The 144,179-nt window shown below is 30.2% G+C and overlaps 12 protein-coding genes, 1 long non-coding RNA gene, 1 other non-coding gene and 2 pseudogenes across 17 annotated transcripts; 9 read left to right on the forward strand and 7 right to left on the reverse strand.

Annotated features, from left to right (window-relative positions):
• Window positions 1-11,900: 11,900 nt before the first annotated feature.
• On the forward strand, window positions 11,901-17,622 carry LOC110646453 (3beta,22alpha-dihydroxysteroid 3-dehydrogenase). Of its 2 annotated transcripts, none has more exons than XM_058151813.1 (8): window positions 11,901-12,679; window positions 13,042-13,191; window positions 13,556-13,804; window positions 16,441-16,527; window positions 16,657-16,735; window positions 16,811-16,938; window positions 17,029-17,159; window positions 17,238-17,622. In XM_058151813.1, exons 1-8 carry the CDS (start codon window positions 12,164-12,166, stop codon window positions 17,338-17,340), a joined length of 1,443 nt encoding a protein of 480 aa, XP_058007796.1. In that variant the 5' UTR covers window positions 11,901-12,163; the 3' UTR covers window positions 17,341-17,622. The 2 variants fall into 2 exon arrangements, with proteins under 2 accessions (XP_058007796.1, XP_021655582.2); XM_021799890.2 differs by having other exon boundaries at window positions 11,902-12,679; window positions 16,832-16,938.
• A 736-nt stretch (window positions 17,623-18,358) lies between these two features.
• Window positions 18,359-26,148, reverse strand: LOC110646450 (nuclear pore complex protein NUP88-like; annotated as a pseudogene).
• A 1,439-nt stretch (window positions 26,149-27,587) lies between these two features.
• LOC110646443 (uncharacterized) lies at window positions 27,588-30,077 on the reverse strand. 2 transcript variants are annotated; one of them, XR_002493147.2, is made up of 4 exons: window positions 29,571-30,076; window positions 29,211-29,485; window positions 27,965-28,138; window positions 27,588-27,870 (listed from the first exon to the last, which is right to left on the reverse strand). XR_002493147.2 is itself a non-coding variant. In XM_021799878.2 (3 exons), the coding sequence occupies exons 1-3, from the start codon at window positions 29,845-29,847 to the stop codon at window positions 28,073-28,075; spliced, it is 618 nt and encodes a 205-aa protein (XP_021655570.2). In that variant the 5' UTR covers window positions 29,848-30,077; the 3' UTR covers window positions 27,588-28,072. The 2 variants fall into 2 exon arrangements, 1 of the variants encoding a protein (XP_021655570.2); XM_021799878.2 differs by having other exon boundaries at window positions 27,588-28,138; window positions 29,571-30,077.
• A 10,215-nt stretch (window positions 30,078-40,292) lies between these two features.
• Window positions 40,293-46,863, forward strand: LOC131182382 (putative ABC1 protein At2g40090). The gene is made up of 12 exons (XM_058151815.1): window positions 40,293-40,527; window positions 41,177-41,331; window positions 41,469-41,594; window positions 41,790-41,885; window positions 41,994-42,094; window positions 42,424-42,467; window positions 42,706-42,944; window positions 43,473-43,584; window positions 45,125-45,216; window positions 45,328-45,507; window positions 45,666-45,779; window positions 46,354-46,863. The coding sequence occupies exons 1-12, from the start codon at window positions 40,344-40,346 to the stop codon at window positions 46,558-46,560; spliced, it is 1,650 nt and encodes a 549-aa protein (XP_058007798.1). The 5' UTR covers window positions 40,293-40,343; the 3' UTR covers window positions 46,561-46,863.
• Window positions 46,864-48,060: 1,197 nt separating this feature from the next.
• Window positions 48,061-58,693, forward strand: LOC131182383 (GDSL esterase/lipase CPRD49-like). Its single transcript, XM_058151816.1, has 6 exons — window positions 48,061-48,395; window positions 56,038-56,115; window positions 56,627-56,767; window positions 57,360-57,436; window positions 57,527-57,676; window positions 58,462-58,693. Exons 1-6 carry the CDS (start codon window positions 48,285-48,287, stop codon window positions 58,673-58,675), a joined length of 771 nt encoding a protein of 256 aa, XP_058007799.1. The 5' UTR covers window positions 48,061-48,284; the 3' UTR covers window positions 58,676-58,693.
• Window positions 58,694-58,789: 96 nt separating this feature from the next.
• LOC131182555 (uncharacterized) lies at window positions 58,790-61,198 on the forward strand. Its single transcript, XR_009150823.1, has 2 exons — window positions 58,790-59,887; window positions 60,876-61,198. It is a non-coding gene; the product is annotated as an uncharacterized LOC131182555 (long non-coding RNA).
• On the reverse strand, window positions 59,312-59,472 carry LOC131182760 (U1 spliceosomal RNA). The gene has a single exon (XR_009151020.1). It is a non-coding gene; the product is annotated as a U1 spliceosomal RNA (small nuclear RNA).
• A 2,219-nt stretch (window positions 61,199-63,417) lies between the features above and the next one.
• Window positions 63,418-64,053, forward strand: LOC110646451 (protein EARLY FLOWERING 4). Its single transcript, XM_021799887.2, has one exon. The coding sequence runs from the start codon at window positions 63,538-63,540 to the stop codon at window positions 63,886-63,888; it is 351 nt and encodes a 116-aa protein (XP_021655579.2). The 5' UTR covers window positions 63,418-63,537; the 3' UTR covers window positions 63,889-64,053.
• Window positions 64,054-65,471: 1,418 nt separating this feature from the next.
• Window positions 65,472-67,414, reverse strand: LOC131182384 (putative serine/threonine-protein kinase-like protein CCR3). The gene is made up of 2 exons (XM_058151817.1): window positions 67,215-67,414; window positions 65,472-67,122 (listed from the first exon to the last, which is right to left on the reverse strand). Exons 1-2 carry the CDS (start codon window positions 67,290-67,292, stop codon window positions 65,716-65,718), a joined length of 1,485 nt encoding a protein of 494 aa, XP_058007800.1. The 5' UTR covers window positions 67,293-67,414; the 3' UTR covers window positions 65,472-65,715.
• A 3,149-nt stretch (window positions 67,415-70,563) lies between these two features.
• LOC131168990 (NF-X1-type zinc finger protein NFXL2-like) lies at window positions 70,564-75,433 on the forward strand (annotated as a pseudogene).
• Window positions 75,434-75,532: 99 nt separating this feature from the next.
• LOC110646444 (NF-X1-type zinc finger protein NFXL2-like) lies at window positions 75,533-79,406 on the forward strand. The gene is made up of 8 exons (XM_058150848.1): window positions 75,533-75,626; window positions 75,670-75,676; window positions 75,967-76,059; window positions 76,166-76,310; window positions 76,402-76,575; window positions 77,794-77,883; window positions 78,036-78,237; window positions 78,947-79,406. Exons 1-7 carry the CDS (start codon window positions 75,533-75,535, stop codon window positions 78,063-78,065), a joined length of 633 nt encoding a protein of 210 aa, XP_058006831.1. The 3' UTR covers window positions 78,066-78,237; window positions 78,947-79,406.
• Window positions 79,407-80,570: 1,164 nt separating this feature from the next.
• Window positions 80,571-83,451, reverse strand: LOC110646446 (putative serine/threonine-protein kinase-like protein CCR3). Its single transcript, XM_021799881.2, has one exon. The coding sequence runs from the start codon at window positions 83,243-83,245 to the stop codon at window positions 80,798-80,800; it is 2,448 nt and encodes an 815-aa protein (XP_021655573.2). The 5' UTR covers window positions 83,246-83,451; the 3' UTR covers window positions 80,571-80,797.
• A 6,489-nt stretch (window positions 83,452-89,940) lies between these two features.
• LOC110646455 (uncharacterized) lies at window positions 89,941-94,200 on the reverse strand. Its single transcript, XM_021799892.2, has 6 exons — window positions 93,787-94,200; window positions 92,795-92,923; window positions 92,568-92,688; window positions 92,380-92,461; window positions 90,525-90,678; window positions 89,941-90,401 (listed from the first exon to the last, which is right to left on the reverse strand). Exons 1-6 carry the CDS (start codon window positions 94,060-94,062, stop codon window positions 90,270-90,272), a joined length of 894 nt encoding a protein of 297 aa, XP_021655584.2. The 5' UTR covers window positions 94,063-94,200; the 3' UTR covers window positions 89,941-90,269.
• LOC110646449 (uncharacterized) lies at window positions 92,795-103,019 on the reverse strand. 2 transcript variants are annotated; one of them, XR_009150725.1, is made up of 8 exons: window positions 102,543-103,019; window positions 100,922-101,771; window positions 100,247-100,526; window positions 99,723-99,830; window positions 98,613-98,891; window positions 97,377-98,429; window positions 97,152-97,230; window positions 92,795-92,923 (listed from the first exon to the last, which is right to left on the reverse strand). XR_009150725.1 is itself a non-coding variant. In XM_058151818.1 (7 exons), exons 1-7 carry the CDS (start codon window positions 102,844-102,846, stop codon window positions 97,529-97,531), a joined length of 2,154 nt encoding a protein of 717 aa, XP_058007801.1. In that variant the 5' UTR covers window positions 102,847-103,019; the 3' UTR covers window positions 97,280-97,528. The 2 variants fall into 2 exon arrangements, 1 of the variants encoding a protein (XP_058007801.1); XM_058151818.1 differs by lacking the exons at window positions 92,795-92,923; window positions 97,152-97,230 and having other exon boundaries at window positions 97,280-97,717; window positions 98,286-98,429.
• Window positions 103,020-119,574: 16,555 nt separating this feature from the next.
• LOC110646445 (protein SMAX1-LIKE 7) lies at window positions 119,575-125,212 on the forward strand. Its single transcript, XM_021799880.2, has 3 exons — window positions 119,575-121,194; window positions 122,012-122,255; window positions 123,002-125,212. Exons 1-3 carry the CDS (start codon window positions 119,981-119,983, stop codon window positions 124,886-124,888), a joined length of 3,345 nt encoding a protein of 1,114 aa, XP_021655572.2. The 5' UTR covers window positions 119,575-119,980; the 3' UTR covers window positions 124,889-125,212.
• A 2,594-nt stretch (window positions 125,213-127,806) lies between these two features.
• On the forward strand, window positions 127,807-132,100 carry LOC110646448 (PHD finger protein ALFIN-LIKE 2). Its single transcript, XM_021799883.2, has 5 exons — window positions 127,807-128,173; window positions 128,267-128,299; window positions 128,807-129,029; window positions 131,467-131,587; window positions 131,693-132,100. Exons 1-5 carry the CDS (start codon window positions 128,080-128,082, stop codon window positions 131,939-131,941), a joined length of 720 nt encoding a protein of 239 aa, XP_021655575.1. The 5' UTR covers window positions 127,807-128,079; the 3' UTR covers window positions 131,942-132,100.
• Window positions 132,101-144,179: the final 12,079 nt, after the last annotated feature.

Consider the following 144,179-nt stretch of genomic DNA (forward strand, 5'->3'; position numbering starts at 1 on the left):
TACAATGTTGCTCTCAATGACGAATGCAAGGGAAGTCAGTGATAGGCTACAAGGCAAAAATGGGAAGGCATGGCAAAGGCACCACAAGACAAAAGAGTGAGAAAATATTAAATTAAATTTTCAAAAAATTAGCTTATTTTGTTGGGCATAACTAAGAAAACAAAACTTCTAGAAAAATATAAAATATTTTTTTATTTAATTTGTATTATCAAATTAATTTTTTAAAAGTTGCTTTTTTTTTAAAGAAAATAATTTAGTTAAAAATTAGTTGATAAGTTACACTTTTTTTTAATTATGTGTAATATAATTTATTCTTTATTTTATTACATTTTAAATTATATTATGAGTGTTATTGTCCTTTTTTATAGACATAAAAAAATATTTTATTAGTTATAAATAGAATAAAAAGAGAAGTATAAATTAATATATTATATTTTTACATAAATAAAATTAATCATTCATATAAAAAATGATATAAAAAATTTAATAGCATTAATAAAATATGTAAATTGACTAATAGATAAATTGCATATTTTACTATTTAATTTTATAATTTTTTTATGAAACCTATCAGATAATTTTAAATTTAAATTTTTTATTAAAAAAAATTATATTTGATACAATGCTCTTAAAAAAAATGTCAAAAACAAAAAGAAAAAAGGTTGTCCCCATTGAAAATATTCATCAATAACCATATAAAGAGAAGATTAAAGAGAGAAAAAATAAAAATAAATAAAAAAATAAAAGAAAAAAAAGAAGTTTTTAAAGAGAAAATGGAACCCTCTCTACTCTTTTGCGAGATTATTATAATTTATAACTTAAAAGTAAATTTAATTTTAAAAAACTAATTTATATAATAAATATATTTATATTAAACTCTGTCTGTATGTATAAAAAAACATAAGAAAGAACAGATAGGCAACAAAATGCATGTGAGGATGGGCCTGTGCAGTAGTACCTTATCAATTCAATTCCCTCTGTCAAGTGTAGGGTGAGTTCCTTTTTTCATTTTATTTTATTTTATTTTTTTTAAATATTACGTATAATATTTGATTGTCACTGTCACAGTCAGTGCTGAGTGTTGACACTAAATGGAAGCACACGTGCAATCTCTGACACAGGCATTCGTGTGGACTCACTCTGCATCTGGGAATGGGATCTATTGGAAACTGCGTTCACCACTTCTCGAGAATTTGTACCCTCTTATCTTACACGTGCGTTTCTCAGACCTCGTGTCTCGTGGCTGACCACCCATTTCCATTTTGACTCCTCTTTTCATTATCGCTTTCAATTTTAATTCAGAATTCTTTTTTTAAAAAAAAAAATCATATTTTGCATATTTAACAAAAATAAATTATTATATTATTTTTATTATTATAAATAATTATTTTAAAAAGAAAAATTATCATGCAACGTTTTAAAAAGAGAAATTATAATTGATAATTTATTTTTAAAAATTAATTTATTTTATTTTATTACCCACCCATAAATTTAGTTTTTATTTTTCCTTTTTTCATTATCTTAATGTTTTTTTATTATTAGTATTATTTTAAAAATAATATTAATATTGTTAAATAAAAATAATATTTAAATATATTATATTTTTTAATATATTATGAGGACATAAAAATTTAATATTTTAAAATAATAAAAGTAATTATATAATTTAATGAATCTTAAATTATTATATATATTTAATAATTTTTTTATTTAAATAATATTTAATAATAAAATTAAATTTGTTATTTAAATGATTTATTTTTATTTGTTCGCTTGTATATAATAAGTCATATAAAATACTTAATATATCGAGTATATTTTTTTTTCTCATTTAAGTGTTTCTAAATTTTTTATTTATTTTATTTTTTATTATCTCTTTTGAAACTTATTAGTTTCTTTTAAAACTTATTATTACGAATTCCTATATAATTAATTAATAAAAGAAAGCAATTTTTTTTTGTCACAATATTGATTACCATTCATTTATCATAATTGCTATTATCACTTAGAAAAAAAATATAATTTATTTTAATATATACTATAATTATAGCTACAACATAGACACCTCTTCTCCTCCTCCAATTTTTCATACCATTTCTCTTTTTTTTTTTTTCCTCCTTTTCCTCCTATTGATCTCCTCTATGGGTTGCCACCCGTGAGATGAGTATTTTCACTAGTGGTAACTCCTTCACTTTTTATTATTTTTTTTTTTTTAAATAACTCTTAAATTTATGTCCAGTTAAAATAGATTTTAAATATATTTTTTAAAATTTATAATTATTAATAAATTTTAAATAAATAAATACTTAAATTTATCATTATTAATAATTAAATTTTTATAATATTTTCTCTCATTTAATGAAGTCATTTTACTTTTTTATTATTGAAAAATTTGATTTTATTTTGAGAATAGTACTTTACGAGAAATTATAAAATATTGAAAAATTATATAAAGTATTAAAAACAAATATTAAAATTTAAATTAAATATATAAAAATTAAATTTTATTAAATTTATGCATAAAGCTAATTAAAATTTAAAGAGCATTTACTACAATTTTTTTTTTTGCAAAAACCAAAATCACTATCAAACATTAATTAAATTACCAAAATAAACCTTTTGCTTTTATTATATAAAAGCCTAGAGATATTGAAGCCAGCTCTGTCAAAAAGAGCTAATTCAATAGCATATATTAAATTTTGGACCAACAAAGTACAAATAAAGAATGAGAAAACCTATAATTTAATTTTTCTAATGAGAAAACCTAGAATTTAATTTTTCTTTTCATTAATTAGCTCTATTTGTTTTATAAAAAAATATATATATTTTTATATTTTTTTTAGTGTTTGAAGCATTTTAAAAAATTAATTAATAAAAAATATTTTTAAATTTTAATAAATTTATTAAAATATAAAAAATGTATAAAAATACAATACAAACACATATTTATTATTTTTTGGTATATTCAATAGTAAAATAATAAAAATAAAAATTATCATTTTTATATTATAATATTATAAATTAAAAGAAGTTTAACATTTTTGTTATATTTAAAAATGCAGGGGCAAATATTTTTTATTTTTCAATATTGCAATTAAACCATGGAAATCCTTTTTTTTTTCAAAAAATATTTTTCAATAAATATATTATTTTAGATTTATAATATAAATATTTTAAATATTGTAAATTTAAAAGAGATTAAAAATTTTCATTTAACTAAAATAGTAACAAATATATTTTTCGACATTACAATTAAACAATCAAAATAAATTATTTTTCAAAATTTTTTTATAAATATTTTATTTTTCTAGAAACAAATAAATTATAAATTTTAATAAATTTATTGAATATAATCGAATAAAAAAAAAGAAAGAATTTTCGGCTGTACGTATCTGGGCTTTAATTTGTGGTTGTGATAAATTATTAATGGAGAGCATCAAATAGACAATTTGTTGAAACAGTCAAACCCAATGGCAGCAGAGTTCTGTGATGTCTCCTTCACTTATTCTCAGTCTCAGACTATCCACAGACCATATATAATGCAATTTTTTTTTTTACTTGCCATTGCTATTATTTATTTTCGAAATTTTATAATTATAAAAATTATTTTTAAATTATTAAACTTAAATTCATTTTAAAAAAATCCCCTTATTTCTACTTATTGATCTTGTGATAAATATATTTTTAATAAAATTTTACAATTTGTCATAAGATAATCACAGTATAATTTTTTTTTTATAAAAGAAAATATAATCATAGACATTTAAATTATTTTTTTAAAGATAATTTAGGTAAAGTAAAATAATCCTTTAGATAGTAATTAGCCTTTTTTATTTTAAATAATTAAAATAAATTTTTATAATATTATTCTTTCATAGACTTATTAATTTTATAGCTTACAGAAAAGATAAAACAATCAAATGTTAACGAAAAAATAAGTCTGCAATACTAAACTCTATTAATAGAATAGCATTATCATATTTAAAAATTTAAAATCTCCGATCAAAATAAATCAACCATTCATCCTGTATTTCGAATTGTTAAAGATTCTATATATATATATTGAAAAAATATATAAGAGAATTATTTTGTCCCCTTTGCAGAAGAATTAAATGGGTTGCAAGATTTGATGGGATTATGTGGTCCTTTAGTCTCTTTTCATTTCATGTAAAGTCCTCATGCTCCAATAAATGCCCATCTTAAATGCCTATGTTTCTAGGTGATTAATTAAAATTCAAAGATATTAGTGATTAATTAGCAAGATTCCCATCTTACCCAAAAAAAAAAAAAGAACAATTTTATGATTTTTGTATAATTTATCATGCACACCCATTTAAAAAAAAAGTAAAAATAAATAATTAAAATGGTTAATGTGCCTAAATCTATATAAAACCATTGATTTATAAATTATTTATAAAAAGATTTAATTAAATTTTCACATAATTATATTTGATTTTTATTTTTTAAATGAATTTTTTAAAACTAAAAAAATTAAAATTTTTATTTTAAATATAAAAATTAATTAAATTAAATTTTATAATATTTTATTAGAATTAGAACTCGAAATATAATAATGGCCCAACCTGCATAATAAAAATTTCAATTTAAAATACTATATATATACGCATAACATTCTCTTTGCTGGGCCTTTAAATATTTAATAATTTTCTTAATATGAGTGACTTTAATTCAACAATCATAACATTTAATATTATGGCATTAATTGTAGAGAAAATATTGTCGGCAGAGGCAAGTGCATGGCACATGCAAATCGATATACCTTACCCTACAAATATAGGGCAAAATATCACTCAAGATAATGAAAATATAAGGGGAATTATATAAACCGTACCTTAATTTAATAATATAGTATTTAAATTTTAATTTATAATATTAAATCTTTGATTTTTAATTTTGGTTAAAAAAACTTCCCACTGTCAATAATTAGTTTCTAAGTTATTTATGTTAAAATGATATTTATCAAATTGAAAAATTACATTTTCGTATATTGATATTTTAGATAAACAGATTTTAGATTATTAAAGTATTAATTTGTATAATTTTAATCATCAAAACTATTGATAAATAAAGAATATAATTATGTTTTTTAATAAATGTCAAATTAATAGATAAAAAATATAAATTTTAATATAACAAATGTCACTTCAATAAAAATAACTTAAAAACTGACTATTGAATATCATAAAAAAATTGTATGTTATTTAAATTAAAAATTAAAAATTTTATATAATAGATTAAAATTTAGCTACCGTATTATTACATACTCCTAAATTGAAATATCGTCGACGTAATTTACCCTAAAAATATATGCAACTCTCTTGAAGAATTTTTTTTTTTTTTTTTTCAATTTTGGATGAGAAGAATACCTGTGAACAGTAAGGGAATAAGAGACCATGCACGGGCTGTACCAAATTGGATTCGCAATATAATGGTAGGGCAAATAAATACATATACTGAATTATTGGTGTTCCCTCACTCATTTTTTTTCTAAATTCTCAATACAAATATCTCCAATTTTTGCTAAGGAACTATGTTATATGTGAACATTTTGATATGGGCAATCAACATCACTTTTTTACTATTAATTCCCACCACTTTCTTGGACCCTTCCTTTGCCCTTTAATTAGCTTGGTGAATTCTCTATTTAAAAAAAATATATATTAAAATTTGAATCCCTAATATTTTATACTATAGGAAAAAAAGTATTATTAAATTATTAATCTAATAATTCATTCGAGCCCTATCCTAATTGGAGTTAAATAAGTTACAAGAATAAAAGAAATAAAAAATATATATCGATCTGTGAAATTTCAAAAATTTCTGTTATTAATTATTATTTAATTTTAAATAATTTAATTTTTAAAATTTTATTTTATTAACGAATAGTTCTTGTATTATATCTAAATTTTATATTTAAATAATTATATAAAATTATTTTTAAGGATTAATGTATTAATAGCATTTAACTTTGAAGACTAAATTATTATTAAAAAAATAAATCAGGGATTAACATATAAGTTTATTATATTTGATGGACTTAATTATAAATTATTGACATGATAATTAGTGCAAATGTGAAGATATGATAGGCTTAATTGGAACGCAATAGCGTTGAAATGGGGGCCAGATTCCCATAATCCGGCAGCCGTTGGTGATACTAGAAAACATCTTAATCAAACTCTAGATGTATAATCATCATTAATCAAGCTTTAACACAAAAGCCATGTGTATTCTGTAGGAAATCCCGCAAAATCAGGGTTCTAATCTGTCTCATAACATCTATCCTACCTACTAACCTCCCACTACATACACACCTCCATTACTCCCTTTTGTGTTGATGGACATAAATGGTGATGACATTAGCTCAATAAGTTTCTTTCATTAATATATAGGACATTAATTAATTGTGCTTTTGCTTAGAGAGAATGTTTTCCGTTTTTGTTAGATAGAGTTTCTTTTTTTTTTTTTTAATCAAAATTTCATCAATGCCAAACATGACTTTAACAAGTCTGAGTTGTATTCCCCCATCAGTTTATGCTATCACACACCTAAAATCAAGTACAAATAGTCATCGTTTGAAATAAAATATTCAACGTGACAATCAAAGTGTCAACACTCGATCAAAAAGTCAAAATCGAGTGAGATATTGCTTAATCATCTAAACTGAGCAAGATTAAGCCGAAGAAAAGATTGTTTGATTTAGGCTCGGACCGAGTAACAAAAAGCTGAAAGAATGAGTAATGTTATCACTCGCCTACCATGCCAAGCAAAACCTATGCTGAGCAATAGTAACATCAATCAAAGATCAAGCCGGATTATTAGGAAACAATCTTGAGATATCAACCCAATTTTCGAGAGTGAGGCAACGATTATTTTTCTTAAAGCCTATAAATATTAGAAGCATTTAATAATCAGGTATAATAATTCTGTCTAAATCATTACTAAATTATTCTCTTATTTTCATTCCCAATCTATAATTTTCTAACTTGAGGGTTAGAATAGCTGACCAAAAGGCTACCAACCTCACATCTCCTTGTTTTACAAGCTTATGTGGCAACAGGACTGATCTTTCAAAGCTCTCAACAGCATCAGTTTGGGATGGTAGTAATATGCCTCTTATAAAGCTTAAACATTTCTCTTTTTCTGTGAGCTAACTTTTGAAAGTGACTAAAGTTTAACCTATTTTTTTTATTGCCTGTTTGACTTTGAATGACATTGAAGTTTTAAGGTTAAAATTGTTTTTCAAAAAAAAAAAGCATTATTTTATATGTTATTGAAAAAAGTTGTTTTACTATTTTAATTTATAATAATTAAAATTTATTAAATTTAATTTTAAATATTTTTAAGTCTTTTAAATTAATATATTTAAAAAAATGAGTTTTCTTAATAGTAATGTCAAACAGATCTTTAAGATGGTATCAAAACCTCTCGACTAATTTAGGGTTGGACTCTTCATAAGTGTTTCTCATTTCAGTATTCTATCGTGGACGTGAGGGAATGTGTTAATATCTTAGAAGGTTTGGGATTGGGCCATTTAAAGTGTTTCACATGCTCTCTAGGTGTTTGGTTATGAATATAAAGGGATGTTTTAATATCTCACATGGACGTGAATTTAAAATAGGGATTAGGCATTCCTTTCTCTTTTAATTAGTTTTTTTTAGATAAATTAGATTTTTTTTTTTTAAGAATGTATAAGGAGAGATAATTCATCTTTAATTTTATTCTATTCAATATAATTAATTTATGAATATTTGATAAATAGAGAGATTTATTATTTTTTTCACATAAATGAAAGATGTTAATATATTAAAATTAATCAATAATGGGAACATTGTATAAATTAAGAATGTTTAGTAAAGGAATTAAGTTGATGAGAGAGGCATCAATCACATGAAATGATTCTCACATCAAAAGCTTCATTGCCCCCTAATAAATAAAAAGGTAATGTGGGTACTTGTTAGGGATCATTATTTTTATGGGTTGTCCAGTGGGTGGAGGGCTTAATGTCCCTCATGGGGACCATGTGGATGAACATGGGATCATAACCTATATTTTATTAAATCAAACCCTATAATTGCATCATACTCCTCTCATTATTTTTTGCCACCTGGATGGTTCATTATCTTTTAGAAGTTTCATTTGTGGGAGCTCACATACACACCCATTTTTGGCTGGAAGAGGTGGATCAACTTCATTTTCTATTTTTTAATCATAATTTTACTCAATAATGACAATAGAAAGGGAAAAATTTTAGTGATTTTTAGGGGTCACCCCTCTTTGCAAAAAGACAATTAAAAAAAAACTAAATTTAATTCCCACCTTTCTATTTTAATTGGGATTGCAAACAAATGGAATTGGGTGGGATTAGGACAAATGGGGAGATATAAAGGCATTCTATCTACTTTAAACCTTAGATCAATACAAAACATTTTGCACCCCTCTTTGTTATTATCCTAATTTTTTATTAGAATAAATCAAAATACATATATGAATGGGTGTGATGATTTATTATTAAATATTAAGGTCGATTAAATAAAAAAGGCCAAACATTTTTATTAATTAATAATTATATTTAAACGTTTTAATTTTGAATAAGATATTTTAACATTTAAAATTGAGAACAATTTATTTATAATAAAATATATTTATTATAAACTATTTCTTGAATTATTTTTGCTATGAATTATTGTTTTAGATGGACAAAATTCAAAATTTCTAAAATTGATTTTAAAATTTTGATTATAATTGCTGTCAATCTTAAATGTTAGAATATATGATATAAAATTAGAACATTTGAATATAATTACTAATTAGTAAAAATATATGGCATTTTCTATTTAATAAGCTAAATATTAATGATTAACCAAAAGTGATTAAGGGATTAAATTTAAAAAAAAAATACACGATAACAAAATTTAGTTATTCTTAATAATTTAAATAAACTTATTTTTAAATTTTTCTCGAACTTTATTTCAAGGATTGGAGAAGTTGTTTCAAGTAAAAAGTGTTTGGCATTAAGTTTCAGAGCTGAAATTATTTTTTGAATAAAAGTACTATTTTAGATACTGTTGAGAAAAATAATTTGAAAAAAAATTGTTTTATTATTTTAGTATTCTTATGATTAAAATTGATCAAATTTAATTTTTAATTATTTTTTAATACTCTCTAATTAGTATATTTAAAAAAGTAATTTTCTCAACAGTAATACCAAACAGGCTCTACATTAATATGAATTAATAAAGTGGACCATAGTAAAATGCTAATTAAATGAAAAAAATTAAACAAATCAACTAAGAAAATGATGTAATAAAATAAGGAAGATCAATCTATATAAAGCATCAATTCGCAAGGATATAAAAGGAAACTGTTGAAAGAAGAATTCTCATAAATTCATCCTAGAGACAATGTTAGGTAAATTGTGTATTAATTTATTTTAATTTAAAATTATATAAATAATTAAATTATTTTACACATTAAAATAATTATTGACTATTTATATTTACTCTTTAATTTTTGTTTATTTTTGATGTGAGACTTAGAACAATTCAAGGTGAAGCAATTTCCACAACCACATTTGTTAAATATAATTATAATTAAATAATTTCATTAATAAATTTTACAACTTTAGTCAATTAATTATACACAAAACTCTTATTTCCTTATTTACATCTTTCCCTTTTTTTTCTAAAGACAACTCTCCATATTTATCATTTTTCTTTGTTACTTCCTCTCTTTTCTATATATATATATATATATACACACTACATTATAAAAATAAGATACCATTATTTAAAATTTGAATTGAGTAGCTAAAAAATTAACTTAAAATAGTTCATAGTTATTAAAATTTATTGTTAATTATTTTATTTTTTATTAAAAATTAACTTAAATTATTTCATATTTTTAATCAATATTTCTATTTTATTGTTATATTTTTATTATGAAATTTAAATTAATAAATTTTAGATATAAAAAGTTTAATTTACATAAAAAATAATAAAAAATAAAATAATTAACAATAAATTTTAAATATTATTTTATTTTTTATATATTTAAAATAAAAAATATATAAATTAAAATTATTATTTCGGACAATTCTCTGCAAACAATTCTCTAATGAAAGAAGGATTAGTAAGGTATGTTTTAGATAAGGAAAGAGGGATTAGAAAGGTATGTTGTTATAACAAGTTAAAATCACTTCTTAAATATGGGTTGTAACTAAGGGAATTGAAAAAGACTATTTTATTATATAATAAATTAAAAAATAAAGAATATAAATTAAAAAAATAAAAAATGAGAACATAAATTTTAATTATATATATTATTCTTTATTTATTTTATTGAAATTTTACAACTCTAAAATAATTTTCATGTTATTAAATCAAAATTCATTGGCTATAACTTCAATTTATTATGAAATTATAATTTTTTTTTATAAAGGGAAAATTTTTATCATTTTTTTAATATTTTTCAATTTAATTTTTTAAATTATAAAATAAAATCAACAGTTTAATACTTTATTTTCAACCAAAAATAAGTTAATCTCTCAATTATGTTTCTATTAACAGAATAATCTTTTTATTAAAATCCACTCTTAACCAACCATAAATTTATAATAAACTCAAATCCAAAAAATAAAATTATTAAAAGTGTTAAAATTATATGAATTGAACAATTACAAAAGATAAAATATGATAGACTAAATTATTACAGCTTTCAACTCTAGTAATAATAAATTTTAACAGAATAATTATTTTATTAATAAAAAAATGTATTTTAAAAATTAATATATTTTTCATTAAAAATAAAAAATTAACTATAATTTTTATCAAATATATTAATGCCATCTCAAATAAGATAGTGCTTGTTAAATAGTTAATATGGACCATTGTAAATAAGGAAAGAAGCATTAGTAAGGTATGTTGTTACAACAAATTAAAATAACTTCTCAATTATGGAAAGTTGTAACTAAGGGAATTGAATAAGACTATTTGTGTAATAATTAAATTAAAATTTATAAATAAAGCTTTTTACATAACAAATATGGTTATTTGTTTATCTTACCATATTATTAATTATTTAAAATTTTTAATTTTCAATATGAGCAATTAAAAAAAATAAAATGAAAAAACAGATTTTAATTATTTATAAAGTTCTTTATTCATTTTATTATAATTAAAATTTAAATTTGAGATTTACACGATTAAAAATGACTTAATATTTAATATTGTTTAATTATATCTGATCCGCTATAAATTTGATTTATTATATAATTATAATTTTTTAATAAAAGAAATAAATTTATTTTGTTGATATTTTATAATTTAATATCTGAATTATTAGAAAAATATAATTTAAAATCACTATCTAAATAAAAAATAAATTAATTTATGAATTATAATTTTTGTTTTCATAAGAAAATAAATTACATTCTCATTAGTCGAATAATTATTCTATTCATAATTGATTTACTGTAAATCGAAATAATCAACTCAATTTTGAAAATTAAATATTTATATCATTAGTCAAATAATTATTATATTATAATTCACAATTGATTGGCTATAAATTAAAATAATCAACTTAATTAAATTATTATAAATATTAAATTTATATAGAGTGAATTATTTTAAAAATAAAATTAGACAAACAAAATTATTATAATTTTTAGTTTATTTATAATAAATTTTAATAAAAAGAAAATATATTTTGAAAATTAATTTATTTTTAATTTAATAAAAAAAATTAAATTATAATTTAAAATGATGAGAAACAGAAAAGAAAAGAAGTAAAAATTAAAAGGATAAAGAATATATATATATATATATATATATATATATATATATATATATATATATGTAAAGATTTCGGAAAGAAGGATTATAAAGAGAGGGAAAGCTGTCAAAATATCCGACATTTATTTCTCTTCCACAGCTCTTCCTTCAAAGATTCTTATCAGATACCCCTCGTGTGCTCTCTCTTCCCTCCATTAATGCCCTCTTCACTCTTTTTCTGAAACTTTAACCTCCACCACCCTTTCTCTTCTCTGTCATAACCCCTTTTTTCCTCTATATATACACTTACGTCTATAAATGTTTCCCTATACACTTTGCCTTCACATATAGCTACCTTCTTTCCTCTCATGGCACTTCTTTTCTATCTCCTTTTCTGGGTTTCTTTCTCAGCTCTCATCTTTATCATTCACCGGACTTCCCGCTACGGGCGGCTCCGGTTGCCGCCGGGGAACCTGGGTCTTCCCTTTCTTGGAGAGACTCTGCAGTTGATATCTGCATACAAGACTGAAAACCCAGAACCGTTCATCGATGAAAGGGTGAGCCGATTCGGTTCTTTGTTTACCACCCATGTTTTTGGTGAACCGACGGTGTTCTCGGTCGACCCGGAGACGAACCGGTTCATCCTGCAAAATGAAGGGAAGTTGTTTGAATCTAGCTACCCAAGTTCGATATCAAACTTGCTAGGAAAACATTCTTTGTTGCTGATGAAGGGTAGCCTCCATAAAAAAATGCATTCTTTAACCATGAGTTTTGCTAATTCCTCCATTATCAGAGACCATCTTTTGGTTGATATAGACCGGTTGGTCCGGCTCAACTTGGATTCTTGGACCGACCGAGTTTTCCTCATGGAAGAGGCGAAGAAGGTATACCCTCTGTAATTTCTTGGTATGGTATGAAAAAATTGGAAGATGATCATCAAATATTTTAATCATGTCACTGAGTTGACTCGGTGGTGGATCGTCCGAGTTGCTCAATGTGATGAGTCAGATTTCCATGTCTAGAGGGTGACAGACATGCTTAATTAATTTGCATGCTAGCAAATAATCATATATTACTAGTAAAATGTCACTCTCTAATGTTACAAATCTATCTTATTTTTTCTTCTTTTTAAGAATTTTAAAATAAAAAAAAATATATTTAAAATCTTGTTTTGTTGTAATTAGAAGGTTGGATTTGATTATTGGCTAATGATTTAATTTTTATTTTTTTTAATTAATGGATGCAGATAACATTTGAGCTAACAATGAAGCAACTAATGAGCTTTGATCCAGGGGAATGGACTGAGGGTTTAAGGAAAGAGTACTTGCTTGTTATTGAAGGATTTTTCACTGTGCCTTTGCCCATCTTCTCCACCACATACCGCAGAGCCATCAAAGTAAAAGATATAATCTTTATTTTTTCTTCCATGTGTCCATTTCTGTTGTTTGTTTGCCAAGAAAAATCAAGAAAGTGAAAGGGAAAAAAAATCAACGTAATTATTGTACAATAGAAAATGACATTCTTTCTTTCTTTTCTTTTTTTTTTTTTTTGGAAGTCTCAAATAAACTAATTAATTTATAACATAGATATGGGGAAACATTCCATTGTAAAGTGGCAATATTCTTTTATATATGTATATATATGATCTTCTGTTTTCTTGGATTTTTATCATCAACCTAACAAGATTTATTCTTTATATATTTTTAAGTCAAAATAGCATTGATATTATTATTTATTATTCTTGTTTTCAAAAATTGCAGGCTAGGACTAAGGTGGCAGAGGCTTTAAGCTTGATAGTGAGGCAAAGAAGGAGAGAAAGTGAAGCAGGAGAGAGAAAGAATGACATGTTAGAAGCTCTTCTCTCCGCCGATGATGGTGGCTTCTCCGATGAGGAAATAGTAGATTTCTTGGTAGCTCTGCTTGTTGCTGGCTATGAAACCACCTCTACCATCATGACTCTTGCCGTTAAGTTCCTCACTGAGACTCCTCTTGCTTTGGCTCAGCTCAAGGTATGACTATTATAAATAATCTTAATTTAAATCTTCTTTATATTTTGGAGAAAAGTAGCATTTTTTCTGGTGGACCCATATTCCTATAATTATCATGTTGGCCTCCATAGAAGCCTCATTTTCCATTATTATGTAGAGGGTAGATTCTCAACCATTCACATTGGGTGGTGGGATAAAGAGAGAACAATAAAGATCAAATTGGTTGTTTCATTTTCTTGCACATGATGTGTCTACCCAACCATATAAATGGTTCCTAAAAAAGCCCTAGTGCCACACGAGTTTTACTTCATATACATCATTTAAATAACATCCTTTCTTGCTCGTGGGTTTCCATAAAAATGCATCATTATGATGTCATTATCAATTTTTAATATCATTGGCTTTCACCCTTCGATTAGGTCTAGTCTTAGGGATAACAACGGTTAAATTTTTGTAGATATTTGATTCGATTGAATAGAATGAGTTTAGATTTGAATCGGATTCGAATTCGGGTTTTATATATTGGGTATTCTAAATTTATTTATATAAATATTTAATTAAATATAAAATATATATTTTTATAATAATATTTATAATATTTATATATTTTATTTTATATAAAATAAAATTTAAATATTTTATAAAATTTTTAAAATATAAATTATTATTTAAAATAATTTTATATATAAAATATTAATTAAAATATATAAAATTAAATACGTTCAGATTTTTTCGGATAATAATAGAGTTTGAGACGGATTTTGATAATTAAAAATAAATATTAATCAACAAGTTCAGTTTTGATAATATTAATCAGGTTCAAATTAAGTATAATAATTTTCGCGAATATCTTATTCATTACCATCCTTATCTAGCTTGATTTGGGTTGGTTTAGCATCACTATGAACCATATTATTATACTTCAGGGTGAAAAAGTATGGTACAAATATATTTAATATATAAATTAACTTTTTAAGAAGTAATTTAGAGTATTATACTTCTTATGAAGTTGATTTAAAAATATAAATCAAACAAGATATTTTTCTGCATTTCTAAAGAAATGTTATTTTCTTAATCTATTTATTCTCAATTAAATAAGACTTAAACAAGGCCTAAGATAAAAAAAAATATATATATATATATATATAAAATAATTTTATTATAATTATTAATTATAATAAAATTTACATAATCCTTATATGTGCAACATAAATTTCTAATAAAAATTCCTACTCTCTCAATTCTTTTACTGAAATGAATAAGTGTAAATCTAGTTAAAAGACGAAAATGCCCCTGGCAGAAACTGCTTTTATCTTGTAGGAATGTGTTGTTTGTTGTGTTGGCACTTTGGCAAGAAGTTAGTATTTTATAATGTTGGTCAAAAGTAGAGGCAAAAGTACGCAGTGTAAAAGTCAAAGTAGAAACCAAACATTCGTCTAACCGGACAAAATAATACCTTCTCCAAACTGCACGCCTTCTTATGTATTTCTCTGATTATATGTATATATATATATATATATTAACCTGACTTGGTCTGACTCTGATCACTTCCCATGAAATGACCTAAACACCCATAATTAAGATGGGTTTGATGAGGGTATTTTGGTCACTATGAAATACTTGTTGAACACTGTATTATTGGGAAACGTGTGGTGCTTATTTCAAGGGAATGGCCATCCAACGGTGGTGGTGTTGGTGGTGTTGGTGGTAGCGAGTTGTGATAACATGTAGTCACCGCCAAATGCATTTCTGATTTCTAGGGTTTGTTTACTGATGGGTAAGGCCTCACCGTTTGATTGTCTATGATTCAGTGCGAGTATGGGTGGGGGCCAGTTAGTGTTAGGGCTACAAAAGCATCATGAGGACTCGACATGGTGATGGGTCTTATGATGGACCATACTCCCTCAACTTTTTGAGGATAGAGTAGTAAATTTAGTCTTAAAAAAACGTTTCACTTTTGAGTTTGGATCATCGAGTGTGCCTATGCCCTACCCATCAGAATCATAGATTAGACCCTAAATCCCTTGGGCCACCTTCAAAATATTTATACTGATCCGTCCATAAAATTTAAATTTCAATCAAAATTAATTAAAAAAAAAAACTCAATATATCTTAAAATTAGAGAATCAAACTTTAACAGTATCTTAATCTTTAAAATTTTTTAATATGAATCGGTTCAATTTAATTTAAAGTCACTAAAATCATATTTAAATCAAACTGAAATAAGTTGATTCAAGGCTTATTTAGTATTATTGTCAAAATTACCATTAAAAAAAATACTATTGAAAAAAACATATTTTTAAGATTTACTCGAGTCGAAATCAAATTAGAATAGAAATCAAAAGTCCTCGTCTTTTGTTTTGATTCCAATCCTCCTAAATTTTGAATTAGAATCATGGATTCCGATTAAATTCAGGCGGTTGGCCATGTTTAGGTTTGGGTGACAATAATGGTTATATGATTATTTGGGCTGGGGGAGGAACATGCAAAAGTTGTCCTATCCTAATACTGTGGACATGGGACCTATGTGAGAGCCCACAGTTGTGGCCAGCCCACAACAGGCAGAAGTGGCCATAGCATAACATTGTGATGAGAATCATTTGTTTCCTTTTTCTGGGTTGTACACTAATAATATGATTATATTTTTCATCTGGCAGGAGGAGCATGAAGGGATTAGGGCCAAAAAAAGTGAGGGAGAAGCTCTCAAGTGGAGTGATTACAAGTCAATGCCTTTTACTCAATGTGTAAGTACACTCTTCAATACATAATTAATGACTATTGAGAGCCATTAATGGGGTTTTAAAAGCTTGATATTGATGTCTTTATTTTTAAAAAAATAATAATAATAATCATTTTCATTTATGCTTTTTCAGGTTGTTAATGAGACTTTGAGAGTAGCAAACATAATTAGTGGGGTATTTAGAAGAGCAATGACAGACATTAATATAAAAGGTGAGAAATTCCTCTAATTACAGCATAAATCATTTTCACGTCATTTAATGTTTGAGAAAATGCAAGACTTTATAGTATCATGTCAATGCAATTCAGGTTACACAATTCCTAAGGGATGGAAGGTTTTTGCTTCATTTCGAGCTGTACATCTAGATCATGATCACTTTAAAGATGCTCGAACTTTCAATCCATGGAGATGGCAGGTAAATCTCATATTTATATGCACGCACACACATAATTTTTGCATATTTAGTAGGATTAACTAATTAATCATGAATGTTTGAAATGAATAGAGCAATTCAGGAGCAACAAGTCCAGCAAATGTGTTCACTCCATTTGGAGGAGGGCCAAGGCTATGCCCTGGATATGAGCTTGCTAGGGTAGAACTCTCTGTTTTCCTTCATCACCTGGTAACAAGTTTCAGGTATCATATGCACATACCAATTCACCTCATTTATTTTTCTAGGTTTTCTTGAAACTAATGATCTTCATACATGGACAGTTGGACTCCTGCTGAGGAAGATAAATTGGTGTTCTTTCCAACAACCCGGACGCGGAAACGGTACCCCATTAACGTGCATCGTCGAAACCATGTAAAGAGTTAGAACAGGAGAGGAAGCAGGAAGATGAGTAAAAGAAGGTAGAAGAGCATGTAATCCTTTTAATGCTGAATCCAAATAAAACCAAGAGCATATGTAAATTATCAAACTAACATGTGTTTTAAGTTGTGGAATCAACGAATAGTTGCCAAATTGGGCATCATTTGCCTCCAAAGTTGGGATTGTGGAGCAATCATCTCTGTTCTCACTAGGGCAATGGAAGGAGGAGGATACAATGAAACTTTAATGAGTGCCCGACGATAATGAAATAACATATCTCTTGCTACATATTTTAGCTCCAGTTCTCATCACAATGCAATAATATAGTTGCCAGGTCAATGCTAAGATCTACCAGTCATTTATGCAACTTCAACTGCAATAAAATGGCATCTGCACATAAAGCCTAATGAAATTATATTAGTGTGGGTTTAAATTATTTTTGGATCCATATAGCTGGGATTAATTAGTTGATTTTATTTATTTATTTATTTACAGTTTTATATAAAGTTTCTCAGGGGCCAACTCTTTTCTAAGTGCAACCAATTTCTCTCGAGCCCTTCAATTTCCATTGCAAAATTTTACATACTTAAGACTAAAATTCTAGGCTCAATTATTTATTCTCACTAGTTCCGAATGTGTTGGTTAGGACACAATTTATTAGATAAGGAGATTTGGATTGAGAATTCATCTTTACTTTAATCTCAAACTAAATGGGATTTAATTATAAGGATTTGTTTTCTCCATGCCACTTAATCAAAAGTTACCTATAGCACAGAAAAAAATAATCCCATGAATCCTGTCCAATTCTAGAACAGACATATCTTTCCAGATATGAACTCAGTAACTATCCAGTTCAGGGGACGGAACAGAACAGGACACTATAGGCATTTTCCTCTTCTTCTTTCCCAGGGTGGGAAGGGTTTGGATAATTACCGACTTTTTTTGCTTTACTCGACAATTGTCAACGGGATAACAAAATACATCTAATCTGAAAGTAATGCACTGTACACGAGAGAATGAACCATCATTAAAGTCATGTTAGTGCTACCTTTCATAAATAAATCATTATACTATCATGGACAAAGACGTTCATATTAGCAAAAGCTTTTTAAATATTCCTACCACTCTCAACCCTTTTTTCTTCCTTAAAAGGGTTCCTATGGTGAATATGATCATCATCATCCAAAACAATAAAATGGCTACAGCTCCTAAGAACTTATCCTAAGCGATGACATGAACACAGGAATTAAAATCAATACAAATGTGAAGAGTAGTCCTCACCTGTATATACTTTTCCGCAAGAATACAATTTCCTGATCAAAGCATCGCTCCCACTAAGCATTGCCAAAAAGGATATGATGCCAACTTTAAAACCTTTCACGGAAGCACCTAAAAGCAATTTAATAAGTTTGCCGGTTTTGGCCCAAGAGTGACGTGGGTTCAAATATTAAAGTGAAAAGCACCCAATAACAGTGGAACAGTTCTTGCACTACAGATTGACACAGGAAGCCAGTATCCCAAGCTGAAGCCTGAAAAGGTATTTTTCATGTTTCATCATTTACTGCTTTCTCGACTTTTTAATGTAAATTCAACAAGCTTAACTTTCTTTGAGTTTTCACTGTTGATGAGCGAGAGTTTTGCAAGCAAAGATTTCAGCAAGGAGATTTGGACATCTTGGACGTAATTCTTCCCTGACATTTGCCTCTGCTGGTTCAACACATCAGCTTTTGATGATTGTGTGTACCTTCTCAACCTTGCTTTCATAGTCTTAATGGAAGTACGCAAAGCATTCAATTCAATTCCTGTAAAGTGGTCTGCAAAATAATGAAACAGTAAATAAAATGATGTCTGGTAGTGGCCAGCTATGCTAAAATTTATGTACCATCATGAAATCCCACAATACTATCTCAAGAAAAAATGTACCATCATGAAATCCCACAAGACTCTCTCAAGAAAAAACTAGGAAACTACCAGAAAATAGAACTGAGATTTGGTAAATGCAGAAAGGTAAATAAAAAGGCTAACTACAGGGGAAAAATTGTCAGAATGATATGGTTTTTGATGAATCAGAAATAGCAAATATAGTTCAAACAAATTAATTGTAACAAGCATAACATTTATTACCAAGCTCAGACTTAAAATCACAATCTGCTCTTGACAAAGGTTTCTTGTGAGCCCCAGGCAAATTCCTTAAGTGTTGCAAACGTCATTCTAGAAGATTTTGTACATGAATTGCATGATCGATCCTCTCCTCCAATCCTGACTGTTTCTCCTCCACTTTCAACAGCTTCTCTTGCGCCTCACTCACACAAGCATGCTGGTCACCAATGATTCTCTTCAACTGAGGCTCATGGTGCTTGAGCTCAAAATACACCTAAAGAAGTGGAGGATAACATCTTCATATAACTTGCTAGAAGTCCATTTAATCCCACAACAGTATTAGATGTAGCTTAGTTGAAGATCTTGCCAAGCATACAAAACACAACCTAACTTAAAAGTTGACCTTTATTGGCAAAGGTCCAAAAAACAGAAATGGCAATAACAATCACAATTTCAAATGAAAATAAACTTGAGAGAATGCGAAGCCAAAAACATCAACAGGTCTCCAGTGAGGTGCACTTGGACTTTATCAACCGTAATTAAGAATGCAGAACCATTAATCATGTCCTAAAAGCACTTTCCTGTCAAACAAAATCATTATAGTTACATGCCTATGATAAACTCCTTACAGCTTTTGATTAGCTTATTGGACTTAACTATACATTCGTTTTATTGTCAGTTATGAAGGCTGCCTACTAATTGCTCTTTCAAGGTTGTATGGTGAAATTGTGTTCCTTCCCACAAACTAGAACCATCAGAGATGGCAAGAGAAAAGACGTTCTATTGTAAAGAGACATGGACTAAATCAGTAAAAGCTGATTAGAAAATTTATACAGGATGGTACCTTCTCACTTATGAGAATATTCAATATAATTTTCATGAAAAAGCTTGAAATACTGATGCAGAGTTTATCAATCTTCAATAGAATCAGCAGCAACTGATCGAAGATTTGGTGAGGCCTGAGGAAGAAGAACCACTAAGAAGTTCTTTGCTTACGATGTCTGGAGTATTTCCCTCTTTCCATTCTTCAGAGATTGAGGATTTCTTCTCCACATCAGCATGTATGTGAAGTAATAAATTCCATGTTTTCATCTCTAGCACAACACATTCTTGCATGTAGGTGACTCCTACAATCCATGAGTATCCAAATGAATCTGCTAATGTCTCAAAACCACACAGAGGTGAGGAATTATCTGCCTAGCATGTACTAAGGACAGGAAGCACCAAAGGATCATGCCTGTAAATGGAAGAAAATACAACAATATTGAATCTATCCCACCATCATGAACCAAAAAGATTCTTTCAGGCATAAGAGGATCAGCAAATATCATTATATTAGATCAACTTTCTGTTTTCATTGGCAAAGCCAAATCCACAGTTGCAAGTCTCAACAATGGCTGTGGATGACCTAACCACACTGTATGATCAAGTGGTTGATCAAGCTTCACAACAGGAATATTGCTTGAGGTTGATTCACAAATCATAGCAAGAACAAGAATATGGCCATGAGAATCAACACAAATATGAGGTGGGCTACCAACAGTCCAGACTGGCTGGATTTCATCAGCCAGAGCATCTATTTGCAATTGGCCCCCACTCCATGCAGTCACCAAAATTGAATCTGTGCTGGCTTTATTACAGAGAAAACTGACTGCACAACCTTCACATTCCACACCCCGAACAGCTGAATCTTCATCTTCCCTGCCATGATGTACTTTTCGTAGAGGCCCCTAGATAAACAAAACAAAAGGGCTCTTTAATCTCTTGAAGATATCAAATTTAATGCTACAAATTGCATGGAGCACAAATTTTGGATTCTAGAAAATGCAAAGCCCTCTTAACAGAAAAACATTATTACAATCTATCCAGAACTGGTAAGAATAATCATAGGAGTGCGTATTGAGAGATATGCAAGGCCATCCTTCGCAGCTTCTGAAACGACCTTCATAACAAGTCATTCAATTGAACAAATAGAATAATTAACATCTAGAAGCATTGGCTTTTAAAACTGATTGCAGTACAGACAGAATGAAAGTTGTTAGTCTCAAGCTTGTTCAAATCAAAACATTTAAGAAAATGAGCTAAAAAAAAAAAGTCCAAGTGCAAGTGAGGTTACACATTATAAAGCCAAAAATGACCATTACAAGTTGTTACAAGAACATTTAGAATATGAATGGTAGACAACCACAATAAGTAAAAATGATTGCATGGAAAATGGCATTGGTTAAGCATTCCTGGTTTAATTGAATCAAGAATGTCAAGAAGCCAATGAAGCATTTAACATTAGCATTTCATTAATCCATTTGTGCATGAAACCAGTCGATACATTAACACAAGACTAATCCCAATTAAAGGTTCATTCAACATCCAGGCATTCTTAAACAAAGGTTCTCATTTCTTCTTGCACTTACAGTGCTAAAAGTTTTTTAATATAGCATGCTGAAGAAAATATTTACTTTAGAAATGTGCCTGTTGGCAATGTGTCTGAAAGAAGATTGTTTAATCTATTATTAACAACCTCTTTCCAACTTCTTTCACTATAAAAGATATTTTTCTATATTCCTAATTTGTCTTCAAACAAGAGAAAAAAAACAAACATAAAATTATTCATAGCCACTACCCGACCCCATCAAAAATGATTTGGACCAACTTCACAATTCTTGAACTTTTGTATAGTACAAGCAGTCGAAAGAGATGTATAAGTAAATAATAAATAAATATACCTGTAAACAAAGTGATGCATCAAATAAAGCATAGGGTCAAGCTTTTAATGCCAATAGATTTTCCACTTCCATCACCTCATTATCTAACTCAGGAAATATTGCTTCCAACCAAGAGATTGCCAGGTTAGAGTACAGCTGTCTAATTTGCTGATTTCAGCCCAAATGTGTGAACATCACTATATATCTCCAATACTGATTCCCATTTGTGCACACAGTAACAAAACAAAGCACTCAATTTGATCAGCATCAAATATAAAATCATATGGTATATGAAGAGGCAGTTTAATTTATGCTTGTCTTCTAGTTTCTACACTAAACAAGCAGCAGAAATAACAGGGGAATAATTAAACAATATCCAAAAAAAGATACTCACACATTGTCAGCACTAGTAAGCATCTATGAAGACCACAATAAGATATGATACGTGAAGTCACACATGTAGGATTTATCATGATCCCATTTTTTTGAAGCACATGATTTTCCAAAATGTTAATAATGTACGTATATCCCTCTTTAAGAGAAAAAATGTAAGCAGCAAAATCTTGCAGATGCAGATGTTTGAAGAAGATACAAGATGAAAAACACCTTCCAAATGAAACAATTGGGCAAGGGATATAAATTGAACTGTCACTAAATAAAACAAAAACCTGCATAATTGCCAAAACTTAATTAAATAGTAAATGAATAAATAAGAAAATAAGCTGCTATACAATGAAAACAGTATTCTTCAAATAACCCAGTGAACATGCAACATAATTAAAATGGATGACTGCAGAAAACTTGTTATTAAGCCAGATATTGATATTGAATGATGATGCTATAATGCATCAGAAATCATCTGTGAATAATGGTGATGGAAAAACTCTTTTGAAGTACAAAGGAGTTTTGTCAAGAAAAATCTGCAGCAAATGTCAAAGGTTATATTTGAATAGTACAACTAGTTTCCACAACAAAAGGCAACAATTGCAGCCGGAAGAGTAGAACTAGGCACTAAAATTATACACCAAAACAAACTGTGAATGAGGAAGTCCAATGGGCCGGGCTTAACTCACCCCCTTAAAGCTAGGTCAAGAGGGGAGGAATGCCCAATGCCATATGAGAGGCACATTACTCTTACCTCAAACTATTGTGGGATCTTAACACACACCCCTCACGCCCAAAACTGAATACCTGGAGCATGAAGTACTTACGAGAGGCCTAAATATTGGTTGGGGAGACTCTAATATCATCTTAAGAAAATGGGCCGAATCTAACTCACCCCCAAAAGCTAGCTCAAGGAAGGAGGAGAGCCCAAGGCCATCCCAATGCCATATATGGGGCACATTACTCTTATTCCAAACCAATGTGGGATCTTAACATCCCCCTCATGCCCAAGACCGAACACTTGGAACGCGAAACACTTATGGAAGGCTTAAATATTGGTTGGGGAGACTCTAATACCATCTAATGGGCCACCTAACTCACCCCCAAAAAGCTAGTTCAAGGGGGGAGGAGTGCCCAAGGCCGTATAAGAGGCACATTACCCCTATCCCAAACTAATGTGGGATCTTAACAGGGAGTACCAGAAATACATTTACATTCACACGTATATATTCATCATATATTAATAATAAAATGCTAAACATCGTATAGCATTATAGATGTGAACTAAACTTACGCTAAACCTGTCCCATAAGTGATCTCCTCCAAAAGAAAAATCTACAGGATAGATTGATGCCGGATTTCTTGATCTACCTGGTTCAACTGGCTGCAGATAATACTCCTGCTCTGGTTGCAGTAGATCTGAAGACAAATCAAAATCTCTAGCAAGGAAAAGGAAAATGAATGACACATCCCAAAATTCGCAAACATTAATAATTGAGGACCACTTTTATCAAATTTTCTTGCAAGTTTGCACGTTGATATATTTCAGATAACCATGGATACAAGCCGGCATCATTACAAGATTAAATCAATTAAATAATTTTATACTTTTAATTGCCTATTATTATGAAAACTTAACTTTGATCATGTGATTAAATTGCAACTGCAATCCAATTAATTTAACTTGAACATGACTTTCAGTGGTTATCTCATAATTTCACTTATAATACTTTTCTTCGGCATGATGCTAATCAAGATGAACCAACAATATAGCTCTATCCTAACAACCACCATATTAAGCATCTCCTTCTTTGTTTGTTGAGGTCCAGTTGCTGGGATAAGTCAATATACCTTTACTTCTCAACATAATATAGTCCAAACAATTGAAATAAAAATTTTGATACCTGAAAACTGAGTCAGAATAAATGTCTATTGCTGTAAGGGTGCCATGCAACTTGTAGTGTGCGTATCACATTGCTTTCATTGAAATAGATTTGGGAACCAACTGAAACAGTCCTGCACAGGAGTAAACAACAAAATGGGAGTTTATAGCTGCCTAAAGTATGCAGTTAGAATAAACTAAACCAATGCAATAAAAGAGAATATCCAATCCATACATGCATATTCATGCATGATGTATCTACACATGTTACTTGCATACATATATCAATGTGCCATTACTTTTCTTTTTGGTACCTCAGAAATTTAATGCGCCATTAATAACTGGACTTACTAAAAGAATTGAATAAGGGTAAAAATTTAAATCATAAATTATTCATCAAAGGAAACGCAGAATCGTATATCATATCAAAGTGCTTGGAATATACCAGAAACTTAGTGCCTAAATTTAAAATTGATCAGTAATTCTCCTCCTTCCAAACATCATTAACAAGTATAAGTCTCATTCATGGAAATGGAAAGGATATAACCAATTTCCACCAGTACCTGCAAACAATGGCTTTGTCATTGTTAGAAGTCCGTCCATAGAGGTACATGACACATAGACCATCTGAACCCGCCAGAACCACTGCAAAGCCATTTCTATTGTTGGAGATTCTATTAACCACAAAGTCAATCTGCACATCCGCTAGAAATACCTAACAAAACACAGGCATCATTAATTAGCTTGACAAAATAACACAATTAATCAAACCATTTAATCAGATGCCTACATGCTAGAAACATAAATGTTCACCGACAACAAACACCTTGCAAAGACAAACATATAGAGGGAAAAGAACACTGAAATTTGTTGTTTGCAGCTTAAAAAACATTACATAAGATTTCCACCCTACGCCATAACCAAAATGCAGATACTACATAGCTCTCCCTTCAAATTGAAACTGATCTGATTAAATTGAATTCTATCACTCCCCACTCTATCGTTGCAGAGCTTTTAAAGTTTATAACTAGACATTTGTCTCCGTTGTTAATCTTATAAAGCAAGCCTGAATTTAGCAAGGAACAAAGAACCAAAAGCATGTCAATAGGACCAAACACATAGCAATCTAATAACACCAGAATTAGCTAGGGGGAAGGGGGCGGGAATCAGAAATGCACTGTTATTGTATCAAAGCTATGAACACTCGGAAATTCCAACCAAATAATTGCACGAAGCTAAGCGGAGACAGTTAGCTAAAAAATTCCCAATTATCTCCTTCAATTTCCTGAACTTTCTCAGTAACCAAACAGGATAAGGAGGGAGTACCTTCGAGGGAATAGCAGCGAGGACAGACGTAAGTTCAGGCTCGCCAAGCCGAATAGAAATGCGATGGAGACAATGCTTGCTCGAATCCCAATAATAAAGTCTAGAAGACCCATCCCATGCCAACAGGTTCCTCGGCGCTTAAGCATCGGCGGCGGCGGAGAGGAGGAGGAGGAGGAGGAAGTGAAAGAGCGGGTGGGACTTGAGTGGGACCCACTGGGCATCTTCTTTGAGAGTTAGGGATCGCCGAGTCGAATCCACGTTGACTTAGTCAGCTCAAAGTTGAATCTCATTTCACTCTGTTTCGCTTATTTGTTGATGTCTACTATTTCGTCAAAGTGGGAAGAATCGGCCCTGCACCATGCGAGGCTGCGCTTAGCTGCTCATTTTCGGGAAGATGCAATCTACGACGTCGTTCTAGATAGAGGTTGCTAAACTATTCAGGAACGACGCCGTGTGGAAATTACAAAGGAGAGAATTTTTTTCCTTTTTTCTTGAAAAAGGCTATTAAACAAAAATTCTAAACTTCACCTCTTTTTCAAAGATAATCATACTTCTCCTATATATATATATATATATATATATATATATATATATATAAAATCTATTAAATTTCTTGTAAATTCACTGAGGTGGCTATTTATGAGCGATTTCACCGTGGTAATTTTTTTTTATTGTGTTTTTTATATTTATATATTTTATACCATACCTTTTTAATAATTTTTATATTTATATCATTTTAAAATATATATATATATATATATATATATATATATAAAATTTATTTATCTTTCTTTATATTGTTTTCTCCACTTACAATGATATGTTATTAGTGTCGTATCATTGAGCATAGTAATGATTAACTTAATAAAATAATTTTATCTCATTCTTATTGGACTTTCTGCAGCAACAAAATAATTAAGGATTTATTTAATTCGCATAGTAAAATTAAAATCGAACGAAATTAAAAATATAATTATTTAAAATTTTAATTAAATATGTAATTACTTTAAATTTTAAATATTTATAAATATAAATTAATTTACAAACACTTAATATTAAGCCAAGTACCATCTTAAAGAAATTAAATTTTACTAATAAAGTGGATTTTCATTCAGAACAATACACATTTTTTATGACAAAAAGTAAAGAAATTAAAATCACCATTAATTATGCTAAAATAGCCATGTATTATAGTGAAAATTTTCCAAAAAAAAAATATTGTTTATTTGTATTGATTACTTCCAATATTGTATAACCTTTTTCTTTCCGGCCATTATAATGTTTTTGAATCTATAATTGATGTTATCAGAAATTTCAGAGGCCTGATCTCAATGCCATGTAAACTTGTAATACAAAAAGAGAAATAAGGTGGATGATTTTTAAAAGACACATCGATACTCAAGTCAGAGAATTTGATGTGAGAATATTGAAGAATAATAGTGAGAATTTGAGAATGAGAATATGCGTATATGTTTATGTTTACTTGATTGATATTTATAGCGTTTTTATAGAAAAATAGCTGTTACTTCGTTTATAGAGATAATCCTGGCTGAATCTCTGAAATTGTCTCTATGAAATCTGCTTTTGCTTAATTACTGGCGTGGTTATTACTCGTTACATGAGATCCAAGCTTCACTTGATTATTTGCATGATTGTTGCTCAGTAAATCTTTTGTTTGGTCTTGTTTGAAGCTATAGTACTTTGTTTGGTTTATTTGATCTTTTGATCGTCTAAAATAATGTTTGACTTTTTTGATTATCACGTTAGACATTTATGTTAAATTTTGACTATTTAACTTGAATTTTGGATGCGTAGATCAATAATAATTTAATTTATTTAAATTCAACAAAGCATAGACATAGTAGGAAACAATCACTAAAAGCTTTAACAATTAGGTTTCACAACAAGGGTGTTGGATAGTATATATGCAATCACCCTTTGCACATTTTTCACTGAAAATACAAAATCTGTACATGTTAGAATTTTCATCCTCAAGCCACAACCTCTATAGTGATACAAAAACCATGAGTATACAATTGGTATTAAATTGACATATGGGAATGTCATAAATATACTCTCTATCCCTTTTGTTAATTTTGCTTCTTCAGTAAATCTCTAGCTTGCAAGTTTCCTTTGGAAAACCTGTGCCCAAAAAATCCCAATTCAGACATATAGTGCCACTTTCAAATGGGGTATAGCCCATTGGGCCATTGTGAAAATTATTTTCAAAAATTACCTGCAACTGGACTGGATACTGAAGAACATGCTTTGCAAATAAGAAGGAAAAGATGAAGAAGAAGTCTATCTAATGTTGTTAGTTCTTCATTGATTGTTGCTGCTGAAATCACTTGATTCTCTCTTGTTTTGGAATTTTTTTATACCCAGGAAACCCATTCTTGAAAGTAGAAACCTGCACACATGGAATCAAAATCTAAGCAACTTGACAAAGGAGAGCAATGAACTAAAGAAGTGTGAAATCAATCTGTATTTAGAGATTAGCAACATAAATTATGGTCCCCCTTTTTATTTTTTTTTAGAAATTTTAGCTGTGGGAAAATAATAAAGAAATGGGAAATTTTGTTTATAAAAAAAATTATAGATTAATTATACAATATATCAAAAATATTAATTTTTAATAGTCTTTTAATTAATTTTTTTTTATTTTTTTTATTTTTTTAAAAAGTAAGACTTATCATTTTATATAAAAAAATATGTATTTTATGAGTATATAATAATTATTATTTTTATTTTAATATGATAAAAAAAATGGACTCACTCTATTTGCAAATAAAAAACTAATAAAGGTAAAAAACTCTAACATGCCCATCACCAATACTGCTGCTGCCCATTACCAGTACTGGGGTTTTTATATATAAAGATTTTTTGGTTTGACCAATGGGGACTGGGATGGGCTCAAGGCTCAGGTGAAGAACATGGGCTCCGATTCCAAATACACTCTCTCAATCTTTTTCTAAATTTGGCAGATACTGACATTGTTTCTTCTTTCCATTGGCTGAGCCATTTGCAGCCAGCTCCAAATGGGCATTACAGCAAACAGCCTGCACATGGAGGTTTGGTGGGGGGGAATTCTCATAGGTATCTCAAGTTAAAAGACTCAGACTATTGCCAAGAGATGATTACACAAATATTCCCAATATCTTAATTAATTATATTTATAAATATTTTACTCCCATTTAATATTTTTGTAGCCTCAGGTGATTAAAAATTATATTTATAAGAAAATAATCAAAAGACCAATTCAAATAGACAAAATACATTTTTGTTTTGACCTTCCAGAATAACAAAGGAATTTCAGCCCATATTGTAAGGTTAGGTGTTGATTAATTGGCCAATAAAATTTCCAAAGGAATGAGGTGGAGAGATGTGACAATTCAAGTTTCCTATTGTACCCATGAACAATTAACCAATTCACATAATCTTGAAAGAGAGAGAGAGAAAATAAGGAAAGAAAAGAAACTTACAGCTTCAATATCAATTTTGTAGACCAGAAGCTTTCTTCTTTCTCTGCAACTTGTTCTATAAGCCACAATAATATGACCAATTGCTAAGAGCCATGAGCAAACAAACAAGGCAATTTCCATGGCTTTTGCATACTCTCCTCTATCAATACTTGAAACACTAAACACATATGGTGCTTTTAATGACACATAAATTAGAGATAACACAGAACATATAGTGGTAATCCCCAAGTATGGCCCTCTTGAAAGCCTGGGTCCATCACACAAGCTGTAAACACCTATAAGAACAAACATCAGCAATCAATTAATCTCCATAGAACATGAAAATAAAGCTTCAATTTTTATTATTTTTTGTATACTTACAGATGATGACTGCTGATCTTATGATGGATATGAGGGGAATATCAATGAGAGAGTATCTAAAATCATAGTTATTGAAATGGGAAGAGAGGGTTTTGAATGATAAAGAAGAAGGGGAAAGAGAAGCAGAGAGAAGAGAAAAGGGAAGAAGGGTGTCAGCAATAACAAGAAGAACAGGAACAGAGAAAAAAAGGAAAGAGATCAACATAGCAATCAAGAAGAAGAGAGTCTTTATAACTCTCAATACTCTTATTGATTTCTCTTCCATAGAAAAACCCATCTTGATTCTTGGGGTTCTTGAGTCCTATGTACAAGAATAATAAGAAGAAGAAGGAGAAGAAGAAGAAGACTTTCTATGAGTCTTGTGGGAAGTAGACAGAGGGGCTTAAAAGGAGTAGAGGAATATGCAGAGAGACAACATTTCTAGGAAAATAATTTAAAGGGAAGAGTGAGGAAATGAAATGAAAAGAGCCATGGAAGGTGGAGGCTCAGAAGGGTTCAATGTTTTTGACTAGACTTGTCCACTGGGAGAGAGAGAGAGAGAGAGAGAGAGAGAGAGAGATGACAAAGACTAGGAAACTTTACACGCGTAAATTACCGGTCAAATATAGCCATCGTCTGTCCTAAAATTAACGGCAATACCTAATTGTTTTTAAGGACAATTAACAGCATTTTAAAGGTTCTTTTTTTTTAATTGTTATTTAATACTGTTTAGATTAGATGTCTTTCTTATCAATTCATTGCATTTTTTTTTTTAAATTTAATAAATTATTATTTAAAAATTAATATATTTTAACTATAATAATTAATATGATCTATCAACCAATAATTTTGATATAACTTTTAACAAAAATAATAAAAGATTACTTACTTAAGTAAAGTCACCCTAACAATTAAATTAATTTAGATAAAAATAAATATTAAAAATATAAAAGAAATAAATTAAACACCTTAGTTATTATTATGATTCTTATTTATTATAATATCACTCGCCCGTTTACAGTATAATCGAGCAAGGCATGTTATACGGCGTGCCGAAGTACCTAGTCTGTAATCAACTCATTTTCTGAACTCAGTTTGATTTTAAGAAGTCATTTATATAATATTCATATTATGCTGATACTATTTTCATACTTTAATAAAATCAGTGTTTCAAAAATAGTAATAAAAATTTGATAAGGTGCCGTCTGTATTTCGAACAAACTGTCATTTCAAACCTGTTAAAAATAATTCAATATGATAATATCAAAATCTCAACTATTTCACATTCTCGATTTCTTAGTAAAATCAATAGATTTTTACAGTCATTAAAATAGTTCCATAATACAGTCCATAATAATTTAAATATATCCAGAAAATCTCCATGTTATTTAATATATATAAAATATTATAAACTTTAGAGCTTTCATAATATTATAAAATACAGGGCCGAAATTTAAAAATATAACATAAGTATAAAATACAAGATATCCTAAGTCCTACCATGTATGCCATACAGTGCATATGACTCTGGACTCCTGTGCAGATCTGATGTCTCACCCGGTCGTAGGTCTACTGGGCTCCCCAGCTGTGTTTTCAATACCTACGTGTTACAAAAGCAACGTGCTAAGCAATTTTGCTTACTGGTGCCAAATATAAAGAAATATACACTAAAATAAAGTAAATAAATTATTTACGAATTTATGACATCGATATTCTTTACGGTTGTTGATTGTACTTTTATTTGCTAACATTTCAATTTGTGTTAATTTTAGTGGTGCTGTATATCAAAAGACTGGATTTAACTATTTGAATTTAATAGTGCTTAAATTAACTGCCCGTGTAGCCTATACATTGACCAGACTGGATAAACAGATATACTGGCACTGGGTATCTAGTACCTCGGGCCGTCACACCATCGGTCACAAAGTGTCTCTGGGTGTGTAAACAGTGTGGCTAAAAAGTCATATAGTCAATCTGGTGACAAGCTAAGTATAATAATACAATATGTATAGCCGTAGGCTATTAAAGTCACAGTGCGGCATAATATGCCGTAAAAACACAGTATGGCGTAAAGCTATTTACAGAACAGCTGTCAGAATCCTATTAGCTTGCCAACCTATTCAAACTAGTCAACTAGGCAAACTAGTACAAATTATAAATTAATTGTTTAATTCTTCAATTTCTAAAGTTTACTAACTATTATGTAATTTCATAAGTCAATGCAAATGTTGACCATTTTAGGTAATATAGATAAGTTATTTCTAGCATCAACATATCACAATTTAAAATTCAATATGCTGTCAATATAATGCAATTTACACTTTTTATAAGTTGGCATTCATTGCCAAATTACCTCAAGCATCATTGTATGTAAATGTCAAATTCTCAATTTTTATGTGCTAGATTGGTCTAGCTTAAAGTCCTATTTTTCTTAGTTTTTAGCTTCTAGTCAAAATTGTAGCTCAATGTCTTATTGCAATCCGGGCAAAATTTTAGGTCATTCTGAGTTGTATAGACCAAGATATAGTCAATTTACTAAAACTGGAAAGATTGCACCTTTAGTGCAAAATTTGATCCATTTTAGGTCACATTTAGTTATGGCAGTTTTGGTACCCAAACTTGTGCAAGCTATTTGACTTGGTTTTGGCCATTTCTGGGCTTTGGTGTCTTCATAAGAATTGCAGCTCTATGTCTAAGCTATCCATGGTAAAAATTTCAGGTCAATTGGACTTGTTTTGGGTGAGTTATGGTCATCTTAATGACGACTGTTCATGTGGTCAAAAATCTGGGTTTGCAAGGTTGCCATTCCGGATTTGATAATTTTTAAGGTCAGTTTTTAGGCAGAATTTTGGCAACATTTCCACATGAAAGTTGGCCTATTTGGTGTCTAGTTTCACCCTCCCTTGGTCTCATACCAATTGGGTTCATAGTTTTGCACTTATGACCTAATTTAGGTGCTGCCAATATACACAACCTGCATTTGAATATCACACTTCCAATTTTGACAATCCTTCTCCTCCCAATACTTCAACATTTAATAATGGCACTTCTATATATATTGTACACAATTCCAGCAAGCATTTTGGACAGAACACTCAAGTGCTTAATGCACACAATACACCATTAAAATTCAATATTTACCTCCACCCAAATTCAATGTACATCAACACTTATATTACACATACACTTCCATGGCAATTATACAAACTGCCTACAATTCAACACTATCATATTTCATTAATAAACTTCATATTCACACACACAAATTCATGATATTATAGGCTGCCATACATGGAAGTTTGCCAAAGCATCAAAGTCTCATTTTCAAACCCTTAATTCAAGCACTAACATGCACATACTTGGACATTAACCTACTACAACTTCTATTTGAGTTAATCAACCTTAATTCCCATCCATTAGAGGTAAGAAAAACTCAAATACAACAAACTTTCATGGCTTCTGAAAATGGACAAGTTCATATCTCAATATTTCCTTCCTTTCTCTTCACCATATTACTCACCTCAACCTAAACACAAGGTTTACTAAAGCAAGGGAGAGGATTTGGACACTTACAACTTGAGAGCTTCGTTAAAACTTCACCAAATCTTATTTTTCTTGTTTCCAATATCTTCCCCAAAGTGAGTAGGCAAGTTTTAATGAAGGAACCAAGTGGAAAGGATGGCTTGATCATGCACCAATGGAGCTTGCATGTGGGGCGGCAATGGTGCTTCCATGGAGGATTTCATTTCGGCTAGTTTTTGCTTGAGGTTGAAGATGATGATAATGAGTGGAATCTGTTGTCCCAAAGCTTATTTTGGTGTCCCAATATTCAAGTTAGTAGAGTACTCATCCTATTTTTATTGTTTAATTATTTCAAGTTCCATTATTTACACATTTATCTCTCCTTTTTCATTATTTACAAAATGTATCACAATTTAATTTTTCATGACATTTCTAAAGTATAATATCATTTATTTTTAATGGACATTGAGGTCAAAAGACAACCCTATGTGTCAAATGACCAAAATGCTCCTCTTCGGGTTGTATTCTCGATTTTTTGATAATACCGATTTTTGTCTGTTTCTCGATTTTTTTATTTTTCTTTGTACTAATTTATTAATTTTTCTTTGATATTTTTAGTGTCAATTATATTTCAATAAACTTTTATTTATGTCTCAAAATTTAATTTCGATGGTTCCTTGCGGTCCTATAATCGGCAACGGCCTTCCCGGTGCGGTCACCCATCGCTGCGGTGCCAGCTCATTTAACTTAGTTTTATTTTCTCTCTTTTATTTTTCTTTGATTTTTCTTGCATTTTCTTTATATTTATTTCATCATTATATGTCTGTTGACTATCACCGAAGTGTAGTTCTAGATACTCTAACTTGCCTGACCGATATATTAGGTCAATGAGCAAATGTAACGCATGTAACACGTCTGATGGGGATATTACATTTATAAAGTAAAATATAATATATTTTTATTATATTTAAAATCTTATTAATTCATGTCCAATTACTTTTTTTCATATATTATGGTAACTCATTATTAAATGGCATTTTCTAAAAAATAGTGCACTTTATAGCATATATTCAACTTACGAACTTTTTATGCTACATGTTTTATCTGAACATCTTATATATTTATCTGAATACCTTGAATCTTATATGAATATCACATTGCGTATTATCCGAACACCTTACTTAGATATCTCAAATGACAAAACTAAATTCAAACCGATCCGAAGGGTCAGAATTCTCTAAAAATTTATTTAAATTTTTGAGGCATATTATATCAATAATATTAAAATAATAAAATAATTATACCAATCATTTTTAAAATATTTTTTAAATTGAATTAAATTAGATTAAATTGAAATCAAAATAAAATATTTTGATTGAAATTAGATAAAATATTTATATTTGCTCGTGCTGTAAAGTACATAATTAAATTGTATGTATTTTGTTTTAAATGTTATTTTATATTTATAAAAATACATATTAAAAATATTAATTTATTTGTACATCTAATTATCTATTATTTTATTCACTAGAAGAAAAAAGTAATTCATTATTACTTTGAGTGAATCACATTGCACAAACTAATTTGAATAAAGCAATTTGTTTATTGTTGGAATTTTTTTCTTAAAAAATTCAATAAAAAGCTGAAAATTTAGAAAAAATAGAGAGTAAAATTTATAAATAAATATATTTATAAGTGATCTAATATTGAAATAGAATAATTATCTGATATCATATAAAGTAAATAAATTTTATTTTATTTTGTTTAAAAATTAATTTAATTAGAAAAAATTCACCTAAATCTTAATCTTATATATAATATAAAGTTTTTATTTTAAATCAACGTGAGATAATAAGAAAGAAAAAGGGAAATTTTTATTCTTTGATTGATTTCCTAATCTATAAATAAATAAATAAAATTGCAACACATTTTTTTTTATTTTTTTTTAATTGAAGGTACATGGCCGCATGATTTATGGATGATTGGGATCATGTGATCACATGCAAAAGCATGTCTTCTCTATTCTTTAGAGAGTTTTTTTTTTTTTTTAAATAAAAAAATTTATGTCCTTTTTTTAATTTTATTATTAAATTAATCTGTTGGCAGTTGGTAGTTACTATTTGGAAAATAACAAATCCCCACTTCAAATTTCACTTTATGATTTGTTAATTTCCTTATCCACACACATGAGAATTGAGATACCATCTTGTGCAATGGCTTAAGTCTAGCATGCCTAATTGCCCATCTTGCATTGGATTTAGAGATTCCCAAGTCTAATTTTTATTAATTACCTTTTAATTATTAGTTAAGTTTATATAAGAACGAACAATCATGAGAATAAATAATTATATTAAAATACATGAATACATAATTAAAATGAATATATAAAATGCACGAATTAATAGATATTATTAAAGAATTTTATGAAACTATTAAAAAGACAAATTACTAGTTAATTTCAATTACTTGGAAAATTTAAATTATGTATATAATAATTTAAGAATAAGTTTAAACATTTTTAACACCGCATCAATGGATTAATCTAGTGCTTGATTTGTATTATAAGAAATTAATTAGGAGTTTATACTTTAATTTCTTTACAAATCTATTTCAATTGAAACACTAATTATATATAATTATATATATATATATATATTCTTTAATTTATTTCAATGGAGCAAATTACAATTAATGAAGAAAGCTCATTTTGATAGCAAGTGAGGTTTGGTGAGTGATGAAATTGATGCTCACAATCTTGCTTTTTTTATTTTTCAATTATGGATTAAAGAAATGAAATATTTATTCATTATTTTTTTTAATTGTTTCCTTCAAGAGATTTTATTTCTACCTTGAAATTTAAATTTTGCGATCATTTAAAAATAATACGGTCATAGTTTTTTTTTTTAAATTAATATTTTTAAAAATAATTAATCCTAATAAAATTTAAAGTTGAAATCTCATAATATTAAAAATTATTTTAATACTATGGAATTAAAACTAATTAATATATGTATATATGTATATATCTTTAACTTACTAAATTTGAGTTTCTTAAGCTTAATTTGGGTTTGGTATAGCTAGAATTTTCAATAAAATATTTATATTTATAGTCTTTATTTATATAACCTATGATCTATCACATCAATGCTTTTGACATAAAGAGAAATGCACTTAAAGGATAAACACCCTTCATTAAATTAAGGGTAACCTTGCAAACAAGATTACACCATCTTCTATGTCATATAAATCACATATCTAAATTAATTAATTAATTAATTAATCCTAATAATCCTCCATATTGTCATTACTTTTGGCGTAACCCAAGGCAAAATGCAAACAAGATAAGCATCCCTATGAAGTTTTAGCCGTAAAAAGAATCCAACCATCATTATCTTATACAAATCGTATACTTATTCTAATGTTGAAGTTGCCAAGCAGCCTTATTTTAAATTTTGGGTCAAAACCCAGAAAGGGTTGATTCACAATATTTTAATTTTGGTCCAAGATTCACATTTTTATGGGTTTTCTTGTGAAGATATTTTGCTTATAGACCAAACCAGAGCAGTCCCATGGAAGCCACATTTATGGCAAAATATAAATGTATTGAAAGCAGCCTTAGACAGGGCTCGGAGTCAAATCGCCTGTTCTAGACTTTGTGGCTCTTGAGATGACGCTTTCACCACATTTTATGGCCTATAGAGCTTGCGTTGTGAGTCATAGATTCATGACCAAAAGCGACTAACATCTTAATAATTGCTGATATCATTCTCCATCTTTATCTGTCTGTTTATGGAGTGAGCGAAGGTTTTGTAAAGTAAGGTAATAAAAGGAAAATATTTAAATTTCATATAATTTTGATAATTAGTTCACTCCAAACACAACTCCATCAAGAAGGGGGGAGGAAAGAGATCAACTTCAATGAAACTTCGTTGTCAAGTTGGAGAAGACCTTGTGAAATTCAAGCTTCTTTCCCTTCTAGGGCAAGGTATATTTAATTTGTTATTATTGAATATATAGAACTTGTAGAACAAGACTTTGCAAGTACATATATTAATCAAGGAATCATCTAGAAGGAGGAAAAATAACATGCTATAATACACATTACACATTTCTCACAATACAAGAAGCTAAGTGGAAGCTTCCTCTCATTGCCAATATAAACAAATAAAATTTGAGGACAATTGCCATCGATGCTACAACCCACCCCTGGCTTGTTCCTTGTGTGGCCCTTGCCTTATTAGTGAAGGCAAAGCATGGGATAGTGCAATGGGCTTAGGCGCCCACACGAAGTACACGCGCAGAAATTGTTATATGTGTGAATGTGATGTTTTTGTTTAGAAAATAGGTTTATTTGAATTGAAGAAGGCCAATTGGGCATTTCAAATAATAACTCATGAATTTGGTGCATAATTCTCAACTAATTAGGTCACTGCTTGTGTCACGAGTCATGGGTGGTGGGACTTGTAATTCTAAAAAATTAAATTGAATTAATGAAATTTAATTAATTATTTTTATTTGATTTAATTTTTAATTATTAATTCAATTATTTTTAAAATTATAATGAGAATAATTGACACTTTATTTAATAATTTATTTTATATTTTTAATAGTATATATATAGTAATATATTTTAATTTTATATTTATATATTTTGATTCAGAGCGATATTCATTGATTAAATTTAAATTTTTATGGCATAAATTAGTAAAATAATAAAAAATATTATAAATTGGATTATATATTAATTTATAATTTTATTAGTTTAATTTTTTTGAAACAAATTTTAATTTAATTTATTAATAAGATAATAAACTAAATTTATTCAAGAGTTTTTCAAATGACCTTGCAATTTACTTTGTAGTTATGGGGGAATGTGGGCCAGAACAAGAGAGCCCACTCTGAAACCATTTTCTAGCCCAAAGAGCGTTGAAACAGAAAACGGCCCGTTTTTGTTGAAAGAACCTTGAGCTGGTTTTGAAGAAAATAAACTTTGATAATGCGAGTGACCTGTTTGATATTTTGTTGCTTCAACCTCAGTCTTACTGCTTTCAACTTGTCAACAGTTTCCTCTGATTCTCGAGGCAGCGACATTCTCAATAAAATTGCAAAAGCATCGGATTTGGGTTTTAGAATGTCTAAATCGGGCTCCTATTGATGGTTCAAGTGGGATTTCGTATGGAACATCTGGTGGTTGTTCGGAGTCCTTCAAAACTGGCACCCGTGATTTTTCGTAAATTTGCCATATTCCTGGCAAGTGATTCGCCTCATAGAAGTCACACTGAGAGCTGGCCATGAATGGAAGAACAGGTATTGGTCTTGGACCTCTTGGTGCCAGAATTCTTGAATTCAAACTAGCCTTGAACACCACAAAAAGGGTTAGTCCTGCTGGCTGTGCATATAGCTTGGGTTTCTTAGCATCGGAATCATTGAGAGGTGAATAGCATATATATATATATATATATATATATATATATATATATATATATATATATGCAACTAAACTGAAATTATAATGTGTGAGTTCATAATTTGAGTTTAGGGTTGCTACCTTTCACTCTATATTCATAGGCAGTGTAATCATATATCATTAGAATTAAATTAAATTCAAAACTTAAAAAGGAGACATAACAGTAATATAAATAGAATTAAAAATCAGAAAATCATACCTTCTTGACTCAATAAGGGATAATCTGATGCACTTTAATGTCACAAATTAATTCTACCTTGAGAAAAAATTAGAATTTCAATTGATAAGCTCAAGGAGACACAATGATAGCACAAAAATTGAAAATAAATCACAGCTTTGATGAAAATAAAAGCAAGAAAATAAAATAAGGAAAATGACAGATTGAAAAGAAATCGGTATTTTGAATCAAATAGGATCAAGAAGATAATACAGTGAAGGATACTGCGTAAATATTAAAGTAGGGATATTTTAGTCAAAAAATAAAAAAAATATATAGAGCAGTTCTAAACAGCTCATATTTTAGAGCTGATAGAATCTGCAGCTGATAGGTATCCTATCAGCTGTCTTTCAGTTATCAGCTAATTTTTTAGAGTTTTACCAAACACTTAAATTCAACTGTTTGGATACCCATCCGCTATCAGCTGCATCCAACAGCTAAACCAAAAACCCCCTTAAAGATGATTGAAGCTGCAACTGAACATACGTGCTAACAATCTTGAATTTTCATTTCCCTTCCTTCAAATAGGATGCCGTCCCACAAATTAATTATAATATTGCTAGAGTTATTTTCAAGATTGTAAGATATCGAATTTGATTTTTAATTGAAAATAAATGAATAAAAGGGGGCTCGGTTTTTGGTTTGAACCGGTCCAAAATTGGAATCATAAACTCTCAAGATTTTGATTCGATCTGGTTCAAATCTATTAATCTAGATTTTTTAAAAAACTTTTTAAATAAAAAAGACGACTTGGTTTAGGCTCAATTTCAGTCCGGTTCATTTATGGTTCCAGTAAAAAATGAGTTTAATTGGTTTTGGTTTGATTTTGATTCTAAATTGGTCCTTAAACAGTTCTAATCTAAGGTCTCAATGAAAAAAGTTGTACCCACATCTCTTTTGATTACCAATATGTACACTCGCACAAAAAGACACCTGCATTGCTTGTAGTTAGACCTGGTCATGGTCTTATTCGAAATTGAAATTTGACTGGTCCAACCTATAATCAAAATCAATCAAATGGTCAGAAATAGATTTTTCTTCTTTAAAAAAATAATTTTTTTTTTATAAATTTCAACTATTAAATTTAATCAAACATGGTCAAGCTAAAATTGAAAAAAATCCTAAAGTCCAATTTTAATTATTTTTTTCATCTCAATGGTATTATTAATTTTTATTAGGAGATAGTATAAAATATATAGGCAGCAGTTTCATCTCTTCTTATCTTTTATTTTATTTATTTTATGCGTTAATCTTTTTATTAATTTTAATTTATTACTCTTTAAAATTTTCAATTTATAAATTAATTATTTAGGTTTTTTTTTATTCTTATAAGTAATATCGATAATCATCGGCATTTTTTATGTAAAATTTTGAAAAAAATGAGAAATTGACAAAAAAAGGAATAAGTGCGCACAGATAATTAAAAAAATGAAAAAAATATGACTAATAATGAAAATAATCGGTAAAATTCGTGTACACTGAATAATGCCCTAATACGTTGCCGTTGAAACCTAAAAAATTAAAGATTATATATATACATACGCTACATTCGCATCTTACGGCGCGTTCAGAACGTAAAGGAGGGAGAATGGCCACGCGATCTGCATGGCGCAGCCGGGCCAAGCTTGCGGCAGCGGCCACTGCGATTTTCACTGGCGGTGCGGCAGTCACCATCGCCACTTCCGCAGATCCAGCAACAGCTCTGAAGCTCTGCACCACCGTTCCCGTCCGCCTGGCTCGCGACACCATAACTGCAGCCTCCATCGCCTTTGGTATCTCCAAAAAGCCTGGAGTTTTGAATTCTCCTTTTTGTATCATGTAAATGAAATTCTCTTCGTTAAATTTGCTTATTCTCTCTGTTTTAGAGCTAAATTATTTAGTGTAACACTCGCATTGAAGCTTTCCATTGCGAACCGAGTCATTAATTTTGAGTTTAGTTTGGTTTTTAGCTGTGGATTTTTGAAGTTCTTATGTTTCTAAGGGTGTTATTCAACTAATTCGTTCACAAATTTCAGGTGTTGTGATTAGTATGGCTGCTTTGTATGCTGGAAAAAATGAATGGTCATGCTTTCTAGTTTTGGTTGCTGGAAAGTAGAATGCTTTAATCTAGCTTCATTTAGTTCCTTGTTTGTCATACTTTATTGCTTAATGCTTAATGAAGTACTAAGGATGATATAATTTTGAAAATGTGGATTTTTGTAATCTTTTTAATTCATTTCGGCATTTAACATTTACAAGTTAAGAGATGACTTTAAATCAGTCTGGTTGAGTTTTCTTCAACTGTTGTCTATGAAAAGCTTTTGTATAGTTATGAAATGTTTCTAATGTGTAGGAGTATATATCTTTTTATACTCTTATGTAGTCAATATGAAATTTTCAAGTTTGTAGTTGTAATTATGTCCAATCGTATGTTGTCATTAGATTATGAATATTCACTGTGGGGACTACCGGAAGGAAGTGTTGAGAGGTCTAAAGTCAAACATGAGGTTCATCTGAGGTCAGCACATAAACTTCAGGAGCTATGTTTCAAAAATGGGGGAATGTATATCAAGCTTGGTCAACATATTGGACAACTGGTATGTTTTCATTCCACTTCCTTATGCGTCAATTAGCTTAAATTTAGTGTCAACTCTTAACTGTTTGAGATGCATTATTGGGTAATTATGTCATTAATCAAATACAACCGCTAGATGACAAGTTATTCTTTTTGCAGGAATATTTGGTTCCTCAGGAGTATGTCCAGACAATGAGGGAGTCAATGTTGAACAAATGTCCAGTCTCTTCATATGATCAAGTGTGTGAGGTTTTCAAGCAAGAGCTTGGAGAAACCCCAGATAAAGTATGCATCATTTGTCAGAGTTTTCTTGGAAAGAGCATGACAAATGCATGAAATATGCTGTTTGTTTTCAACTGCTAGGTTGCATCTTTTCAAATTTTGAATGTGAAATGTGGTTTTTGGTACTTTTGTTACAATGGCAGTTATCTTAGTGGAGATTATGTTCATGATACTGAGAAAGGCACTTTTTGTCCACAGATTTTTGATGAATTTGATCCTGTTCCAATAGCAAGCGCTTCCCTTGCTCAAGTTCATTTTGCTCGGACAACTGATGGCCAAAAAGTTGCTGTGAAGGTTTTCATTTATTACATTTAAGCCAAAATGGGTTTCGTATGTGCTTAATTTCATGTGAATTATATGTATTTAGGCACAACTTTGCCTTATAATTTTCTGGATATTCAGGTGCAGCACACTCACATGACAGATACTGCGGCTGCAGATCAGGCTGGCGTGGAATTGATCGTGAACACCCTACATTGGTTTTTCCCTTCGTTTGATTACAGGTAGCCATTGTTGGTAGTTTCTTATTGGTCAGCCCAACTTGATTAGGATTGAGTCTCATTTCCATTGAGTAGGATTTATCATTGATGGTTCCATTCTACCTGTTAGGCTGTTATTCATACAGTGTTAGGGTGGTCCTTGCTTGGTGTTCCTGCATTTAATTATGCATGAGAAATGATAATGTGCACTCAAATCTAGGATATATATGAGGATGCATTTTTGTTCTTTTCATACTATTAGATGTGGCTTTTTTCCTAGCTGTTTATGAGTAGGCAATATTTTGGTCTTGCACAGCTTGTGTTGATTGAAATTTCCTCTCTTCCATGTGCAGATGGTTGGTTGCTGAAATACGTGAAAGTTTACCTAAGGCAAGTAGGTTTAACATATTCTAAAGATTTCTGGATTTTATAGTACTTCTATTTGTGCTCATATTCTTTAAGAAAATGTTGAAAGAAACAAATTGTTTTATCTTTTGCTTTTTGTTTGAGTCCCCAATTGCCCCTCTATCTTTTCCTGCTTGCTTATATCTAGGATGATGATTATTATCTTTCTAAGATTTTTGTGAATTTCATTAGATGCATTGTTTTGAAAAGATGGCTCATTATTTTGGTTTGCTTTATGTGTGATCATCAGGAACTGGATTTTTTGGTTGAGGCCAAGAATGGTGAGAAGTGTTTGGACAATTTTCAGAAGCTATCCCCTCACATTGCAGACTTTGTCTATGCACCTAAGATCCATTGGAATTTGAGTACTTCAAAGTTGTTAACGATGGAATTTATGGATGCTGCCCACATAAATGATGTGAAGGCCATTCAACGACTCGGAATTCAACCTAATGAAGTTGCAAAATTAGTAAGTTAATATCCTCGATATTGCAGATTTGTTATACTTGTTTGGCAGACAATATGATTAGGAAATTGGCATGTCTGATGGTCGCTGCTGCCTCCAGAGGTCATTTCATCCCCTCGAAACAAACCATATTACAACATTAGAGTCTTGGGAAGTGTAGTCTGGACATGGTTCTAACATTTAGCATTTTGCAGGAGACAGCCTCTTAAAAGATTTAAACAGTCATACTTTTGCTTCTCGATCAATACTTGTATTGTTATTGACTGAACATCACTGATTTTGGGTGAAGGAAAGAAATAAATAACTAGGTTATAGCAACATGATTTTAGGACTGCAGTTTGATGTATTACATGTGTATACATATGATGCTTTTATAGAGGCAGGCAATTGCACCCCATCCAATACTTCTTGTTAATTTCAAGAACTTGTATCATTGGCATTCAGAAAAAGTGAATAGATCTTGAGTTGCAAAATTTGCCTTTAATTTCCTGGAGATAATGAGTTTTCTTCTTTTCACTTTTTATTTTTCAGGTTAGTCAAGCTTTTGCAGAGATGATGTTCAAACATGGGTTTGTGCACTGTGATCCACATGCTGCTAACTTGTTAGTTCGCCCTTTGCCTTCTGGTAAAAGGAGCATTTTAGGTGAGGGCTTCTTTATGGTTAATTGCCATTGAGCATCTCCCATGTACTTCCAATGATCATCTCATCTAGAAATTTCATTTTGAGGCTGCAATGGTAAGGTAAGTGATGTGCCTACGAGGGGGTCAAGAATTTCCGTCAATTTAATTCTATTGAGTTGTTTCTTCCCTTATCAAGGCACATCAGTAAGGTTGCTCTATTTTGACTTGGAGGTCATGGGTTCAAATTGCAAAAACGGTGTCCTTGCACATGGGGATGGCCGCATAGAATATAACTCTTCCAGGGTCCCCATTGCAGGAGGCCTCTCATGTTATATGGTAGTGAGTGTTGGGCACTGAAATAGTTGTATACGTCTAAGATAAGAGTTGCAGAGATGAGAATGTTAAGGTGGATGAGTGGCCATACTAGACTAGATAAAGCCCGTAATGAGAGTATTAGAGAAAAGATAGGAGTGGTGCCAATTGAAGATAAGTTGAGAGAAGGAAGATCGAGGTGGTTTGGTCATGTGAAGCGTAGACATACGGAGGCTCCAGTTAGACAAGTAGAGTACATTTAGGTTAGAGAATAGAAAGAAAAAAAATGGTATACTTAAATTGACTTGGAGGAGAGTAGTACAACATGATCTAGAAGCATTACATATTTCTGAGGATTTAACCCAAAATCGTTTAGAGTAGAGAAAGCGAATTCATATAGCCGACTCCAAATTTTTGAGATAAAGGCTTAGTTGAGTTGAATTGAGTTGAGTTACAGTTATTGATAAAACTGCTGAGCAAGCTTGACGGCTGGTAGTTGACTTCATTGATTGTCTTGTTGTGGTTCTTCACCAATTGTATAGGTTTTGGAGCTTCTGATATTTCATCTTGGAAGTTTAATGGGATTTAGTGCATCTGTTCTAGTCAATTGCGACCCAAACTCTGGAAGCTTTAGTTGGAGAAACACAGAGGAATATTGTTACAATTAGTTGAAAGCATAGTAGTATGCAATAATTTGAAAATTTTAATTAAACAACATCTACATGCTTTAAAAGATCATTTTAGAATTTTTAAAATATTTCTATGCATCATTTTACTAGGAAAGCATGTTACACATCCCATTAGTATCCTATGTTGTATCATCTCAATGCATTGAACTCATATAACTCTAGTTTAGAAACTGCCAGCTGAGTATCTGATGAGCTGTTAATGTGAATTGTTAGAGTAACTTAAAACTTCAGTATTTCCATGGCAAGCTTGAGGAACAGAAAACTTGTGAAAATGTTGTTTCCTTTAATAACAATGCGTTCTTTCACCTAACTTCTGTCTTTCCTATCCATATGGAAGGGCAGGGCATTTTATTTCGCAATTTTTATCATCTGAAAAATGTAGAAATGATTTTCGTGCTCTTCATGTAACCATTTCTCTTCAAAGCTTCTTTATTCATTGACTGTTAAATACTTATTACAGAAATTGTTCCTTGCAATGCTTTTCTCCTTAAATCTTATGTAATCTCTAACATTTAGCTGGTTTCTGAAGCACTCATGCTTAATGTTTTGCCTTTTACATAGGCAAGAGAAAACCGCAATTGATTCTCTTGGACCATGGGCTGTATAAGGAACTTGACTTTAATACTAGATTTAATTATGCTTCCCTTTGGAAGGTAAATTCTTGATTCTTTGAAAACCATTCTTTCGCCATCCATGCTCTAGTCTTGCATTTTCCATTGTCAGTGACTAGATGATAACCTTATTATTTATGATGTTTGCCACAGGCACTGATATTTGCTGATGCTAATTCAATAAGGGAAAATAGTGTTAAATTGGGTGCTGGAGAGGATCTATATGCTCTATTTGCGGGAATTCTTACTATGAGGCCCTGGAATAGGGTTGTTGACACAGCTGTTGATCATTTGGTCATACAAGGCAATGATAGCGAGCGTTCAGAATTACAGGTATCTTTAGTCAATGGTTTATTCTAATCAGTACCAGTCTTTTGCATAAAAGAATATCTTCAAAAGGAAGTTTTGGGCTTGATATTGACAATTTCTTGTTATGATGATGAATTGATTAGATTTTTACTTATTGCTTTACTCCTTTTTTTTTTTGGCAGATGTATGCATCTCAGTATTTCCCTCAAATCTCAGAACTTCTAAGGAGGCTACCACGTGTAATTTTGTTGATGCTAAAGACAAATGATTGTTTGCGAGCAGTGAATAGTTCTTTGGTATAGTACATTGCCAAACCTCATTGTTGCCATTTAATTTTTAGCGACTTGCATATTATCATGAATGGAGTGTGCTTTCTATAAATTAATCTGTCTTGGATGCTCATCTTTGTTTGTCCTGCCCACCCTACTAGGAATGAAAATGGAGAAAGATGGTATAGTTAATCCCTTCATCACTTCTTTTTGAAGAATATAATTTATTGTTTATGCTTTTATCATCCCTGACGCTTTGCTAGTTGGGTACAAACGTGGGAGAAACACCCTTGCAGGTTTATAAATGCTCAAGATTGGTGATGTTTAGTCATAAAGCACAATGATGATGAGATCCTAGAACTGCATTTCTTGTGAAATTAAGCAGCATTACTGAAAGGGTTGATACTTGATAGTAGTTTATATATGTGATGAATAGATGTTTGCTAATATATTAGAGACTATGTTGTTGAGGTATAACTACAATTGGGAAATCTTTGTCCATGAAATGTTGGCTTGGATAATCTTCTGTTTAAATTAGTTATCATTTGATTTGACAATGAAATAATTAAGTATTTTGTTTGTTGTAATGCGTGACAAAAAGTTGCAGGGATCTTCTCTGGAGACATATTTTATTATTGGAAAAATTTCCTCTGAGGCAGTTGTTGAGGCAAAGAAGCTGCAAAGGAAATCCTTATTACGTTGGTTAGATGTATGGCTGGAGGAAATCTTGCTGGAGGCACGACTTTTGGGAATGCAGATAGCGTTGTGGCTTTTACAACTCAGGAGAGCTTTGACTGGTTTAAGTTAGAAATCACTATAAACTGGTTTCAAGGACCGAGCATTTTTACCTTTTTCTTTTTGTCTGGCCCTCATTATTTGTCTCCATGCATGACGCAATGCGATAGCCTGCAGTTGTTTTGGACAGTGGTCGAAACATTATTTTTTTCGTCTGTGAAAAGGGAACAAATAATACATGTATTTATTCTTTTCCTTGATCATATAAACATTGTCATATATCCTCTGGGGAGTTAATTTCATAATTTATCCCCGAGAGAACTATAAGAAATTTATTGTATTTTTGGAGTAATAAATGGATCTGATATTCTGATTACTGGCTATTGGAACTAGCTTAATTATGTGCTGTTTTCTTTTGTTCCTTTGCTTAATTTTGGCCATTCCGAATAGAAAAAGATGAGGAACAGAAAAGTTGAGTATTGTTCCAATTGTTGTATTGAACAGTCGGAATACTTGAGGAACAGAAGCTCTCACTCTTTTTTTGTATCGTTGTACTGCAATCGAAACATTTAATAGATTGATAGGAATCTTTTTTACTCGGTCGATTTTGATAGGAATCTATTCAAGAAGTGAAAGGGCAACAGAAGGCGGTGATCTCAAAGAATGATCTGACGGCTCAGCATCAGGAATGGAAATGGACCGGTTCCAAAGGGTATGAGAAGGTTCTGCATTAATGAGAGAGCTATTTAAGGTCGGTTTGTTTGGTGAGCTACTACTCTGAATTCAGTATTAGCCACCAAACCAATTAGGCAATTACTCCTCATACGTTCAGGCTCAGACTTTCGTATTCAGAATTCGCGGTACGCATTCTCCCTTTCTTTTCTGGGTAAGAAATTTAAAAAAAAGTAGTTTAGGTGGGCAAGAAAGTGAAGCATCATAAGCTGAAAATCTATGTGATTAGTTTCTTCTGATTAAGATTGTATAAATTTTTGTACTTATTTTTAAATAATTTCAATTTTTAAACTATCTTTTTAACTTGTCTAAAATGATATATATATTTTAAATTTTAATGTCAAATGGGTGCTAAGAAACTTAAACTTAACCAGGCAATGAGCAACTGAATTTCCTGATCTTCTGGTATGACTAAATGAAATGGCCCGAAAATGGGAGCTAAAAGTTTTGATTGCCGGGATAATAGCCCGAATTTCCCATGGCACCAAATCATCAGGATTGCTCAAAGCAGCAACACAAATCTCAGAATTCGATTCCATTTCAATAGATGAGAAATCTATGGATCTAAAATGTATGGTATCTAAATAAATATATCATCAATATAAAACTTACTTAAAGGATAAAATTAATTGTTATAAATAAAATATAAAGCGTTTTGTTTACTTGTTTAAAGAGATAAATTAAACAATTAATTTGTATAAAGTTAATCAAAACATTATTGAATTTTAAATTATTAAAAATATCCATAAGTTCTATATTACAATAAATAGAGGATGGATGGACGTGGACCCGTGAGGTCTTGGGCCACAGTGAATATCTTCTTTTGCATACGCTTTTATGAATTTGCAATAAATGAATTTGCAACAGAACATTGTCAGCCAAGCTACAAACCTGCAACAGATCTCAAGTAGCCTCCAACATTGGAGCGTTCTTTTAAGGAAGTGGTTGGAAGGTGGGAGCGGTCATCTTGTTCGTACTTCCATCGGAAAAGCGTGTTTGCTTGTGTGAAACAGCGCTAGAAAGCGAAGAAAAGTGAGTCTTTTTGAGAGAGAGAGAGATATAGAAATGGTGGGACCAACAAGGCCACAGTTCGTGCTCTTTGGATCCTCCATTGTCCAGCTCAGCTTCAGCCATGGCGGTTGGGGCTCCATTCTCACCGACATCTACGCTCGCAAAGTACTTTTTCTTTTTTTCTGTGTTTTGTTTATAATTTGATTCATTGTTGTCTCTGTGTTTCGTGCCTCTGTTTTCCCATTTCTTCAATTTGCCTGTATTATGTTTGTTTAATCTATTGGTTTACTTCATCTTTACTCATGGTGTGAAATCGAGGGTCTTTATAAGTTTATTGGGTAAAATAGAGTAGAAGGTCAGAAGGTTTTATGTTCAAACCGATTTGAGAGAAGAAAAAAAAAATTCTCATTGATTGATTACCGAAGAATACAGAAAAATGTCTTGTTTACATACAAAGATTTTCTAGAGAGAAAAATAGCAACTTTCTAGCACAAGGTACATGTGTTCCGCCGCTAAACTAAATACACTTAGGATTGGCATTGCTTTTGGAATTGTTAAGAAAATTATTTTTTTTTAAATATACTATTTGATAAATTTTAGCGTAAAAATACTAAAATAATAAAACATATTTTTTTAAACTTCCTTTTTTAATGGAATTTAAAATGATGATTTTATTCAAAAAAATAGTTTTGGCCCTTCAAGCAAAATGCCAAACAGGTACTAAAACTGTATAGTATAAATAACTTTATTCTCTAACGCATCCCCTCAAGATGGGGTTTAAACAAGTTCAAAACTCCCATCCTGCTGACTAAATGCTGGTGCTGTTGCCTGCTGAGAGCCTTAGTCAGTAAATCTGCTACTTTTTCTTTTGAAGGAACAAATTCTGTTCTGATAACACCTTTTTGAATTTTGACCCTCACAATGTGGCAATCAAGTTCCATGTGCTTTGTACGCTCATAAAAAATAAGATTATGAGTTATATGTATTGCAGCCTTGTTATCACAATGAATGCTTGCTGGGGCTGCAACTTTAACTCCAAGTTCCTGATTTAATCTCTGCAGCCATATTATTTCACAAGTTAAATCTGCCAGAGACCTATATTCTGCTTCTGCTGCAGATCTGGATATAGTGTTTTGTCTCCTTGTTTTCCAAGAAATCATAGATTTCCTAACGAAAACACAATAACCAGTTGTGGACCTTCGAGTCGCTGGACAGCTAGCGCAATCTGAATCACAATAAGCTTCTAACTTTAGCTCACTTGCTGCAGACATGAACACCCTTTGTCCTGGTCTCCCTTTCAAATATTTAACTACTCTGAATGCTGCTTCAAGATGAGGTTTTCTTGGAGTATGCATGAACTGACTCAAGGTTTGCACTGCAAATGATATGTTTGGCCGGGTTACTGTGAGATAAATGAGCCTTCCCCCAAGTCTTTGAAAATCTGCAATATCTTCAAGTAAATCACCATCCTCATTATCAAGTTTTAAATTCTGCTTCATAGGTGTAGGATCTGGCCTGGCTGTTGTCAAACCTGTGTCTGCTAGTAACTCCAATGTGTACTTCCTCTGAGATATACATGTTCCAGCAGAGGACTTGGCTATCTCTAGGCCCAAAAAATATTTCAAATCTCCTAGATCTTTCAAAAAAAATTGGGACTTCAAATATTGCTTCAATTCTTCTATATCTGTCGTACTATCACCTGCCAAAACGTTATCATCTACATACACCAAGATAACAAGAAGACTTGATTTTGTGTTTTTCATGAACAAAGAGTAATCACATTTGGACTGCACATAGATTTTGTGTTTCAAACCATACATAGATTTTTGCAACTTGCATGCTAATTTCCCCCCTTCTCTAAATGGTTTGAATAAGAGCCTGGAGGTAAAGACATATACACTTCTTCATATGAGTCTCTATTCAAGAAAGCATTATTCACTTCCATTTGAACTAAAGGCCAACCCTTAACAGCTGCAATAGCTAACAAAGTTCTGACAGTGTATATTTTAGCAACTGGAGAAAATGTCTCGTGAAAATCTATCCCTTCGCTTTGTGTGTAACCCTTTGCCACTAAGCGAGTCTTCTACCTCTCAATAGTCCCATCACTTCTATGCTTAATTTTGTAGACTCATTTACACCCTATAGCTATCTTACCAGGCCGAAGAGTATTCAAGGTCTAGGTCCCATTCCTTTCCAAGGCAACAAGTTCATCTTGCATTGCCTCAATCCATTTTGGAGTAGAAATAAGCTTCGGTATAAGCATTTGGTTCTTTTTCAGAATCAATGTGAGTGAGAAAGGCTTGATAACATTGGTTCAAGTGTAAAATGAAGAAAGAGAATAAGGAATATGAGAATGAGAATTGAGAAGAGAATTGGAACTTGAACTAGGGAAAAATTGTGTAGATTGAGAAGCAACCACATTGCAAGTATAGTCATTGAGCCAAATTGGAGGTTTAGAGAGTCTTGTTGACCTTCTTAAAGACAAAGATGACTCTAGAATAATGGAATTATTTTCTAATGCATTGGACTGAGAATGAACTAGATAATCAGAAGAAACTGATTATTCAGCAAAATTATTGGAAGGCATAACATAATCAAATGGAATTACATAAGACAAAGGATCATTAAGAACAACAGGATCAACAAAATGAATAGAAAGAATAGGTTCAGATGATACAAAAACAAATTGAAATGGAAAAATGGTTTCATGAAATATCACATCTCTAGAAACAAGTGTATGATGAGTAGCTAAATCGTATAACAAATACCCCTTTTGTGCATGAGAATATCCTATGACAACACACTTGGTGGTTCTAGTAGTAAACTTATCTTTATGACAATGTGTGACAGTAGCATAGCACAAGCAACCTACGACCTTCATATGGGACAAATTAGGTGGATGACCATAAAGTTGTTCAAAAGGAGTTTTGTTCTGCAAAGTGCAAAATAGGAGTGGGCAATCTATTTAACGTGTATGTGGCTGCAAAAATGCAATCCCCCCAAAAAGAAAGAGGAAAGGAAGCTTGAAATTTAAGGGCTCTAGCAATCTCAAGAATATGTTTGTGTTTCCTTTCAACCACACCATTTTGTTGTGGTGTGTAAGAACAAGAATTTTCTTGAATAATAACTAAGGCTTGAAAATGAGTAACTAAGTCTTTACATAGAAACTCAGGTCCATTATCACTTCTAATTCTTTTGACAGCAGTTTGATGTTGATTTTGGACCATGGCAAGGAAATTTTTTGCATGAATTAAGACTTAAAATTTGCATTTCATCAAAATAGTCCATGTTCCTCTTGAAAAATCATCTACAATATTCAAGAAAAATTTGGCACTAGTCCTACTAGGGACTTTGTATGGACCCCAAATATCTAGATGAATCAAATCAAATTTATGAGAACTAAGAGTAGAACTATTAGGAAAAGGAATTCTAGCTTGCTTGGCGTAAGCACAAATGTCACACACTTTATTATCAATGAAATTGGGAAACAAAAATTTGAGTTTTTGATTTGAAAGATGGCCTAGCTTAGCATGCCATAAGAGATAATGGTCTACACAAGTCTTAGCAACCGATTTATTTGGGCTATTTACATTGGAAAACAAAGAGATAGCAGAGGTAATAGCAGCAGGAATGGTAGAAGAGGATGTGCATAGACTATTTATGCCATGTTGCTGATTACCAATCCACAGAATTCTCTCCTTGTTCAGGTCCTGTGTCAAACAATAATCAGGAAAAAATTGAACATAACAATGAATATTTTTGGTTAGTTGACTAACAGAAATCAAATTGAATTGAAATTTGGGACCATACAAAACATCATAAAGGGTGAGAGTAGGAGTCAATTGAATAGTTCCTTTATATGTAATGGGGGCAAGAGTACCATCAAGAAGTTTAACAGTGGAATGAGGTACGGAAATAGTGTTTTTAAGGCTATCAAAATTATGTGTTATGTGGTTGGATGCTACACTATCCATAATCCATGTATGGATAATATTGGAAAATGTCAAGGTGTGAACTATACCTGCCATATGAACCTCCTAAGAACACCTTGAAGACTCTCCACCATTAAGAGACTACAAATAGGACATTAGTTGTTGGATTTGTGCCTGAGTGAACTGTGGTGCACGGGTGGTTCCAGTATTTGCACTATCGGTGCCAACACTAGAAGTATCGGAGCAGTAATCTGTGCTACTTGTGCTTTGACTAGAGCAGTACCTCTTTCAGCATTATTAAACTTGAAATTAATTGGATATCCCACCAATTTAAAACATGTATCCTTCTTGTGACCTGGTTTACCACAGTAATTACAAGTAAAATTCTTCTTTCCTCTCCCTGCACCTTGAGGAACAAATGAACTTGAGATGGAGTGACTACAAAGATTGCAGGTGCTGAATTGATAGATTGTTCACTAGAATACACTTTTCTCTGTGATTCCTCTTGAAACAATTCATCATATAGCTGATTTATTGTAGGTAGAGGATCCATCAAAAGAATTTGACTCCTCACTTGATTGTAAGTTTTATCGAGTCCCATAAGAAATTCCATACATTTATCAAATTCAGTAGAAACTGAAGACAATGCTTGTAATTCATTCCAAATCTTCCTAAGTTTAGAGTAATATACTGCAATAGAATCATTGCCTTAACAGTGCATATGAATTTCTTGTTTTAGCTGAAAATTTTTTGTAGCATTATTACCAGAAAACCTTTGAGAAAGGTCTTTCCAAATATCAGAAGCATATGGCAAATAGATGATTTTATCTGCAATTTCTTTGGACATTGCACTAATCAACCATGACTTAACTAGACTATTGCATCTTCGCCACAGAGAATATAAAGGATCAGATGCATCAACAGGTTTAACAGAATCATCTATAATTCCTATTTTGTTCTTAGCCACCAAAGCAACAATCATAGATTGTTTGCAAGAACTAAAATTCTCAGGTCCTAATACATGCGAAACAAGCTTAAAACTAGGTGTATCAAAAGGAAGAACATGCAAAGGATTATTAAAATCCGTAGTAATTGAATCATTGCTTCCTCGATTCTCTTGATTCTGAGTAGCAGATGCAGAATCCTTAGTGATTGAGGTATTCACCATCATATCTTAGCAAAGAAGAAGCTAATCTTTGAAAAACCTAATCAACAACAACAAAACAAACCAGAAATGATGAAGAATCTATTATGGATGCATTTGTGGGTAAGCCTTATGCAAAATGTGATCCAAAAGAGATTCCAGTCAATGGTGATAAGAATGTCAATAAATAAATTAGCATCAAAGGTGAATTCAGCAGCAGTAACAATTAATTATTAGTAAAAATAAATATCCCAATTAAGATATTACTCTGATTATCATTATTTTAAATTATGGCCTTAAATGTTGGTTTCAAAAGTAGAAAATTCCATATGAAATCATGTAATAATCTCTTTATAAAGAGATCAGATTATGAATAAAATATAAATTAGAATTATTTTAAACTAAATTGATATTTGGACTCTTTCTTCTCCAACGAGTTTAAAGTTAGAGCTCCCTTTTAATAAGCTCACGTTTTTAGCAACAATAAGTCAAGGAAAGAATCGAGGTAAAGCAAAAGGTTTAGTTTTTAAAACATATTTCACTATTAATAGGCCTATGACTAGATCCTGAGCGAGAGATCATAACAAATTGGTATCAGAGTCGGCTGTCATGGACGATACAGATCCGAGAGAAGAATTCAGGGCACTATTTCAAGAAGCACAAGCATTGATTGAAGCAAGAGTAGTACAGGCTGAATCAAGGATGGAAGATCGAATCAAGCAATCGGAGTCAAAACTAGAATCCTAATTGCAAAACTTTTCCCGTCAATTACAAGAGTTCATTCAGGTAACTTACAAGAGTTGAGGCAAGGAAACAGAGGGCGGTTCAGGTAGTAGTAACAACTATGAAGGCAGCAACAATAGGATTGATGGGAAAACAAAAACGAGACTCGGGGCAAGGGTAGTACTAAGGTTAGAAGTTGGATTTTCCAACATTTGATGGATCCAAAGATCCATTGATTTGGTTATACCGATGCAAACAATTTTTTTCAAACCAATGGATGCTAGAAATAGATAAGGTGAACCTCGTAGCATTCCATATGACAGGAGAGGCAAAACTCTGGTTCTGCAGATTAGAACAAGAAGAATCCCGATTATTGTGAAATGCATTTAAAGAATATTGCAATTTAAAATTCGAGCCTCCACTCAGTAGCAATCCTTTGGGCGAATTGGCTAATCTGAAGCAGACAGGGACGATGGAAGAGTACCAACGTCAATTCCAGAGCCCTCTAGCTTGTGCAACAACAGTTCTAATAGATCAACAAGTTGATTTGTTTATTGCAAGATTGACAGATTCAATCCAGATTGATGTAGAGATGCAAAATTCCCTGAGCTTGGTGGCAACTATGAATCTAGCAAGAGCCTTTGAAAGGAAAAAACAACTAGAAGAAAATTGGATAAATTCATGGTTTAATATAAGAACAACACTTGTAACCAAGACTACTGCCAACTAGGCTATTAGCGCATTACAGAATTCCAGTTTAGGAAGTGTTTCATCTCCCTTTATTAAAAGATTGAGGCGCCCAGATATGGCTGAGCAAAGAGCAAAGGAACTTTATTATAATTGTGATGAATCATATTCCTCTGGGCATCAGTGGAAGAAGTTGTTTTGGCTGAAGATGGATGATTCAGAGGAAGCAACGGGGCAAAGGGATTATGGGTGATTCATAGTCTTATCCTACTTTTGAGCTTGAGGATAAGCTCTTTCTCCAAGAAGGGGAGTGATGTTATTGATGCATTTGTGGGCAAGACTTATGCAAGACGTGATCCACAAGAGATTCCAATCAATGTTAATAAGAATGGCAACAAATAAATTAGCATCAAAGGTGGATTTAGCAACAGCAACAATTAATTATTAGTAGAAATAAATATCTCAATTAAGATATTACTCTGATTATCATTATCTTAAATTATGACCTTAAATGTTGATTTCCAATACTAGAAAATTCCATGTGAAATCATGTAATAATCTCTTTGTAAAGGGGTCAGATTATGAATAAAATATAAAGTATAATTATTTTCAACTAAATTGAGATCTAGACTCTCTCTTCTCCAAAGAGTCTAAGGTTAAAGCTCTCTTTTAATGAGCTCATGTTTTCAGCAATAATAGGTCGACAAAAGAATGGAGGTAAAGTAAAAGGTTTAGCTTTTGAATCATATTTCACTATTAATAGGCCTGTGATTAGATCCTAGGCGAGAAATCATAACACAATCTCAGCAAATCTTCGAAAAAACTTCAGTAGAATCACAAATCTAGAGAAGAACAGGAAGAAGATAGAAAAAAAAAAAAACTGTCTATCTTAGCTCTGATACTATGTTCAAACTGATTTGAGAGAGAAAAAAGAATCTTCTCATTGATTGATTACTAAAGAATACAGAAAAATGTCTTTATATACTAAGATTTTCTAGAGAGAAAATTATCAACTTTCTATTGCAAGATACATGTGTTCAGCCACTAAACTAACTACACTAAAGCGGTGTAGTATAAATAACTTTATTCTCTAACATTTTATGTTGTGGCCAATGACCCAAATGCTTATTTGGTAGGTTTTAGCCATTAAATATCAGCACCTGTGGAAGTACGAGGCTGTTGCTATTACATATTACAATATTTTTCTTGTAATGTTATGTGCAGTTTTTTTTTTTTTTGAGTTTGGGGGGGGGGGGGGGGGGGGGGGGGTGGGGGTTTGTTATTTCTATTGCAATCTTATTTTTGTTGCAACTGACCACAGGCAGACATAGTGTTGCGAGGGTACTATGGATGGAATTCAAGGCGTGCTGTTGAAGTCCTGGATCAAATTTTCCCAATGGTATTAATGTTATCCTCGGCAGCAAAAGATTATATCTACAATTTTTCCAGTGTGTTTGCAGATATTTGTCTAAAATTTGCAAATTCTTATGTATTGGAAATATATGTGAACAGACAAATCTTGCTTAAGTATTATAAATTGTAGAAAAGAACATTTGCACAAATATATAAGTAGTCTTGAAAGGCTCATGCATGATTGATTAAATTTGTTGCTGACCTGTTAATTGTCAAATTCATAAAAGATCTTTCATTGAAAATGGAACTTGTGATCTTGTTTGCATTTTTGATATAAAGTTAATTCTTGAAAATCAAAGTTGTTAAGTACTTTCTATAATATCAAGAGAATTGGGCAGCAAAAGTGTTTGTTTTCTTTTCTTTATTGGTTTTCTTCCATTATTTTGGTTATATGTGATACAAAATAATGTAGGTTCCTTTAAATAGTTTTCTCGTTTGACAGCTTTTTGTGCAATTATCTGATGCAGTTTTTTTTTTTTGGTTTTCTGGCAATGTAGGATGCTGCTGTACAGCCTGCTTTGGTGATAGTCTATTTTGGTGGTAATGATTCCATGGGGCCTCACTCATCTGACCTAGGTCCTCATGTACCACTTCCTGAGTACATAGAGAATATGAGAAAGATTGCAGTTCATCTCAAGGTTCTATCTTCTTTCAAATAATACAATCATACTAATTTTACATGGCAAAGATATATTCTTTTCAAAGCATTTATTTTATACATAGCTTCAGCCACAGCAATTGAGATTAATGCCATACTTAAATGGACTCCACAATAACACCTGTCTGTGATTCTGGGTCCATCCATTTGCATAATCTTTGTTTTTTTTTTTTTTTTTCCTCTCCTTTCCAGGGAAATTACTATGAATAAAATTGTCCTTTTTTAAGTTTCCCTGCAAAAATATCTATAATGTTGAATGATAGACTAAAATGATTTTCAAGAAGGAGATCAAATGAATATCTCATCTTGTCTGCAGTGATTTGATTGGGACTGAAATGGGCTTCATTTTAGGGAGAATAGGAAACTTTTGGGCTACTACAAGAAATGTAGACTGAAAAAATTTCTCATCCATTTGTTAGATACCTATAAGTACTTAATTTATCTTTGATGGCATCCTTGATCAATGCTTTATGTTCAAGTCTTCTTTCATAGTGTGAATATTAATGTATAACCTTTTATGAGCTTTACCAAGAAGAATATTTGATGTTTATTCTTATATAATTGAAAATTAGAGCCTCTCTGACACCATACGCATCATTTTCCTGAGCTGTCCTCCAGTTGATGAGGAGAGGGTTCGATCAGGCACAAGGTTATTTGATTTATGTCCATGTGTTTTACTTTATTTTTTTCCCCTATCACTAAATATAAAATCCTGAATCAATTTTTTCTCTTAAATCAGTGGAATTTTTAGTGAGCTAGTACGAACAAATGAGTTATGCCAGAAGTATTCAGAAGCATGCATAAAGCTATGCCAGGAAATGGGTGTGAAAGTTGTTGATCTTTTCTCTGCACTTCAAAAAAGAAGCGACTGGACGACTGCTTGCTTTACGTAAGTTTTCTGGGCATCTCTGTATCTTGTTTTCGCAATAACAATCAAGGTCAAGAAGTGAAAAATATTTCTGAGTGAAACTATCTAATTTACGGTTGCCATGTTTGTACTGCTCACATCATGATATATGTGAGGCTTTTATTGATGGATGATGGTGTGGAAGCTTTCTGGCTATAGTTAGGTATGCTTTTTTACTTGTGTTAATCCTTGACTCGATTCCTTAGATTAATGGTCCAACCCCACTAGGTTACATATTGTGATAAACCTCATGCTTGAACATGTTTTGTTTACGATGATAAAATGAAATCATGACCAATATTGCTAGTCATGTTAGTATCTTGTATGGTTTTTAGCACAGGGATAGATTTATGTTTTCCAGTTCTCTTACTATAGACTCATTCAACTGGATTTTTTTATGATAGAGAGAATGTTGAGTCAAGTAAGCTCTAGACTCGTCTCCAGGTCAAATGTGGTTACCACTAGATGGATGAATCTCTTCTTTCTAGATGGATGAGTCTCTTCTTTCTGCTCCCTTGAGCTAAGATTAGCCATTACAGTCGATTCAACTTCGCAGATGAATTAATTCTTTTGTAAAGCAGTGAAGGCGTATGACATGATTGTTGATTTGAGAATCTTTTAAAGCAAGAATTAAGAATCAAGTTCTACTGAACTTTACATTATTATTTTTTAATGTGATGTCTGGCAAGATGTATCCTTCTAAGCTGAGTTTGCAGTTCTTTTTCAAGAGTTCAAATTTTGTATGTTTGACCCTTTTTTTTTGTCAGGGATGGAATTCATTTAGGTGCTGAAGGGAGCAAAATAGTTGTGGAGGAGATACTGAAGGTGCTGAAGGAGGCTGAGTGGAGTCCATCTCTACACTGGAAATCCATGCCCACTGAATTTCCTGAGGACTCGCCATATTATCTTGTTGCTGCCAATGGAAAAACAACACTAAATCCCTCTGACTGGACATTTCACAGGGAAATTCAATGGGAATAGGTAGTAGTACCAACTTTTTCACTATGTTTTTCCTACGTCTGGTAGGAATTTAAGAAGAGCTAATTTTACGAGAATCAAACATGAAAAAAAAGGGTTTTCAGGAAGCCATTGAGAAAAATTATTGCAATTAAATCTTTGAAGCGTTTATGAACACAATTTTATTTTCAGTTCTATTGTTTCTTGTATAACAGTCATTTTTTAATGACAAATATGAAACCCATCTCATTTTCCTTCCATAGAAAGTGACGCTTTCAAAAGAGGTTGACTGAACGCATAAAGCAGAAACCGATAACCTGCAAGAGAATTGCGCATTCATGAATGCTCAAAACTGCAGAGTCACAGGGCAGCAAATGAACAGGATTGGCTTATTTTATTATTAGAATTTTAAAATCAAGCTCACATGTAACTCATTTGTTGAACGAGTTACTCACTAAATAAGAGGCTTGACTCATCTCTTTCTGGCCAAAGAGTGAAATCTACTTGCAATCCACAGAAATCACATAAAAAGAAAGTTTGATTGAAGAGTTAAAGCAGAAATGAAAGAACTCGAATGGCTTTCCCTTGATTTTATGCCTACAGATTGCACAAAAATATGAGAAGCATTATCCAACACGACAACTTTATACTAGAGATTGGCAGGGGCCGCGCGAACGCAGGCCCCCTCTACCACAAATTATGACGTAGGCTCTCCCAACTTGGGGAGACCTTAGACCAGCACCCCTCCAAAGTGCAATGAAGGTCACTGACCTAGGCCATGAACCTTTTTGATCATCCATTGACCCCGTCCAGGTAAGTATGTTGAAAGATGCTTCACGCTTCTTATTTATAGGCACTACACTTCACCTCTCCTTTCTATTTCTTCGATGTGGGATTGTAGCTTTCCTTCAGTTTCTGACTCGGCTTCATTTTTTATTCACCTTTCTGAACACCGTCAAATTGCCCATTCCCTTAGAACTTGCGTATCCATTTTCATTTCCTTCATCGATAGAGAAAGGGAGAGCTCGATAGAGAAGTGTGGATTGTATTGGTTCAAATGGCCTACTTTCTAGGAAACTCAACGCCCGTGCCTTTACTTTGCAGGAAGTCAAGGCATAGGGCCAACCAAATTAGCAGAATTTTAGAAGTTCCTGAGCGGAGTTATCCTAATCAAACAAGCCCCCGTTTTGATATATTTATCCTTCGACGGACTTTTCAGGTGAACAAGGTTCAAAGGTAGATTGAGCTCCCTTTCTGGCTTGCAGCTTGTTCATAAGGCAAGCTGTGTACCATTTATTCTTTAATTTGTTATCATATGTTTATGTAGTGAGTTGCTGATCTAAATTTTAGCTTCTCAAAGGCTCAAAGATGAATGGAATACCATTAGGCAGGTTCTTACAAAGGATAGAGAATACCTTTTTGAATCAGATAGGTTATTTGGTAGACCTAGACATATGACTAAACACTAATTTTAGGCAAGAACTCCCACTGGATGATGTTATGAGACCCAAAATTCAGGTACATATACCCATTGATCAATGAGTTTAGCTTATCTTTTCTGCATGGCTATCTTGAGTAACTCTATTAGGCTGTGCTTCAAAAGAGCTCAAGGTAGTATAGAGCAAGGGTGGAACTAGAAATTAGCCTTTTTAAGGGAGTCAAAAATAAATATCAAAAGGAAATTAAATGAAAATTTAATAAAAAAAATTATAGAAACTAAAATAAAGATATATAATTTTAAGAGATGATATGAATGAAATTTACATAGAAGTGCAAAGGTCATAATAGAAATAAAAATATTAAAGGGGCAAATAGTAATTTTTTTAAAAATACACTAAATTTTTTGGGTAAATTTTAATTTTAAAAATTTTAGAGGGCAAACAATAATTTTTTTGAAAAAAATATTAAAGTATATAGGTAAAAATGTAATTTTGAAAAGTTTTGAAGGACAAACAGTCATTTTCTTGAAAAATATTAAAATTTATAGAAAAAAAATTATAACTTTAAAAACTTTTGAGGAGGCAAATAATAATTTTTTTAAAAAAAATTTAAAATTTATAGATAAAATTATAATTTTAAAACCTTATGGGAGCCATGACTCCCCTACCTACAACGTAGTAACGCCCCTGGTATTGAGTAAACAAACAGAATTTTGAATGCTTATCTTATATATGTCTTTCTAAATGAAGGCTATGAGACATTTAACTGAATTTACTTATTGCAGATCTTGTTGTTCTTAGTCCCCAAATTGGCATTTATATAGAGACAAATTGTTGAAAAAGACCAAGGAATAAAGATAGTTCATGCTAGAAATGGCTAAGATCACCATCAATGTCAAATAAGTGATGAACAGCTCATGCTAATGGATTCCACTAGTCACCATACCTGCATCACAAATTGTTTTGTGGATCAATCTATGAGCCATAGCTTGTATCTGATAAGATGATGATGAATGGTTGGATGGAGTTGCTTCTAGTTCAATGGTGTTGGGCTGTTGAGAATAATATTGATTAGCGAATAATGGATCGGGGGAAAATTTTGCTTAAATATGATTTACCATAGATTTGGTTTAAATAATAATTTTTTGTAGATTAATTTAGTTGATTAACTTAAGATCTAGTTTGGCTAAGATGGTGCTAAAATTTTTAAAAAATATTATATTATTAAATGTTATTTTAAAGTTTTATGATTAAAATATATTAAATTTAATATTAATTTAAATTTTAATATTCTCTAATTAATATATTTAAAAATGTGATTTTTTTATGCCCTGTTTGATAATATTAATTATTCTAATAATTATTCGTTATTTTATTAATTGTTAGCGATCCGTTAGTAATTAATTGTTTATATAATAATTTAAAATAAAAAAATAAGTAAAAATAATTATTATATTAACTATTAAATATAAAAATAGTGCTATAATTTTATTGAGTCAAAATGTTCTGTCAGAAGTAACTTTTTATGAACCACTCCTTCAGTTTTTAAACACTAATATTAATAGCTGAACATTATAAATAAAAGAGATATAATTTTCGGTCATAATTAAAATACTAAACACTATTTTAAAAATTGTTACCGAATAAAATTTTAATAATAATTTTATATAAAGTGATGTCATTTGTCAAAAATGAAAATGTTGCCTTTACCAAAAATGAAAATATTTTTACATTTGAATATCACTCATTGATTGAGAGTTAAAGCCAATCAAGGTAGTCTTAGATCTCAAAATGCCCATTTAAAGGATCTCATATTTAAGTCTTTTCTATTCTCTTTTATAGTTTGATGGGAGTTTTCATAATTTATTGAATTTTTTTAATATCAAAATTTGAATATTAATCTTTCACATTTTTAAATAAAATATTTAATCATTAAATTATTAATTAATCTAATAATTAATCATCTATCTTTCAAATAAACACATTTAATAAAAAATTAAAAATTAAAAAAAACTCATAATATATAAATAAATTATTAAAATTTACTTATTTTTATTAATAATACTGGAATCACCTTTTATAATTGTGAACTATGATATCATGAATTATATAAAATACTTATTTTTAATTTTTTTTTATTGAATAAAGAGGATTTTTTAGTGATTCAAATGAATTCCCTTAATGAGAGGTGAGTATTATTTGATTTGAATTGAATAAATTAAATTGAATTGTCTTAATTTGATAATTTAGTTCTATTTGATTTGTGTTTTAAAAATTTTGGTTATTTTAATTTGATTTAATTTAAAAAAAATAATTGAATCAAACTAAATAGAATTATTTTGTTAATTTTTAAATTGATTTATTTATATAAAAAATTTATAAATTATATATAATTTTATGTATATAAATTATTTAATTTTACTTATTAATAATTATTAATTTAAATTAAGGTGAAAATTAAATAAAATAATTTAAAAATTAAATTTAAATTAAAAAATTTATTAAAATTTAAAAATTATCAATTAAAATTAAACTAAACTAAAATTGAATGAGTTAATTTAAGTTGATTTTCGTTTATTTTAATTTAATATAATTTTTAAAATATAATAATTTAATTAATTAAATTTAATTTGATTTGATTTGAATGATGAGTCTAGGCCTTAGCTCGTTTAGAGGGCGTGTGTGTGCCCATTGTTACCAGGGTGGATATTGTTGCACGTGATATTTTGGCCGGAAGATATTTTTTGCCTTAAATATCTAATACAGACGAGGCAAAAGAACAAGTACTTTTTGATGCCGTGGCAATGTCATTGCTTTTTTAGATCTTTCTTCCAATCCAAGCACTGCATAAGATATTTTCTCACTATTCTTTTCCCACTCTCACCTATTAGCGCGTGGTTGACTTCTTAGTTAAAATATTCCCTCCTAGGCAATTTTTTTCTTATTTTTTTAAAAAATATTTACAATGGCTTAAAATTTATTTGATAAATTATTATATAGACTCAAAATAACATACATTTACACAAAAATTTGAAATTTATTTTTCATAAATTATACTAAGAGAAAATCTATTAAATACATCTGAAATATTACTTTTTTATATAAAATATTATGTAAAATATTTATTAATTAGTCTTTTATCATATTGTTTAACACAAAATAAGGAATTCTTTTGCACTAGGAAGATTAACTATGTAATGAAATAATTTTAATGAACTTTTTGAATATATAAAATTCAGCCAGTGGCGTGTATTACACTCTCTATAATTCGCGTAGGCTTCGATAGACCATAGTGAGCGGCGTTAGTCTACACGGCAGAGACTATAAAGCCGATCGCTGTCCATCGCTCAACAGGAAGCAACGCAACCATATTTATAATGGAACAACTATAAAACCGACCGCTGCTGCTTCCATCTCTCCGCCGCCGCCTCCGCTTCCGAATCAACCATGGATGACACCTCCAATCCCAAAGCCACCAAGCGCCGCCACAAACACACCAGCGACGACGACGACGACGATGAAGGAGACTCTGAGGTCTGGGCAAGTTTCAACTCCACTTTCCGGCTAGTTCAGTCGGTTCTCGATAGGAACAGAAATTTGATCCAACAAGTGAACGAAAATCACCAGTCCAGAATCCCCGACAACATGGTCAAAAACGTTGCCTTGATTCAGGAACTCAACGGTAACATCTCCAAGGTTGTCTCTCTTTACTCCGATTTGTCTTCTAATTTCTCTGCTACTTATCAGCAGCGTAACGTTAATGGCTCCGGTAACAGTAACAGCAGTGGAAGGTCCTAACTTTTAATATATTGGGTGTGTTTTCTTTCTTTTGGATTATTGTTTGTACTTTGGAAAATATAAATAAATAAATAGTATGATATTGTATAATCTGTGTTAATTGCCCTCTTGAACTTGATCAATTGATGTATATTTATTAATTAATTTATGAGTTTTTCCTGCTTTTGATAATATTTTCAAATAATGGGTTGAATTTCAAAATGCTTCATCCTTTAGTTCCTTGCATCCCTGATGTGAAACTAGGGTTCTGGGTTTTTGAATTGATGAAGATGTCAATTCAAAGTAGAAAGACTTGTTGTAGATTAGGTAGGTTATGTAGGGGTTCAATTCAATGAGCAATTTTAGAAGAGTGTGGTGAGTGCTTCAAGGTTAAGATGAAAGCAAGCTGGAGATTTTTGTGTCTAGATAGAAGATGATCCTAAAATTGACTGCAATTTAGTAAGGAATGACAATTTAGACTTGCAGGAATTTTTTGTTATTACTGTGGTTGTGCTAAAACTGGAAGCACAAAGGATACAAATGCAAGCAAAACATGATGTGCTGTGGAAACCTTTGTATTGGCTTTTGCCTCTTTCAATCTAATACTGTGTATAAATTATGTGCAATCTCAATAACTAGTAGTTAAACACTTCAATTATCTTGTTTAGAATGTTATCCACTTCCATGCTGTTAAATGAAACATTTTGAGGATTGATTTTCTTTTATTGAGTTTTCATATACACTATGGAGTTATGTGGCCAAGAACCATGAGTCAATCATGGAAAGGAGTAGTTACGGCAGCTTGACAATTAATCTCAGTACTTTGGATTCTCATATGTCTGTTTCAGTTTCCTAATAACATCAAAAATTGCCCTCAGTTGAAACTTTTTCATAGTGTCTCAAATTGTCCCCATAAGATTAGGTATTTTAATTTATGCATAATCATTCCATCAGATTCTTATCTTCTTCAAAATTATTTTGATGGATTCAGCCATAGGATTAGTGATCTTTTGCTGAGACTTACAGTAAGAATGAGAGTATAGTATAAATAAAGATGGGAAAAAGGAGTAGGCAGCTAGGTTGTAAATATAGGATGATTTAACTGACAGAAACTGCCATCTTTGTCATTAACAAAAACCCCAGTTAAACCCAATATAAATTTTTAAAAAACAAGGAAAAGAAAACCATTTTATGAATCGGGCTGATTTTGGTTTAAACCGTCAGTTTTGGGCCATGTTTAAGGAATGGGGACCATAACTGCCCCCTTTACCCCGGTTTTGAGTCGGTTCATGAACTAGAATCATTGATCCGAGCCTGTTGCGGTCCAGTTGACTTTTCGAACCGGTCTATGGCGAGGTCTAATTTTAACTATCAGTAGTGGAGATTGAACAAAAACATTTTTCACCTTCTTTGGAAGAAGTTTAGGCAGGTAATTGTATAATCCAGAATAAGGAGTTCTCCAATTCTTTTTATTTGCTTAAAAATGCAATCTTTAAATGAATCATCATGGTTCACCAATAGATGGGTTGATTGGTTTAATTAATTGCTTATAAAATTTCTAAAAATTAAAGGATTCTAAGTTGCAATAAGTCCAAACCTGCTCCTAATCCAAATAGAAAATTTGTGCATTCCATGAAAGCAAACATCTTCCCTGTTGTTCTGCGTTGGCTGCAGAATGATCTTTTTTGCTTATCAGAGGAAATGTATTAAAATTGTAAATGAAACTGAAATCCTATAACTAGAAAAGTACAAATCTAATTATAAAGTACAATAAATTGAAACTTATACACATCTAATTCTTCTAACTTATATATAAAACCAAATGACTGGTTTGCTTCTCCTCCCCTGTCAATACTCTTTCATACTAGCATCAAAGAGAGACAATGCTCGCTCCAAGTTAGCAACAATGTTACTCGTAGTTGGCCTTTCTAGCCCTACCAAGTTCACACAATGAAGTGCAGTGTATGCCACCAACTCCACTGCCTCTGCTTCATTAAGCTCTGGCGGTCTGACCCTGGCGTCCAATACCTTAACCAACTCACCAATCGCAATTTTAGGCACTGCAAAATCCACTAATTTTTTTGGCGTGCCTCCATTATCAGTGTCCTTGAATACAGCTGTTTTCCCTGTCAGAAGTTCTAGTAATACCACACCAAGAGAATACACATCACTTTTTGTGGTTAATACGTTCAAATAATAGTACTCAGGATCAATGTACCCAGCTGTTCCTACTGCCATCATTGGCCTGTAATCAGGTTTAGATTCAGGAATCATCAATGACAATCCGAAATCAGAAACTCTTGCTGTCCAATTCGAGTCAAGCAATATGTTAGAAGACTTGATATCTCTGTGAATGATGGTTGGGATTGCTGAGTTGTGAAGATATTCAATTCCTCTGGCAGCATCTAATGCAATCTTGATCCTCATTTTCCAGGAATTGATAATGGTACTATTCTTTTCATTATTGGTCTTGTCATGTAAATGATCATGTAAAGATCCATTCTCCATGTACTCGTAAACTACAAGCCTCTCATCCCTATCTTCACAATACCCAACAGGCCTAACCAAATGCTTGTGGTAAATCCTTGACAAGGATGCCAATTCAGATAGAGTCCTTTCCCCCTGAAAGTTCATCAGCTTTTGACCTCTGTTCCCTCTCTTGACTGCCACTTCACGACCATCTGATAATTCCCCTTTATAAACAATTGCAAAGTTCCCTGCACCAATTTTGTTTTCTGGTGAGAAAAAATTGGTGGCTGCAGCAAGTTGAGCCACAGTAAATTTCTCTGCTGTAACTGCAGGTTGCAGTCTCCTTACAAGTGGGGTTGGCCTTCTCTGTGGAGGATTCCCAGAGAATCTAGAAAACAATAGACCAGAGGCAAAGACTACAGGCCAAACATTTATGTTCATAGGATTATGAGCATGCTGAGACAAAAATGCATAAGCTATTGAAGTAGAAACACATTGAAAGATGGCACAAACAATTCCTACAATATCAGGAAATGTCCCAAAAGCTTTGTGATTTGGATATGGGAAATAAAACCAAGGTATCAACCCCCTCTTCATCCAAGTAACTCTTTCTTTCCGACCCTTGTAAACAAGATCAATGATCGAAATGATCAAGACTGTGAAAGACATAAGCATACTAAGTAGTGCATATTTGGGCCTACGCTCAGAGGATAGTTGATCAAGAACAGCTGATGGAAGCTCTAAGAAGAAGTTCACAAGGAGGATTACACGTTCCACGTTGGTAACCTGTTTAAAAACAAGAAAATTTATTTGCTAGAAGAGCAAAAGTCCATCTTGCAACATAATAGTTATTTATATTCATATAATATACTCCTAACCTTCTGATTGAAGCCATCTACCCTATTGTGCATCTGATAAATCCCTTCTTCTTCATCTTTGTAGATTGATTCAGCCATATTACATCTCAGAAGAACCAAAAACCTCAGACTTACAATGAGAATTTAGAATGGAAAGCAAGATAAGGATGTTGATTGCTTACATGGTTATGAGGCTCCACACGGTAATAGACTTGAACAGACACGTCTTTTCCTCCTCGTTAAAATTGATGCAGTGCTGGACTTCCTGTTTTAGAGCGAGAAAAAACTACACAGTGATTCCATGTAGAATCTTGCATGAAATGGCAAATCAATGAAGACTTGAGCATAAGTGGTCCTAAAAAATTATATAAGTACCAAGTAACTATTAAGATTTTTTATTTTGTTAAAATTTAATAATTGAAACTGTATATGTGTTTAATTTCTATTGACTTGCTACTTCAAGTAATATGTTTATATAGATCACAGCTTTATAATATAACTAGTCATCCACCTGTGCATCAAGTGATAATAATTTAAACTTTTTATTTCTAATTTTTATTTAACTTAAATCAAATAAATTTCAACTGATTAAATTATTTATTTTTTATACATTGACAAAAATTTAGTTATTATATTAATTTACATATCAATATATATTAATTTAGTAATATTTTGTTTAAACCAAAATAATCACCAAAGTAAAATTTTGAATCTTTACTTTCTTATTCAGGTTCGAATGGTTTTGAATTTTTTAAAAATTGATTTAATCGATTTGGTTCGATTTTGATAAAACTAAATTTACTTTTAAAATGTAAATTATTATAAATAAACTAATTTTAATCACAAAATTTATGGTTGAAATTAATTTATTATAAATAAATTATTAGATTTAGTTAAAAATTTACTATAAATCTCAAATGATTTAGATTTAAAAAATTACTTATATATATATAACTTATTAAAAATTAAATATCAAATATTTTATTTTTTAATTTTAAATATTTTATATTTTTAAATAAAACTAATATTTAAACATTTTCTTTTATTTTATCTTATATTTTAAATTTCAATAATTATATATTTTAAGATAAAATTATTCAATTAAACATTATCTAATAATATTAATTACAATTAAAAAAAAATTAAATTGAAATTTAAAATTATTATTTATTAATTATGCTAGGTGTCAATTAATGGTGAAGTCTCAACATTAACATTTTTGAATTAAAAAATTCAAAGTCAATTTAAAAAAGTGAACATTTTTAAAATACATCAAGACCATGCAGAAAAAAAAAAATGTCACGACCCAACCTAAGGGCCGGACCGGCACTAGGACCTGGGTCAGCCTAAAGCCCTCGAGGCCCATAGTAAGCATAACTATTACTCAACCCAACTCCAGGGCCCATTTGGGCCCAATTTCAAGAATTCAACCGAACAAAGTCCGGCCATAAAATGGACATTTTAACGGGGAGTTTTTGACTCAACCGACCTGTAAACACAATATATAATCAATTGGGGAGCTCAACTCACTCTCCACATACTCATAATAACATAAAGTCAAATGGGAGCTCAGCTCCCTCATCAGTCCAACATGATAAATTATATTACAGATCCAAATCAAATAAATATATCTAACATATGCAGAAATTCTAGGAGTTAACAGAATTATACAAATATTACAGACATTAATAGATGACCTGCGAAGAAGAAAAACAAGTTAACCACAACAATAATCCTCCTGTAGCCTGAAAAAATAATGAACAGGAGTGAGCGTTCGACTCAGAGAGTAAAATATCAATTTTAACCATAATCTCTATAACTATCTAAAACTAATGCACCCTGTAGAATGAAATGCAACATCGTCAATATTTTCACATCATAACAGCAAAAAGGTAATTTGGAGCACTCACACACCCGGTAATGTCAAACCATAAATATATGGGAGTTGATCCCCTATACAGCTCTCTTAATCCAACATTTGTCAGCAAAGAACTCAAGCTGGACTTTCGCTTAATAAACCAATACGGGGTCCCAGCGAAGAACTCAAGCCGTGTCTACCCCGAAGGACTGGGTCCCAGCGAATATCTCAAGCCGTGTTTAGCCGTCCTGTCCATATCCAACACTATACCACACGCACGTCAACGCACGCACACTGCTCCAAACTACCATAACAATATCAATGGTACTACAACATTTATGAATTCAATGTAAAACGTGCCTATTGTTTAACTACATAGATACATACATATAAGTGATGCATGGACATGCTTGAACATTTAATAATATCGAAATTACAATTAAAATTAATATTTTACTCACAGACTCAACCGAAGTCACTGTGGCGGCTGGGCGGAAGAGGAAGGCTGTCCCGGCTCACCTGATAATTTTATTACAATCATTTAATAAATTTGACTCAATACAAACTAAGAAAAAGACCAAAGATATCCTAAGTCGTGCCGAAAATCCGGTAGAGTTTTCTCTATACCTAGAACCTACCCAACCTGCAAAAGGGCTTAAAACGCACATCTATATCTACAAACCATACACTCACAACTCAATCACATCACACAGCCCCTCCTGGGCCCATCCAAACAGTCATCAATCACAATATGTAAAATTACAGTTTAATCCTTATAATTGATCCTTTTTTGCAAAAACTACCCAAATAAGCTCTAAAAATTCTAAAACTTTGCCTCACGGTCCTTAGTAATATTACTAAGCTAATGCAAAAAGAATAATAATTTTCTAAGTTACCACGAATATTTTATGAATTTTTAATCCCATTCAAGCATTAGAAAATTAAGATAAAGTAAGGTTCGAGTTTACCTATGCCGATTCCGACTTCGGGGACGTGCTCGGGACATTTGAAAATGATGGGGTAGCCAAAGTATCGACCCAATTCTAAGACTTTTTCGGTAGCCTGTCTATCTGGCCAGAAATTTATAGACCTAGGCAACCGTTGAATTTCCGCGAATTGAAGGTACCTATAAGAAGCCCATAGCACGGGTGTTAGTATAAAATTTTTACGGAATTTTCTAAACTCATTTAGTGCTCAGTAAAACACTATGAAGTTTCATGGGATCCACCGAAAAACGGTATCGACAAATTTTGAAATTTATATTGCCACAAAGCTCTCGAAGAGTGGAGTGCTCTGATACTCTCAGTTTTCTCGTGTGGTTCACGGTTTACTAGAAATCTAGCCCAAAAATTGAAATGGGCTAAAACTTCCTGGACAAAAATTAGACAAACCCTCGATGGATTTTGGTGTTTCTTAGTGTCTATGGAAAGCTCTTGAGGTGTAGATGGTATTTGACACAAGACCCGGCCCAATTGGTGGCCGGATAAACCGAATTTTAGCCGGGAAGTCGAAATGGCGCGTAGCGCCTCTTCGCGCATCGTTTTCGGTCGCCTGGAAGGCCGGCAAGTGGGGAAGGTCAAGGCGCCGATGAGGTGGAGAGGGCTGGGTGGTAGCGGTGCAGCGTGGGGAGGAGGGAGGAGAGAGAAAACGGGAGAGAGAGGGAGAGAGGAAGAGAGGTCGGGGAGCGCGCGGAGGAAGAAGAAAAGGAGCAGGCCGGTTCGATTCGATCAGTCCGATTCGGTCGGTCCGATTCAAGATACAAAATTTTAAATTTTTACTATGCCTTGGGATCGAAAACGAGGCCCAAAAATTTTGAAAAAATTCTAGAAAATTCAGAAAAATTCGTAGAGTCCAAATATATTTTTAGTTTTGCCACGAGGTTTTTAAATTAATTTTTAAAAATCATCAAAGTTTTATATTTTCGAAAAATTAAACCCGATTTCTAAAACCTGAAAAATCTCAAATAATTTTTCAAAATTTAAATAAAATAAAATATTAATATTTATCCACAAAATAATAAATTTAAAAATTAGGGTTGTTACAAAAAAAAAGAGTTTATTCCTTGATTTTAGAAGGTAAATCCCATATATTTTGTGGGTGAGTGAATATAAACACAAGTGCATAAATTTATAAAAGAAAAAAAAATCAAATACCACCATACCCATCAAATTTTGTATTAAAAAACTACAAGCAACATAATAATTCCCTCTATCTTTGTTTGGGGAAGATTTCTTTCTATTTTATTAGGATTTCTATTTTGAGTATAATTGAATTTCCTATTTAATTAGGATTTATTTATTTTTAGTTAGTTTAAGGTCTAGACTCTATAAACAGTAATACCCATTAATTATGTGTAATCCATTTTAGTTTTTTATCTATAAAAATTTCACTGAACTTGTTTTCTCTTAGCTATTTTGTATTTATTTGAGTTTCACATTGTGTCTGGTGATACCACAAGGAGAGTAACATGTTCCAAGGTAGAAAACTGTTTCAAAAGAAGAAATTTTAGTTTCTAGAAGACCAAAAAAACATCTTGCAACATAATAGTAATTTACATTCATATGATATGCTCCTACCCTTCTGATTGAAGCCATCTACCCTATTGTGCACCTGATAAATCTCTTCTTCTTCATCTTTGTTGATGGAATCAGCCATACTGTTAATTTCTAATATCTCAGAAGTGCCAAAACCTCAGACTTACAATAAGAACAAAAATGCAGAATGGAAAACAAGATTGGGAAAAAGGGTATTGATTGCTTTCATGATCAGGAGGCTTCACACTGTGTAGACTTGAACAGACACTAGTCTTCTTTTAGAATGGAATTAATTATATGGTGTACTTTTCCTAAGACTGAAATATGCACATCATACCATTAATTCAAAAAATTCTGAATGGAATTAATTATATGGTGTACTTTTCCTAAGACTGAAATATGCACATCATACCATTAATTCGAAAAAATTCTTATTTAGACTCAATGCATAATTGACTTAAGATATAAATATGTGATACTTATACATTTAATAGGTATATCTCACTATATATTGTATCATTGATCTATGATAAATTAAAGTTAGATAAGAAAATTTTAATTAATTTAATTTTATAAAAATATAAGCCATGCAATAATAATGACAAAGGCTTATATGAATATTTTTTCGTCATTCAACTCTGTTAGATACTAAATCCCTATCAATCACCATTTAAATTAAATCAAATTGAACTCAGAGATCATTCTTAGCATGCGCTCTTGAAAGCAAAATTGCAATAAAGGGAAACCTTTTCCTAATTCAAATAGAAATTTTATTCCATGGAAGCAATTTCTCCTTATTTGCTCCTTCAATATGCCATTAATTCTTATCATCCAACTACCACCACACAAAGACAAAGCTTGGTCCAAACAATGACCTTACGATAATTCCCCTTTTCTAGAGGAAAGCATACGACAATGCTTGCAAAAACGACCATTGAAATAAGGAGATTTAATTATTGTGAAAAATAATTTTAGATAATCTTGCGCAAAAAAAGCATACCAATCAATATATATATATATATATATATATATATATATTAAAGTTTAAACTTCAAAATTGATTTACAAGAGCTATTTAAAAAATGCCATATGGCACAACTTCTTTATTATTTTTATTTTTATATTTCTTTTATATAAAAAATTAAATTATTATATTAAAAATAAATTTTTAGAATTTTTTTTTATTTCAACTATCAAAATCTTATTTCATGTAAAAAAAATATTTAAATTTCTCCTTTATGATATTTTTTAAAAATTTTAAAATTCTTAAATTTATAATTTCAAGCATTAAAAATTTCACAAGTAATTAAAATTTTATCATTAACATAAATTTATAATATAATTATAAAAATATAAAATATAAAAATAAAACCTGTGATTTAATACGTGGGTAAAATGACTAGTTACCATGCAATAAGAAGAGATTAAGTATAAAGCTATATTATATAGCAGCAAATTATAATATAAAAATGTTATAACAGTTCCATTGTATTTAAAAAAAAAAATTACTTCAAATTTAGAACTAAAAGAAATCAAAATAGATATAAAGGTAAAAGATGGAGGGGCCTTGCCTCTGTGAATATGAATGATGGAAAGGAGCAAGTCTTTGAAACAAAAGAACATGAATGATGGAAACAAGCAAGACTTTAGAAGAAATTAACATAATAATTATTGCATATTAAGACTTATGGTAGACTCACTCATGATTTGGTTTGAAGTTGAAATCAAATTAAAATTGAGCCAGTTTAATCTAAAATTAAATTAAAATTAGATCAAAATCTATTAATATTAAATTGATCAAAACTAGTTTTCAATTGTATTGGATCAAAATTAAAATTGAAATTGGACTAAAATTAGATTTTTTTGAAAACATAAAATTTTTAAAAATTTCATGGCTAAATTTGATCAAAATTAAAATTAATTAGATCAAACCGAAACTGAAATAAAAAAAAATTATAGTCAGATTTCAATTCCCCTTAATTTTAAAGAACCACTCGTTATAGGATTTATTTTCAAAATAATGTTAAAAGAAAAACTTTACCAATATGATGTGAAATTAAAATTATTTATCAAAATAAAGTCTATCAGAAAACATCAATTGAATTAGCATTTTCATTGCAAATTATCCCATCATATAGATATTTTCATAGGAAAAAAGGGCAATCAAGAAAATGCTAATTAAATTGATATTTTCTAGTTATATTGTTTTATTATGAATTTGTCCAGCCGCATTAATTATTGTCATAATTATGAATTATATTAATAATTATTAGTATTTAGATATTAACCATTAACTATCAGTGGAACGTTATTTATAAAGTAATTTAAAGTAAAAATATTAAGTAAAAATAGTTATTAAATATAAAAAAATAATATCATTTTTATTATATTAATCAAAATATCCTCTCATTTTTAAAAGCTAAAATAGGTTATATCTTTTTATTAGCATTTATTTATATTATTTAATAAAAAGACACATTTTATTTTCTTTGAATTCAAATGCTTATTCCTTTGGGGAAAAAAAATCAAATACTTAATCAACTCATTTTTTTATGTCGATTTTCATTTCCATTTCATTTTTTCTTTCCTGTATATTCCACATAAAAAAATGGAAATTGATATAAAAAATAGTTAAATAAGCATTTGAATTAAAAGAAAATGAAATGGGCATTTAGAAAGATATTATTATATTATATATGCTTAATTTATAATTATATTTTATAATTAAATATTACATAATTAATCTACAGCTAAAGATTATATTATATATGATATAATTGTAAATCCATTTTAGATGGTGTGCACTAATTTTTTTAATTACAAAATTTAAATATGAATAAAAAGAAATAAATTAAAATATAATTCTAAAAAAATAAAATATTGAAAATTATTATGAAATTAATGAAAAGGCATCAATTTGTTCCAAAACAATTGATATTTATGTCACGTGCATAACACGTGACCGTCTGTTCCCTAAAACTCCCAGCCAAAACCAACCCACCTCACCACAAGCGTCCTTTGCCAATTAGCAGCAACCTTTCTCGGATTCGGATTCGGATACGGATCCCGATCAACCCCATACCGAATAACACCCTCGATTTTGCCTCATTCCTGCAGTGAGGTCTGTGACCGGCCGTTGAAGAACAATTGCGGCCATTATTGCTTGTTGCTGTGCCACCCTGTGCCGTGCCCTTCTTGCCCGAAGCTGGTGAAAGCCAAGTGCTTTTGCGGGAAAATTGAAGATATTAGACGCTGCGGATTCAAATTGTTTTCTAGTAAGTTATAACAATTTCTGTGACAAATTATTGGATTATGCCCCGACGGATGTTGTACCCCGTGTCAGGCTCATGGCCTTTATGATGCTACTGTGGGAGGAAGAAGGAGAAGAGGAAGTGCTGTGAGAGGGAATTTCAATATGAGAATCCGTGTGAGAGATTGTTGGGGTGCGGGAAGAGTGTGTGTGAAAGAGGGTGTCATTCAGGGGAGTGTGGACAGCTTCAGGGAAAGAGGACTTGTCCATGTGGGAAGAGAGTGTACGAAGGAATAGCTTGTGATGTTTCACTGCCGCTTTGCGGTGGTACTTGTGATAAGACATTGAGTTACGGTTTACACAGGTGCCATGAAAGATGTCATCGTGGAAGGTGCATTGAAACTTGTAGGCTTGTCGTGACCAAATCATGCCGGTGTAGGTGCTCGAAGAAAGAAGTAAATAAACAGTTTAGGCTTTTGTCAATGATTGCATTGCTAAAATCGATCACTTTACAACGTTGTCATTATGTTTGTTATTGACGAATTGCGATAAGGACTGGGTTTTATGTTAATAATTTGATGAGCTTTACTTTTTCTTAGTTTTTTAAGTTCAATTGGGAAGGTTTAACCGAATTTAGATTAGGTTCCTTGCTAACAAGATTTGACCTGGGAGAGAAAGTATCAGATAATGAGAGATTATGGACGACATGCTTGTAAACGAAGCTGCGGTGATGGGGACTGTCCACCATGTGGAGAGATGTGTCTCAGAACATCTACTTGCTTATGCTATTTGTATTAGTTATAAATGAACTATAATAAATGTTTGAAATTTCAGATTTGTGGTAAGAAGCTTCGATGTAAGAATCACAAATTCCCAGTACCATGCCATCGGTATGTTTGCTTGCACTACTTATGTATACGAGGTTGAATTAGAGTTCTTTAGGTATAGAATGCCAAAGATTAGTAGTAGCTTGAACCTTGAAGGATCCATCTGGCAGTTTTTCTCCTTCAATCATTCAGCTAAAGAGAAGTTGTCATTTATGATTTTTTTTTCCCTTGCACTTCATTTATTTCGCGTATTTTTAGCTGATAGTTATTTATTTTATCAATATTTGACATGGATTTCTGTTAGGTTCCCTGTGGTGCTGAGAAGAACCAAAAGCCCCCTAGATGTCGTAAATTGTGTGGTATGCCTCCTTTATGTAGGCATGGATCAGACAGCAAGGTACTTGGTTAGGTTTCCATTACTTTTAAGCAAGTGATATTTTTCAAGATTTTCATTAGCAAACCAACTTCAGATAGTGAAATTATTTTTCTATTTCATGTTTCAGATGTCATGGTACAAGATCACCACCTAACCCAGAATTCACATTGAAACCAAAGAAAAAGAAACCAAATCATCAGAGTGAATGTACTAGAGTCTTCCTGCCCTTCTTGCCCAGAACTTGTTGCCAGCACCTTGAAGCAGAGAGGATGGTTAGTGCCATTTATTGATTTTTTACTTGTTTATTTTTCTCTTGGAAGCTAATCAATTTGAAGTTTCTCTTTTGGTTGCTTCTCATTTCAGAAGGTCTGCTCAAACATAACACTGTTTTCTTGTGATAATTTGTGCTGGAATCCTCTGCCTTGTGGCAATCACTATCGTACGAAAACTCGTCTTGCTTTGAAGAGCCAGTCTGCAAAATCATTGGCTCAGCACAATGGGCAGCCTTTTGAAGAGTGTCATCTTCCTTGTGAAAAGGTATTAAACATTATGCTGTTTTGATGCATTTTTTTTTATGCTCTTTGTCTTTCTTGATTATTGTTTTTCTAGTGAGCTTAGAATATGCCATAAACAAATTATCATGGTAATGTTTCTTGGTTTACCAAAGATATTTCACTTAAGCGTCATTATTTGGTGTTGAAATTTGTGAGTTTGGGTTATATTCTATTGAATATTCATGCAGAAGAGGAAGCCCACATAACCACATCCCTGTCCTCTTTCTTGTCATCCTGGGGAGCCCCTTGCACAGTGCTTGTGAAAATTGTCGCTGTGGTTCTGTGGTCCATGTTTTTGAGGGCTCTGAAAAGGAGCAAATGACTGTCCATTCTTGTGGTGGATCCTCTCTTAGGCAATATATGGATCTCTCTCTCTCTCTCTCTCTCTCTCTCTCTCTCTCTCTTTTCTTCTGGAAAATGGATCTCTCTTATTTCTTGTGAGTTGTCTCATTCTTCTTCCTTTTTTTCATTGCTGGATTATTTAATGCTGATTTAACTTAGAAGGCCTTTCTTCATTTAGTATTTCTATAACTTCAATGACTGCATGGCATGAGCTTTTCCATTTTCTTCTCTTTTGTTTTGTTTTCTAAGAAGTGAAAGTCATGAGGGTTATAAGATGAGCATTGGGCTTTAAAGTCACCTGCATGTCTTGTACATGTTTGTTGGCATAGTTATTTTTGTCCTTGTCTATGACGTGAGATTTCATCTTTGGGATAATGAGCACTGGTGCACATGACCACTAAGATTGATATGACAACATTAGCAATGAAGTCTTAGATAATATTTGTTTTTTTTTACTTGATTTCATCAATGACAATGATTCCAATCTCTGAATTCTCCATTAGCGCAATAATCCCTTTCATATTAAATCTATCTTAGTGGTGCAGAAATATTTATATGAGTCCCATTTTAATGTTCAGCCGTTCTACCCTAGGTGATCTGGATTTTTGATGTCTTCCCCTATTTCCTGTGTATTTTCTGGCAACTTGGATAATACAGAAATCACTAGTCCATACCTTACTTTAAAATTGATCGTACATAGGAATTTTAGAAAATGGTTTCTAAAGGGAGTTTTATTTGTTTTTAGATGACACCTGGAATTTAACCCATCAATGTAATTTCTTTGGAATGATACATTAAATTTCTTGATAGAATGAATTACTGTTGAATCTTCAGAAATTGAGAATTGACATAATGTCAGTTATGCAGGAAGTTGCCCAATTGTATGTATCTATTTGCAGAGACCTGTCATCCTGGTCAATGCTCGCCATCTGACAAATACAGCAGAAAGGTAGGCTCGTCATAAATGAATTATGAAGACAGTTAATTTATGTGAACTGGTTAACAATTTATTTTCATCTTTTCTGTTTGATGGATAATAGATCAATGTTTTGCCACCTGCTATTTATGAATTCATTTTCATGTCAACTATTTCTTTACAAGGTTACTGTCCGTTTTCAATGCCAAAATTGAGAAAAGAGTGGCTATGCCTAGATGTTCAAGCAACCTATCACAAAGCAGGTCGTGATCCCAAAGATGTATCTTAAAAATCACTTTGGAATTGGACTTCTTCCTTGAAATTCTGATTGCAAGAGTAAAGGTTGTGGATCAGGAATTGCATTTGCACAAGTCAAAAGTTTTGGAGGTACCCTTTACTTCAACTAGAATTATTCAATTTGTGTTGTGTGATTCAATTTGCTTGGCATAACATACTGGAAGGTTATATTGATAGCTTCCCAAGTATAAATTCAACTGATCTTGATGGCCAGCTCAGGGAACTATTCTTTAAATAGCACCATTTTATGATAACAAAGAAATGACCCTCATTGAAGGAAGCCTGATACCGATTAAGAACATATCAAATTGTAGAAAACGATATGAAAAAGTACAAGAAACAAAGCAGATTTCAAAACTTCAGGTATTATTAACTCAGCTGATATTAAGCAAGTAGTTATAAACGTCCTCTTTGTGTAATTTAATAACCATTCTTTTGGGACAAACTTGTTGCCTCCATGAAGTGGTTTCATCTAGTAGTCATCCTTTTGGTGACTCGGGTGTCAGCCACATATTTTGGTTACAACAGTCTCATGTGGCTCTCTGATTGGATGAATGAAGTAGAAGAACAAAGACAAAGGAGAAGATGCCCGCGAATCTAATTATTCTCAAGCTGTCACTTCTTCATAGAATTTCTACTTATGAAGTGAGCATAAAAGAGTGCAGAATAATGAAGCTGTTTGTGATCATAATTGAAAGAACTAGACAAGTTGGTTAGGATAAATGTTATCAGTACAGATTTTTGTCAAATACACGTGAAGTGGAAACCTAATTATGAATTGAATTAATTTGTTTTCCAGAATTTTCTACTTGGTGATTAGCTCTGGTCACCCAAGAAGAAAGATACAATAGACCTGAGGCCCCCAGACAAAATGAAGAAGGACGTGCTGTTTAGGTCTTTAGTGTTTTTCCAGTAAAGTTAAAAGACTGCCCTATAGTGTGATTTGGACACTTGTAAAAAAAGCTGATGAAGACACACAGGAGTCAGTATCGACCTTCAAACCTAGTCTATTTTGCACGTTTGACTTGGTCCCTTAATATTTTTTTTACTTCTTCCACTCTCTTACTTGGGCGAAACGTCTACAATACTAAGTAAAAGACAAAGGTGGGTTCTGAACTTCTGTCAATGGCGTAGAGTTGCTACTTTTCTTGTGTGGATGTCATCATATAATGAGCCCAACGATTCTAAATATTACTCTTTGTTTGGACGATGATTTATCATGATTTTATATTATATAATATAATTAAATTTTTTATTTATTTTATAAAATAATATTTTTTAAATATTATTTTATTATAAATTTTCAAATCATTGAATCGAATCGGTTAAGATGATTTTAAATTTTTATGTTCTAACATATATATATATATATATATATTTTTTTTTTTTTTTTTCTTTTCTTACATGTGAATAAGATGTATGCAATCCAGCATTAAGTAGATTTAAAAATATGTTATTGTGTTTGCATTTAACTTATTTAAAACAAGCATCGAAATAAATGTGAACAAAGTAGATGAGGGAAGGGGAGGGGGGTGGTGGTGGTGGTGGTGGTGGGAGTGGTTCACCGGCCACCACCAATGAGACCAAACATCTCTGCCTCCCATTCCATTTAATTCCATTAAATGCATAATTAAATCGCATGCATTAACTGCAGCCCACGCGATTAACGTTGCACGCCATTCTGGTAACTCAATTTCGTAGGCACCGCATGATTTTTCAATGCATATATGCTTACATTTCATGGTCGCAGTGCTTGAAAAGTCAAAATGATGCAAATATTTCCAATCTTGGCCATACACGTGTCCAATAATTTAAGACCATCAAACAAAATCAATCCATAGACGAATTCTATTGACTTGTTGTCACATAGAATTTTCAAAGTCAATTTGATATATATATATATATATATATATATCATCATACAAAAATGTAATTTGAAATCAATAAGTTTTAGGTCCATAATATTATGAGTCTCGAGTTCGACTCCAGTCGGAAGCAGTTGTTAAAAGTGTAACTTGAAAATTGTGTGCTAAATGCTAATGCCCAAGGAGTAAGGATTGGACCACATTTTCTTACTTCATTGCTACCAATTTTTCATGGAAGCAAAAGATTTTGAGTCATTTGTGGGGTTCCAAGTGAACAACCCCGTGTAATTTGGTGCACTTACAACTCACATGTCACCTAGAAGCTAGTTGGTGTTTTTTTGCTTCACTTTATGTCGTCTTCTCAACATCAAATCATCCATAGCTCTTAATTTGCTAGAACTCATATCCACTCATCTTTTATGACCAAGTCTTGCTTATGCACCTATGATTGTATTTAGCTTTTTTGATATCTTATCGTGTATCTATATAAAGAAAATAATAAACAAAGTTTTTCAATACTCTAGCAAAAAGTAAAGAACATTCCTTGTGAGAATAAAATCATTTAATCATTCATTCTCATTGCTGTCAGTGTTCATAAAATCCTACACTACAGCTCAATGTTAGATGGAAGTACTAATTCTATCTAAAATTCAAAAAAAAAAAAAAAGGAAAAGTTGAAGGAAATAAAAGCAAGGGAACTCCTAATTCTTGACACCAATTCCAAAAGTAAATCAAATAAATGATGTAAAAAAATCAGAAAGAATAATTATAGTGGGCTGAATTTTTCATTCTGAAACAATTGAGATTGTACCACTGGAGATGCTGCCATGGCTACCATCACAGAGAGATAAAGCTCGCTCCAAATTAGCAACAATGTCAGTCATAGTTGGCCTGTCTTTCCCTTCCAAATTCACACAATGAAGTGCAGTATATGCCACCAGCTCCACCGCCTCTGCTTCATTAAGCTCCAGCGGACCGACCCTAGGGTCCAAAACCTTAACCAATTCGCTTGACATAATTCTAGGCACTGCAAAATCCACTATACTTGTTGGTGTGCCTCCATTATCATCACTCTTGAATATGGCTCTCTTGCCTGTCAAAAGTTCTAATAATACCACACCAAGGCCATAGACATCACTCTTTGCCGTTAATACATTTAGACCATAGTACTCAGGATCAATGTATCCAACTGTTCCTGCTGCCTTCATTGGCCTGTAATCTCTTTCAGATTCAGGACCCATTAATGACAATCCAAAATCAGAAACTCTTGCTGTCCAATTAGCATCAAGCAAGATGTTGGAAGACTTTATATCTCTATGAATTATCGGTGGGACAGCATAATTGTGAAGATATTCAATTCCTCTAGCAGCATCTAATGCAATCTTGATCCTCATTTTCCAAGAATTGATCACACTACTCTTCTTTTCAATATTGTTCTTGTCATGTAAATGATCATACAAAGCTCCATTCTTCATGTACTCATAAACTAGAAGCCTCTCATCCCCATCTTCACAATACCCAACAAGCCTAACCAAATGCTTGTGGTGAAGCCTTGACAAGAATGCCAACTCAGATTCAAAAGCACTCTCTTTCTCTTGAAACTTCTTTGTCTTTTGACCTGTTTCCCCTCTCTTGATCGCCACTTCACGACCATCAACTAATTTGCCCCTATAAACAACACCAAAGCTCCCTGCACCAATCTTGTTCTCTAGTGAGAAATCATTGGTAGCAGCAGCAAGCTCAGCTAGACTAAATTCCTCAGCCCTATCTGCATGTTTCGATGAGGTTCCACTCCTCTGGCGCCTCATTGCCCTCGAGCTCTGACGCCTAATCGTTGATGATCTCGAAATAAGACCACTATTGTTTGATGTGGTGCCACCATTGGAACCAGCTCTAGTTATTGTGGGTTGAACCGAATTATGCACTTTCTTTTTGCCAAAACAAACTCCTGTCCACAGGCAGTAAATGATAGTGCAAATACCAGCAAAAGCTCCTACTGATCCAACAATGGCAAACGCCAATAACCCATTTGTCAATTCCTTGGATGGAGATGATGGAGAAGGCAAAATTGACGGCGGTGGAACTAATGGTAACAATGGCGGTGGTGCAGGTGACGGGAAGGGATTTGAAACATTGAACCCTGGAGGGTAGCAAACATTTCCTGAACCAGAACACAATCTGTCAGAATCTGGATACAATCGACCTTCACAAGAAGATTGTACACACGGCCATGGGAGAATTTGGTCTGTGAATGGAAGAACCTGAACCCCAGAATTATCCACATTAGGCCACCCTGGTCCCCAACACATTATCGAAAAATTCCCGGTAGTCAATCCACAAGTGAAATTAGACCCTGAAACAATAGACTCAAAGAAAATCCCCACAGTTCCATTAACAGAATATAATCCTCTTCCTCCCCAACAAACCACCGTTCCATTTCTTCTAAGTGCGCAACTATAATTAGCCCCAAGAGCTAATTGATAATATTCCAATGCAGAATTCACAGGAACATCCAACTGACCAGAGCTATTATCTCCTTTACAAACCAAGAACCCAGTTGAATTCACTCCGCACAAATGAAAGCCACCAGCTGCTATGCTAGCCATTGACATATTCCCAAAATCGGATTCAATCTCTCTTGCTATTGGGTTGTTTCCCCAACACCGAATCCTGTGACCATTTATCAAAATCCCACAAGAAAATCCATAACCAGATGAGATTGACTCAAATTGATCACCGTCCGCCGGCGTTTGGTTACTGATATTGCCATCGCCTCTCCAGCATTTAACGATACCAGTGCCATTGACATTGGCTGTGTCGTTCACAATTCCACAAATATGATTCCCACCAACCGCTAGATTCTGTAATAGAACAGTGGTGTTAAAGTAAACTCTTTGTGGGTTACTGAAACTCGAATTATTACTGGAATTGAATGTGTTCCAACACAGAAAAGCGTATCCGCCGGACCGGAGGCCACAGAAGAAGTTTTGCCCGCCAGAAATGGCGGAGAAGGAGACGGTGGGTTCGACGCTTATAATCTCGCCATTTGTTCTATAGCATATGATGCTCCGAGCAGACTTCGCCGCCACGATGCCGCATACGGAGGTGGATGTAACGGCCATTGTGGAACTGGAGCCCAAGCCATGGGTAGTCAATGGGAGGAAGAGAAAGAAAGCAAGAAATGTAACAGTGAAGATGGAGAGGACGGTGGTAGAGGAAAGGGCTAGTTTCATCGTCTAAGAGGGTTGAGGCGGACGGCGGCGGAAGCGGTGGGCTTCGGGTGGGTCTGCTTCATCCTAAAGAGAGAGAAAGTGAGAGTTCAGGTGTCAGCTTAGACTAGAGAGAGAGAGAGAGAGAGAGAAGCTATGGCTTCGTAGGTTTCAGGTGTGGGAACTCTTAAAGTTGTTACGCTGTGTTTGGAAGGTTATTTAAAAATGCCATTCATGGAAAGAGAACGGAAACGATGGGAAGAGAATTCTGCAAAATTTATTGCTACTTGTGTGAATTTTTTTTTTTTTTTAATTTTATATATAATTTAAATTTTATTTATTTCATAAAAAATAAATTATATATAAAATATTTTTAATTAAAATATTAAATTAATAATATTTTTTATTTCATATATATATATTAATAAAATTATAAAAATTTAAAAATAAAAAATAATTTTATTTTTTTAAAATATTTTTTTAAAATAATTTCATTTTTTATTTAATCAGTAAAACATTTTTTTATTAATTTATTTTTTAAATATTTTAAATAATAAAAAATATAAAAATATTTTTTATTTTTTATGAAATAAATGAAACTAAATATTTAAATTATATTTTTTTTTTACTGATATTTAACAATTTAATATTATTGGTGGCAATATGAATTTGGTTCTATTAAATTGTTATACATGATGCATATGCAACAACTAAACAAGAGTCAAGGGGCAAGGTGTAGCTCGTGTGCAATTTTTTTTTTTTCAATACACCTCTTATGGTTTTGCTTTCAAAACCATAGGCTACCCACCAATTGCAAGTTCTTATAATAATAATAATAATAATAATAATAATAATAATAATAATAATAATAATAATAATATTTAAAAATTTTTTAATAAATGATAATAACTAAGTTTCATACATTCATATTTACTAGTATTTTAATTTTATATAAATGCCATTATATTTAAAAAAATCTAACTATTAATAGTTAAATTCAATTTTTAAAATTATTTAATTTAAATTTGAATTTTATAAGACCCAGCAGTTAAATTTTAAATTATTTTTATTTTTTTAGGTAAATAATAAAAATCTGTTGTAATTATTATTAAAAAATATATTAATTAAAAATATTAATTAATATAAACTCGAGTCTAATAAAAATAAATAATATATTTTTGGGTACCAGACATTACCAGACAAATCTTAGTTAAGTGAACTCAACTATTAAAAAAACGAGGGTGAACTCAACGTGCTAAAAATAGGACCAAGTCCTTGCCTTCTTTAGGCGACCCACACGTGCTTTTTACGCTCCTTCTGAGATTTTTTCCCAAAAAAATAAAATGAAAAAAAAAAGTTTTATGATACATGTGGCAATTTTTGACTGGAAAAGCTTTTAAAAAAAATAAAATGGATAATTATTAATTATTTCTGTTATCTAGTTGAGGTTTTTTTTTTAATTTTTTAAATAAAGATTTAAATAAAATAAATAAAACTTACCTGCCATTTAAGAATTCAAAATTCAAGATTTGTATTGGGTCAAATAAGATGAATTTGAGGGCTGCCGTTGCTGTTTGGTTTGGTTCAAGAAAATGAAAGGAGGGAAAGAGAAATTTTCCTGTTTGATTCGTCTGTGGATTTTCTTCTGGATTCTTTCTCTCTTTCTTTGCAATGGTCAAACGCGTTTTGATAAGAGAGAGGGAAAAAAAATTTTAAAATGCCTTTCATGTAGATAAAATTACAATATCATCCATATTATTATTTCATTTATCTATAAATTTATTTGTATTAAAAAATTATCTAAAATAAAAAACTGAGATATTTTTAAAATTATAAACTTTTAAATTTAAATATTAATATTTTCAAATAAAAAAAGTTACACATTTTATGTTTAAAACGGGAATAATAATTAATAGGATACTCATAAAAATTATCTTACTTAAATCTGAATAATATTTTTAAAATTTGAATTCGTTTTAAATTTGATTAAAATTTATTTTTAAATATTTGAATCTGTCTCAAATTCTATTATTATTATTTAAAAAATACTTAAATTTATTTAATTTTATATTTTTTAATTAATAATATATATAAAAAATTATTTTTTATTAATAATTTATATTTTAAAATTTTAAAAATTTCATAAAATATTTAAATTTTATTTTATTTAAAATAAAATATATAAAAATTTATATATATTATTATAGAAAACATATATTATACTATTATTTTTAATTTTAATTGGTGTTTTATTGTAAAAAATTAAAATTATTTTGATTATTTTAAAATAAATGTAAAAATATTTTAATTTTAGGTAAAAAAATAAAAATTTGAATTAAAATCAAAATTAAAATTAAATTGAAATCAAAATTATAATGAGAATCATATCAAAATTATAACCGAAACTAAACTCAAAATTTAGATTGAATTTTTAATTCTCATTTCTAAAAATTAAACAATCAAAATTTTAATTTCTGATTTTAATTTTTAAGCAAAATCAGACTTTAAATCGAAACCGAACACAAAGGCTGCTTGGCAAGAAGAGAAAATTTTCCCATTTATTGACCACAAATAAAAGATAAGACTAATTCCTAAAACGCAAGCTTGATATATTGTCACTTTGACTGCTTTGTGTCTAAGCTTTCTTGTCAATAATTTAAGCAAGATAATATTCTATATTATTTAGATTTTTCCTTTTTTTTTATAAAATAAAAATAATATTTCATTAATTAAAAACAAGTTAAAAGAAAAAGACTTTTAGTGAATTATTAAAATAATAATAATAATAATAATATTTATAGATAACCATTTAAAAAATATAAAAAAAATTATAATAAAAAAATAAAAACTTTTAGGGAGAAAATAGAGCCTCTCCCCTTTTAGCTAATTATTAGATATTTAATTGATAAAATTTAGCTTAATTTTAATAATATTTAACATTATTAAATAATATATGTATAAAACATATTAAATGATGATAATTAATATTTTTTAAATAAAATATCAAAATAATTAATTTTTAAAATAGAAAAATCAAATAATAATTTTCTATCAAAGTAAACATTCTGCCTAATGGGGAAAATTTTTTTCTTATTGCTTTAACCTAACCTTTCAAGTTTTAAATTACTAATCTAATGATTAATTTGATAATTTTTTTAATTAATTTGATTCTCTAATCTTTATAATTGATTTTGGAAACATCAATATTATTAAATCAAATCTCATTGATAATTAGACAGGTTTTCAAATCTCATTGATAATCAAATCTTTAAGAATTTTTTCATTGTTATAAATAATTTTTTCTAAATAAATTAATTAACTATTCACATTTCACAAATAAAATTTTAATGTAATATCTATTTAATTTTTTTCATTCTCTTTTCATTTTTCTACCCATAAAAAAATCTCTATTTATGTAATCTGATACCACAAATATAATGGCTCGGCCCACTAGTGATATTGTCCGCTCTGGACCGAAGCCCTCACGGTTTTAAAACGCGTCACTAGGAGTTACAAACCATCAACTTATAAACCCAGCATCTCTCCCGTGTTTTGTCGATGTGGGATTTGCCTAAGGTGTTACAATTTACGTTTTTATTTTTCTTTCACATTAAAATAAATCTCTTTCTACAGTATAAAAATATTCAATAACTGTCAAGGTGAGAAAAAAAAAAAAAATATATAATGAGAGATTTTTTATTCACATTTAAAAGCAATTATATAGAAACATTCATAGCGCATGATGAAGCTTTTCTATTTATGAAATATGAAAACTAATGCTATTTAATTTATTATGGAAAGAATTATTTAGAGTAAAGATAAAAAATGCTAATATTTTACTCTTAACATAATGAAAATTTATAATAATTTTTATGGATAACATTATATAAGCATAATTAAGTTAAACAATTAAAATTGCATTTAAAAAGTAGTGACAATAGCTCTTTCTGTTGTGGAAATAGACTCACTCTATATATATATAATAATTTTAGGCATGAAAAAGAAGAAATGATTAAGTTGATTTAATTAGGTTTCCATTTAAGAAAAATTGACCAAAGGTGTTGAGAGTTTAGTCATATTATGATTGCCTCCTTGAAATGGATCACCTAGCAATGAGCCTTGCATTTGTTTTAGGCTTTTAGCTAAAGTTTGGCAATAATATAAAATACATAATTAAATATTGATTCATTGAGGTACTCTAAACAACTTTCTTTACAGTGGAAAGGAAAATTTTACAAAGTTGTTAGCTGCTATTTATCTTTAGGCTCTGCCCGATAAATTATTAGGTGTATCTGATTTATTTGTATCTTTTTTTATAATTTTATGGGATTCATTCTTTATATTATAAAGAGAGTTTACTTTTCTGTGAGAGAAAAAATGTTATTTTTTTAATATTCTCGGTGTATCTAATAATTAGCGATTCTGCTTGGGCTGATAATTGAGTGGTTAAAGAAGTGTTTTTTGAAAAATATATGTATAATTTTAAATATTGTTAAAAATTTATTAATTATTTTAAAAATTTTATAATTAAAACATATTAATTTTAAATTTGAATTAATTTTTAATTAACATATTTAAAAGTTATTTTTTTCAATAGTAATTTTAATAATAATACTAAAATAGAATCATATAAGAGCTCTTTTCCCTCAAAACAGTCTCTTCTTCTTGGTTTGAAGCACCAAGAAGGGTTGCCGCCCTTTTTTCTAATTAATAAGGATAATTGTTTCAGATTTATGAAGTTTTTCATGCAATTGATTGTCTTATACTCTCTTTATATGACTTTTGTTTTTACCTTCTTAAATGAATTTCTTAGCTTAAAAGAATTATCTCTTCTGATTTTTTAAATTTTTATCTAAACCTCGATAATGGATAAGATGATTTTCAAACTACCATGAATATTAAGTTAGCTTTTGTGTAAGCATGAAAGGCACAATAAATAAAATGACACAAGCTTATCATGAAAATGCTACTTCATTCATTCATATAACATAATTACAATAAATTCATTATAAACGGAGGAAGTCTACTAGGAGTACAAGACGAGAGTCGACAAGCAAAGTGAAGTTCTCGTCTTAAAACAGAAAAGAAAGTACATTTCTTTATGCAAAGTTACTTTATGGTTATTGGAATATAAAATGCAAAAACATAAGCATCTTATGCGTTCAAGATGCTCAGAGTCCAAACTTGAAGGAACTAATAATCTAATTCCAAACTAACTCTGTTCTACTCTGACAGCCAACTTCTGGTAAGGGAATCTTAATGCTCATCCAACACCTTGTGTGAATTAATTTTGGAAATGAAGAAGAAAAACATATATATCTATTATGTATAAAAAAGAGAGATGCATATCCTCCTTTGTATTGTATTACAAAGAGTTGAATCTTATTTTATAATTTTTTTTTTTAAAAAAAAAGAAAGAAAATAGTTATATAATGCATTAACTTTAAGCCCAGACAAGTAGCTAATGAGGGTAATCATAGCTGTTGCACAATATAACAACACAGATTAAAAAGAAAAACAAAATATAGAGGGACTATTAGTAGAATCTTTATTGATGCTATTCTTCTCTGCTGTGGGTATTAAATAATGAATTTGGATATTTGATTTGTAAATAAGAGAGAAATATTATTTGAACTAGTAATTATCACTCTGATGTTTAAGTCAGTAATTAGAACTACATTGTGAATGAATATAAGTTTTGGTGTAGATTCTATTAGAATTAGGAATTTATAAGTAAATAGGAAGTCTACTTTATCTGAGAGTTGATGAGATTGATTACGACGACTATCTCAGAATCTTTGTTTGCGTATCCGAGTATCTGCTAAGTACCTTCCGATTACTCGGATTGTGATATGGATTTTTTCCATAGCACACATTCATCGCTTTCGTGTGAGCATGATGATCAATTTAAAGCGAGAAGACCAAATTAAGTCTAACAAACATCAATACTAGATGATGAGTTATGTTTGACACCAGAACAAGAACAATACAAGTTGTTTTCTATGGGTATGACTTTGGAAAAGAGAAACCAAACTCCATTGTAGACTTCAATGAAAGTTTTAAAAAAATGGAAATAGAAAAGGGTATAAGATATGGCCAGTCTTGAGAAGGACAAGTTAAGTGAGTGCTTTTTGTTGCTGTTTATGTGCATATACAAGCAGCTTTCGGTCGGCATTCTTACAACATATGTAAGGTTTTAAGGATATGCAAAGCTGTTAAAGATTTAAAGTTCCTAAACATCACGTTGGATTGATAATTAATCCTTAATTAATCATTAAACCATTGTCAACTTGACAAAGCAACAGCCACCCATGTGCCCATGCAGATGCAGGATATCCTTCACCTTCTGTATGCGTCCATTACTAGACACTGCCAGGCAATTTTTGGTGGCACATGCACAAGATAATAAAAAGATTGAACTTGGCAAGGTGAAGATTGCAGGAGCTTAACCATGCTTTGGAGCTTAAACACAATATTTTCAGGAAAAATTTAGGCAAGCATTTCTTCTAACTCTCAAATTAACCTATGGGAAGGCAACCCAGATGAATATGGATCCACAAAGTGTAATGATCAGTGAGAAAGGGATGACTATTACTCTTGACAGTGCAAGTACAGTTAATATGCAGATGGAAACCAGAGCTAGTCTTCTTGTGCTTGTATGCAGGACAGAAACACACAAGCAATAAATCTCACTTTAAAACCTACTGAGCAACACAATCTGAAAAGTGTGAACTACTAATAATCATTGATAAAAGTACAATTTACAGAACTGAGAAAGATACATAAACATTCACCAGATTGCAAACATATAAACAGAATTACAATAAGAATCAGAGTATTAACAAATCTACAGAAATAACTTTTGTGCCTATTTGGCCAACGAAAGCAGCAGATGAATCCTTTTCCCAAAACTACATGAGCTTTGACATTCATGAATTCCTCTGGCATACAAATTAAACCTATATACAAAAAGTTGTGTTCCACACAAAATGCTGCCTGTGGATAGTAAAAGGATTGTGGCTTTCATTTGCATTCTATCTTTATCCTACTATGTCTGGCCAGAAGCAGGGATCCCCTGCTTTTGAAACCATTCAGGCATGTGGAATCTTTCATATAGCACAGGTCTCACGTCTTTCTGATTAGAGAGGTGCTTAAGGAGCGGAAGGAGTACATCCAGAAGCTGATAAAGCCATAAAAAAAATAAACAAATAAATAAAAGAAAGAGAGATGGAATGCTGGTAAGTAAAGGAAAAAACCGGATTGCAGAACTCATTTTCAAAGTTTGCAATTTAGATATAGTGACCTGTGTATCATATGGTTGACCCGCAGTAAAAGGAACACATGGAATTCCATTCAATGGTTGCAACAAGAAACTAAATGGATTGTTGTCAACTATAACAGTCCGGCAAGGATCCTTTGATAGGCAAGACAGATCCTTCACATGCTCCCTATACTCCCTGTTCACATACCACATGAGAGATTTGCCAATTTTAAAAAACAATTCTCAGGCTTAATGGTCATAAAAGAAGCTTAATGATCATTAACAATGACAGTTTCTTTAAAAAATAAAGGACAAGAATCAAATTAAATTGTACAGCATAAAGCATCAACCATCAAGGAATAATTGGAAGTAATGCAATTTATTGTCTAAAGAAATAAAGTTGTTTCTTCATTTTTCTTGAATGATTTGGCATATGAACTAGGGCTGAGCAGAATTCGGTTCAAACCGAAAAACCGAACCGAACCAAGTCAATTCGTTTCAATCGGTTCGGTTCGGTTTTACATTATAAAAATTTCGGTTATTTTAGTTCGATTCGGTTTTGAAGAGAAAAAAAATCGATTAAACCGAATTGAACCGAATAGTAATTTATATAGTCAAATCGAACCAAATCGAACCGAATCGATTTTTGAATTAATTTATTTTTATGGAAAATTTATAAATTATATTTAATTTTATATATATTAATTGTTTAATTTCATTGATTAATGGTTATTAGGTTCAAACCAAAGTCAAAATTAGACCAAATAACTTGAAAATCAAGTCTAAATTAAAAAATCAATAAAAAATCAAAACCGATCGGCTTAAACCAAACAGAACCGAAATAGAGCGGTTCGGTTCGATTCGATTCGATTTTTCATCCATTTTGGTTCGGTTCGGTTTCTAAAATTTAAAATTCAGTTTTTAAAATTTAAAATTCGGTTTTTATAATTTAATTCGGTTCGATTCGGTTCGGTTCGGTTCGGTTCGAACCGAATGCTCACCCCTAATATGAACATCATATTCCAAGTAAAAAGTACACACGTGAACTCATTAACTAAATACTAACACATTGTCTTTCTGAGAAGTGATGATTCTTTAGAACATCAATAGTGCAGTCTAAGAGATGTAGAAAACAAACTCAGAACCCCACATAAAACAAGATTAGTTGACTTTCCACAGAATATGCAAATGCATTATCTATTTTCAACTTATGCTAGAGTTATAGAACAGCTTGCACAACAAACAATTTTGGGCTAAGGGTGCTGTTTTCTTCTACACATCATGCAATAATTTAAAATCTTCTTGAAATTTTTTGACCCATTGGCCTTCTAAAAGGGTGTAATAACAGATAGAAATTGCATGCACGTATCTGAAAGAAGTTGGACAAGCCCTGTTTTGTATACATTAGCAATTTAACATAGAAGGTTTAGTAACTTACATGGTCTACAAAAAGTAACAATTTTCTTGATTCAGATTCCATTTCTTTTCACAAGATACTTGTGTTTCATGAATCAGTTATGGGCTTCAAATCAGTAAACAGCTAATCTAGCAGCACACTCGAGCTTACTCTAAGAATATCATCCAAGAAAAGCAATTAAAAATTTTGCTTCCAACACAAACGCTTATTTTTCATTACTCTCCCAACTCCCAAGAGTTAGAAAACACGCTCTCTTTGGGATTAATGTATGATACATAACCTTTTATACATATCTACAAGAGAGTACGTGTTTTCACTTGTCAGCAAGAGAGACATGTTTCTCCAGATTAGCAAAATTTTCAAGCTAAAAAAGAATAGAAATATGAATGGCCTATTTTTTTAGACTAGTTACAAATTTGGGGAAAAAAGATATAAAAAGAAATAAAGTAGCTAAGGAGCAATACAGAAAATGGTACATACGTGCTAATTGTTGAAGGCCGATAAAGGCGAAGACTAAATAGATTTTCTGTATCTATTCTGTCAACAAGGGGCTTAGCGTAACCTGTAAACAAACATAGATTGTAAATTGAACTTAAAATAGTGTGATAAAAGAAAAAGAAGTAGCAGCAAATAATAAAGCATAAAATGGCGTGAAGTAATAAACAAACCTTCAAGGCCAGCAGTAAACAGAACAAGATCAGCAAATTCACTCAGTTGTTTTAGGAATTCAGCTAACCCTGGACGCTCAAACACCGTAACATAATTGATCTTAGGTTTCCCTTCACATTCCTTCAAAGCCCAACATAGTGATGTCAAAATAGTTTCTTTTCAATAGACACCAAATAATCATTCAGAGAGAGAGAGAGAACTGGAGAGGGACTAGAACATATGAGACCTTGTCTGAAGATACGCATTCCAGTTCAAACCACTTCAGTCCAGCTTCTGTTGCTTGATTACGTAGAATAGCTGGCAAACTACATGTCTCATATGCACATACTAGAGTTTCATCCAAGTCAAGAACCACCTGCAGGTGCAACACGTGCTCAAGGGCATAAACAAACAGAGAGAAAGAAGTTGATGAAACCACTCAGCACAGTAAAGCAAGTAATTCAGAAAAGATAACACAGCAACACATGTATTGCCCTCAGGGCTTCAAACTTGATAGATTGCATACTGAAGATCAAGAATAAACGAGACACGATTACTAGATTCTACAAAAACCTCATATTTATGTTTTGTTTGTATAATCATAATCCACACTCCACAGAAGTCAAAACCAGTAACCCAAAAAACAATCTTGTGATTCCAAATGTTTTCAAAGAAAGAAGAATAACTAAATAAATGTAAGAAAGGTAAAACATAAATTATTATGAACTTAAAATATATATATATATATACACACACACAAACAATGGGCAAATTATGGTACACAGCTAAAAATAATCACTTCAAATTAAAGACTAAAACCCAGGTGTAAAAGTCATCCAAAAATATTTGCAAATGCAGAACATATTCTATAGTGTTCTCACTCGTGCCTCACCAGATAACAATCCCAGTAATCTCCTGCTATGCAGACTACACCAATCCCAGTAATTCCCTGCTATGCAGACCAAACCAATCCCAGCAATCCCCTGCTATTCAGACTTTAGAGAAAGCACAAAACTTGAGAAGATATGTTCCATCCAAAATTAGAGTCATTTATCTCCTAATTATAATAATTTCTCAGTTTATGTATATATAACGGTCACCAAAATTTAGCCTAAAATGTCCACTGTATCTATTTCTATTTTTATCTGCATATAAATAAGAAGAATCAATCACACCAGAAGCAGACAAGAAAACAAAAAAGGGAAGAAATTGGAATTCCTGAAAAACAGAAAACCATACCGTAAGTTTTTTGACAGGCTCATCGACAGGAACGGAGTCAGGGCCGGCGGTGATCTCAAGAGTGTCGGAAGAGTCAGTTTCCAGCAACTCAACGACTGGCAAAGGCTTGAAAGAGTTAGAAGAGGAAGAAGAAGAAGAAAGCAGAGGAAGGTGGCCTAAGGCTCTGAGGATCTGGAGGAAGATCTGGAAGAGGAAAGCGAGCCAGTTCCAGAGCGTCCTCCATAGTTGAAGAGAGCGAGGTGAGTAGACGACCTCGGGCTGAGTCAACTCAGCCATGGAATAGAAATGGGTGGTGGTGGTGGAGGTGAAGGAAGAGGAGGAGGAGGAGGAGGAGTGGTGGTTAAGAGCCAACGGATATACTGTATTTATCTAAATTAAAAAATTATCAATTTTTATTTTTTTATATAATGGTGGTGGCGGTGGTGAATGTTTATTATTCGATAAAAGTCCAGTGAGAGAAAACGAGTTGTGTAAGAAAGACTGAAAGAGGTAAAATTCATCCCACGCGCTCAAGATTTTTCTTCTCTTTTCTTAATTTAATGGAAGCGGATAATAACTATGATATTTATTTTATATGATATTTATATAATAACTATGACATTGGAAGAATTCTCATGTTATTATATATGATATTTATTTTTTTAAATAAAAAAAATTAAAAAAAAAATTAATTTTTTTATTTTAAATATGAAAATTAGTTAATTTAAAATAAACGCAATAATTGGGAAGGTGTTGCACGCGCTGGAAGCAGAGCGTGGAAAAAGAATAGCAAACGACAGAGAGACGGAGAAAGTGAAAGAGGTAGTTTTTATTGAATTGAATCAACCAATGAGAAGAGACAATCTTTAGCTCTTTAAGATCATTATTACTCATGCTGTAAAGCCTTAAAGGGCTAAGAAGGTGATATCTGGTAAACTCATGTCTACACAAAAACAATTGCAACCTTTCACTTTGCACTGATTCCAAGGTAGACTCAAATCCAACGTTGCGTTGAATGCTGACAAGGCATGATAATGGATTATATATGGTATAAAAAAACAAAAGTAATGATTAAATTCCATCTTTAGAAATATTTATTTTAGCCCTTCAAGTCAATTAAGAGGATAATGTTTAATTAATTATTACAATTTCAAATAAAGAAATTTTAATTATAAAAATATTAAAATAATTAAATATTTTTTAAATTATTTTTTTAAATAACATATAAAATATATATTTTTTTAAAAATATATTTAACTCTTTAATTTTAATGTTAAATAGTCACGTAAAAGAGTTACAATCAAAATAAATGATCGAATTTTTAAAATTAAAAGAGATTAAAAAAAAAGTACGGACATAATGTAATGTAATTAATTATATAATATAATTAAAATTTAATTATTATTATATTTTTATATTTAGTTATAAAATATAAAAAAAATAAATAGTATAAAGTAATGATTATTTTGATTTTAATATTTAATTTATTTATAATATTAATAATATGTGATATTGATTGTAATGATTGGTAGATAAGTGATAGTGGTGGCTAAATAATGGTATTGGTGACAATAACAATGATTAGATGGTTGTGGTGGTGGCGACGACGGCGGTATAGTGAAGTAATGATGGTAAATGTGGTAATAGTAGTAAAATTGATAGTAGTAAAATAATAATAATAGTGATAATAATAGTGATAGTATTGGTGGTAGTATCAGTGATGGCTAGATAATAATAGTGCTGGTAGTAGTATTAAAATAAATAAAAAAATTAAAATTAATAATAATAATTATATCTATTTTTGTATGATGATTGCATTACTTTAAATATAATTGATTATATTATATAATTATTATTTTATCATATCAAAATTTTTCATGTTATCAAATAATATAATTAAATATGTAATATAATTACGATTACATTATAATTTTGATTACGTCATAATAAATATGATCTTAATACATATATATGAATTAAGAGTAAAAAAAAATCATATTTGAATAATTGTTTTTTCTGGATATATCTATTATAGATATGATAATTGAGACTGGTGATATTCTCTAACAAGAAAGTATTTAATTTTTAAATTATGTTTTGTAAAATAGGTAAAACTTGTAATAATGTAAAAAAAATATATTTATTATAAAAAATAATTATATTAAAAATATATAATAAATAGAAAATAAGAAAACAAAAGTAAATGATGGATTCAAATTATTACTTAATAACAATAACAATGATATAACTGGAATTTCTTATTTTGGGAATGAGTTAGTTTGAGATCTTAACCATATTAAAATAACCAAAAGATTCGAATCTAAGACATGTAATATATATAAATTATAATTTTAATTATGAAATTAATTATTTGTATAAATATGCAAATTGAAATAATAATAAATATTAAAATAAGACCAAGTGCTTGCGTCACGTATGACATGGTTAAATGCACACGAGCTCTGTCTCTGACCAACTCCTGGTACATGATATGCAAGTTCATGACAGCTTTGAAAGAAAAAAAAAAAAAAATATATATATATATATATATATATATATAACATTTTGTTCGTTTCTATGCCCTTTCCTTAAATATAATAGCAACAATTCCAACACCTTATAAATTACGCGCTATTTAAAAAAAAATTAATAATTTTAAAATTATTATAATATAATTATCTTCTATTGAAATTCAAAATTTTGATAATATTACTAATAAAATTAAGTTATAATCCGTACTGTTTAATTGTAAATATAATTTTAATATGCAACCTTGTGATCCCCATTTAATAGTTTAGTAAATAAATTTTCTGTTTTATTTGTATGTTAATTAATTGTTCATATTTATCTATGTACGAGTCCTAGGCCAACTTTATAAGATTTGGACTTCCAACAACTAGCAGCCAAAGACTAGCGATTAAGACCAAGTCTCTCTCTCTCTCTCTCTCTCTCTCTCTCTCTCTCTCTCTCTATATATATATATATATATACATATATATGGGCTAGATTGATTCTCAAAGAAACTGATATGGGCTAGATTGAGCTGGACCTAATCATAAAACCCATGAAGATCCAAATGCCCATAACTCAAATAATTATAGTTGATTAAGTTTAAATCAGCAGCCTAAACCCAGTTCACCATAGACTCGATATACAAATATGTGAGACTCACCTATTTAAAAGGTGAGCCCCACTATGCATCACCAGATCTATCCAAATCAACAAGTATGATATCATTTTAGTAAACTGATGAGAAAATAACCAAGGAGAGAAATGAAAAAGAGCAGCAACAACTGTCTTGGAATTATGGTGAACAAGAAGCTTCAGGAGCTGCTAAGAATGCCAAAAGACTCAGAAATACAGATTCAAAAGTGGCAAGCACTCACCAAGTATGAAGAATCCAAATGCACTAATCATCTTATTATTGTGCCTTTGTTTTTACAAATCAATAATGCTGTGCTCAAGCTACATAAATCCCAATCAAGTGAAGCAATAATGCTGTGCTCAAGCTACATAAATCCCAATCAAGTGAAGGGATCAAAAAATATGCAGGACAACCTCCTGTACACTAAAATTATGTGTTGATTAACAAGCAAGTATATGCAACTCACTTCAATAAGCTGGTGTGGTTGCTTGCACATCAAACCAAAACTGATATCGGAAATCTGTGTTCCAGTCTCGTGTTCCATGAGAGTTTTTGGCTCACAAGACGGTTCTAAAAAAACATAAACGTATCAACAAGAGTGGTAAATCCTCCAGAAATTCAGTAAGAATTTGATTCATATGAATACGAAAGCCAAGGGTGCTCTAGTGCCTCCCTTGCAGTTGGACGCCTCAAAGGATTGACCTCGAGCAAGCTTCTCACGAAGTCGATGAATCCAGCATCATAAGTTTGAAGATGATGCTCCAAAGAGGACTCCTCTGGGATTATGTATTCTGCTTGGTTTGTTTCCTGGACGGACAACTAGTTATATGAGTACTGAGGTGTGGATCACATAAGCACTTGCCCTTGCATTTTTACAGAGAGGAGGTTTCTATGACAAACACGTAACATTTTTTATCATAAAGAAACAACCTTACTGGTGAGCCGAGGCTCACCATGCCATGACCCTCTCAAAGCACAAAACAGAAAACTAATAACTAAAAACCAATACACATTAGGAACTGCACTGTACCTGCTAATGAAAGAAAACATGTTTTCAACCGTTATATATTAAGGAAATTGCTTAAAATCATTAATCTTGAAGGGAAGTCTCTCCACTTAAGTACTTATATGTACCTTAAGTTATGCTGTGAAAATTTCTAGTGTAGTTTAACTTAGCAGCAAATTAAGAGTCTAAATGAAGTTTCACTTAGGTTGAACTTCGAACGAAGATTCAACTTCAGCTTTCACAGTTTCTTTTGTAAAGCAGGCCCAAAATGATTAGCATTCTGATTTGGTAAAGGTAAAATGAGAATATATGGCATGGCAGTCCAAGTGTTTTTGGTTTCTTATAATGAAGGAAACATGGCAGACAAACCTCATTTGTATAATAGAGATCGTATTCTTTTGTAAAGTACTTGTGCGTCTCCTGGCCCCTCACCAACATCTCCAAATCAATAGGACCCAGCATCCCAATCATGCGTGCAAGGATCATTACAACCGAATCATTTGGAAACAGCACCTGATAAAGAATATATATTCAATATGACATGCTGACTAAATTATTGAAGGGAACTATTCTTTAATGTTCAAGGCAATCCAAGAGAAACTTCAATGGCCACTGAAGCTATCCATGGAATATGCAAAGATGAGTAAAGATATCAACTTTAATTCAACAAAAATAGAAAGTAAAGCTAAAACATACTTCCCCAGAACATAGCTCCACCAAAATGCAGCCAAGAGACCATAAATCAATCTTTTGGTCATATGGAAGACCCAAAATGACTTCAGGGGCTCTGTAGGAACGAGATTGTACATATAGGCACAAGTTGTCTGACTGAAAGCAACTGCTTCCAAGATCAATAACCTTTATCTCACATCTCCTGTAACTCTTTATCAGAATATTCTCAGGCTTGAGATCGCAATGAATAATTCCCAAGTGATGCAAGTATTCCAGTGCCTCCAAACATTGCCGGGTTATAACCTGTGACGGGAAGAACAATTAACAGCTCACAGTTAGAAATGTTTCATGCTGTTTTACATTAGCAAAAGTTACATTCGTCATTAAAAATAGCAATATTCCTTCATAACAAATTAGGGGTGTGCAAACGGTCGGTTCGATTCCGAACCGAACCGAACCGAACCGATAAAACCGAAAATTAAAAATCAAAAATTTTAAAAACCGAACCGAACCGATTGATAAGAGAAAACCGAACCGAATCGAACCGATAAATATCGGTTCATCAAACCGAAATTTATAAAATTTCATATTTTTAACATTAAATCTAAATAATAAAAATATAAAAACAAAAAAAATTAGAAATCAAAACTCAAAAATCTTAAGGTTTGGTTCGGTTTTCTTTGATTTCGGTTCGGTTCGATTCGGTTCAATTCAATTTGGTTCGATTTTTTTTATTTCCTATATATATTAATAATTTCGGTTCGGTTTTTGATTTTTATGAAAATAGATTAATCCGAAATTATCAAAATTATAAACCGAACCGAACCGATTAAATTTTAAAACCGAACCGATTGAACCGAATTAATCGGTTCGGTTCGGTTCGGTTTGTCGGTTTAAACCGAAAACTGCACACCCCTATAACAAATAACAACTAGAATGGCTAAAATGATTTACTTCATATCAACTAGCAAATTCAAAATTATTATAACTTATCAGAACTATATATCCTAAGCGATTCTAATGGTTCTCCAAATGCAACAAACTAAATCGATATAATTGTGGACCTAAAAGAGGAGGCTATAGACAAATAATTTAAAGCAGACAACATTCTATCAACTGCAGAACAAAACTAACCTGCAGCCTGCTCAATGTGAAATATGGCTCACCACCTGATTCTTGATTAAATTTCTGAAATTCATATAAGTTTGCACGGAGGAGTTCACAAACAATGACGAGATGCTCCTGCATAGTTTTAAGCAGACAATATTACAAGAGAAAAAAGAATTTCAACCAGTAAGAAAATGGTAATGGCTCTCACAATTTCTATCAGTAATATAAGAGAACCAGATATACTCATTACCAATAACAATGATATGATACACAAGATAAAGCTATAAAATCTCAGATGTTTGTTCTCTGTCACCAATGACTGTGCAAGAACGTAAACAAAAAGAATAATAAGTCTTCATTAGACCAAACAATACTTGCGAAGAATGATAGTTTTTGCTGAAATTAAGAGGCATGATTGATGATTATACCATCAGGCATTAGACCATCTGTACAAGAAGAGTGATTAATGAAAAGGTGTAATAGCATCTTATTAGCAATAACTTTTTTCCGGGAAAACACAATTAATTACCCAACTTTTCTAGATGTACCTGGTGATAGAAGTAGTCATAAAGACGCAGAATGTGGTGTTCATCAGCTGGATCATGCTTGTTCACAAGCTTCAGAAGTTTAATTTCATCTAAACTCTGGTCGAAAAAATCTTTATCATTTTTAATAATCTTCAGGCAAACATCTACTCCTGTGTGAAGATCATGTGCTTGAACAACCTTACTGAAAGCAGCCGAACCTAGGTATTCTGTGACATAATATCTGCCTGCAATGACAGTATTAAGCACAATGGGCAGATCCTTATTTTCCTCAAATCCTGTCCTGTAGATTTCATAACAAATGAGTATACCAATTGTACATATCAACCAGCATGCACAAGCTTCAAATATCCATTGAAACAAAGAACTAACAGCAGGATACCAAGACACAAAAGACCTAAACAATATAAGGGTTAATTGTCTATAAAGGGTAATCTCCTCCTTCCAATTAAGAATGGCCTGATAAGTAATTACTGCAGAGAACTGGCAAGAATTTGAGCAAGTCATATCAGACACCACTCAACTAAAACATGTCTACTCATTCAATCCAACAATTGAACAAATTTGCTTGTGCCATGCTAACTCCTACAAATTTTAAACTCTCTCACATGGCATCCATACCAAGATGTAAACTACAATGCAACCAAAATCTCAGGAAACCAACTATCTCCAACTAACCTGTTTTTCCTGTGTATGATTCGCAGATTGAACACTTCACATTCATCTTCCTGATTATTGAACAACAGAAGCTCATCCGTATTAACTTCACCTTCTTCATCTGCTTCAGCCTTAAGCTCATCAGCTTCTCCATTTGCTTCTCTACCATTTCCAACTTCATAGTCATCAAATCCATTTGATATGATTTCAGTCGAGCTTTTATAACTTTCAAACCAGTCCCTCTTGGAATGTGCTTTTGAAGAGTAGTAACCATTCTTGTTTTTTCCATGTCCAGGAGCTATATCACAATCAGTGGGAATGTCTCCAATTTTTAGCTGAAAATCACTTAAATCAGTTTCTTTGGAGCTCAAGTAGATTTGATCAATATGATCTCTGCAACAATTTTCCCCTGCTCCTGCATAGCATTTGCAAAGAGGAACAGAACAACCATTACTCTCAAAGTCTCCTTCAAGATGGTTCCTTTTATCAAAATGATAATAATCCATTGCTTGAGCTTCATTCTCATCCTTCACAGATGTTAGATTAAAAAGGCAAGGCTTATCCAAGAAATCATTGGTTGCTTCTGTTCCAAATCCTTCACTTTTATTATATAAACTCACTGGATTTTCTGATTGGTTCACTGTCTCAGATGTCATGACAAATTTATCCTCACTTGGACCACCGAAGTAGTCTTGCCCATTGAAGGATGGACTCATGAAGTAGCCCTCATCTCTCTCATCATACCAATAGAGGTCATTTTGCAAATCAAGACCAGGATAATCGCGTGCTGTGCCAAACTGAGACAACCTATCCGATGATGTTTCTGAATTAGCCTGTGATGCAGAACGAAGTCCATATGGATTTGTAAATTCTGCAGAAATAAAAAAGAGGGGATCAGATTGCTCAATTAACTGCCAACTAACTGCTGTTCAAACTCATAACCTAATATATCCTTTAAGACGACTTCGATACTATTAAGCCAATGCACAATGGTAAAAAGCAATCATTGCAACATACCAGAAACACTGATAAAACAACCAGAGTATCTGAAAGCTATTATCGCAGTGGATTTCCATATAAGCTAAATTACCATTCAAATTAAAAGAATTGATCATAAAACGGAAAATTAAAAGAATTGTACCATAATAGATATAAAATAACCTTGCTGTGTCAAGTCATTATCAGAACTCAGAAGTAGAAATTCTATACAATAATTGCACACACTGATTTCTAAGAATTTATAGAGATAAGAACTAGGAATCTTATCACAGTTCACAGTCTTTTGTCGGAGCTCCATGTGTGAGACCCTCCACAAACAAACAAAAGAATCAATTACATATCTATATGAAATAGTAATAAAACACAAAATCCAATGATCTAAAAATAGTAAAATTTGAATCCTAGAGTTTCAGTATAGAGGAGCAGATACGAAGAAACAGGATTCCATATTCAGATAACCACATGCAGACCAATCACCTTAAACAAAACTTTTCAAATTCTAAAAAAGAATAAAATAAAATAAAATAAAATAGAATAAAATAAAAGACATGATCAAGCAAGAATCTTAAAATCAGCAAAAAAAATATTATCAATCAGCAGTTAAAAACTGATGAAGCTTTAATTAACACAATTAAGAACTTACCTGAAGAGCACAAATCACTAGTAGAAGATTTCAAGCTAACAAACTCCTCATCCGAGCCAGACCCAGAACTTGATCTCGACGCTTCACCACCACCATCGGCCTCCGTTCGCCGGAGGCTCGCAGGAATCCTCACCGGAGGCAAGACAAACAAGAATTTTTCGAAATCAAACAAACCCAGTTCGTTTTTCTCATTCATATCCTCTTTAAGAGCAGACTCCGCTTCTTTTAGCCCATTTTGGCGTAGAAAATCCAAAACTGCTTGGACGTTTGAGAAGACTGGAGGCTCTGCTTCTGCTTCTGACATTATTATGAAAAGTCAAACACAGGAAGGAAGACGAAAGGAAGGAACAGGTGATAAGCAAAATTGGAGGGTCAAAAGTGAGAAAAAATAAGCCATGTTTCAGGGTTTGCATGTTCTTTCTTCTCTCTCTCTCTCTCTCTCTCTGTCTCTCTCTATGTGCGTTAGTTGCTGTAAGACATAAGCTAGGAGAGAGAAGTCTTTATGTCTTTCTCACCAAACTTTGAAAGGGTGCAGGGCCGTGGGTTTTGGGATCCGTGGGGTCTTGTTTTGACACGTGGAAAATTATTATACGTACACGTGAAATTTGCACTATTTGGGTGCTTGCGTGTCTTTGTTGTTTTTGGTGGTGCGTCACCGTAGTTCTTTTGGGGACCATTTTTTCAACTTTTTTTTGTTATTTTATTTTGTTTTATTTTATTCTATTTTTCTTTTTCACTTTATGGTAGAGTGGGGCAAGGAATTTCGTTTCAAGGTGGTATTTTTGGACGAATTTCGGATTTAATATTTAATTTTTTTTATTTTGTCATATATATATATATAATCAGTTAAAATAAAAGATACTTAATTATTACTTTATTTATTTTATTTAAATGTACTTAAATGTTATTTTGTTTGTCTCGTCTCTCATTTCTATAAGAGTTTGAATTCATATTGGGGGATTTATGATTCAAAATGTTAATTGATTTAAAATATTTTTTTTTAATTTAAAGAAATATTATTTAATGTAGCTTTAACATGGAGAGTGACTTTTAATTGATGAAATGGGATTACCGTGAGAGCAATTTCATCAATTATTGATAATTTAATTCTATTTATTACAGTCTCATTATAATTAAAGTCACTTTTTATTATCTAGTAATTATAATAGTAAATATATTTAATTATATTTAGAAAAAATTGAGAAAATTAAATAATATATTTAATTTGAGTAATTTTTTATTTTTTATAAAAATTCTTTTAGATATAATTAAATTAATATATAGTATTATTTGAGCATGTAATAGATGATTTATTATTATTATTATTAATAAAAAATAACATATTCATAGATATAATTTTATATGGAGAGATGAACCACATAAATAATAGTATTTTATATATTTACTTTAATTTTTTTAGTTTACAAGTTTTGCCGTGCACAACACATATAATTAATAATTTATTTTTTTATTAAAATAATGTAATAATAATAATAATAATAATAATAATAATAATAATAATAATAATAATAATAATAATATGATATTTCATTAGTTTAAACTTCAATAAAATGGGGATGATGAAATTTCAATTCATTGAAGTCGAATTTCAACAACTTCTCAATGAAATAGAAAATTAAAATAAAATTATTTATGCACTATAGAAAATTTGTAGCTTTCATAAATAATTAATAATATCATATGTGAAGACAAATAATGTTATACTTTTCCTATATATTGAAACTTTGCAAAAATAATTTGGCCCTTTTTAAACGTTTTATTGCACATGAATAGAGAAGAAAAGTTGATTCTCAATCATTCAATGGCATTGACCCACCCAGGAATTAATTTTGTTTTTATTATTAAATAATTTATTTAACTTTAATTAAAATTTAAATTTCATATCTCATAATTTCAAATATAATTAATTCCAATGCCTCTAGTTTCAATATTTATTTCATTGTGTTCAAAATTAATAATTTTAATTATAATTTAATTAAAAAATATGTCTTTCCTATCCTGTATATATACATATATTTTTAAATAATTGAAAAAAAAAAACAATTTATCATCATCTTATTCTATTATGATTAGAAAAAAAAAATTAAAGAAATCTCTTTATATTGAACATATAATTACACCTACTCATCTAGTGTATAATTGTCTTGGATTTACCATATTGTATGCTCCCTTTATGGGACATATTTATGAATTTCACTCATTTAAATAGAAACATTACCTAAATAATTGTATACATTAATTCTTAAAATTGAAAATATTACAAATTTGCTTTCATTTTATTGATGGGTAGCAGAAGATTCCTACTCCATTATTGGTGGATTTATCATTATTATTATTATTAATGGATCCAATGCTCAATATATTTACTGGCAGAAGCTGCTTTTTTCATGAATGATAAAGTAAATATGAGCCACCTCACACCATGATGTTGTTTCTCCATGAATGGTGCGACACAAACCAGCTTTTTACTTTCTTTCTTCCTTTCCATGTGACCATTGTTAACATTATAGATTGTTTCAATTTATTTTCCCTTCTTTTGCCCACTTTATTATCATTACTTTCTTTTCTTTTTTATATATTTTTTATTCAGATTTTGCTAATATTATTGAAAATTTTTAACTACAACCTTTAATTTTAATAATATATGAATAAGAATTTATATATTAATTTTTTTTTGTCAAACATAAAGTATATGTACATATAGATTAGTGAAAAAAATAGATCATTATTAAAACAATAGCAATTTTAATAAAATATTTATTCTTATATAATCCACATTCACATGTACTTCATAATTGATATTGGATCCTAATGACTAGCCCACTAGCAGATAGACTTACTTCAGTTTTTATGCTACAGACTCACGCACACCAACTCTTCCCTTGGCTTTTTTTTTTTTTGTCAAAAATAAAATACACACATAGAGGTTAGTAATGAGAATTAACCACTATTAAAATTAGAATAATCTTAATGAAATATTTATTCTCATATAATTCACATTTAATTTTTTTAATAAATATATACATATAAATATATATATATTCAATCTTAATAAAAATACAAAAATAAATAATATTATGCTCATGGGCATATCTAATAAAATTATTAAAATTTAAATCTTATTATGGTAAAGATGGATTTAATTTTTTTCATTTTCATAAATTTTAGCTATAAGGATGATCAGTCTTTTTTTCTTTAATTATCTTACTGAAAAGTATTAATGTTTGGACACATTAAGGTAAGTTTCAAGTTACATAATGATGATAGCTAATTAACTAACCTCCAGCCATGCACAATTTCATTTCATTTTCTTCATTAAATTGGAATTTATTTATGCCATCTAACAACATCCAAGTTTAATTTTGTACATTCATAGTTGTAATTTTTTTAATTAATTAATTTTTTTACATATGATGATTTCCAACATGAAGTAACCATTGTGTGGTAAATTGTAAAGATCGTACTTCAATTTAAATGGTCATTTTATTGGGTATATCTAATATAAGCTTATTTCCACATAAGAACGATTTTAACAATCATTAAATTACATATTTATATTGAAATATGTGCAGAATTAATTAAAGTGTATATAAAGAATACACGAATTTAAATACAAAAATTTAATCTAACAGTTGATAAATTAATTCTCATATAAACTCGAATTCTTTATAAACACACTCTATTTTATTTTACTTACTTAATTTCAATTTATTAAAATAAAATCTTTTAACTTTAGCATTTTTTTTAGAAAAAGTTTCTTTAATCTATTATAAAAGGTTTTTTGACTTTTTTTTAAAATTAATATTTAATCAAAATAAAATTTTAAATTATTGTTTTTAATATAAAAATTAAAATATTGATAAAATATCATATATTAACAATATATTATTTTAAATTATTACTATTTTTCTAAGTGATTACAAATTAAATTTTAATTAATAATAAATAACATATACATAATTAATAACTTTATTGATAGATTTAGTTAAAATAAAATAATTTTATAAAAAGAGAAAAAGAAGGATAATAGGATAAAAAGATAATTTTATTTTTTTAATATAAAAATATGTTATTGCAATTTTGGAATTTTTTTTAAAATAAAACTAAAGTGGAGGGATTTAATTTTAATAAATTAAAATTAAAGACTTAAATAAAATAATCATATAAATTAAGGAATTGTTGAGGCAATTTATTCAAATATTTTGGGTCTAAATAATAATAATAATTATTATTATTATTATTATTATTATTTGAACAGGCTTTCGGTAATTAATTATTTTTATTTGCCAGCTCCAATGTGATTCGCTCTTAAGACTATTTGTACACAAGGTCAAAAGAATTAGGAACATGTCATGTCATCCTAATTTATGCATAATCATGATTAAAAATGAGATTTAATGTTGGTTAATATATAATTATGAATTTTACTGATGAAGTAAACTTATATTGGTTTATTCTATGATAATCATTCACTAATATTTGGTGAGAACCATCAAAATTTAATGCTATTATTGCATTTGCATCATATATCTATCAAAGTTGGGCACAGGGAAAAAAAAAAAAAAGAAAATTGATTGTTTCCAAATAATTCAATTCAAAATGAAAATGACCCACTAAAGATTAACAAATTCTATTCCATGCTAATGATAACTACTAATCTCCAATTATGAGATAATTTTTTGATTGAACAATTGAACATGTATTAAATTTAGCACCTCACTTTATTTAAATGATGTTTATGTGTTTAAGTAATTTACTTAGCATAGATTTCATGATTTTGTTATATGCATTTGGTGCTTCAATAGAATTGATAATTTATTCATTGAGTTATGAGCATAAAGCTTCTTTTCTACCCAATCTTAGATTAAAACATAGCATCATTGTCAACTTTAGTATTATCAACTATATAAACACACATCAAAGTGGTAAAAGTCAAAAAGTTCAATTTACTCTCTATTGGACTCCATTAAAAGGACAACACTTGGTGGGATTAAATCAAAAGTGAAGTATGATTAATGATGGATTCCATGAGGATAATCCACCATTAACAAGGGTTGACTACTAATTAGTACTCATATAATGGGAAGCAACAAAAATCCTTGCTAATTTACCTTAATCCCAAGCCATAATTGAGTTATGTTTCTACTTTTTAATTATTTAATCCACTAATATTACATGATTATCTATCTCAACTATGAGGTTACATCATTAATGGAATCCTTGTCTAATCTTTTATAACATAGCTAATCAAAGTCAAAATTAAATTGATATATAATAACTGTAGTCAAAATTAATGAGAGTATTAGAGAAAAGGTAGGAGTGGTGCCAATTGAAGATAAGTTGAGAGAAAGGAGATTGAGGTGGTTACATTAGGTTAGAGGATAGAAAGAACAAGAGGGTAGACCTAAATTGACTTGGAGGAGAGTAGATTTAACCTAAAATCAATCCATATAAATTTTTGGGATAAAGGTTTAGTTGAATTGAGTTGAGTTATATACAATAAATGAAGTCTTATCCTATGAAATTTTTTCAATCTAAAGAGCGTTAAAATTATTAATAAGCCGTAATTATTTATACCAAAATAGTTTAAACCAATTTAGTCTCTCTCTTGCTGTATATTTTCTTACAACTCAACATAGCCTGGTAATAATAAAGATAAGGTTATTTAGAAGTGAATGGTGGAGTTTAAATTTATTGGTTAAGATTTTTTTTTTTTTAACTATTGAGATAAAATAAGAGAAAATAAGTTGATATTCTCTATGAGTGCCCAGAGGAGGGATGTATGGGACCTGGGATTGCCTTATGTGCACTTAACTTCATGGTCTAGCCTTTACAACTTGTGGGCTCCTAATTGTTCTCATGTAAGATGCTTCTCTATCCTATTAGGGCAAGCTCTTAGGGCCATCTTCATTTCATGGCCCATTATGGGCTAGAATTGCTCCTTAAAGCACTCTAGGACACTTGGAAAAGCTTTTTCCTTTTGCATATTTCAAACTTTTTTATAAAAACATATTAAAATTTTTTAAATTTATTTAATTTTAATTAAAATTCAAATTCAAAATTTCATAATTCTGAAAAAATTCCAATATCATACACATTGATATGAGATATTAAAGTTTTAACTTATATATGACCTCTTAAATTACTAGATGTACTAAATTTTTTATTTTTAAGAAAATAAAAGATAAAACTTGAAAAACTATAAATTTGAAATATAAAATTACGTAGTATTATAAATTTACATAAAAAATTTAAAATAAATCACTTATAAAAAATATAATAATAATTATTTTAATTTAAATGATCTAACATTGACAAAGTATTTCAATTGGCTAATCGGTGAGAAGCACGCTCCACTCAATGGTAATTTATCATTATTCAAATTCATAGTTTTTTTTATGATTTCGATATAAAAATTATCAAATTTTGATATCGTCATAAAAAAAAATTATACTTCTTATCATTGCATTCATACTCAATTAATAAAACAAAATACTATTATAAAAAAAAATCGTCGCAATAGAGAAAACTAAATTTTCACGTAAGAAAAGAAAACAAATTATTCCAAAAAAGAAGACAATGATGTATGAAAATATCATAACAACTATATGGAAAAAATTCTAATAAATAGTGGAACACATAATTAAGTTTTCCACTCTATTTTTTCCTTAATTTATTTGATCTCGATAAAATTTAAATTTGAAATTTTATAATTTTTAAAATGCTACTAATATCACCAAACTACATTTGTAATGTTAAATCTTCAATTTTTTTTAATTAAACCGGTTTAGAAAAATATTAAAGGCAAAAATCAAAACCATGGTCAAAAGATGTTCAATTTTTTTGAACAATTAAACCTTAAAAATACAAATGTGGTCCACGTAAGGAGGAAAAAGCTAGTGGTGGAGAATGGAGATATGGCTATAAATATGACCTAGTTAGAGGATGAGCTAAGATTAATAAGACAATACCTAGAGATGCAAAATTTCATTTTCATCCAACAACTTTAATATAAATAAATATAAAATTGATTCTATTTGTTAATTAATTATATTAATATAATTTCTTATGAAGTTTATATCATAATTAACTAAAATTAACATTAAGTTCAAAACAATTTGAATTATTAATTTTTATTTAATTTGACTTGATTCAATTATTGAAGGCATAGAGTCAGACTTGAGGCTAACTCTCTTATTTTCGTACTAAAAAAAATATCAATTCTTATAGTGGAATCATATTTTATGAAAAAATGATGAGAACATATGCTTCTAGAGAAAGAGAAAGAAAAATAAAATAAAATTCAAAAAAGTAAGAGAAGACTAAGAATTGTTTGTTTCATTAAAAATATTTTTCTCATTTTATAATGATTGAGACATTTAAGAAAATAGGTCAATAAAAGATATTTTTTTTCTGATTAAGTAAAAAATTAAATCATTTTTAAGAAAAATAAATTTATTTAAAAAAAAAGTCATTTTGACTGTCTTATTAGAATATCAAGATATTTATATATTTATAATATAAACACATATCATTAATTTAATATTGTAACTAAATAATTAAAAATATTTCAATGAAAAATATTTTATTGTAAAATATTTTTTATATACAATTTATTTTTTGCGAGACAAATAGAGCTTAGGAGATGAAAAATAATTAGATAAACAACACTAAAAAGGGAGAAATGTGGCAATTTGGGGTCAATTCTAAAAGTTCGTATTCTTAATATATCTTTAAATTTTGCAAAAAGAGTACATTTGGGGATGCATTATATAAAAATATATACTTTTAATATAAATTTTTTTTATCAAATTTATTTATGAATTTATATTTAATATATTTAATACACACAAAAATTCATTTAATTTTTTTCCCTTTATACAACCAATTATACATGAATGAAATTAAATGTAAGTAAATATGTTTGGTGAAATGAGCTATGGGCAACTCAAAAAAGTGGGCAAAATTTATAAAACAAGTGAATTCTTTTATAAATAATGCTTCAAAATATTTAAAGAAAAAATATTTGAAAAAAATCAATGTTAGAGAAAGGGAAAATTTGTCAAAGTTATGAAATGAATGGAATGGAAAGAACTAAGTACCCCACTAGAAGAAAACATAAAATCCTATTTAAGGTAAAATCCATGGCGACATCAAGCCAAGTAGTCCACTCACTCAGCCACTTCCACCCACTTTGTTCATGTCCACTTTTATTTAATTTTCTTTTCCTTTCTTCTCTTTTCTTTCTTTTTTCCTTTCAATATCTCTATAATTGCTTCTTTACCTTGAAAAGAAAAACTTTTTCCACAGTTCAAGGATCACTTCCTCCGCTTAGACATGGCCAGACGCATCTCCTAGTCATAAATAGGGATCCCCACGATCAAAAAATTTTAAAAAAAGCCCTTTGATTAGATATTGTGGCTTGACTTTAGTGATTTATTTTATGGCACTATAAAGTATAGTACCCTTTGGTGGGGGCAAAATTAAGACACTATTAGACATGAGTGTACCAAATATGGCAAAGGAAGATGCAAGTGGGAGGGTGCTTGCTCAATGATGTGTTGTATGAGGATTGGTGGGGTTTTTGCTCCTTTAACCAAATGAATTGCCTAAATTATTTTATGCTAGACTGCTAGTGTGATTTGAATTGAAGGTGCCATCTAAATTTTGTTTCGGTGAAGTGGGGGTTTCCCTGTCAAGACAGGACCATTTCAAAATCAATAATGTTGCTGTCTTGTTTTGGTCCTTTGCTAGTGTTTGTGTTATATTGTTTGCTCTTCCTTTTGGTAATTAAATTAGGGTCTAGTTATCCTACATAGTACCCATTTATGGAAATGAATTGCCCATACACCTACCCTTATTAATTCTTCTTCTACTCATTTGTATTTTTACCGATCGGTACTTAAATTTAGAGTTTATTACACTTTCATCTCTCTCTCTCTTTTTTTTTTTTTAGTATAAAATCTCTTAACTTAAAAAAAAGTTACAAAAAAGCCTTTTAACTAAAAAAATATTACATAAAAAACTCTCATATCAGAATTCTATTATATTTTTTAGCAATTTGATACGTAGTTATGTCACACTATACAATTAAAAAGTCGGATCTATTTAGTATTATTGTTGAGAAAATTATTTTTTTAAATATATTGGTTAAAGAGTATTAAAATCCAATTTATAAATAAATTCAATATATTTTAGCACAAGAACACAAAAATAAGAAAAATAGTTTTTTTTTTAAATTGTTTTTTCAATAGTATTTTTTTATAAAAAGCAACTTTTGGCATCTGAAATTTAATGTCAAACAAGTTTGAAAAAATTTTTCTGGTGCAAAAAATACGGGTAAGTATATTAGATAGGTTTTCTAATTTTAAAGCTGGAATTTTTTTGAATGAAACTATTCTTTATACTAAATATATATCATTTATGTATTTGTGTATTAAATTACAGAGTTTTAATTATTATGAATGATGACTCAATTTCTAATCGAGTAAGAAATATAATTTTAAACTTTTGAATATAATTAATAGACATAAGGTATAGATTATAGAAGAGAAATTAATATAAATTTTATATGTAATACTTTAGTTTCTTTAATTTCTTTTTATCTAACAACGTAGTATTATCATGCATTAAATTAGTAAAAAATATGATGAGATTATGACATAAAAAATATAATTTATTCATTTATTTAGTTTTTATAATCACATTTTTTAATAAAAAATGGGGAATGAAAATTCGAATATGCTATCAAATGGGTAATATGCTTTTAGCAGGGGTGGAAAATATATATATATATATATATATATATATATATATTATTGTAACTTAGTGTTATTTAAAGTTTTATTTAATTTTTACTTTAAATTAAGAAAATCACAAATATTTATATTATAATATATGCATATAATACAATTTTAAGTTACTTCACTCTAACACAATTATATTTCAAATATTTAATTATAAATTTAAAATTTTCTAATAGATTAGTAATCTTTTAATTTACTTTATTATTTATTTATTTATTAATTTAAATTTTATTCATTAGAAAATTTACCTATTCTTTATTATAATAGAATTATAAGTTTGCACATCACAATAATCACATTATATTTTTTATTTAACTCTCTCTAAAATAATATTTGAATTCTACCATCGTTTTTCAGTCATCGAAGAAGTCAGGCTAGATTAATAATTCATTATTTTTTATATTTATTCAATATTTTCTATATTTATTAAAACACCAGTAACCATAATATCTCACTACACTAGAGATTTTTCTGACTGTATATATTGATTTAGTAATCAATAGCTAGCCAATAACAAAGATTAACCCATAAAGGAAGTGTGCCACCATATGCAAAAGAAAATCAAGCAGAATCTGATCAAAATGAATACGACAATAGTAGGCCAATCCCAAATCCCAACTAGCTAGGCCAATAATAACAACATGGCTCAATAGCCTTTCATAATTGCCTACTATGTGTTTGATGTTTTTACACAAAAATACTACTAGTTGGCAAATCATATATATATATAATTAATTAAACCCTTTAGTATCTGCACAAGATGGTGCCAAAATTCACTGATTTTGTTGTCGGATGGGAGATTTAATTGGGAGATTTGCACCATCAGATGGATTATATTGTATCCAATTGCTGGTGACAATGAATCTAAGGCAAAAATTCATAATTTTCTACTCACTAAATCTCTCTATTACATTGTTGGACCAAGAATCCTCACTAATTATTCATTCATAAAGAACAAATATAAATAATCTAATACCAAAGATCTTGTTTAAATTTTTATGTTTATCTTATTTTAACTCTCAATTTTCAATCCATCATTTTACAATTTATAAATTATTTATGTCTAATAATTAGAATTCTTTAATTCACTAATTAAATAATTATTTATCACCTTTTAGGAACCAATTGTTTATCATTAAATTAAGAGTTTATTTAGCGTTGTAATTAAGAAAAATATCGTTTTAAATTCTGTTAAAAAATAATTTTAAAAAATAATTTAAAAAATTCATTTAATTATTTTAAAATTAGAATTTTTATAATTAAAATATATAAAATTTAACTTAAAATGAACTTTTAATATTTATTTAATTAATTTTTTTAAACGAGCTTTTCTGAATAGCAACTCAAATAAAGAAACTCTATAATCTCTATATAAATAAACCAAAAATTATTAGGTTATTTATCATATAATACATCTACCAATAGCTAACAAAAGAACTAATAATTAGCCAATTAAGAATAATTTTATTAATTTTCTTCACATTTAAAGATGCAAAGAGAGATATCAAGTTTAAATTTTTCACATACCAATAATAAGAGTTGGTAATGGAAAAGAGATATCTCTCCAATGCTCTATAGTTTATCAGCATTATTTGATCTATACGTGCATATGATCAAGTTGTTTAGCAAACGATAGGAAAGAAGAAAAGAAAAAAGAGAAAACAAATGAAAAAGTAAAGTAATATCTCATCAACCCTTTATGCGACAAGCATGTTTATTGCTCAGTCATGGTCCTAAACAGAGATTTCAATCTCAAAGTGATAGGAACATTGAATATATTCATGAGGTAGTGGTGGTTTCGACTAAGTGAAACCTTACAAACCCTAACTTTAATATATATATATATATATTTTTTTTTTCCTTTAGTATATGTAAATATTTTGTTGGCACTAATGGGATAGCTTAAAAGGCCAACATTTTACTCGTATTCTTTCGACTCATAGTACTTGAGTTGTTACACTATAAAAAGTTAGAATTATGCCTCTACTAGGTAAACAATCGATCTTTCATGTTTGTTCCTAAATAGACCTAACTATACTATTTTGCCTTTATAAAAGTTTATTTTAGGTCTTACTTTTAAGATATATTCTATATGCTATATCGTATGAGTTTCTTTATAAGGGAATACTAGTATCTCTTAGCTAACATCATAAGGAGTCCTTTTATGATCAGTTGCCTTGCACCTAAGGCATTGGCATCTATCCTCACCACACATATGCGACTGAAAACTATTGCTACTTATTGGTGAATATTTTGCCACGAAAAGTGTAAACTAGCTATCTAGCTAATAGCCCATAGAATCAATTGTTCCTTTCTTTTGTACCAGAAATTCTCTAGCTTAGTGCAATTAAATGTCAATTGAAAAGTTTTTAGGGCTATTTGCAACAATAAAATTCATGTCTATTCATTGTTTAGGGTACACTTTTATTCTTGTTCTATGTCCTCTCAAATGCTCTAATAGATCCCATCTCATAGAATATTGGCTCATCCCCCACTTCATTGGCCTCCTAATTTCACATTAAATAAGGTAGAGTTTTTTTTTTTTTTTGGTATTTTGAAAATTTTGAAACAACTATTTAATCAAGTGAAATTAATCAATGTATAAAAAGAAGAGTTTATTGGAATTATATTAATTTTTGAAACAAACTAAAGATAGACAAAGTAGTAATTCTCAATATAAATTAATTAACATAATGATGAAATTGCATTGAAAATTAGTGTCCATTGTTCTAATTGTTCAATATATGAACTTGAGGATCAATAATTAACATGAAAAAAAAAAAAGAAGATAAACTAGATCAAGATGATGATGTATTAATTATTAGCTAAACAATGAGATAATTAAAACTAATTAATTAAGAAAGGTTGATAGATAGTACACATTCCATTTACTTGTACCACCAAGATATTGTCCAAAGATGCTTAATTCTCCACAACTTGGCTCAACCAATACACAATAGTCATGGAGGAGGAATGGCCGCAGTCTAATCATCATCACTTCAAAAGGAGAATACATCCCACTTGAGAAAGTGAAAAAAAAAATTATATATTAGATTATTATAGAATTAATGAGGAGAAAATGTGTAAATGAACAAGTAAAATGGGGGAATAGGATTCAATTCATGCGCATTAAGAGAGATGGGCCATAGAGAGAAAATGAAGGTCAAATCCCATCACCCTTTATGTGAAAAGCTTATTCAGCAATGGTGCTAAGCAATTTTCAACTTCCATGTGAGAGACAGGTTGAATACCTTTTTGCTCAAATATCAGACTCTGTAAAAGAGACGATCCCATGATCACCCAAAAGATATTAAAAAAATAAAAATTGTATAAACCTGACCCTTCAAACCGGAGCCATAACAAAACAAAACTTGTAAATATATATGTTCTTTATTTTCCTTATTAATTGTTTTGCCCTTAATCGTTCACCCATTAAATTTTGTTGTTTAATTATTATAATGAAATATAATTGTTAAAAAAAAATTATAATGACATTAAAAAAAAAACCCTTTAATTTTCGCTTAATTGTAAACCCTAAAAACTAATTAATATTTATCAAATAAAAAAAATCCAAAACTCACTTCTGAGGTATGCACATTGATATAATGTAAAAAATTACATATAATATATACTCTTTTTAATTAAAAAAAATATTCTGTTAATAAATATTTTCTATAATACATCAAATTATATACTTTTATCACTTTTTTTCTATAAATAAGAGGTTTTTTTTTTCTGTATTTTTCTCTTTCACTCTCTCTTTACTTTTCTTTCTACTCTCTCAAATATTTTATCTCTACCATAATACTATTCCTCTAACTTGAGCTTTGGAAGATCCAAATTGAGAACCCCGCTAATGAACATCTAACTGAAGATCCCTCGTAACTAAGACGATAAAAGTGAGACCTATATTAGTGAAGCAATTGATTCAAACTTCATCATATACTAATATTGAAAAAATATAAAGTCTTTTTTTTTTCTTTTGATTTGTAATTAATATTTAAATTTAAAATCTCATAATTTTATAGTTAAATTTTTTTAATTAATTTATATATTTTGAAATTAAATCCATCAATTTATCGGTTGGTCAAGAATGTATTATTTCAAATTAAGGTTGTATTTGAAGTTATGGATTTAGATTTAAATCAAATACCTCAATTTTAAATATAAATTTTGAAATTTTTTGTTATCTAAAAAGTATTTTTAAATTTTTAAATTTTAAATCCTAAATTCCAAATTTAGTATTTGAAATCTAAATACACGAGTCCAAACGCAATATTATAAAATTTACATTGATTAAATTATAAAAAAAGTTAATTTTTATCGATTAAATTCTTTACTTAACAGAGAGTATATATACAAAAATAGAGATAACATACGCCTTTTAATAAAATTATAATAATTTTATCAAGCTATCTAATATATCATGAATTTTATTGAATTCATACTAATGGATTAAAGTTTATATATAGAAAATGATGATGCAATATTTCTAACTTGGGCAAAAGAAAATTCTGAAAAAAAAAAAAAATCCATCCAAAGCCTTTGTTTTCCTTTCCCTATCACAAATTTCCTTTCTGTAACTTTTTTCCCACAAATTTATTTTTGTTATTAATTATTCAAGTGGAACAAGAATTTATGTCTCTTTGGCTGTTGAGAGGGCAACAAGCATCGTTCTATGAAAACGACACTGCTTCATTGAGGAATTTTAATATTTAAAAAATATTTAATTAAGATAAAGTATTTTTCATTGTGTATTATATCATAATTAATACTTAGATATTTATATTTTAAAAATAAATGAAAATATCTTTAAATTCTAGTTTTAATTTGTACTTTCCCTGTCTCATTTGAATAGCTTTTTAAAATTTTTTACAAGAATTAAAAAAATAATTTGATAACATCATTTTTATAAAAAAAAAATTAATAATTAATTAAAGGATTCTTATAATATTATTGGAGTGCAAAAAGGCATTAAGAATAGATCAATGCATTGAAAATAATAATAAATAATGATAAAATTAAAAAAATAATTAATATTTTCTTGATTTTCTAAAATATTAAAAAAAGTGGGATAATTTTTTTTTTAAATTATCTATTACAATGGGAGGGAGGAAAAAAATTTGTTCTTTTATTCATTTTTATCAATTGAACTCTTAATTAAAACAATTAATAATGATAAAATCTCAAGAAAAAAAGTGTTTATAATGATAAAATTTAATTGAGAAAATTAATAATTTATTTTGAAGGGTATTAAGGTATTTTTGCTTTTATTAGTGCAAAAAAATTGAAAAAAAAGAATGGATAATTAAAAAAAATACAACATAATAAACACTTGAGACGATTTCATTTATTTTTTTTAAATATAAAAACTAAAATTAAAAAGCATTTTATCTAAATATTTAAATTTTTAATTAAAAAAACTTCTAATATTTCTGAATTAAAAATATGCGAATTTTAATATAAAAAAATAAAAATTTTCAGATTATTTTTTTAACTGACATAAGTTATGGTGAAATTATACAGAATTATTTGAAAGGGAGGGAGAAAAAAATTATTTATGTTTTTATTTTCAATAATTGAAATAAAATTTTCTTCATGTGGTGATAAGAAAGGAGATTATTTCTTTAGAAAATTATGAAGAGCTGCATCCTGTATGTAGAATTGTAGACAATAAAGTGAGAAAAATAAAAAATAATAAATTTTGACTCCTTGAGTCAACTGTTGAAGTGGAGGGATTAATTCTTAATTTTATAGATGAGAGAGAGAGAGAGAGAGAGAGAGAGAGTACTTGTTTGGTATTTAGGGAAAAAGCAACTGAAAAAGAGAATTGCAAAAGTGAACAAAAAAGAAGCTACCAACAAAACAACACATCAAATCAAATACTTTTTTACTTCTCCCATACACACCCTATGTGCTCACACTGTACTCAATGGTTTGGCAGAGAGGAAAAAGAAAGGAAATGAAAGAAAAGAAGGAAAGAAATCTTTTCATGGAAAGAAAGGACTCCATCACTCTTCTTCTTTTTTATAATAGCACACAAGCAAGTATAGGGAATTTTATTTTTTTATTTGACTTGTTGAAATTTAAATCTAAAATTCTGATATTTTACAAGAATTTAAATATTATTAAATAATCATCCAATAAAAAATTATTCAAATATTTTATTTAAATTATTTTTTCTTCGAAAAAGTATACAAGTTAAATATCTAATTTGAGCCTTCGATCTCTCACATCAGTTGTAAATGTGTGTGTGTGCGTAGATTCATAAGTGTTGTTAAGGCTCCTTTTAGTCAGTAATTATTTAGGTGTGAGTATTGATACAATAAATCTTATATTTTCATGTGTGTGTTTCGAAAGAAAAAAATAAATTCTGAGAAGTGAGACTTGATTTCCGATGAAATTTAATGATTTAATAAGATTCACAAGTTAATGAATGAATTTATTAAAATTGAGCCTTCAAACTCCCATGTTAATACAGTAAATCTTGCATTCTCTTTCAACAAAAAAATCTATAAAATTATTAACTAAAACAAACAGAGCATAAGAAATTTAGCATTTATATTCCACTGTGATGATGAATAATACGTGTGCGGTGGTGGGTGTAACCCTTGTTCTCTGCCAGTAGTTTTCAACCTTTCCAATATGAAGAGTCTCTCTCCCCTGCGGGGACACATCTTTGTGTCACTAAATGCCAAGAAATGGCTCTGTGTGACTCGGTCTTTCAACTCACTAACTCACCATTATTGAATATGCGATTTTCTTGACTCGCTATCAAATTAACGTTATCACTTTCAGACACAATCATCGATCTGTATTAGTGTGTTCCTTGCTCATAATTTGACATGTAATCATGTTTGTCTTAAGGTAAAATAGAAAACAATCTTATCTTTAATTATAAAAAGAGGGCAATGTATTAAATCCATCAATCGTCTAACTAATTAAAATTTCAACTTGGCAAAACAATAGAACACTTCCTGGCTTACTTATCCATCAATGACCTCGATTCATTACCGAGTTAACTCGTTCTTTTTTACTTCTGAACTCATTGACTCCTCCTCCTCCTCCCAATAGATACTCATATCAAAAATTACACGTCAGCAGACTGTGACATTGACTGTCAATGGTGGGCCACTTAAAGTAAGTGGACAAAGCATCTCTCTCTCTCTCTCTCTCGATCTCTCGAAAAAGCTTTGATGATATCATATCATGATCTCCCACACTCTCTCTTTCTTGTTCTTGTGTGTGTGAGAGATCTTAAATATACAGAGAATCTATACTCACCATCCACCTATCTGTCTCTACTAGGCCCCACCTTTCACCTCCACCACCACCACCACCTCCACCACCTCAACTCCACCACCTCCAGTAGCCATCATTCAATATTTAAGTTTTTTTTTTATTGAAGAAAAGAACTCTCATACCGCCAACAAGTTCTTGATTCTTTCTCTTTTTTTATGAGCTTTTGTTCTCTCTTTTTTTAAAATCTATATTTGTTTTTGTTCTGTTTGTTCAATAAACAAAGACATTTAAAGAAAAGGGGGAGGAAAAAAAACGAAATAACAAACTTTGTAACGAATTTTTTTGTTTCTTTTAACTTGTTTACCGGCGATGCCTACGCCGGTTAGTACGGCTAGGGAATGCTTGACACCTGAAGCAGCTCACGCGCTAGATGAAGCAGTGAGTGTCGCGCGCCGGAGAGGACATGGACAAACGACGTCGCTTCATGCTGTATCTGCTTTGCTTGCTCTGCCTTCGTCCATTCTACGTGACGCTTGTGCGCGTGCTAGAAACTCGGCTTACTCGCCTCGCCTTCAATTCAAGGCTTTTGAGCTTTGTCTTAGCGTTTCGCTTGACAGGGTTCCGGCGAGTCAGCTAAGTGATGACCCACCGGTGTCCAACTCGCTCATGGCGGCAATAAAAAGGTCTCAGGCGAACCAGAGGAGGCAGCCAGAGAATTTCCATTTGTATCACCAAATATCGCAGCAGCAATCCTCTACTTCAATGTCGTGCATAAAAGTGGAGCTCCAGAACTTGATTTTATCGATACTCGATGACCCGGTTGTGAGTCGGGTTTTCGGAGAAGCGGGTTTCCGGGGCTCTGAAATCAAGCTTGCTATTGTCCGGCCCCTTACGCAAGTTTTCAAATTCTCGCGGTTTAAAGGCCCTCCTATGTTTCTCTGTAACTTGAGTGATAATCCGGATATGGGTTCTGGTAGGAGGGGTTTTAGCTTTCCTTTTCCGGGTTTTACTGGGTCTTTCAACGGAGATGAGAATTGTCGGAGGATAGGTGAGGTGCTTGTGAGAAACAAAGGGAGAAACCCCCTGCTTGTTGGTGTATGTGCGTATGAGACACTAGCAAGTTTCAGTGAGGTAATAGAGAAAAGAAAAGAGAACATTTTGCCTGTGGAGTTATCTGGAATAACTGTGACTTGCATTGAAAGTGATATTTCAATGTTTATAAGTGAGAATTTCGATAAAGGGTATGCGGATTTGAGATTTGCGGAGGTCGGTCGATTTGCGGAACAAAATTTGGGACCTGGGTTGGTGGTGAATCTGGGGGACTTGAAGGCATTTGTTGGTGGTGAAGGTGGTAATGGTAATGGTAATAGTTTGAGTGATTCAGTGACCTATTTGGTTGAAAAATTGACAAGGTTGTTGCAGTTACATGGAAGGAAAGTGTGGTTTATAGGTGCAACAGCAAGTTATGAGGGTTATTTGAAGTTTGTTAGCAGATTTCCTTCCATTGAAAAGGACTGGGATTTGCAGCTTTTGCCAATCACTTCTTTCAGAAATTCCATGGTTGAATCTTACCCAAAGTCCAGGTAAAGCGGCCTCTCTTGCATTTTAATAATACTTTTTAAAGTTCTGATATTATATTTTATGTATGACATGTATGCAATTAACTCATTTGTTTATGCTTCTGACTTCGGACAATTTGTTTTTAAGTGCTGGCTGTTCTGTTTCAAGGTTGTTTTTGGCATAATTTTATTAGGGAACATATTTTGTTTGGTAGTGATTTAAAAGATCTTAATTTGTTCGTAATTTAATAATCATTATATTATTTTCATTACAATTCTTTAACCAATTGTGAGTTCAGTAATCCTCCAAGCATTGTCCACTCAAATTGATTAAGATTTTACATTATTTTCTATTATAAAAAATGTGGTATTGATTTTTTTTACAAGGATTTAGCCTTTTATAACTAAGTGGTATTGGTTAAAGGCTGCATCTCAAGAGCTTGTGAATTGTATCAATACAAGTTTATGATAATGTAATATAATATAATTAAACTTGTATTGCCTTGGCCATATCCCTTCTCTTAGTTGCAGTAACTATAATTGAAAATCTTTTCTTTTGAATCGCTAGTTTGGATTAGTTTTACTATTAGTATCTTCCTCTATAAAATTTTACTTTGTTATGAGTTGCCTTGATTGTATCTTTACTATGAGTTGATTGTCAATAAAATATAGTATTTGAGTATAAAAAAGCATATGGAATAGCGGTTTTACAATTGAGGTGGATTTTTTTATATGTGTAAGTTTAGCATAACTCACTATTTAAATTGAATGTCTTGTGTGGTCTCCATTTTTTTTTTCTTGTGCCCCCAGTTTTCTCACAGTTCTCATGCTATAATTGCAGCTTGATGGAATCATTTGTTCCATTTGGTGGGTTCTTTTCTACACCTTCAGAGTTGAATAGCTCCTTAAGCAGCTCTAACCCATGCATATCCCGCTGTCATATGTGCAATGAGAGGTGTGAACAAGAAGTACTTGCTGTTTCAAAAGGTGGATTTATTGCATCAGTAGCAGATCAGTACCAATCCAACTTATCTTCTTGGCTGAAAATGACTGAACTTGGCACAAACAAGGGATTGGATGGGAAGGTGTGTTTCGCTTTTAAATATGTCTTCCATAGAGGAATTTCCTCTTTCTATTTACTGTGAGTAAAAAATGCAGACCACATGTTTAATCATGATATTAGGCGTAATTTCACTAATATTTATTAAACACGATAGCTGTTGAACTTCAATTTATATAAGCAAAATCATTCAACTTTAATTTGTGTTTCAATAAAGTCGCTGTTGGTTGGTTTGGCTAGATCTTAGTCATTACATTAAAAATTTGGTTAAATCTATATAAAAATTAAGCAAGGATAACCATGTTAAAGCAAAATATAAGTGGAGTGATTTTGATGATACAAATTGAAATTTAGTATTCATATTGAAATTCTGTGATAAGATTATCAGCAATTGGTGAAAATTAAACCTGTGAATTTGTTGTTCATATCAAACCTCTGAAATGGGATATAACACAGCATATTTGTCTAGCCTGAATCCATTGCCCCTGTAGAACATAGAATTCGTGAACATACACAGTCTGTCTGTCTTAGTCATTACATAATTGATAAACGTATATAGCTCTATGCTTTTGGTCTAAAGACTATGTTCCATTACATATTGTACTCCTGTAATACACAAGAACTATGTAGCAATTTTTGTTCATGGGAGAAAATGATGGTTAAAATTCTGTCACATGAATGGGCTTGTAGCACATTTGGCTTAACATAATGAAATTAAAAAGAATCTTTCCCATATCTATGTAAAAACTAGCTGTTCTCTCTTCAGTGCAGACAAGAGATGATGGAGTGGTATTGAGTGCCAAAATTGCAGGCCTGCAAAAAAAATGGGATAGCATATGCCAGCGTCTTAATCACACCCAATCACCTGGGTCAAACATTCATCCTTCTAGGTTTCCAACTGTTGTTGGCTTTCAGCTTGCTGAAGATAAAAAGGAAGATGTTGATAAGTGTAGCAGCAATCATAAAATTGCATCACCAAATGAAAGTAGATGCATGAATGTCCCCATCGATGTGCAGAAGATTTCAAGAAAGCAATTAGGTGTTCCTTTATCTGTAGTTTCTGAGCTGAACACCAAGAGTGCCCAATCCAAACAATGGGCAAAACCTTCAAAAGAAGATCTTGAGTCAGGTGGTCTTAGATCTCCTTGTTGTTTTTCCAATTCAAGCATGGCTGATGGAAGTCAAGCATCTCCTGCATCAGTGACTTCTGTGACAACAGATTTGGGCTTGAGAATAAGCCCTGTTTCTACCAGCAATGAGCCGAAGAAATCTGTAAATAAAAATCATAGAGAGCTTCCACAGGAGTTATCAGGTTCCCTTTCACCAAATGTTGATGTTGTCAATGGGAGTATCTCTGAACAGCTAGCTCAATCATCACCATCTTCTTCTCTTGATTTTGGTGGGCAGTTTGATCCTAGCAGTTTCAAGACGCTTTTCGGAGCTCTAAGGGAGAAAGTTAGCTGGCAAGATGAAGCTGTACATGTTATCAGCCAAACAATAGCTCATTGCAGGATAGCAAACAAAAGATGCCAAGGAGCGAGTCTGAGACGGGATATATGGTTCAATTTCCTTGGACCTGATAGCTGCGGTAAGAAGAAAATTGCTGCTGCTCTGGCCAAGATAATATATGGAAGCAAGGAAAATTTAATATCTGCAGATTTAAGTGCACCTTATGGGAGGATTCACACACACAGCCAAGAAGTGCATGGCTATGATGTAATATTCAGAGGGAAGACTGTGATTGATTATGTTGCTGGGGAGCTGTGCAAGAATCCCTTATCTGTTGTCTTTCTTGAAAATGTAGATAAGGCTGATGTGCAGGCTCAGAATTATTTGTCTCGTGCTATTCGGACTGGTAAATTTTCTGATTCACATGGAAGAGAAGTTGGAATAAACAATGCAATTTTTGTGACAACTTCAACATTTACAGATGATAAAGTTCTCCCTTCCAGGAAGGATTTCTCTACCTATGATGAGGAAAGAATATTGAGAGCAAAGGGCTGGCCAATGCAGATGTTAATTGAACAAGCTCCTGCCGACAACATGGGTCAAATTTTGAATCTTTCAATCGCAAAGAGAAAAGGCATGGCTGCTACGATGCTTGTGAATAAAAGGAAGCTTGTTGGTACAAATCAAAATCTAGAGCAGCATGAAACTTCAGAAGTGGTTAAACGGGCTCATAAGATATCTGCTAGGAATCTAGATTTGAACCTTCCTGCTGAAGAGAATGACGAGCTAGGCACTGATGATGGAAATTCTGATAATGACTGCATGTCTGGTAACTCCAAGGCTTGGTTGCGAGATTTCTTTGATCAAGTAGACAGAATAGTGGTTTTCAAGCCTTTTGATTTTGATGCTCTTGCTGAGAGAATATTGAATGAGATCAATGAGAGCTTCCACAAGATCATTGGCTCAGAGTGTTTCCTAGACATTGACCCAAAAGTCATGGAGCAATTACTTGCAGCTTCATATTTATCTAATAGGAAAAGAATGGTGGAGGATTGGGTGGAGCAAATCCTTAGCAGGGGATTTATGGAAGTTAAGGAAAGGTACAATCTCAGTTCTCATTTTATTGTGAAACTTGTTGCCTGCAAGGGCCTATTTTCAGAAGAGCACATGCCAGGGATTCACCTTCCTTCAAAAATTATTTTGAATTGATGCATTCAGAAATGGGTATTCTGGGAGTTACAATTATAATGCAGCATTAGAATCTAGTAATCTTTGTTTAGCCTGTTATTCCCATAATTTTGGTGGTTTGCAGGTTAGGTTTGTGTATTTTGTATAATCAGTAATTTTCTTTTTCTTGGGGAAAAGGCCTACATTTGAACTAATGACCCTTTATATGGGATTATTCTCAAATGTACCAATTGAGCCAACCCAAATTGTTATGCAATATGTACAACCTATAGTTAGTGGTTGTGTTATATTTCATCTACTTCAATACATAAATCAGATGTCTTATGCTGACTTCTGATTTTTAAATGCTTGTGAATTGGTCAAGGTTAGAAAATCTGTGCAAGTTTCCTCAAAAAACAAACTTAGAACCAACTTAGGCCCAAGTCTAGCAAAACAAACCCCAATAACTAGTGGACTCGACCTAAGTACCAGACCCCGATTATGGGTCATGTTCGGCGGAGAAAATTTTAATGCTGATTAAAGGACCTTGGCATACGCGATGAGAGGTATAATGCCATTTATATTATCGGAAAATGCTATGCACAGTCGCAGGTGACGCAACTGTAAATTTTGAGCCATTGATAAATGGGAATCTCTTGAACTGTATGTAATAAAATCTGCATACTGCATCTATCAATATTTCACATTGCACGGTTACATCACTCGCCATTGTGGAAAGCAAGCCTCATATAATAATTAAAATAGGATTGTGTTATTTCCCTTTTCTTTTTATGCAATTAGTATCGATTAGGATTTTTATTTAAAATCTTATGATCCTTAAAATGACTTCAATAATTTATTGATATTATTTTTTTTTCAATAATTAAAAGACTAGATAATTATCGGCGGATGTAAATATATTTAATTTCCTATTAAAAATCATTGGCAAGCTAAATTTGGAGTTTTATTTCCAAATCCAAGGTTGGAGGTGTTGAATAATTAAGCAAGAATAGACATTGATTTTTTTCCCCAACAAAGATTTGAATCTGGATTAAATTAAAAATTGATGGATTGAATAATAAGCAAGATTAAACCTAGATATACCCTTTTGCAACAAGAATACAATCTTTTTTTTTTTTTATGCAATTCGCTTCGATTGAAATTTTTATTTAAGATCTTACAATCCTTAAAATGATGATTATCGGCGGACGTAAATATATTTATTTTGCTACCAGAAATCATTGGCAAGCCAAAATTTGGAGTTGTTTCCAAATCCAAGGTGTTGAATAATTAAGTAAGAATAAACCTTGATTTATTTTCCCAGCAAGGCTTTAAACTTGGATTAAATTAAATCTTGATTGATTAAATATTAAACAAGATTAAACCTGAATAGCCCTTTTGCAAAAAGAACATAATCCTCTTCTTTTAATGCAGTTGGCTTTGATTAAAATTTTTATTCGAGACTTTACGGTCCTTAAAATGACTCTAATAACTCATTGATATTATTCTCTTTTTAATAATTAGAAAAATAGGTGATTATTGGCAGACGTAAATATATTTATTTTCCCACCAGAAATCATTGGCAGGCCAGATTTGGAGTTGTGTTTCCAAATCTAATGTTTGAGATGTTGAATAATTAATCAAGAATAGACTTTTTTTTTTTTTTTACAAAGAAGGCTTTGAACCTGAATTAAATTAAACCTTGATTGATTGAATATTAAGCAAGATTAAACTTGAATAGGACCTTTTGCAATAAGAACACAATCCTTTTCTTTTATGCAATCGACTTCAATTGAGATTCTTATCCGATATCTTATAATTCTTAAAATAACTCAAATAACTCATTGACATTATTCTCTTTTCAATAATTAAAAAATTAATTAATTATTAGAGAACATAAATATATTTATTTTCCCATTAGAAATCATTGGCAGGCCAAATTTAGAGTTTCCAAATCCAAGGTTTGAGGTTTTGATTAATTAAATTAAGCCTTGATTGATTGAATATTGAGCAAGATTAAACTTGAATAGACCCTTTTGCAACAAAAGCATAATCTTTTTCTTTTTATGCAATTAGCTTGAATTGGGATTTTTATTCAAGACATTATAATCTTTAAAATGACTCCAATAACTCATTAATATTATTCTCTTTCTAATAATTAAAATATAGGTGATTATTAGCAAATATAAGTATATTTATTTTCCCATAAGAAGGCATTGGCATCTCAGATTGGGAGTTTTGTTTCCAAATCCAAGGTTTGAGGTGTTGAATAATTAAGCAAGGATACATCTTATTTAAAAAAAAAGATAAATAAATTCTTATACTTTGGGTTAAATAAGCTCAAAATTAAGTTTTAGAGTAAATAAAACTCTTATACTTTTTAATTAAGGTCAAATAAGACAATAAATAACAAAATATTATTTTTTTAATAATAAAATATTATTTTTCTTTTTTTTTTAATAATAAAATATTAAAAATAATAACTTTAATATTAAACAATTTTTATTCACTATATTTTTCAAATTTTCTTCTTTTTAAATTTCATTTTAATTAATCTAATAAATAATTTTTAATATATAAAGTTAAAAAAAATATTTTATTAAATATTTACTTATTTAACCTTATTAAAAAGTATAGAAATTTATTTGACTAAAAACTTAATTCTGAGCTTTGTTTAGTCTTTACTAAAAGTTTAGAAAATTTATTTGGTTTTTTTTTTTTATTTTTTTCCCAACAATGCTTTAAAACTAAATTAAATTAAATCTTAATTGATTGAATATTAAGCAAGATTAAATTTGAATAAGCCGTTTTGCAACAATAACACAATTTTTATTTTATTTATTTATTTATTTTTTTTATGTAATTGTCTTCTATTGGGATTCTTATTTGAGAGCTTACCATCCTTAAAATCACTCCATATTATCCAGCCTCTTTAAATAAACCTGCATAGGCATAGGCTTGCAACAAGAACACAGTGTTTTGGCCTTTAAATAGCACAAAGCCCGAAGCAGTGGCCAACAACAAAGCTTCTTCCTGACACGACACTAACCTCCTTTCGTCTTCTCCTCCTGGCTTCTCTCTTCCCACTTTCTCTCTCTCTCTTTCTATATTCTCAATCTTTTCCTTAAACGCTCTAATCGATGCTTCCACAGTTCTCCTCTTGAAACCCAAACTAGAATTTCTCCGATCTGCTACTTTCCTCTGATTATATATACACTAGTTTATGCATATAAATGGCTTCCATCTCTTCTAGTCCTCGCACTGTAGAAGAAATCTTCAAAGACTATAACGCCCGCCGCTCCGGCCTTGTCCGTGCTCTCACTTACGGTATTTAAAACCCTAATTTTGTCATCTCTATATTTGTGTTTGTGTAGGTTTTGGTTTTGATTGATTTGTTTTTGTTGTGGTTTTTGTTATTAGATGTGGATGAATTCTACTCTCAATGCGATCCAGGTTAGTTTCTCGCATTTTGCTTTTTTTTTTTCTTTTTTGCTTTTAAAAAAAATTAAAGCTCCAAATTGGTATTTAGTTACTGAGATTTCTTCCTACTTGTTGCTGATTTTTGTGTTTGGAATTGCTGAGATAAGCTTTTTTCAGCTTTCTTGTGTTTTGTTCTGCATGAAGTAAAATGGCTGCAATTTGTTTATTCTAATCAGTATTAATAATCTTTGGAGGTCAAATGGAGGTGTTGTTGTTATGTGTGCCATGGTTTTTTTGCGATATTCATTTGCTGCACTTACAGATGCAAAGGTATCTTTCAGGGACAGAGGAGAATTTGTAATTGATTATTAGTTAAATGATTTTCATCTCTTACATTGGAGACAAAAAACCAAATGGTGCTTTTTTGTTTATTATCTGTTAAACTGATTGTGGGCCTTCCAACTTTCAATCCTTATTATGTATTAGAATTCCTCTCAATTTTTATTGCTTATTTATAAGAAAAGCAAAATTTTTCCTCAGAAAAGGAGAATTTGTGTTTGTATGGACACCCAAATGAGTCATGGGAGGTGACTCTGCCAGCTGAGGAAGTTCCACCAGAGCTTCCAGAACCAGCATTGGGCATCAATTTTGCAAGAGATGGAATGCACCGTAAAGATTGGCTTTCACTTGTTGCAGTGCATAGTGACTGTTGGTTGCTCTCTGTGGCATTCTACTTTGGTGCTCGACTTAATCGCAATGAAAGGTATGTTGTTGTTCAGTTCACAACTTCACATTCACACTGATTTGCAAATCTTAATGGAAGTATACATTGTAGTACCTACCAAGCAGAAAAACTGTTTGGTTTGGTATCCAACTACCCAATATAGGTTTTATCTCATAGGCTATGCTCAAAAACTATATTTCAAATTGCAATGTTAATATGAAGTGATTAACTTTTCTTGGAAGCTTCATAATTGATACTCACAATGTGATGGTTGTCCTTGCTTTAAATACTTCATTAGAAATGTTGCGGAATGAATGCAGAAGTTTGAAACCTAATGTGAGGGGAATTCAAGAGAGATTGTATACAGGGGAGGGATGTAAAGATAAAAATATATCTTGGGACTTAAAATGACTAAACAAAAACATTTGGTTGCAGTTCTATTGGTGTATTTCAAAGAATTCAAGAAAACTCCAAACATCATTGTTTAAAGTGACATTCAAATTCAAGATATCATCTTTTAACATGTCTTGCATTAAAAAATTTATATCATTATGTATTTGGAACTTGAAAGCACTTCTTTTCTTTTTATAACATCATTACCTCATATATTAGTACTTAAAAGGTGCTACTGTGCTTTTGCTTGAGTGATTTCAATATCTAGTAAATAAACTGATTTCCCCTATCATATGTGTGGCAAAATGTGGTTCACTCATCTTCTTATGTTACTTGTTCCTCATTTCTCCAAAGAGATAGGACAGAATGGTTGACTTTTTTAGTTGGAACTTTTTTGCTTCTTGAATGACATAACCAATTACCCATATTAGGTGATTATTACTGCGCGGTTCCTTCTATAGCTATAGAGGCGACAAACCATGCAGCTACTTGGGTTAACATTTACTTTTGCACGCGGAAACAAAACTAGGTCTTGCAGTCTTACTACTTTGGGTTGACTTTGCAGTTCTGAAATTAGATTGCAGTTATATGATGGTCTAGGGTATTACACAATGTGTTATCATGTGATTGCAGCTCTGTTAGTTAAAACAAATTGATATTGCATATTCTAGATATTTGATTCATGTACATAAATTGTTTCTTGCATAGTTTAATTGTTTAAATTTCTTGCCTTTTGTTTGCTGAATGGTTGTCCCTTAGTTTAGTTGCTTAAATTTGTTGTCATGTCATTGGCATTTATAGGTTTTATTTGATCTTTCTCAAGTTTAATTTTTGGCAGCTTCTATTCAACATTTGCATTTCTCATACCCAATTTTTTTTGAGTAAGGCTTTATCTCATCTCTCTGATTTCTGGCACCACTGAAGTTGTTCAGTCAGGGAACTATGGATGTGATATGATACGGTACTGAATTTTATTACAAGTCTATTATCTCCCTTTCATATGGGAATTTTCCATCACATGTGTAGATAACATAGTACTAACTTAGTTATTTGACAAGAAAGCCATGGGGTGTGCAGCTTCGTGTTTTTATCTCTGGGATTGGAGCCAGTGATCTAGCCAACATTAAAAAGCACACTTGCAGGGCCTATAGTACAGTCATATACTTTTAGATTACCTGGCTATTTTATCAATTATGTTCTGATTTCTAGAAAGGAATTATCATATTATAGCAACAAATTTTTGTTGAACTGGTGATGCATTTGGGAATATTCTCATTGCTAATCTTTTGGGGACGTAGAGTAAATTCTCATTGCAACTAGGAGGGCCTATAGTTGGATTTAGCATATCTGCAGTGCTAGGGAAAGAGCAGGTTGTCTTTAGTCCTACACATTACTCGTATTCTTTCTCTTGCTTTAAAATAATTGTCAGATAAGGATGCTTTTACATGGGTAGGACATTCCGAAACAATGGAAAACAAAGTCCTGCTCACAGACTCATATCTGTACTTATCACAGAGTCCACTAAGTTCCTACTAACCATTCCAAGCTGGGATTGGGGTTGGTGATCTCAGAGTTTGTCTTAAACAAATCTTGCTTGGGCTTTTGTGTTGGGTTGGGTTGGGTTATATTGTGCTTTCTATATTGTATGAATATCTACCGTTTAGAATGCATCTTAACATTTGGTGTAAACACCTGTTCAAGATCAACAAAGTAATCCAATTCAAACGTATTCCTATCTTTATCTTAAGTTCTGATTAATCCATGACCATCTGAACTTTACCAGACCAACTTTAGCCATTCCTGATCCTTTATTGGTCACCAGCGCCGCCCCAACACACCCCCCCCCCTCCCTCTTCTCTTTCCCAACTGAAAACAAAACCAACAACCCCAAGCCTCCAAACCTCTTCCTGCATTTTATATTTTACCTCAAGTTAATCACTGTGATGGTGAGGCCACCACTATCCACCTTTGAAGTGTGATATATTCTGCTCTCATTTTTCACATGCATGTGCACCTCTGTGTTTTTTTCAATGTAATGTTAATCGGACCATGATTTAGAGGTTGTATGCTTCTTACTTGACAGGAAGCGCCTGTTTAGCCTGATAAATGATCTGCCCACCCTATTTGAAGTTGTAACTGGAAGAAAGCCTGTAAAAGACAAACCCGGCATGGACAGTGGAAGCAAATCCAGGAACAGCACAAAGGTGAACATTTTTCTTCTCCAATGGATTTAAGCAATGATATCTAGTTAAAAGGTGTCATATTTACATGTAAATTAATATTTAATATGACCTATCTTTTCATTGCAGAGATCAATTGATGGACAAGTAAGAAATACTAAGTTACTTGATGAAAGCTATGCAGAAGATGAAGATGAGCATGGTGAGACTCTTTGTGGGAGCTGTGGAGGGACTTACAGTGCTGATGAGTTTTGGATAGGTTGTGATGTATGCGAGAGGTGGTACCATGGGAAATGTGTGAAGATAACACCAGCCAAGGCGGAAATGATCAAGCAGTACATATGCCCTTCATGCAGCACCAAGAAGCGAAGGCCGTAACAGCCAAACGAAAAGAAACGCTTGGGGAGGTGGTTAACCTCACTGTTTTGCTCACTGATGTTATCGTAAATCACTGATAGTTAATCCTTTTTGATTTCCTTGTTCCTTTTCATCTTGCTATCATAGTTTTTAATCAAAGATGTTATTTAGTGTTTTAAACTTCCGGATTTTTACACTCGACTTGCATGCCCTAGATTTTGTTTCATTATAGTTATATATTTGTGCATTCATTGATCAATGGCACATCTTAGATGAGCTCTGGTTGAATTGCCAATCAGCTGTCAGTGGATGTTAACCAAAGAGGTGTGACTTAGTGCACAAAGCATCTCAGACTTGTGGGTATTTTGGACAGTTGTACTGGTAGTTCAAAAATTACAGAATGCAATGTAGGAGTAAATAAGTCGGTACTCAGTAGAACAAGAGGCCTTGTGTGTTCCTGGATTGCCGAATATTTCTTCCAACACAAGTCTCAGTTCTCAACCTAGTTTTCTACGGTTGGGAATGAGTTTGGGTAAATGAATGTCCTGAGCTATTTATATGTTTTATGGGTGTATGTGTTAATTACAGTAACAGGCCGAAGGTCCCAATTGCAAAGCGACTGAGCCTGATCCAAGAACTCAAACACTGGCGGTGTCCTTCCTCAACCTAAAACGTTTAGCAAGAAATGTTTTTTCTTGAATTATCAGGAGCAAAGCCCACAAAAACTTTTTATGCTACTACCAAAGCCAGAGCAAAGTTGCTTAGCTCTATGTATTACGTAGAAATTTGGGAATATCAAGAGATCAAAGTCCTTTTTACAGGTTTTTTTTTTAAGTCTCTTCAAGAGTTTGAACTTTAATCAAGAAATGAAAGCTACAGCGATAGACTCTCTTCTCTCTTGTTTAACCAATGATAGCTCATATGGTTAACGCAACATCCAGCAAATGAATAGCAAACTGAGACTTTTTATGTCGATGATGAAATGTTTAAATTATATTTTATCCAACATATATTTATTATTTTTTTATTTTTATTCGATGTGGATATATTGTAGTATTAGCTATTACTTTAATCAGAAAAATGGCAATATTTTTTCTCAATTTTGGTGAAATAAACAATTTTTTTGCAAAATGAGACTGACATGTATGGTGTTTAATTTCATTTATTCATGTCACCCTTAATTAAAGCATTTTCTATGTAGAAATTGGAAAAAATATTTTCAATATTTTCAAAGTAAATTTAAGGAGTAGTAACAGGGGCGCACCGAAAGCATAGCTTGGGGGTGGATCCTGATAACAAGGCCATTGGATATTATAATTATATTCTAAATAAATAATAATAATAATAATAATAATAAATTTATAGAGCTAAGATATTATTATGTTAACAAATATTTTAAATGTGAATAAATTAATAATAATAATAATTAAATATTATATAAAAAAATTATGTGATATGATGAGAAAAAAAAATGTTAAAATGATACATGCTTTAAATTTTGTGTAGATCTCTACACACTTTTATTTTCATCCCTGTTTTTGGCATAATTATAGAATGAAATTGCTTGCCATTTAAAGTACATGATCTTCGATATCTTCTTATCCAATTTGCTTATTAACCCAATTATTAGATCTGGATTCTCATAATTTTTAACTTCAAACTTAGTTGGAATTCATATATTTTGTAATTTTAGATTTTATTTCTTTCATAAATAATAGTGTTGTTCTAATACTAAATTAAATTTTTTTATTCATAGGATTAAAGCCGGATGGTTGAAGTGGAGACATACCACGAGAGTTTTATGCGATCGTAAGATCCCCAAAAAGTTGGAAGTAAAATTTTACCATACAGTCATACGACCGACTATGTTATATAGTAGTGAGTGTTGGGCATTGAAAGAGTCGTATGCATCTAAGATAAGAGTTGCAGAGATAAGAGTGTTAAGGTAGATGAGTGGCCATACTAGACTAGATAAAGTCCGTAATGAGAGTATTAAAGAAAAGGTATGAGTGGTGCCAATTGAAGATAAGTTGAGAGATGAGAGATTGAGGTGGTTTGGTCATGTGAAGCGTAGACATACGGAGGTTCCAGTTAGACAAGTAGAACATATGAGGTTAGAGGATAGAAAGAAAAAAATGGGTAGACCTAAATTGACTTGGAGGAGAGTAGTACAACATGATTTAGAAGTATTACACATTTAAAAGGATTAACCCAAAATCGTTTAGAGTGGAGAAAGCGAATTCATATAGTCGACTTCAAATTTTTAGGATAAAGGCTTAGTTGAGTTGAGTTGTATTTTCATATTCAATATAGTTAATAAAACGTCTCAATAAATTTATGTTTTTATAAATTGAAAGTATTATTTTTTTATAATATATAGTAAGTTGTTGTTTGACAAATCATAATGAGTTTAGTGTTAAAACAATTCTATTATAAGATTTTCTTAATTTAAACGAGTCAAGATAATAATTTTCAGAATGTTTAGGTGGTAGTCTATTTTTTTTTTTTTTTTTAATGTCCCTTCTTAAGGATCCTTGTCCTATGCTAAAGACATCTACACCATAGAAAGTAGAAATAGCATATAAAAATAATAATAAAAAAAAAACAAAACCTTTTTGTTAATTTTGAGAGACAATAAATGAAAACAAAAGAGGGATTGATGATTTATTTACAAAATCTAGTTCAAAAAAAATAACTTGAAAAAAATAAGCTTTTGAAGTAAAGATGTGAATCGAGTTTATTATAGATTAAGGATAATTTTTATGAAAAATATTTTAAAATTATTTATTATAAATATAGTAAATTAATATGAAAAAATACATTTTTTAACATTTAAAAAAATTAAATTATGATATACAAAAGCTGAATTTTTTTTAAAAAAAAAAACCTTTAATTATATGATAGTATATTATTTTCAAGAAACTAAAAATTTATAAAATTTATTTATTTAAAAAAAAATTAAAATTAAAATTTAAATCTAATATCTTATAATACAAAATTAGATATTTAATAATATTAATTTACTTTAAACTTCAAATAATTTACTTGACATATTATTTAGTCTCTTCATATTAATAAAATTACTTATATTTCATTTATTCTTTAATTTCTTTATTCATTTTAAATTAAAATTTATATTAATTAATATATTTAAAATAGAGAAATTACAATTACATAAATTAAATAATATAAAATTTAAAGCTTATTTGATATTCCTGTTAAAATTATAGTTTAAAAATTTTTTTTAAAATATATTAATTAAAAATATTAAAAAATAATTTAAAATTAAATTTAATAAATTTTAATTATTAAATATTAAAATAATAAAATAATTAATTTTTTAAAAAATTATTTTTTATCCTACAACTTTAATACTAAATAAGTACTTAAAAAATAAAGAAAATAAATAATTGTAATTTTAAATTATATAAATTAAATAAAATTTAAATTACTAATTAAATTTAAAATTTTTTATTCACTTAAAATAATTAAAGGATTAAAGAATAAAGTAATTAATATATTTTTTAAAATAAGAAATTAAATAATTAATTTTACAAAAATATCTATTATTTTGTTGGAGGGTGACGAGAGAAGAGCAGGTACGGCAAATAAACGTGAGTGGAGGTCTGAGGGCACGTGTTGTCCCTCGTCAAGGATGACATAAGAATTGTATCCAAACAGAGTTGTTGGGGTGGCCCACTTTGACAATTATTGAAACAATTTCTCAACTTGAATTTCGTAAAATTCTTTACCATTCATTAGAAATATCCAAATCCATCTTATCATCAACCGTGATTTGCGGTCAAAAATGGAGGAATTTCTCCTTAACGAGATGATTCTATTTCTATATATCGCCAAGATCAACCATGTGATATTTTTCTTTATGTGATTTAATCAATATTATTTTTTTTCATTTAATTAATGTTTCAAAGTTTTAAAAAATTATAATTTTTTTATTAAAAATTAAAAATTTACCCATTAATTTTTTTCCATTTAATTATTTACAATTAAATTTTATATAATTTGACTTGTCAAGATTTTATTTTTTTTCCCACAAATGGTGTATTCCACATCCAACATTAAATATTTTCAATTAATTTATTTTTTAAATATTTTAAATATGAAAAAAATAAAAAATATATATATATTTTTTAAATATTTCCTATAATCAAACTGAGTCCAATTTGGTTACACTGTGAAGATAGAAACATTAGTAATAGTTTTTTTTTTTTTTTGCAATGTGTTTAAATGGGTAAAAATACGTTCTATAAAATAAGATAAGATAAAGTAATATAATATAAAAAAAATCTTTTCAATTTGATGAGTTAAAAAATTAAAAATTTTAAATATTATATTCTTTAAAAATCCTTTTTCTCAAAGAGAAAATTTTTCTTAAAATTAATTTATTATAAATTTAAAATATAAATATATAAAATTTATATATTTAATAAATAAATTTTATTATATATTTTATATTTTAAATTCACATCAACTTAATTTAGATAAAAAAAAAAATCTTATCAAAAGCAAGCAAAATTACTTTAGACGTTAACTTCAGAAACCTCTGGCAAACAAGCTGTAAGCAACTTAATATATATAGTTGCCACCTGGTATACACAGAGTATTAAATAATGAGGATAATTATTTGGAAAAATGATAATTAATTCGAAATTTAATTTAATAAGTATTGGCCTAGTGGACATCCATGAGAGAAAGTGAGATTAAAAAATGATTGTGCAATAGTTATAATTGATAGAGACAAGTAGTGAAAATGGATATAATGATGGCAGTTGAGTGGATTAATTATAATGCAAAACCCACTTTGTCTTTCTTCTTCTTCTTCTTAATGTTCATCATCACCATACTTGTCAATCACAAAATTGCTAGCCTTGGAAAATTATTTTTTTAATAAATTATTTATTCTTCATAAACGACAAAAACTAATGTAGTTACACTAATTAATTACGATTAGAATCTCTTGATTTTGGATATTTTATTTTTATTTAATTTATTATTTTATTACTTTATTAACATGCCATATAAATCATTCAATTAAGAAAAATCTAAATGAAGTTATAAAAATAGTTAGAATTAAGATATTGGGTGTAGAATAAATTTTAATACGTGAAGAATTATTATTTTTAAAGTATTAATTGTCCTCATTACATTGCTGTAAAGTTATAATAATACATTTTTACGATACAATAAAATCTGAAATCTGTAGATAGTAACTCTTAAAAATTTATCTTAAAAATTATTTATATGAATCGAATTTAAAGAGACTATAAGAAAAAAAGAATGAGAATAAATAAAAGTAATATTATATACAAGTTAAAAAAAATTCATTCATATTTATATAATAAAAAGTTATGGTAGCTTTTCCAAATAAATACATCTATCTACTTTAAATAAACATAATTGTTTATTTTAAATCAACATATTTTCTAATAGATGTGACTATTTTTATTTATTAACAGGCATATATGTTATGATAATCAACAGATATATTTATTTGTTAACAAATACATCTATTTGTAAATTATTTACTAAAATTAAAATAAAATAATTATTTACTAAATTTAAAATAAAATAATTATTTTATTTCATACACATACGTGATAATTGTCATAATAGAATAATATATATTTATTTAAATATATATATATAATTCTATATATATTTCATTTTTTACACTTCTTCCCTTTCTTATATTTTAACAATGTTGAAATTCTTTCTCTCTCTATTATTTAACATACAAGCTATTTATAATAATTCCCCTCTTAGCTTGTACTAATAGATGCCATTGTTTCATGCATAATGAAAAGTTATCTTTCAAGTTAAATTTTTTCTTAATGTAAGTATTTTAAAGTTTTAAAGAAATCATGGTAGCCTTAGGTTAAATCTAAATTCTTATTAAATAGAATAAAAAATAATACACGCATAAATCAATTAATTATAATTAAAAGTTTACCAAAATTTCACCACGATTATGGCCTTATACTACCTTCTGTTTTCATGAATATTTATAAAAATTATTCTCACTTTTTATTAAAGCAGCACCACTTCTTATGTTCATATAGGTGAAGTTTTATTTGTAACAATATTAAACTTTATTAAGAGTATAAATACTCATCATCATTCCATTAACTTATACATTAAATACTTAATTACAACATTTACTAATGATTTATTATTACCCTTTAAACTTTATTTAATAATAATACCATAAAGTAGAGTTTTAATCACTATTAAATTTAATGGAATATTTTTAATCCTAATCCAGCACATGTATATATGATCATAACTCTCGAGAGCCCTTTTTGTTAAACAATCTGTTAGATTATTACAGGATTTAACATAAATATGATAATAACACTATTAGAGACTAATTGTCTCACATGTTCATATTTATTATAATGTAAAGAAATAGATGGCATCGGTTATGGCCATAACTTAATATCTGGTAATAAGTATCTCAGCCATTTTGCTTATTTACCTGCAGTCGCCAACGTTATAAGCTCGGATTTCAACATAAAATGAGTTATACAAGTTTGTTTTTTTGATACCCAAGAAACAAAACCTCAATCAAATGTGGACACCCAACCGAAGGTTGACTTATTATACTTAACACTATTATCCAATTAGCATCTGTATAACTTTAGGATCTTTACTATATATGTTTCACTAGTCTACCATGTACTCACATATTTATGACATGAACTACATAGATAATTCATAATCTAGATGCATATCTTATTTGTAGAAATAAATTACTCTACAACTTATTTAAAATAAGAGCCTTTAAAAATTAAGAACCAAGTCAATCTTGCACACACATAAATGCACACTCATTTGTTCTTTTGTCACCCCTTATAGATGACTTGTAAGGCTCTTATATTTGCTACTCAAAGTGTACCAACCTTTTGACCAACAAATTTATCTCTTCATACATGTAACTATTAAAAAGAATTGCATATCTTCATTTAGTTACATCTTTTGGCCAATAGACACAACTCTTTACATAGTTTTAACACAATTGAAAATTTATCATAGAACAATCCATAGTTTATAGTTTCTTTTAAATATCAAAAAACTCTTGAAATTTCTTTATAAGGTTCAATACTAAAGTTCCTAGTATATCTTGATAATTTACATAATGCAAAAGTAATATAAGGTCTAGTGCAATGCATATCATGCAATAAGCTACTAATAACACTGGCATACTCAATTTGAGCAATTACTCTACTAGAATTTTCAGTTAATTTGTAATAAATATCATATGGAGTATTTACTTCCCTCAATATAATGAGATTAACGAAGAATAAAATCACCACTATGTTTCTACTAGGTAGTTTAGGTAGATCCCTCCAAGATAATAGCCAAAATAGAATTCTATATAGCAATTCTAGAATTCTTTCAAGAATGAATTAAGGAAAAATAATGTTGATTGTAGGTAGAAATGAAGATAAGAGATAAAAGAGAAAAGCTAATAGATTTCTATTTCAAATTGCTACTTACAAAGCATTTGCACCTCTTTAAACATGTACTACAATTCACTTTGTATCTATTAGAATAATTGTATCTATTCTAACACTTTCACCTTTTAGAATAGATACAATAGCTCACTTTGTATTTCTTAGAATAATTACATTTATTCACTTACACCTTTTAGAATAAATACAACTGTTTACTTTGTATATTTTAGAACAATTACATCTGTTCCGTTATACCTCTTGAAATAAATATAACAGTTCACTTTGTATCTCTTAGAACAATTACATATATTCACTTATACCTCTTGAAACAGATACAACCATTCACTTTATATCTCTTAGAACAATTACATTTGTTCATTTGTACCTCTTAGAATATATATAATTATTGATAATAAACAGTTTGTTTTGATGTCTTCAATGAACAAACATAACTTTTTCAATTATGGGATAACTTTTCCTATCACTAACTATTTCTAACAATATCCCCCACTTTGTTAATGATAGAAACAATCAATATAAATTAAGATTTATACATACAAAAGGTGTCTTTCGACTTATACATATAAATCTTATCAACTTTTTTAATATATTCATCGTGACTTTAGCACCATATTATAGCCTTGTATTTGTTTCAATTATAAGCATGTCATCAACATAGAGACAAATTATCACATCAAAAACTTCTTCAATGTATAAGTATTTTTGAATCTGTTTAAGAGAAAAGTCTTATGTGGTATACAATAATTTATTCCTATAAATATTCAAACTAGGAGTAAGTTTTGCTATTATCCCTCATACTTGTAATAATTCAGGAACTACCACTTTCAAATTCTTAAGTTTTGAGACAAGGATATGTAACTTAGGGAAGAATATGTAACTCGTAGATTTGATCCATAACAGACACATTATCAACTACTTGGAATTTAAAAATTATTCTATGATGAGAAAATTATCCACATCTTATGTTTCTGTGTTTTATTTGAACTCCAGTGAATTTTAGATTTCATTTGGAGACTTGATAGAGGTAAATAGATTATACAGCCTATCAGACAAGTTATTGAGAATATGACCTATACACAATAATTCATCTTTTTCACCTTTTTTCCTGATCTACTTTTATATTTTCAGCGAATATAATTTGTTCCTTCAAAATGATCCAGTTTCACGAACTGTTGATTTATTACAGAAATAGCATTGAACTCTATTATAATTAATACCTTAAAATTATTGAGATAATAGGTGTAAGACATGCTTTGAGACGTGATAAATCACTATCTTTAAGATATTAATTGACCCCACTAGATTGATGCAGGGTTATGATAATATACTTCCAAGATATAATAAAGCCTGAAATTTATGGACAACAACTCTTGAAGATTTTCCTTAAAAACTATTTATACAAGCCGAATTTAAAGAGACTACTAGAGAAGAATAAGAAGAATAAATAGAAGTAGTATTATATATGAATTGAAAAACTCATTCACATTTTTAGAGAATGAAAAGTCATGACACATTTTGTAAACAAATACATTTGTCTATTTCCAATAGACATAACTGTTTATTTTAAATTAGCACATCTTCTAACAGATGATACTATATTTATTTATTAAGAGTCATATTTGTTATTATACATCTCCTAACAGTCGTAACTATTTGTGTGTAATAAATATGTCTGCTTATTAATAGATACATCTACTTGTTAATAAACATATCTATTCGTAATTTATTTATAAAAATTAAAATAAAATAATTATTTTATTTCACATACATATGTGCTAATTGCCATTATAGAATAATATATATTTATTTAAATATATATAATTCTATATATATTTCATTCTTTCTACTTCTTCCCTTTCTTATATTTTAACAATGTGAGAATTCTCTCTCTTTACCATCTAACATATAAACTATGTTATAAGAGTTAGTGATAGGAAAAGTTGTTCTATATTAAAAGAATTATGTCTGTTTATTAAAAGATATCAAAATAAACTATTTATTACCAACAGTTGTATCTCTTCTAAGAGATATAAGTGAACAGATATAATTATTCTAAGAAACACAAAGCGAACAGTTGTATCTGTTCTAAAAAATATAAGTAAACAGATATAATTATTCTCATATATACAAAATAAACTGTTATATTTTATTCAAAGAGGTGCAAATACTTTATAAACAGTAAATGCATTTTTATTTCGTGTTTGTCCCAACAATTGAATTACAAATTGATGTCATCATATTAATCCCTTTATCAAGCAAAAGAAGAGAAGAAGAAGGTTGGTATGACGTAGGAGGGCAATCAATTAGTTTGGATAAATTTTGACAACTATCCCTGAACTTATCTAGTTGTAACATTATAGTCCTTCAAATTAAAAATGTAACAGAAAATCCCATCAACTTTCAAATTTTGCACAGTAAAATCCCTCTAACCTCCAATTACCCGTTCTTCAATTAGACGCTGACCTGTACAGTTCCAGTACAAAGCTTAATCAGTAATTCTCTTTTCTCTCTCAAGCCATGTGTAAATTAAATCATTTTTTTCTCTATAGACATAATAATTTTTCATGCATAAAGAGAATAATTTTACACTTTGCATACTAGAAGAGAGAGAAATATTGACTAAACGCTATGCGGGAGCTATTCACATCTGTTTTTAACTGAAAAATTAGTAATTGAAAGTCAGAGATATTTTACTGTGTAAAATTTAAAAGTTTAGGGGGTTTTATGTTACATTTTAAAGTTAAAGAACTGTAGTGTTACAACTATATAAGTTCAAAGACAATTATTAAAATTTATCCCAATTAGTTTAGCAATTGCTATCCATTTTAGTTCACTAATTTGTGAAGTAGTTAGCTAATTTTGTTAGCTGGTCATACTGCCAGCTGCAATTCTTGTCAAGCTATTTTCTCCTTTTTTTTTTTTTTTTTTTTTGTATACAAGCAGAAACAATTATTCTGATTAATATTATTTAACTTATATTTTTAATATTTTACTTAGATTTTTAATTTTATATAATTCACTACTTAGATTGAAAAAATTCATTCACATCTTATTAAATTATGAAATTTTTTTATGTAAAATTTAAAATTTATACCTTTTAATTGGATAAGTGTTAATGGACATTAAATTTATATCTTCCTCTTAGTGTATTGGTTAATGCTTACAAGATAATTTCTATATATATGATTTTATGTGATGTATAAATTAATTTGAAAATATTTTCTATAAAAAATTAGGCCATAAAATAGATTTTTTTTTTTAAAAAAAAATTCAAAGGTGACCACAAGACTTATATATTCACCATTAGATTTGTACAACAAATTAAAGGCATCACACAAACACCAACTAGTACCTTTAGGGGACCACTATAATTTGCCTTTGAATAGTTTATCAATAGAGTGAGATTGATACTAAACAACCATACAATCATTTCTTGAATAGTTTATGTAAAGTATATGTAGAAATTTCTTTTACGCACTCAGCTGCATAAATTAATTTATACATTCAGTCAATCAAACATTAAAATTTTATATACATAATAAGTTCATGTTAATTTTAAATTATATGTTAATTTCTAATTAAATGGGTGCATACACTTAGGTGTGTGTGAAAATTTCGCTTGTATATATAAGCAATCAAAATTATAAAAATAATTTTGGTCATGCCCAATTTTCTATTATAAGGCTTTTTTTATTATTTTTTTTAAATAAATAAAAGACAAAAAAAGCCAAATGACAACAAACATGTGTTCTTTAAATATGTATGCAAATTATTATATATTTTATGTTAATTTTATCATAACCTTAATATATAGTTGACATTATTGACTTAAAAAATATAGTTGATGTATGGCAATATAAATCTTTATCTTTTCTAGCATGTATTTCTTTGTTATATATGTATTTTGTCCATTCTAGACATAGAGATAAATCTGAAAAGAACTTAATTCATAAAATATTTCTCATATCAATAACATGATATGGCTTTTGAAAGTTTGAAGTTTCCAAAAGAATGGCTCACCATTAATTGGATGGAGCAATCATATAATTGTGGTGATTTGTTATTATTTATTTTTGTCTTTTATAATTTGCAATAATGTATTCAGAAATTAATTAATATATAAGAATGGATGCTTCCAATAAACATTATAATTAAATAAAATATATTTTAAAGAAAGCATGTAGTAGTGATTAACTAGCTCATATGTGACATTTCAAAACATTTTCCACCTCTAACTCTTGACAAGTGAATGTTTAAATCAATTTGATAATTACATTTTATTTTGGCTTTTTGCTGCATATTCATTGAACAACCTCAACATTAATTAAAAAAATATAATTTTTTAATGTCTATTACAATCATGTGATATCATATATAATTTTTATTTATTAATTAATAATATTAAATTTTTTATCAAAAGCAAAACCCATATTAATAATTTTTATTATAAATTGATGAGCTACCTGTTTTATCAGCACATAGATTGCTTAAACAAGCATTCAAAACTAAAATGAAACACTCATATTCTCTTGCATGATTATGCATAGATAAATCACATAAAGCGATGTTTGAGTACATAATAAATTTAAGATAGCAGTGAAAATTATTTTCATATATGCTTAAACCGTAATCATAAGTTAATAGTAATAGTTTAAGAATCACTATATCTGACTACATTATCATCATATTAAACAATAATTTTATTTTATTTTTGTCGCTGATCAAAATTACTATCTAGCTTGAATATTTTTACATAATTTATT

Source organism: Hevea brasiliensis, chromosome 8, assembly GCF_030052815.1.
Source record: "Hevea brasiliensis isolate MT/VB/25A 57/8 chromosome 8, ASM3005281v1, whole genome shotgun sequence".
Lineage (NCBI taxonomy): Eukaryota > Viridiplantae > Streptophyta > Magnoliopsida > Malpighiales > Euphorbiaceae > Hevea > Hevea brasiliensis.

Excerpts from the sequence above, each read along its gene's own strand:
- LOC110646443 (XM_021799878.2), bottom strand. The coding sequence starts at position 29,847 with ATGGGTTTTTCTATGGAAGAGAAATCAATAAGAGTATTGAGAGTTATA. Across the intron at positions 29,486-29,570 it reads AAGATCAGCAGTCATCATCT|GTGTTTACAGCTTGTGTGAT; the intron begins GTAAGTATACAA and ends TTGTTCTTATAG. Across the intron at positions 28,139-29,210 it reads ACAAAATTGATATTGAAGCT|GTTTCTACTTTCAAGAATGG; the intron begins GTAAGTTTCTTT and ends CCATGTGTGCAG.
- LOC131182383 (XM_058151816.1), top strand. The coding sequence starts at position 48,285 with ATGGTGGGACCAACAAGGCCACAGTTCGTGCTCTTTGGATCCTCCATT. Across the intron at positions 48,396-56,037 it reads CCGACATCTACGCTCGCAAA|GCAGACATAGTGTTGCGAGG; the intron begins GTACTTTTTCTT and ends AACTGACCACAG. Across the intron at positions 56,116-56,626 it reads TGGATCAAATTTTCCCAATG|GATGCTGCTGTACAGCCTGC; the intron begins GTATTAATGTTA and ends CTGGCAATGTAG.
- LOC110646444 (XM_058150848.1), top strand. The coding sequence starts at position 75,533 with ATGGACGACATGCTTGTAAACGAAGCTGCGGTGATGGGGACTGTCCAC. Across the intron at positions 76,576-77,793 it reads GTCATCTTCCTTGTGAAAAG|TTATGCAGGAAGTTGCCCAA; the intron begins GTATTAAACATT and ends ACATAATGTCAG. Across the intron at positions 77,884-78,035 it reads CTGACAAATACAGCAGAAAG|GTTACTGTCCGTTTTCAATG; the intron begins GTAGGCTCGTCA and ends TTTCTTTACAAG.
- LOC131182384 (XM_058151817.1), bottom strand. The coding sequence starts at position 67,292 with ATGGCTGAATCAATCTACAAAGATGAAGAAGAAGGGATTTATCAGATG. Across the intron at positions 67,123-67,214 it reads TAGATGGCTTCAATCAGAAG|GTTACCAACGTGGAACGTGT; the intron begins GTTAGGAGTATA and ends GTTTTTAAACAG.
- LOC110646448 (XM_021799883.2), top strand. The coding sequence starts at position 128,080 with ATGGCTTCCATCTCTTCTAGTCCTCGCACTGTAGAAGAAATCTTCAAA. Across the intron at positions 129,030-131,466 it reads CGACTTAATCGCAATGAAAG|GAAGCGCCTGTTTAGCCTGA; the intron begins GTATGTTGTTGT and ends CTTACTTGACAG. Across the intron at positions 131,588-131,692 it reads AATCCAGGAACAGCACAAAG|AGATCAATTGATGGACAAGT; the intron begins GTGAACATTTTT and ends TTTTCATTGCAG.
- LOC131182382 (XM_058151815.1), top strand. The coding sequence starts at position 40,344 with ATGGCCACGCGATCTGCATGGCGCAGCCGGGCCAAGCTTGCGGCAGCG. Across the intron at positions 41,595-41,789 it reads TTGGAGAAACCCCAGATAAA|ATTTTTGATGAATTTGATCC; the intron begins GTATGCATCATT and ends TTTTGTCCACAG. Across the intron at positions 42,945-43,472 it reads CTAATGAAGTTGCAAAATTA|GTTAGTCAAGCTTTTGCAGA; the intron begins GTAAGTTAATAT and ends TTTATTTTTCAG.
- LOC110646451 (XM_021799887.2), top strand. The coding sequence starts at position 63,538 with ATGGATGACACCTCCAATCCCAAAGCCACCAAGCGCCGCCACAAACAC.
- LOC110646445 (XM_021799880.2), top strand. The coding sequence starts at position 119,981 with ATGCCTACGCCGGTTAGTACGGCTAGGGAATGCTTGACACCTGAAGCA. Across the intron at positions 121,195-122,011 it reads GAATCTTACCCAAAGTCCAG|CTTGATGGAATCATTTGTTC; the intron begins GTAAAGCGGCCT and ends CTATAATTGCAG. Across the intron at positions 122,256-123,001 it reads ACAAGGGATTGGATGGGAAG|ACAAGAGATGATGGAGTGGT; the intron begins GTGTGTTTCGCT and ends TCTTCAGTGCAG.
- LOC110646449 (XM_058151818.1), bottom strand. The coding sequence starts at position 102,846 with ATGTCAGAAGCAGAAGCAGAGCCTCCAGTCTTCTCAAACGTCCAAGCA. Across the intron at positions 98,430-98,612 it reads TGGAGCTATGTTCTGGGGAA|GTGCTGTTTCCAAATGATTC; the intron begins GTATGTTTTAGC and ends ATTCTTTATCAG. Across the intron at positions 97,718-98,285 it reads ATCTCTATTATACAAATGAG|GAAACAAACCAAGCAGAATA; the intron begins GTTTGTCTGCCA and ends TTGTCCGTCCAG.
- LOC110646446 (XM_021799881.2), bottom strand. The coding sequence starts at position 83,245 with ATGAAACTAGCCCTTTCCTCTACCACCGTCCTCTCCATCTTCACTGTT.
- LOC110646453 (XM_058151813.1), top strand. The coding sequence starts at position 12,164 with ATGGCACTTCTTTTCTATCTCCTTTTCTGGGTTTCTTTCTCAGCTCTC. Across the intron at positions 13,192-13,555 it reads CATACCGCAGAGCCATCAAA|GCTAGGACTAAGGTGGCAGA; the intron begins GTAAAAGATATA and ends CAAAAATTGCAG. Across the intron at positions 17,160-17,237 it reads CACCTGGTAACAAGTTTCAG|TTGGACTCCTGCTGAGGAAG; the intron begins GTATCATATGCA and ends ATACATGGACAG.
- LOC110646455 (XM_021799892.2), bottom strand. The coding sequence starts at position 94,062 with ATGGCTGAGTTGACTCAGCCCGAGGTCGTCTACTCACCTCGCTCTCTT. Across the intron at positions 92,689-92,794 it reads AATGCGTATCTTCAGACAAG|GAATGTGAAGGGAAACCTAA; the intron begins GTCTCATATGTT and ends TGGGCTTTGAAG. Across the intron at positions 90,679-92,379 it reads CGGCCTTCAACAATTAGCAC|GGAGTATAGGGAGCATGTGA; the intron begins GTATGTACCATT and ends GTATGTGAACAG.